At 43.4% G+C, this 144,179-nt stretch overlaps 1 protein-coding gene across 1 annotated transcript; it reads right to left on the reverse strand.

Moving 5' to 3' along the window:
• Positions 1-20,230: 20,230 nt before the first annotated feature.
• LOC135510100 (tyrosine-protein phosphatase non-receptor type 13-like) lies at positions 20,231-116,240 on the reverse strand. Its single transcript, XM_064930888.1, is given in 49 exon segments — positions 20,231-21,841; positions 22,367-22,429; positions 25,433-25,648; positions 25,998-26,175; positions 26,452-26,608; positions 28,440-28,530; positions 28,781-28,929; positions 29,158-29,294; positions 39,045-39,130; positions 39,234-39,355; positions 40,642-40,768; positions 40,889-41,167; positions 43,162-43,323; positions 43,837-43,901; positions 44,654-44,704; positions 45,032-45,069; positions 45,160-45,358; positions 45,911-46,097; positions 46,193-46,363; positions 46,961-47,121; positions 47,124-47,785; positions 47,968-48,407; positions 48,538-48,636; positions 49,497-49,711; positions 50,129-50,291; positions 50,784-50,869; positions 51,408-51,501; positions 51,949-52,050; positions 61,268-61,514; positions 71,362-71,482; positions 72,702-72,809; positions 72,969-73,046; positions 73,208-73,284; positions 73,643-73,901; positions 73,999-74,161; positions 75,695-75,880; positions 76,317-76,469; positions 81,893-82,031; positions 82,150-82,285; positions 82,636-82,810; positions 83,005-83,076; positions 83,762-83,915; positions 85,131-85,206; positions 99,013-99,099; positions 112,879-112,954; positions 113,044-113,223; positions 113,461-113,526; positions 114,204-114,367; positions 116,117-116,240. Coding segments are annotated over 49 exon segments (7,512 nt in total). The 3' UTR covers positions 20,231-21,670.
• Between the last annotated feature and the right edge of the window lie 27,939 nt (positions 116,241-144,179).

The raw sequence follows: 144,179 nt of genomic DNA on the forward strand, positions 1-144,179 counted from the left end.
GATTGAAATGAAACAGTACTGCTGGAGTAGGCTAGCTGGTAGTGGCTGCGATGTTGACACTACACTAATCAGTCGTTCCGTCGAGTGTAATAGTTTCTACAGTGCTGCTATTCGGGGGCTAGCTGGCTAGCTAGCAAGTACTGTAATAGTTACTACAGTGCTGCTAACCTAGAAAATCGCTCTAGGCTACACAATTGTCTTAGATACAAAGACGGCTATGTAGCTAGCTAGCTACGATCAAACAAAACAAACCGTTGTACTGTAATAGTTACTACAGTGCTGCTAATCGGGGGCTAGCTGGCTAGCTACGTTAGAAGAACGACAATAGCTGGCCAGCTAACCTAGAAAATCGCTCTAGACTACACAATTGTCTTAGATACAAAGACGGCTATGTAGCTGGCTAGCTACGATCAAACAAATCAAACCGTTGTACTGTAATGAAGTGAAATGAAAATGTGATACTACCCTGTTCACCAATGACTGCGTGGCCATGCACACCTCCAACTCAATCATCAAGTTTGCAGATGACACAACAGGAGTAGGCTTGATTACCAACAACGACGAGACAGCCTACAGGGAGGAGGTGAGGACTCTAGGAGTGTGGTGTCAGGAAAACAACCTCTCACTCAACATCAACAAAACAAAGGAGATGATCATGGACTTCAGGAAACAGCAGGATGGAGCACCTCCCAATCCACATCGACAAGACAGCAGTGGAGACGGTGAAAAGTTTTAAGTTCCACGGTGTACACATCGCGGACAAACTGAAATAGTCTACCCACACAGACAGTGCGGTGAAGAAGGTGAGAGCCTCTTCAACCTCAAGAGGCTGAAGAAAGTTGGCTTGTCACCTAAAACCCTCAAAATTTTACAGATGCACAATTGAGAGCATCCTGCCAGACTGTATCACCTCCTGGTACGGCAACTGCACCGCCCACAACTGTAAAGGCTCTCCAGAGGGTGGTTTGGTCTGCACAATGCATCACCGGGGGTAAACTACCTGCCCTCCAGGACACCTACAGCACCTGATGTCACAGGAAGGTCAAAAAGATCATCAAGGACAATAACCACCCGAGCCACTGCATGTTCACCCCACTATCATTCAGAAGGCGAGGTCAGTACAGGTGCATCAAAGCTGGGACCGAGAGACTGAAAAACAGCTTCTATCTCAAGGCCATCAGACTGTTAAACAGCCAGCACTAACACTGAGAGGCTGCTGCCTACATACAGACTTGAAATCATTGGCCACTTCAATAAATGGATCACTTGTCACTTTAAGCCATATCTTTTTCTTTGCAACTCTCTCGAGAAGAGTTGCAATAAAAATAAAATCTTAAGATGGGCAAAAGAACACAGACATTCTGCCTAGAAGGCCAGCATCCCAGAACAGGTGAAATCTGTCACGCAAACATATACATATGGTGGAGTCTGTCTAAACCTCCTAATTCTGTTTTTTTATTTTTTATTTTACCTTTATTTAACTAGACAAGTCAGTGAAGAACAAATTTTTGTTTTCAATGACAGCCTAGGAACAGTGGGTTAACTGCCTGTTCAGGTGCAGAACAACAGATTTGTACCTTGTCAGCTCGGGGATTTGAACTTGCAACCTAGGCTACCCTGTTCAACCCATTGATGACCATTGAAGAGCAGGGAAGAGGTGAGGCTGGAGGTGAGGTCTTTGCCAGAACCCCATTGATGGACATAGCAGCATAGATCAGCTCCTGGCCCCTCATAAAAGATATTGGTTGGTCACACACAAAGATTACTTGCCAACATGTGTCTGACTGTTCCATTAATTGGAATGCTCACAGCAAGTGCATGTCTGCATGATGCTGATGAGAGCCCCCTTACTAGGTCTTCTACACTGAACAAAAATATAAATGCAACTTGTGAAGTGTTGGGCCCACGTTTAAAAAATGGCCACTCTAAAATGTGCAGTTTTGTCACACAAAACAACACCACAGATGTCTGAAGTTTTGAGGGAGCATGCAATTGGCATGCTGACTGCAGGAATGTCCACCAGAGCTGTTGTCAGAGAATTCCATGTTAATTTCTCTACCATAAGCCACCTCCAACGTTATTTAAGAGAATTTAGCAGTACGTCCAAACGGCCTCACAACTACAGATCACGTGTAACCACGCCAGCCCAGGACCTCCAGATCCGACTTCTTGTTAAGGGAATTTTTTATCAATGATGACTAATTATGTATACATTTCAATCAGGACTGACTAGTCCAAATGCTATTATGTACTGTACATGTATGAATTTTCTCTCTTGCTCCCATGTCCAATTGTATATAATGTAGACAGGAGGTTAGAACAATGCCTTGGTACAAATGAATGAACTATCTCCAGATGGCAGGGACGGACTATCTACGCTGACTGACCTTGGCTTTAGGCGAGGAGGGAAGGCTTGAGAACTCTACCAGTGTCAAGAAGAGAGAGAACATTTAGAAAACGCTGACATCATTTTCAGTTTGGGATCACCTGTGGGATCATCTGAGACCGGCCACCTGGACAGCTGATGAAACTACAGACTATTTCTGTCTGTAATAAAGCCCTTTTGTGGGGGAAACTCATTTTGTTTGGCTGGGCCTGGCTTCCAAGTGGGTGGGCCTATGCCCTCCCATGACTGTGCCCCTGCCCAGTCATGTGAAATCCATATATTAGGATCTAATTAATTTATTTCAGTTGACTGATTTCCATATATGAACGGTAACTGAGTAAAATTGTTGAAATTGTTGCATTTATATTTTTGTCCAGTATATATGCTGCATGTTCGGCTGCAAACTGGACATCTCTTAAACAACTGCAGCAGGCAATCTTATGTGGTGGTGTTGACTGGGAGGGCATGTGACACGGTGATATAATAGACAGCCAGGTGGTAAATTGCATTTTGTTCTAAAAATGACTCTAGTTCTATCTGCTCGGCTGGGGAATTAGCCTGTTAGTTTATCAAATTTCACATGTCACACATTGCCTGTCGTTGTTGATGAGGCCTCGGTGTCATCAGGACAGTAACGAGAGGCCTCATGATGGGGTGTCCATTTCATAGGAGTCGAGGGAGACTGGCAACAATGGAGGAGGTGTCACAAGGGTACTTGTGTTGCATTCAATTTTTATTCTGAGGTCTTACCTGAGTACATTAAATTATTTTGGGAGGTCGTTAAACCATTGCAATCACATTGCTGGACATGTTATGATACCCACCTTTGCTCCTTCTGGTATGTCGTCCATTCATAACCAGGGGATAAGTCTGGCAGCCAACTGTGCACTTTGTCTTACAGAAAAACAGGGTCAACGATTGTCATCATCCCTGAATTATGAACATTGCTTTAGAAATAACGCAATCTTGTTTGGAAGCTAATTATATGCTTTACAATTTAGACTGACGAGGCTTCAGATTGGATTAGATAGAGGCCGGTGACGCCGTTACTCTATGCAACCAACTGTGACATGTTTTGCTATGGCTCTGGATTGGTTTGACTTTATTGCTGCTAGTTAGTACACTGTTGTAGTCAGACATGAGTTATCTAGCACCACCATAGCTGCATCCAATGTTTATTTGTGCCCTCGACATGGGTTGCACCTCAGAGGCTAATGTGCCTATTTAGTCTAAATTACACCCATTTATAGTGGACAGAAATACAATGACATTGCTAAAGTATGCAAATAATTCATAGCAAACAACTTTGCCATTATATGACGTCGACAAATCTACTTGAAATGTACTGGGAGTGTTGCCATTACTGTTATTAGCAAGTTTGTCAAAAATAGCGAGCAATGCTAATGTTAGCTAGCTAAAATACGGTGGTCCCCTCAATCTTAGTTAGCTGGATAAAGTTATAACGCATCTAAAGTCAATCTGGCAACATCACAATCATGACAAAATGTTTTCCTATAAATTATTTTATTTCTTTTTAAATGTTATCGTGTTTCCAAGCCAAATCCAAGTTGTATTGAGGTAGGTTAGTGTTAGCCAGTGAGCTATCTAGCTAATGTCAGCTATACTAGCGATGATAGTTGATCATGATTATCAAAATATACAAAACCAGATACAGTACATAACCAGCAGTTTATGGTCTAGCTACCGGTATATTCACCACCACTGGGGACCAACGAACTCCAACCACCTATTCCGCATGGTCCTTTGGCAGGACATGCAAACCATAGTTGTTGGCTGTGCACCCTGCTGGATGCATTGCATGGTCAATCCATTTAGGGCTTTTCAGTCTCAAATGGCCATGAAACTACAGAGCACTCAATGAAGGGAAGCAAAGTGGGAGGGGGGCGATTTGCAGGTGGAGCTTGGCAAAAGGGGTCATGATTTGATGACATATTTATAATTCAATCCCAACCTTAATTTCCTTGTTGTGACGCACTGAGGTTCCAAACTCTGTTTTAGACGAGATTGACTACATGATTAAAATGAACCCATTTACACGTTGTGGTAAATTTGTCACTCTAATAAATGTTTGACTCATATTGATGCCACATGGTTTTTAGGTGCAGTCGCTCTTTAATTAATGGTTAATAAGACAACTCTTCAATGGATAATTATCAGGAAAGAGAGGTAATATTATTATAGGGCGAAGTGAAGACAATTTCTTAACTAGTCTTTAGGAATGTTGCACAGTGAGTTTTATTAAGTATGTTTTGTCTCTCCCGGAATGTGTGTATGTGTGCATATGCAGGTCTATTGGCCTATGACACGTGTATGCATGCATGTGGTTATTTAATTGCTTTCCCGGAGCACTCTCCCCATCTCTCCTTTACGCAAATGCAGTGTCCATCAGAGCGGATGTCTCAACTGGAAGTAGACACAGATTGATGGCGCTAGACGTCAGTGAGGACTGTCGTCCTCCTCATCCATGGCACTACCGGTTAAGGGCAAATCTCTGAGCCAGTGACCCGAACCAGAGGTCTCATCAGCGGCTGTCTCCGCACTCGGCACCCCGCTGCCTGTTACAGTCACATTTTAATCACAAACCCTAATTAGAATTTACACTAATGAATACAAACGACTCCCAGGACTCCACAAGCTGAGAGTCATCAATTATCATCGCCCCTAAATAACATGGATTCGAAGCTCCGAAGCTGTTTTTCAATTACTTGCCCCTGCCGGAGCCGCTCAAGGATGGTCTGCCATAGATGAAGATAAACGACGTTCCTAACCATGGAGTGTGTGTGTGTAATATCGTTTTCTCATTTGGGGAGCATCTTCGATGTGGCGAGCCGCAGTTATTTATTTCAAACAACAGCTTGACGAAGAGGGTTGGCTAATTGGCAGCAGGTGTTAATCACGATATTCTGATGCGGCTGTTGAGGGGTGGGGGAGTTCGGAAGTGCGTGTGTGTGTGTGTGTGTGATAGAGAGAAGACTGTCCTTGACACTCACGTGACATGTTGTAGTTGTGAGAACAGAAAGTCCTTGAAGTCTCTGTAAGAGAGTAAAGAAAGTGGATAAAAGCGGTCTGAAAAGGCTGCTAAGTCTCAGAAGATCATGAACCACATGATTTTGGATAAATGTCTTTCGGATACGATTTATGAAACAGCTTTTCATTTGTGACCTATAGGAGTTTAAAGGGACATGACACCGCAAAATCTAAGTTTGACAGATGTTTTCATATCTTAAAAATGTGTCTTCTGTTGATATGCGTTCACATAACAGGCCATTGAATGGAAAAGAGAAGCACCATGTAACATCCAGATTTGCAGTGCTGATGTTTTCCATTCATTTGGGTCGAGACGTGTAGCTGGATCTACACCACCGATGGCATGGAATGTTGACTCATCTTGATACAAGACTACTTTGAGGTCTGAAAACAGCTGACAAAACTTTATTTTTGAAGTGTAATGTCCCTTTACTGAGGGACATTTTACTCAGTAAAGTTGTTTCCATTCCCAGAGTTGTGGTGGTGAAACCCTCAGTACTGTTGGTGACCGATGCCCATTCACATGTAGTCTGCTTCTCTCCCTGCAGGGAGAGATAATCCCAGAAATGGAGTGGAAACAGTGCGTGTGTGTGTGCTTGAGTGTATGTCAGTGTTTCCAGAGCTCTGAAGATGGGCCCTGTCCAGGCTCTGTCCCCAAAAACATTTTGATTTACTCTCTCCAGACCAAACCTCTACAATGCTTCCCACATGTCTGGGAGTGAAGAAAGAGCTGTGTGTGTGAATCTGTAATTATAACGGCCTTGTGTATGTAATAGGAGGATCATAGGATGTGATGTGACTGAGAAGGACTGGAAGTGGAGGTGTGTGTCTTAATGATTGATGTGTGTTGTGTTTTGTGGTTTGGGAGAGGCATGTTATGTTGGAGGGGGGTGCATCTCTCCCTCTCTCTCTTGATCGGATGTTGGCAATCAGATCGAATTCATTCTTAGAATTTTGTATTTCAAAATGTAGAATGAGATTCTCATCATTCGGATTGGGATTCAGATTTGGTACTCCAATCCAACTTTTATCAGGATTATATGTTCTTGAATGACTGATTTAATTATGGGATTGGGATTGTGTTGGTGCTGAAAATCGGAATAATCTGGATTCAGGGTGGATTCAGAGAGTTGAAAAGCACCACAACCAATATATTTCAACGTAACTAAAATGGGAAGGTTTAAAACCTGTTTAATCGTCCAACTGCTCTTAAACGCTAGTAAAACCAAATGCATGCTTTTCAACCGATCGCTGCCTGCACACGCATGCCCGACGAGCATCACCACCCTGGATGGTTCCAACCTTGAATATGTGGACATCTATAAGTACCTAGGTGTCTGGCTAGACTGTAAACTCTCCTTCCAGACTCATATCAAACATCTCCAATCGAAAATCAAATCAAGAGTCGGCTTTCTATTCCGCAACAAAGCCTCCTTCACTCACGCCGCCAAACTTACCCAAGTAAAACTGACTATCCTACCGATCCTCGACTTCGGCGATGTCATCTACAAAATTGCTTCCAACATTCTACTCAGCAAACTGGATGCAGTTTACCACAGTGCCATCCGTTTTGTCACTAAAGCACCTTATACCACCCACCACTGCGACTTGTATGCTCTAGTCGGCTGGCCCTCGCTACATATTCGTTGCCAGACCCACTGGCTCCAGGTCATCTACAAGTCCATGCTAGGTAAAGCTCCGCCTTATCTCAGTTCACTGGTCACGATGGCAACACCCATCCGTAGCACGCGCTCCAGCAGGTGCATCTCACTGATCATCCCTAAAGCCAACACCTCATTTGGCCGCCTTTCGTTCCAGTACTCTGCTGCCTGTGACTGGAACAAATTGCAAAATCCCTGAAGTTGGAGACTTTTATCTCCCTCACCAACTTCAAACATCTGCTATCTGAGCAGCTAACCGATCGCTGCAGCTGTACATAGTCTATTGGTAAATAGCCCACCCATTTTCACCTACCTCATCCCCATACTGTTTTTATTTATTTACTTTTCTGCTCTTTTGCACACCAATATCTCTACCTGTACATGACCATCTGATCATTTATCACTTCAGTGTTAATCTGCAAAATTGTAATTATTCGCCTACTTCCTCATGCCTTTTGCACACAATGTATATAGACTCCCCTTTTTTTCTACTGTGTTATTGACTTGTTAATTGTTTACTCCATGTGTAACTCTGTGTTGTCTGTTCACACTGCTATGCTTTATCTTGGCCAGGTCGCAGTTGCAAATGAGAACTTGTTCTCAACTAGCCTACCTGGTTAAATAAAGGTGAAATAAAAATAAATAAAATAAACATCTGAAAACCAAAGTTTCATTACTTTAAATTAACTGCAGCAAAGGTATGTGGTCAGTTGTTATAAGAAATGTGTGTACTCATTTAAAAGTGGAATGCAGGATATATTATTTTGAATGATAGTTACCTTTATTCATGTATGTACGTAGTTGACCCATCTCTTTTCACTATGACAGTGTAGACGCTGTAACATAAACTGTCCAGTAGATGGCAAGGCGTAGGCCTAGTCAAAGCACTGGAAATCTGTATTGTGTGATATCGGGATCAGAACGATTCTATCCAATTATTTTCAGAAAGACCGGCCTCAGAATCAGCCAGATTCATCTGATCCTGGATTGCAGAAAAGATTTGAAAAACTGGGCCCAGAGCTGGCATCAGTGGGCTAATCTCAATTCATTGAGCTCAAGACAAGAGAAAGAGCGAGTTTCCTGTAGAAGACAGACAAAGTCATATCAATTTAAATCAAATGTTATTCATCACATACACGTGATTAGCAGATGTAATTGCGGATGTAGCGAAATGCTTGTGCTTCTAGCTCTGACAGTGCAGTAATATCTAACATATGGACGAGCGATGTCAGAGCGGAACGAACTAAGATACAGTAGAATAGTATATAATACAGTATATACATGAGATGAGTAATGCCAGACATGTAAACATTATTAAAGGGACTAGTGTTCCATTCCTTAAAGTGGCCAGTGATTTCTTGTCTATGCCTATAAGCAACAACCTCTAATGCGCTACTGATGGCTGTTTAACATTCTGATGGCATTGAGATAGAAGCTGTTTTTCAGTCTCTCAGTCCCAGATTTTATGCACCTGTGATGACCTCGCTTCTGGATGATAGTGGGGTGAACAGGTAGTGGATCAGGTGGTTGATGGCCTTCAGGTGCTGTAGGTGTCCTGGAGGGCGGGTAGTTTGCTCCCGGTAATGCGTTGGGTAGACCGCATGACCCGCTGGAGAACCTTGCGGTTGCGGGCGGTGCAGTGGCCGTACCAGGCGGTGATATAGTCTGGTAGGATGTTCTCAATTGTGCATCTGTAAAAGTTTGTGAGGGTTTTAGGTGACAAGTCCAATTTCTTCAGCCTCCTGAGTTTGAAGAGGCTCTGTTGAGCCTTCTTCACCACACTGTCTGTGTGGGTGGTCCATTTCAGTTGGGCAGTGATGTGCATGCCAAGGAACTTAAAGCTTTCCACCTTCTTCACTGCAGTCCTGTCAATGTAGATAGGGAGGTGCTCCATCCTGCTGTTTCCTGAAGTCCATGATCATCTCCTTTGTTTGTTGATGTTGAGTGAGAGGGTGTTTTCCAGGCACCACACTCCCAGAGCCCTCACCTCATCCCTGTAGGCTGTCTCATCATCATTGGTAATCAAGCCTACTACTGTTGTGTCGCCTGCAAACTTGAGTGTGCTCGGCCACACAGTCATGAGTGGGGGCTGAACACGCACCCTTGTGGGGCCCCAGTGTTGAAGATCAGCAGACTAGAGGTGATGTTTCCTACCTTCACCACCTTGGGGCAGCCCATCAGGAAGTCCAGGACCCAGTTGCACAGGGCGGTTTTCAGACCTAGGGCCTCAAGCTTAATGATGAGCTTGGAGGGTACTATTGTGTTGAATGCTGAGCTATAGTCAATAAACAGCATTCTTACATCGGTATTCCTCTTGTCCAGATGGGATAGGGCAGTGGGCAGAGTGATGGCGATTGCATCGTCTGTGGATCTATTGGGGCGATAAGCAAATTGAAGTGGGTCTAGGGTGGCAGGTAAGGTAGAGGTGATATGATCCTTGACTAGTCTCACCAAGCACTTCATGATGACAGAGGTGATGACAGGATAGTCATTAAGTTCAGTTACTTTTGCCTTCTTGGGTAGAGGAACAATGATGTCATCGAGAAGCATGTGAGGACAGCAGACTGGGATAGGGAGAGATTGAATATGCCCATAAACACACCAGCCAGCTGGTCTGCGCATGCTCCGAGGACGCGGCGAGGGATGCCGTCTGGGCCTTGCGAGGGTTAACAGGTTAAATTGTTTTACTCATGTCGGCCATGGAGAAGGAGAGCCCACAGTCCTTGGTAGCGGGCTATGTCAGTGGCACTGTGTTATCCTCAAAGTGCAAAGAATGTGTTTAGCCTGTCTTGAAGCAAAACGTCGGTCTCTGAGACGTGGCTGGTTTTTCTGTTGAAGTCTGTGATTGTCTGTAGTCCCTGCCACATATGTCTTGTGTCTGAGCCGTTGAATTGCGACTCCACTTTATCTCTATACTGACGTTTAGCTTGTTTGATTGCCTTGCGGAGTGAATAACTACACTGTTTAAATTCTGCCATATTACCAATCTCCTTGCCATGGTTAAATGCGGTGGTTCTTGCTTTCATTGCCGCGTGATTGCTACAATCTATCCACGGTTTCTGGTTAGGGTAGGTTTTCATAGTCACAGTGGGTACTACATCGGCTATACACTCCCTTATAAACTCAGTCACCGTATCCGTGTATTCGTCTAGATTATTTTCGCAAGATACCCGGAACATATCCCAGTCCATGTGATCATAACAATCCTGAAGCGTGGATTCGGATTGGTCAGACCAGCGTTGAATAGTACGAAGCACCGGCACGTCCTGTTTGAGATTTTGCCTATAGGACGGGAGGAGCAAGATGGAGTCGTGGTCAGATTTGCTGAAAGGAGGGCAGGGGAGGGCCTTGTAAGCATTCCAGAAGTTTGAATAGCGATGGTCGAGAATCTTAGTAGCACAAGTAGTACAGTCGATATGTTGATAGAACTTCGCCAGCCTAGTCCCCAGATTTGCTTTGTTGAAATCCCCAGCTACAATAAATACAGCCTCGGGATGTGTGGTTTCCAGTTTGCATAAAGTCCAGTGAAGTTCTTTGAGGGCCGCCGAGGGTTCGGCTTGAGGTGGGATGTAAACGGCTGTGGAAATGACGGAGGATAATTATTTTGGGATATAATGTTTGGCATTAAATTGTGAGGTATTCTAGGTCGATTGAACAAATTGACTTGAGTTCCTGTATGTTCCTAGAATTACACCATGAGTTGTTATTCATGAAACACACCCCTCCGCCCCTTCTGCTTCCCGGAGAGATATTTATTCCTGTCTGCGCGATGTACTCAGAATCCTGCTGGCTTTGCCGACTCTGACAGAGTATCCCAATAGAGCCATGTTTCTGTGAAATAAACTATGTTACAGGCCCCGATGTCTAACTGGAAAGAAGTCCTTGCTCTAAACTCATCAACTTTGTTATCCAAAGACTGAACGTTAGCGAGTAATATACTCTGAAGCGGTGGGTGGTCTCCTAAATCGAACCAGCAGGCCACCTTGAGTGCCTCTCCTCCGCCGGCGATGTTTTGGATCGGCCTCTGGAATAAGTTCAATTGCTCTGGGGAGAGTGGACTATCTGCTCCAGGGAATTCATATTATTGGTCGTAATGCTGGTAGTTCTGGTGAGTTACCACCGCTCTAATATCCAACAGTTCTTCCCGGCTGTATCTAATGACACAAAACATTTCCTGAGCTAATAATGTAAAAAGTAGTACATAAAGAAACTAAATACTGCAACGTTTCCTAAGAGCTAGTTGCGACGCTGCCATCTCCGTCGGCGCCATCTTGGGAGGTAGTATGGTTATCCCATCTATTTAACTGAGAAGGGACGTCTGAGATCCGTAATAGGACTAGCAGTCTAATTGAACTGAGACTGACAAAGAGTTTACAGTAAAGTTAACCCATCCATTGAGATACTCAGTGCTCTTTAATTAGGACACATCGAAGACCTGGAGGTCAGATGTTGGATTCAGTCTGCTTTTCAATCACACACATACACACATGTGCAATCACACACACACAGATGCACACGCACACATGCGCGCTCGCACACACACACACACACACACACACACACACACACACACACACACACACACACACACACACACACACACACACACACACACACACACACACACACTACTAATGTCTAGACCATCCTTATACCACCCCTGTCATTACACGGATAGATGGTCTCTGTGCATTAGGGTTACTGGAAGAAGACTGACTGATGAGGTGAATAGCCAGATTCATGGAAATATAATTCTTATTCTATGGAGGAATAGGGATTGATGATCATGAATAACCCTATGGGCGGGAAGATATTAGATGAATCAGTGTCTGTGAAGAGACCGTGGTAAGGAGAGGTGCATTGTGGAGAATGAGATGAAATTGAATAGTGAACGAGCGCAATTGATCTTTTCATCGGCTCAATATTAAGAGTGCAGACCTTTCTCTACATTTTCTCATCATTGACTAGTATTCTATTTCAGGGTCAATGCACCACATGTTAACCCAATGAGTGTTTCTACCTCATCAGTGTCCGTCATCATCAGTATCCCTGTCCGCTTCAGATATCAGCCATCTAATTATAATCAAGTAGATACAGAAGAGCCTATCAGTGGGGACGGGAAAGCTAAGTCCTGCCTAGACCCAGCATGGTTTGTGTAGAAGCATTTCAGGAGCATGTAGCAATGCTAGTGGAAATGTATTGCGAGTGGTGTATTTAACCCAGCTAGTGGTGTATTCAGATCCAGTATCTTTAGTGTAGATGTAAAGCATATACTACCTGTATGCCTGTCCCGGGATTATATCCCTAGGAAAACAGCAGTTTTGGTGTGTCATTTCTACTTCAAGTCTCAGGGGAGATGATGTCACAGCATGATGGCCTAGCCAACCCTACACTAGCTACTTCACATCTGCTTCTTAGACCTTTCCTTCCATAGACCCAGGGCTGCATCTCAATAGTCTACAGTGGCGTCCTCTACCGGTTTCATCTCCTTTATCTGCACTGATCTGGAAACATAATATAGGTGGAAGCAATTAAGTGAAGGCCCACTGATGTAATGCTTTCACCTGTCCATTTCTTAGAACGTTGTCTTTTTGAAGAACTTATTCATTTACATCAATCTCACAGGTAGATCTCAAAGACAGCAATTGTCCTTTGCTGGTATAGTAACTCCTGCTTTCACAATACAACAACCACTCAATGAGAAAATACTCTTGCGAAAAACACCAACTGTCAGCCTCAAAACACTCACCAACTGAAAGAAAGAGGAGCATGCACAGAGAGCAGGAGAGAATGGCGCTGTGGTGTATTGCAGCCGTTTCACAGATCAATCAGCTATTGTGTTTTTTTCTCGCTAATGTTAACTTTCTTTGTACATAATGCCATTGTTTCCTATGACTGAAAAGAGCTTCTGGACATCAGAACAGCGATTACTAACCTCGATTTGGATGAAAGAATTCTACTTCATCGAGTTGGCTGCGCAGGTTCCAAACCAGGCTCTAATCCCCGACGCTCGGAAGAGGAAAAGACACCATTATAGAGGCCGACGTGGGGCACCCTGACGAAACTACGGCAGCGAGTAAATAAACTGCCATGACCTTCTGTTCTATTGGCAAATGTATAATCACTGCTGAACAAACTAGACAAGCTCCGTTCGAGATAATTTTACCAACGGGACCTGAAGAACTGTAATATCCTACACTTCATGGAGTCGTGGCTGAACGACTCTAGCTGTTTTTTTCTATGCATCGGAAGGACAGAACGGCAGTGTGTCATAAATTCAAGTGCAGGGGTGTGTGTCTCTTTATTAACAACAGCTGGTGCTCAATCCCTAATATCAAGGAAGTCTCGAGGTTCTGCTCGCCTGAGTTAGAATACCTCATGATAAGCTGTAGACCGTGCCATTTACCAACTAAGTTTACCACCACACATCGATGCTGGCACTAAGAACACGCTCAACGAGCTGTATAGGGCCATAAGCCAATAAAAAAAAATGCTCAGCCAGAGGCAGCACTCATAGGTGATTTTAATGCAGGATATCTGCAACTAGAGGGATAAAAACGTCTTTACTCCAGACACAGAAAAATACAAAGCTCTCCCTCATCCCTCCATTTGGCAAATCTGACCAAAACTCTATCCTCCTGATTACAAGCAAAAACTCACAGGAAGCACCAGTGATGTGCTCAATACTGAGATGCTAGGTGGATGCTAAGCTACTTGATTGTTTCGCTAGCACCGACAGGAACATGTTCCGGGATTCATCCAATGGCATTGAGAAGTTTACCACATCAGTCACCGGCTTTTTTAATAAGTGCATCGACGATGTTGTCCCCACAATGACCGTACGTACATATCCTAACCAGAATCCATGGATTACAGGCAACGTCCGCACTGAGCTAAAGGCTAGAGCTGCCATTGTCAAGGATTGGGACACTACCCCTGATGCTTATAAGAAATCCCACTACTCGTTCCGATGAACCATCAAACAGGCAAAGCATCAATACAGCACCAAGATCAAATCCTACTAAACCGGTCTGATGCTCATCTGATGTGGCAGGGCTTGCAACCTATCACAGATTACAAAGGGAAACCCAGCCACTAGCTGCCTAGGGACACGAGCCTAACAGATGAGCTAAAGGCCTTCTATGCTCTATTCGAGGCAAGCAACACTGAACCATGCGTAAGAGGACGACTGTGTGATCACGCTCTCAGTAGCGATGTGAGTAAGACCCTTAAGCAGGTTAACGTTCACAAGGCCAGATGGTAGCCAGATGCAAATGTCTTCACTGACATTTTCAACCTCTCCCTGACCCAGGCTGTAATACCTACATGTTTCAAACAGACCACCATGGTCCCTGTGCCCAAGAACGCCAATGTAACCTGTCTAAATTACTACTGCCCCGTAGCACTCACATCTGTAGCCATGAAATGCTTAAAAGGCTGGTCATGGCTCACATCAACACCACCATCACCCACTCCAATTTGCATACCGCCCCAACAGATCCACAGATGACGGAATCTCTATTGCACTCCACACAAGCCTTTCCCACTTGGACAAAAGGATCACCTACTTGAAAATGCTGTTCATTGACTACAGCTCAGAGTTTAACGCCATAGTGCCCTTGAAGCTCCTCACTAAGCAAAGGACCAACCCTCTAACTGGATCCTGAACTTCTTGACGGGCTGCCCCCAGGTGGTGAGGGTAGGCATATCACTAAGGAGCTATCATGGTCCAAACACCACAACACAGTCGTGAAGAGGGCACGACAACTCCTCTCGCCCCTCAGGAGGCTGAAAAGATTTGGCATGGTCCCTCAGATCCTCAAAAAGTTCTACAGCTGCACTATCGAGAGCATCTTGACTGGCTGCATCACAGCTTGGTATGGCAACTGCTTGGCATCTGACCACAAGGTGCTACAGAGGGGAGTGCGTACGCCCCAATACATCACAGGGAAGAACTCCCAGCCATCCAGGACCTCTATACCAAGCCCCCAAAATTGTCAAAGACTCCATCCACCCAAACAACCAACTGTTCTCTCTGCTACTGCACGACAAACAGTACCAATGCAACAAGTCTGGAAGCAACAAGACTATGAACAGCTTCTACCCTTACACAGCCATAAGACTTCTAAACAAATGGCTACCCGGACTACCTGCATTGACCCTTTTTTCACTAACTCTCTTGCACTGATTGTATGCACACACACTGGACTCTACCCACATATTCACACATACTTACACTGACACACACACATAGTGACGCCACACACGCTACTGCTACTGCTTATCATCTATCCTGTTACCTAGTCACTTTACCCCTACCTATATGTACAGTACATAGCTATCTCAATTACCTCGTACCCCCGCACATCGACTTCGTAATGGTACTCCCTGTACATAGCCACGTTATTTTCTACTGCCCTATATATAGCCATGGTATTTTTACTCTTTATTTATATTCGTAATTCACTGTGTATTTATTCTTCGGGTCACTATTTCTATTCATTTTTGTTTTATCTTTAACTCTGCATTGTTTGAAATGGACCTGTACGTAAGCATTTCACTGTCAGTCTACACCTGCGAAGCATGTGACAAATAAAATGGTGTTTTATTTACTTCTGGCAGTAACTCAAAACCCCCACATGACCACAGAACATGACAGCTGCTACTCTCCCTTAAGTCAGTCCTAAGACAATTAGAAGTCGACCGACAAGCGGGACTTCTCATCATTTTCCCTTGACTTCTTTGTTCCTTTGAGTCTGTCTGTAAAATAAGTGGTTTTATTCAGTGTTGTCATGAATGGTTGTTCTGTGAGTGTCACTTTGTCACTCCAGAGACGACAAGGGGGTCTACACACACAAGGGATGTGAATAACACACACAAACACACATATGTGCACACACACACACACACACACACACACAGCCACCAACTACTGCTAAGTTGTGGTGGTGACAGTGAGGTATATACTGACTCGTACTGTATGCTCCTGTCACACCCTGACCATAGTTTGCTTTGTATGTTTCTATGTTTTGGTTGGTCAGGGTGTGATCTGAGTGGGCATTCTATGTTGGATGTCTTGTTTGTCTATTTCCATGTCTGGCCAGATATGGTTCTCAATCAGAGGCAGGTGTTAGTCATTGTCTCTGATTGGGAACCATATTTAAGTAGCCTGGGTTTCACTGTGTGTTTGTGGGTGATTGTTCCTGTCTCTGTGTTTTCACCAGATAGGACTGTTTAGGTTTTCACACACTTATTGTTTTGTTAGTTATTTCATGTTGAGTTCCTTTATTAAAGAACATGAATGACCACCATGCTGCATTTTGGTCCGCTTCTCCTTCACCAGAGGAAAACCCTTACAGAATCACCCACCACAACAGGACCAAGCGGCGTGGTAACGGGCAACAGCAAAAGCAGCAGCAGGAGAAGGAACAGAGGCAGCAACAGCAGGAAGAGCAACAGCGAGGTCAGGATCTGGACTACACAACTTGGGAGGAGATAGACAGGTGGGCGGTTGACCCAGGGAGAGTGCCGGAGCCCGCCTGGGATTCGCAGGAGCAGTGTGCAGAAGGTGACGAGAGAATGAGGTTGGCGAAGCAAGCACGGCTGCGCGGAAGGAAGCCCGGGAGTCAGCCCCAAATATTTCTCACAGGGAGTATGGCGACGCCAGGTAGGAGAACTACGCCAACTTCCTGTGGTTACCGGGGGGCTAGAGAGACCGGGCAGGCACCGTGTTATGCCGTGGTGCGCACAGTGTCCCCAGTGCGGGTGCATAGCCCGGTGCGGTATATTCCAGCTCCGCGTATCGGCCAGGCTAGATTGAGCGTCGAGCCAAATGCCATGAAGCCGGCTCTATGCATCTGGTCCCCAGTGCGTCTCCTTGGGCCGGCTTACATGGCACCAGCCTTGCGCACGGTGTCCCCGGTTCGCCTGCATAGCCCAGTGTGGGCTATTCCACCTTGCCGCACTGGCAGAGCGACCGGGAGTATTCAACCAGGTAAGGTTGGGCAGGCTCGGTGCTCAAGAGCTCCAGTGCGCCTGCACGGTCCGGTCTACCCAGTACCACCTCCACGCACCAGCCCTCCGGTGGCAGCTCCCCACACCAGGCTTCCTGTGCGTGTCCTCGGCCCAGTACCACCAGTGCCAGCACCACGCATCAGGCCTACAGTGCGCCTCGCCTCTCCAGCGCTGCCAGAGCCTTCATCCTCCCCTGCGCTGCCGGAGTCTCCCGCCTGTTTAGAGCTGCCAGAGCCTTTCTCCTCTACAGCGCTGCTGGAGTCTCCTGCCTCTTCAGCGCAGCCAGAGCTGCCAGTCTGCATGGAGCAGCCAGAGCTGCCAGTCTGCATGGAGCAGCCAGAGCTGCCAGTCTGCATGGAGCAGCCAGAGCTGCCAGTCTGCAAGGAGCTGCCAGTCTGCAAGGAGCTGCCAGAGCTGCCAGTCTGCAAGGAGCTGCCAGAGCTGCCAGTCTGCAAGAAGCCGCCAGAGCTGCCAGTCTGCAAGAAGCCGCCAGAGCTGCCAGTCTGCAAGAAGCCGCCAGAGCCGCCAGTCTGCATGGAGCAACCAGAGCCGCCGGTCAGCATGGAGCAGCCAGAGCCGCCAGTCAGCATGGAGCAGCCAGAGCCATCAGTCTGCCAGGATCCGCCAGTCAGCCAGACTCTTCCAGATCCGCTAGTCAGCCAGGATCTGCCAGAACCGCCAGTCAGCCAGACTCTTCCAGATCTGCCAGTCAGCCAGGATCTGCCAGAACCGCCAGCCAGCCAGGATCTGCCAGAACCGCCAGCCAGCCAGGATCTGCCAGAGCCTTCCTCCTCTCCTGTGCTGCCGGAGTCTCCCGCCTGTCCGGCGCTGCTGCCGGAGTCTCCCGCCTATCCGGCGCTGCCGGAGTCTGAAGAGCCCCTCTGTCCCGAGCTGCCCCTCTGTCCCGAGATGCCCCTCTGTCCCAAGATGCCCCTCTGTCCCGAGATGCCTCTCTGTCCCGAGATGCCCATCTGTCCCGAGCTGCCCCTCTGGCCCGAGCTGCCCCTCAGTCCAGTGTCATTAAGTAGGGTCGCCGTGGCCAGGAGGCCACGGAAGCGGACAAGGTGGGGGACTAAGACTACGGTGAAGTGGGGGCCACGTCCAGCACCAGAGCCGCCACCGCGGACAGATGCCCACCCAGACCCTCCCGATAGGTTCAGGTTTGCGGCGGAGTCCGCACCGGAGTCACACCCTGACCATAGTTTGCTTTGTATGTTTCTCTGTTTTGGCTGGTCAGGGTGTGATCTGAGTGGGCATTCTATGTTGGATGTCTTGTTTGTCTATTTCTATGTCTGGCCTGATATGGTTCTCAATCAGAGGCAGGTGTTAGTCATTGTCTCTGATTGGGAACCATATTTAGGTAGCCTGGGTTTCACCGTGTGTTTGTGGGTGATTGTTCCTGTCTCTGTGTTTTCACCAGATAGGACTATATATATGGTTCTCAATCAGAGGCAGGTGTTAGTCATTGTCTCTGATTGGGAACCATATTTAGGTAGCCTGGGTTTCACCGTGTGTTTGTGGGTGATTGTTCCTGTCTCTGTGTTTTCACCAGATAGGACTGTTTAGGTTTTCGCACACTTATTGTTTTGTTAGTTATTTCATGTCGAGTTCCTTTATTAAAGAACATGAAATAACCACCACGCTGCATTTTGGTCCGCTTCTCCTTCAACAGAGGAAACCCTTACAGCTCCAAGACGACTGAGCCTCTACCATCACTAACCTTCGGCCCCCATTCAACAACAGGCTGGTGCCGACAACACACCACCGGTGAGACAAAAATACACCCCCCCCTCGACCCTAGGTCTAATTGAAAATCCAGCTGCTTGCCTTCGAACCTCCAGCACCTTCTTTGTGTGTGTGTGTCAATTACAGCTCTCTGGTCACTCAAACTCCAGGATATGTGGAAGATGTGTTCTATCCTCCCTGAGTGTTTATGTCTGTCTGTTCTTCATATCATTCATTTAACTGTCCTTGAGGAGTCCACATTAGTCATGAGAAAATTCAAATTCCCAGTGTCCCGCAGGTGATGAGTCCGAGACCAACCTTCCCATAGAACAGTTAGACGCTCTTTAAAGCCCAACAAGATGTGTGTGGGATGAGTAATGCAGCAGCTCGTGTGTGTCATTAAAAATATATATATATTTATATATATACTTATATTAACAGAAAACATGGTGGTGTGTGTGTGTTGCTATGTGAACTCAACTGAGAGAATGAGGATTTACTGGAAGTCAGTGAGTTCATTTCTACACATTCCCGCGTGGTCTATATATTACTGTTCTCTCACTGAACACACCACAACTAATTACTTTACCACCTCCCCATGTCCTCCACACTCCATCACCTCTGTACGTCCTCTCCTCCACTCCTTCACCACCGTCTGTCCTCTCCTCTCCTCCCCTCCTTCTCTTTCACCTCTGTCTGTCCTCTCCTCCCCTCCTTCTCTCTTCTTCTTACAGCTAAAGCAGTGTTTATCCGCTACCGTGTGTCATGTGGTTAGAAAGGAGAGGGCAGTATTCACAGTGGTGCTTTAGCATGGTGGCTGGTGACGGATAAGGAGGATGTGAGACTTGATCGGGGGGGGGATCATCTAAATTGCATTTCCTAAATTTCTTGCATCCTCTCTCCTTGTCTCCTTCTCAAAACCCGTTGGAGGTCAGAGGTCGCAAGGAATCAAGGCAATGCAATTGAGATCCTCCCAGAGAGGTTCTAGCTCTCACTCAGACACTGCCCAGGGATTACAATATTTCATGATTTATATTTCATTAATTCAGCCAAAACTCCTGCGATCACATTTTATAAAAAAGGAAATAACTATTTATACAAAACTATAAAAGGCTATTAGGATGTATATAACTCTATAAACCTAAAAGTGACTGGACCCTGAACAACCCATGTCAGGCCTATTACACAATAAAGCACAACTATAACAACATCTGAGGTAGAGAGTGAAGGAGGGAGAGATAGGGAATGAGGAAGGGACTTAGTGAAGGAGTGAAGTATGGAGTCCTGACAGTGGGAGAGGGAGACATTGATGCAGGGCTTTCCCCAGTCCCAGGTTTTAAGAAGTGTGTGTGTATGGAAACAACATTGATTCAATTAGTGTGTACCCAGTGGGTTTTCCATGCAGTCACAAAAGCCCGCGTGAGACACATTTATTTATCATGTAGTAAACCCGGAGAGAGAATTTACTCTGTACAAGAGAAGGGCTCCATGTAGTCACAGTTAAGCTTCTCTCTCGTTCTTTCTTTTCCATGTTCTGTCAGTTAGCCCTGACTGTCGACATCTCTCCTTTCTCTCCCTCTTTTCCATGCTCTGTCAGTTTGTAAATAGTCCTTGTCATATACGATACCTATGACCTATCAAATGAAGAAAATCTTGTTTCTAATCCTGATCCTGTCTCTTGCCACGATGTGAAACAAATATGTATTTGAGAACAGCTTTATATGACAGTCAGAGGTAATACATAGTGACCAGACCAAGGTTACACTGTACTGGTAGTGTATGTTACAGTGAGGTATACTATCATGCTACTGAAACTGCAGCTACAATAGTGATGTTCAATAGTGATGTTACTGTACAATGATGAGAAATGCTTTCAGAAATCCAATACGTTTTTTGTGCATTTGACTGCCCATTACATTTCAATACGTCGAAGCACTTGTTCAGTGGTTGTAGACAGACTGCAAAATGAAGATGTTTTCACCACTAATTCACTTACAGTGAATCCAAGCTGTGGGACAACACAACATGAACAGATAACGGTGAAAGTATCGGACAGAGATTCCTTACAGAATCACACAGGGCACGTGTTCTCAGGATCCTGTTCAATCAAACCTTTCAGGTTTCCGAAGGTGAGTCTTTCCAAGGCACTTGATTCTATTCACTTCTGGTTTCAGTCATTGACAAAACTCATACAAGATTTACATGCACTTATTTCACAATATTTAAAACACAATATTTCCTGAACTCTATATATTAGCTACATATTTAAAGATATTCTAATATACATTTTGGTATAATACACCTCAAGCTGTGCATTGCTATGAGCAGTGACATCGTTGATTAGTGACGTGCTGTGGTGCAATTAAATGTTTTAGGTTATAATTGATAACATGCAGAATATACACATTAACTTCAAAATAAAATGTGGAATGATTAAATAGAACAATTTAAATAGTAACACCCTTTAAACGTCACACGACCAAAACACTCCTAACTTAACACAGAAGACAAAGTCACTAAACCCCTAAAGGCTGTCAAATAATTTATCTAACTCAAACCAATACTGCAATCACAGTATCTCTCATTTCAATTAAGTTTTTAATCAGTCACTGCCATCTCAAAACCCCCCACAAAAGAACCAACAGTGAAAATGTCTACCTCCATCAATAAATTCAGAACCCAAATATCAAAAAACATGCAGAAACATACTATAGCCTGGTCGTCCCATCTGTCATGTTTTGGCATGACAGAAAACGAACAGAGGAATTGGCTAAAACGCATACATATACAGTGTTCATAACAAAATCAGCTAACGGGCGGGGGAAAAGAAAACTGGTCAAACAAACTGATTATCTTCATGGGGGCTCTCAGGTTGCCATCGGTTACTGTGTGTGCGAGGGCTCGTATTAAGTTCGCGGGGGCTCTCTGGTTGCCAATGCTGACCATGCAGCTGCAGGATGCAATGTAGAACCTCCAACCATACCTTGTAGCAGAACAGATACTGTTCCTATAACCAGAGACAAGACAGAGATGTTGCTACACACACACCCAAACGCTCATGCACTGTCGCACGCACACAAACACACACACACACACACACACACACACACAGTGCAGTAAAGAGCTCTAACTCTCTGGGTGGCAGCGAACATACATTCTTTCAATCATCCAGACTCATGCCACTCAAACCACAAAGTGCTTTATTTTACAAATGATATATGATTCATGCATAGACGATTGACAGTCAAACATAGATTTTTATAATTGTTACTCTTTCAGGGCTCGGTGGCTGAGTGACAAGACTTTAGCTATGAAGGCTTTGGGAATTCCGCCCCAGGATAGTAGAACCAAAGAACAACCACTCAAACTAGGTTTGTGGAATATTTCCATTTCATATTTGATTATGTAGGAAACAAATAGTGGATAGGATTATGGAAGCTGTAGACTAATAATCAATGGTAGCCTGTTCAATCAAAAGTTTGACCTGTGACTCCTGACACTAACCTCATACAGGTAGGCCTACTGTACTGACCTTAGTCTGAATCATGCCATATCGCTGCAGTCTCATCTCCCTCACAATGTTACTAACGTTGATCTGTGGAGAGAGAAGAACAAGGAGTTAGGTTCTGATAATTACAGTGGGGCAAAAAAGTATTTAGTCAGCCACCAATTGTGCAAGTTCTCCCACTTAAAAAGATGAGAGAGAGGCCTGTAATTTTCATCATAGGTACACTTCACCTATGACAGACAAAATGAGAAAAATCCAGAAAATCACATTGTACGATTTTTAATGAATTTATTTGCAAATTATGGTGGAAAATAAGTATTTGGTCAATAACAAAAGTTTATCTCAATACTTTGTTATATACCCTTTGTTTGCAATGACAGAGGTCAAACGTTTTCTGTAAGTCTTCACAAGGTTTTCACACACTGTTGCTGGTATTTTGGCCCATTCCTCCATGCAGATCTCCTCTAGAGCAGTGATGTTTTGGGGCTGTTGCTGGGCAATGGACCTTCAACTCCCTCCAAAGATTTTCTATGGGGTTGAGATCTGGAGACTGGCTAGGCCACTCCAGGACCTTGAAATGCTTCTTACGAAGCCACTCCTTCGTTGCCCGGGCGGTGTGTTTGGGATCATTGTCATGCTGAAAGACCCAGCCACGTTTCATCTTCAATGCCCTTGCTGATGGAAGGAGGTTTTCACTCAAAATCTCATGATACATGGCCCTATTCATTATTTCCTTTACACGGATCAGTCGTCCTGGTCCTTTTGCAGAAAAACAGCCCCAAAGCATGATGTTTCCACCCCCATGCTTCACATTAGGTATGGTGTTCTTTGGATGCAACTCAGCATTCTTTGTCCTCCAAACACGACGAGTTAAGTTTTTACCAAAAGTTTTTACCAAAAAGTTATATTCTGGTTTCATCTGACGGGCCTGGACATGTACTGGCTTAAGCAGGGGGACACGTCTGGCATTGCAGGATTTGAGTCCCTGGCGGCGTAGTGTGTTACTGTTGGTAGGCTTTGTTACTTTGGTCCCAGCTCTCTGCAGGTCATTCACTAGGTCCCCCTGTGTGGTTCTGGGATTTTTGCTCACCGTTCTTGTGATCATTTTGACCCAACGGGGTGAGATCTTGCGTGGAGTCTCAGATCGAGGGAGATTATAAGTGGTCTTGTATGTCTTCCATTTCCTAATAATTGCTCCCACAGTTGATTTCTTCAAACCAAGCTGCTTACCTATTGCAGATTAGGTAAGCAGATTAGGTAGGTCTTCCCAGCCTGGTGCAGGTCTACAATTTTGTTTCTGGTGTCCTTTGACAGCTCTTTGGTCTTGGCCATAGTGGAGTTTGGAGTGTGACTGTTTGAGGTTGTGGATAGGTGTCTTTTATACTGATAACAAGTTCAAACAGGTGCCATTAATACATGTAACGAGTGGAGGACAGAGGAGCCTCTTAAAGAAGAAGTTACAGGTCTGTGAGAGCCAGACATCTTTCTTGTTTGTAGGTGACCAAATACTTATTTTCCACCATAATTTGCAAATAAATTCATTAAAAATCCTACAATGTGATTTTCTGGATTTTTTTTCTAATTTTGTCTGTCATAGTTGAAGTGTACCTATGATGAAAATTACAGGCCTCTCTCATCTTTTTAAGTGGGAGAACTTGCACAATTGGTGGCTGACTAAATATATACTGTATAAGGACTTTTAAGAACACCAAGTGAAGTGCATAGTTTGTATCCTTATTTGAGTTAAGGAGTGTGTGTAAGCGTGTGCATGCATGTGTTTGTGTCTGGGTGTGCACCAATTATGTATATAAACACTAGATAACTGACCAGAGGCCCTGTTTCGAAAGCCATTGTAAAAAAAGTTTATTAACCTCTGCGGGATCGGTGTCCCCCCTGCAGGACTGTTGGGCTAACGTGCGCTAATGTGATTAGCATGACATTGCAAGTAACAAGAACATTTCCTAGGACATAGAAACGTCTTATATGGGCGGAAAGCTTAAATTCCTGTTTATCTAACTGCACTGTCCAATTTACAGTAGCTATTACAGTGACAAAATACCATGCTTTTGTCTGAGGAGAGTGAACAACAACAAAAAATGTTTATCACGGCAACTGTTTTGATACATTCACCTCTGAAGGTAAATATTATTCTTACATTCAGTAGTCTTGCTCTGATTTGTTATCCTGAGGATCCCAGAAATAAAACATAGCATAGTTTTGTTTGATAAAATCTGTTTTGATATTAAAATGTAGGAACTGGGTTCTACAGTTTGAACCCGTGCTGTGCCCCCCATCTAGATGCGTGAAGGTTAGTGTCTTTTCTGCAAGTGAAGCCAATTATCCATAATTTATAACATTCCTGGAAGTGTGTAAACTTACAAAAATGATATGGTAATAAAAAAATGTATGTTCTCCATAGTTATGTATCAATTGACCAATTCGGCACATTTGGGCAGACTTGATAAAACATTTTGAACAGTAATGCAATGGTTCATTGAATTAGTCTAAAACTGTGCAGATATACTGCTGCCATCTAGTGACTAAAAGCTAAATTGTACCTAGATTCCTAAGCGATATGATGGCCTTTCTAATGCGTTTCGAAGAGGATTTTTCTTTTGAAAACGCATGTTTGTTTCTTTGTATTATATTTTACCAGACCTAATGTGTTATATTCTCCAACATTAATTTCACATTTCCACAAACTTCAAAGTGTTTCCTTTCAAATGGTATCAAGAATATGCATAGCCTTGCTCCAGGTCCTGAGCTACAGGCAGTTAGATTTGGGTACGCTCTTTTAGGAAAAAACATTTTTTTTAAAGGGTCCGATCCTGTGACTACATTTATGTTTGCTAATATATTATATTACAGACATCTTAATGCATACTTTTAACGTCTCCACTACAACAAAGAAATACATTAAATTAAAACATTAAATTGAAATACTGCAGAATTCTATTAATTCCTATGGAGGACTGGCTCCTTCTGAGGAGTACCAATATGATGGCTTCAAAGCCTCTCATTGGCCAATACATAGTATCAGCAATCTAGTGTTTATACATCATTGGTGCACACCTGTGTGTTCAAACTCACCGGGAGATCGTTCTCTATGAGACTCAGGATGACATCGGTGCAGATCAGTACTCCTGTTCGTCCTATCCCAGCACTACAGTGTACAGTGACAGGTCCTTTATGGTGGACTGCTCGGAGGTAGCGGATAAATCTGACCAGCTGCTCTGAACTCCGTGGCACACCGTGGTCAGGCCAACGGATAAACTTCAGGTGACGGACAAAGTGGGTCTCACCAGACTGGAACAGGAGGAGGGAGCAGATGTCAATCAACTGATCAACCAATCAAATTGTAAATTGTAAAATTTTACAAATGTGTTTTTGTCATGAAGTAGACCAGTGCCTAAACCCTCTAAGATACAGCAGAGTTGACAGTGGCTGATGAAAAGTGTAATTGATATGAGAGATAGCGTATCCTTCAAAATGACTTTCGCTGGATTTAGTAGACACAAAAAATAGACACATTATACTCATGCTAATTCATGCTTTACATTTTTTACCCCTTCTTTTTAGTATACTCTCCATCACATCTGTGAGTGGATTGTATTTGAGCTGTCCCCTCCTTCTATCGTCCCTCCTTCCCCCTCACCTCTTTCTCCAACATGCGGATGATCTTGATGTGGAAGTATTCCTTGATCTGCTGGTTCTCCAGGCTGAGCTGGAAGCGCCCTGTGTCTAGGGGACAGCTCACCCTCTCTGGCCAGTAACAGTGACACTTCACCCTGCCTCTCTCCACCTCCTGGGTCATCATGGCTATCACATCAGACCTGGGGAGTGGGGAAGGAGGGTTGTTAACCATGTTGTACTATTCATGCCATAGGACTTTAGTTACAGGTCAGCACTGACACACCAGGGTCGTGTTCATTAGGCACCAAACAGAAGAAAACGGACTGAAACAGGGAGGGACTACATGGGACAATAAGAACTTCTAATTTCCCCCTGCTAAACGTCTTCTGTCGAAACGATGCCCGGCGAAAAAGATTGTGTATACACTAATGTCATGCACTGTATGTGAACTTCACAACACAGTAATCAGCCCAGACCTGTTCTCCCAGACCATCTGCCAGAAGTCGGGCACGGTGGAGGGCAGAGGACCCTGGCAGGAGATATAGATGAACTCCTCACTGCCAACCTCCATACGGATATAACTGGCGTTAATATAGTCCTGGTTATCACCCACTGGAACACGTGTCTTATCGTCTAGAGAGCAGGAGTAGAGAGAATCAAATGCAATCTTATTGGTCACATACACATGGTTAGCAGATGCGATTGTGAGTGTAGTGAAATGCTTGTGCTTCTGCTTCCCGACAGTGCAGCAATATCTAACATGTAATCGAACAATTCCACACCAACTACCCAATACACGACAAATCTAAGAATTGGAATGAGAATATGTACATGTAAATATATGGATGAGCAATGACAGAGAAGGCATAAGCAAGATGCAATAGATGGTTTAAAATACAGTATATACATGTGAGATGAGCAATGCAAGATATGTAAACATTATTAAAGTGGCATTATTAAAGTGATTAGTGATTACTTTAATAATGACAGAGAGGGTGTGAGGACAGACGCTGGAAAACGAGAAGCAAGTACAAGGTGAGACGCCTCCTGAGTGTTCGACCACGGGGCAGGGGTTTCCAGTACCTGATTGACATATGGGTTATGCCCAGGACAATAGGTGCTGGGTCCCCGCTAAAGACATCCTAGACCCGGCCCTCATCGCCGACTTTCCCAGCCGACACCCCTATCTGCACTCACCTGCGCTGTCTAGACTGCCAAATGAATTACTGTTGTTGAATTATGCAAGAGAACATGACAACAACCATGTCAAGAGAAGGATGCCCACAGATTTAAAATCTAAACACTTGACTGTAGATTACACTTATCTGTACATACTTTACACTGTTTGTGAGAGCAGACATAATATCACTATAACCCGAGTGTGGATGCTTTCCTTTCAGCACTTCTAATTTGTAAACATTTCAACTGTATTAAATCATTTTTTTCTTCTTCAATTGCACAAAAAAAATCCACACCCACTAAAACAAAAGTTAATTTTCCTCTCTTTCTTGTAAGTGTCGAGACACTGAGTTAAATCCACAACGGAGTGTTGTTGAGAGGTCATTACGAACGTTTCCACGGTCATTACGTTAACAAGAAAGCAATTGGCACAAGCTAGAGTGGGTAAGAGTCACCAGAGTAAATTACTACGGAAATTGGACTGTGTGAGAGTGTGAGAGGAAAGAAATATACTAAATACGGGAACTCGTAAAATAAAGGATAAGACGAGAGTGACCACTGCCCAGCTAGCAAAACTGGTTGAAATGACGTTATTATATCGTTATGTTCAGAGGTGTATACTACAAAGCAGCATAAATTAGTTAACCAGCTAACTTGACAAAATATTCTGAAATACATTTACATTTTTTAGAAAGATGGCCTTGAGCTTGAAATGGACATGGTCTAATTGACTCAAAAACCCTGAACTCCTAAGTTTAGCTTTCTCATTGAAACAGAAAATAAATAGTTATATCTGGTTGTTTATCAAATTTAAAAGGAACATTCCACCCCAAAACAATATTTAGGTATTTGTTTCATTAGTCCATTGTTGATATAGTCCCAAAATGATATAGTACCAAACTATCTTTTGGTATTTGTTTCATTAGTCCATTGTTGATATAGTCCCAAAATGTTTTGCATGACAGCAATAAAGTTTTCAAGATATACCACTTAAAAATACAGAAATACTGGCTAACTCATTGAATCTGCTTTGTAGTATACCCTTTAGGTTGTTTATGAACTATTATAAGACCAGATAACAAAGAAAAATATGACGTCTCGATACCGTCATGAAAAAGCCGTCATTATCTGGTTGCAACAGGGACCGTTAGGTTGCAATCTTACAACCGGAAAATTACGTAATTAAAACGTCTTGTGTCAATTTTTCCCGCAGCTGTCCTCTCCAGCCCAGATTACACAGAGGCATGAAAGGGACTGTAGTTCAACCGGTTTGACAGGGACTTACAGGGCAGGATGTCACGATAGCGGTTCTTCTCCCGGTTCTCCGGAGCTTTCCCCACTAGACAGTTATCAGACGGCTTTAGATGCTCCAAGGCCTGAAACAAACAACACCAACTGAAAATGTTTCCTGCTGCCATTAAAAAGGCAGACCAAGTTACAGGACATGGTTAACATACTTCAAAAGTGTATGTGTGTGTTTGCATGCGTGTGTGTGTGTGTGTGTGTGTTTGCATGTGTGTGCGTGTGTGTGTGTGTGTTTGCATGTGTGTGTGTGTGTTTGCATGTGTGTGTGTGTGTGTGTGTGTGCACATGTGTATGAATGAGGAACACATAGTGTCTACCCACCATGAACTCTCGGACCAGTTCTTGCTGGTCTAGTTGATGTTGTAGAATCTGTATGAGGGCTTTCACTCTGGACCCAGCGTATTGACTGGTCTTAGCTGGACTGATCATGGCTAGTCTGGCCAACTCTTCTTCTGATACTATAGGTGGACCTGGAAAGAGGAGGGGGAATAAGTTCTTCATGATTATAAATATGGGACCTACGCACTGTAGTTAGGTTTTCAAAAACCAACAGTTTAACAGTGTTAAATAATAATAATAGCCCGTGGTGCAGAGCTCTGGAGCAGTTTAGGGGTAAGTGCCTTGCCCAAATGCATAACGGAAACACATTTTCCTGTCAGAGTAGGATTTGAACTGGCCAACCTCCCCTGACCCTGTACCTGGGAAGGGTGACATGGTCTCCTGACCTTTAGCTTCAAATGTCTCATCATCCTCATCCTCGCTGCTCCAGCCGTCTGATTGGCTGTTCTTGCTGCCCATCATGGTTTCGTCCAATGGCATCACAGGGATTTGGTTCCTGGGGGGGATCAGGGGGTAGGGATGAGACCATTTCTACTCTTCTGTAGGGAGGCAGACCAGACCATTTATAGTGTTTCGTAGGGGGTTGAAATCATGCTGAGCCTATTTACCGTGCACCTTTTGCACCTAAGATACAATAGCAGCTTTTCTATACTGTATCTGATATCAAATTATTTATCAATAATTATATTATGATATATCATTACTGATATACTAACTATCAAGTCAACCTCTATTCAACCAGGAGATCCCATTGTGATATGGTTATACAGTATCATCATAGGCAGCACAAGTTTGTGTTTCATCCGTGACTCTTTGCTGCCTCCTTGTGGTCAAAGTTAGTCTACACTCCAGAAACGTTGAGTAACAGTCTGTGGTATGACACTAGAGATGTACACAGTGTACTCCGAGGACAACTGAGACACGACTTCAATATGAACACAGAGTGCTTACAGTGCAGTTAACGTATCATGGAAACATCTTCTATTTTGAGTCTATGGATGTACTGCTCATTCTGGACTCAGTGTTCAACACCATAGTGACCTCCAATCTCAACACTAAACTCCCTTTGCAACTGGATCCTGGACTTCCTGACAGGCCGCCCCAGGGGGTGTGGATAGGCAACAGCACATCCGCCACACTGATCATCAACACGGGGGCCCCTCAGTGGTGCGTGTTAGGCCCTTTCTGTACTCGATTGTTCACCCACGACTGACACCATCATTAAGTTTGCTGACGACAACGGTGGTTGGCCTGACCACCGACGACTTTGAGACAGTCTATAGGGAGGACCTGGCAGTGTGGTGCCAGGACAACAACCTCTCAATCAACGTCAGCAAGACAAAGGAGCTGATTGTGGAGTGCAGCAAACGAAGGGCTGAGCATGTCCCCATCCACATTGACGGCACCATAGTGGAACAGGTCGAGAGCTTCAAATTCCTCAGTGTCCACATAACTAAGAAATGATCATGGTCCACACACACTAACACGGCCGTGAAGAAGGCACAACAATACCTCTTCCCCATCAAGAGGCTGAAAAGATTTGACATGGGCCCTAAGATGCTCAAAACGTTTTACAGCTGCGACATTGAAAGCATCTTGACTGGCTGATTCGCCGTTTGGTATGGCAACTGCTTGGCATCCGACCGCAAAGCGATACAGAGGGTAGTATGCATGGCCCAGTACATCCCTGGGTCTGAGCTCGCTGACATCCAGGACCTCTATACCAGGAGGTGTCAGAGGAATGCCCTAAAAATTGTCAAAGCCACCCATGTCATGGACTATTCTCTGTGCCACTGCACAGCAAGCCGTACCGATGCACTTGGAACGTTTTACATTACATTTTAGTCATTTAACAGACGTATCTATCCAGAGAGATTTACAAGAACAATTAGGATTAAGTGCTTTGCTCAAGGTCACAGACAGATTTTTCACCTAGTAGGCTCAGTGATTCAAACCAGCAACCTTTTGGTTACTGGCCCAACTGCAACTCTTAAATGCTAGGCTACCTGCCGCTCAACAGGACCCCAAACATCTTCTACCCTAAGCCATAAGACTGCTACGTATACTGAACAAAAAAATATAAACACAACATGCAACAATTTCTAAGATTTCACTAAGTTGCAGTTCACATAAGGAAATCCGTCAATTGAAATATACAATATTCATTAGGCCCTAACCTACGGATTTCACATGACTGAGAATACTGTTGGTCACAGATACTGTACATTTAGAAACAAACGAATGGATGTGCAGTCAGTATCTGGTGTGACCCCCATTTTCCTTGTGCAGCGCGACACATTTCCCTCACTTAGAGTTCATCAGGCTGTTGATTGTGGCATGTGAAATGTTACCGACATGGCTCCGATGGCTGTGCGAAGCTGCTGGATATTGCTGGGGAACCAGAACACACTGTGGTACACGTTGAATCTGTGGCATTGTGCTGTGTGACAAACTGCTGATTTTAGAGTGGCCTTTTATTGTCCCCAGCACAAGTTGCACCTGTGTAATGACCATGCTATTTAATCAGCTTCTTGACATACTACACCTGTCAAATGGTTGGATTACCTTGCTCACTAACAGGGATGTAAACACATTTGTACACAAAATGTGTGAGAAATAAGTAAGAAAATAAGAAATGTTATGTAGCACCCAAACACACATGATGTAATGTGATTTGTCAAATTTGAGATGTTTGCTGCTTCGAACCCAGTCATGCATGCAGTAAACAAGCCAAAAGCCGGGTGTAAAATTAATGACCGCCACATACATGCATATCATCGGAAACTCGCCAAATAAATTAGCTATTGATAGCTATGGTAAGAAGCCATAGCTGAGAAGAAGTCAAATGGATTGGGCTTAACAAGTGAGGTGTAGCAGAGCAAAGCCAGTGACCTAGTTGCTGGAGGGTGATGGTGGAATTATACAGTTATACAATTATACATTCACCTTAGCCAAATACATTTAAACTCAGTTATCACAATTCCTGACATTTAATCCTAGTAAAAATCTCAGTTACGATCACCACAGAATGTGAAATGTCAGAATAATAGTAGAGAGAATGATTTATTCAGATGTTATTTCTTTCATAACATTCCCAGTGGATCAGAAGTTCACATACACTCAATTAGTATTTGGTAGCATTGTCTTTAAATTGTTTTACTTGAGTCAAACGTTCCAGGTAACCTTCCACAAGCTTCCCACAATAAGTTAGGAGAATGTTGGCACATTCCTCCTGACAGAGCTGCTGTAACTGAGTCAGGTTTGTAGGCCTCCTTGATCACACACGCTTTTTCAGTTCTGCCCATAGAGTGTCTATAGAATTGAGGTCAGGGCTTTGTGATGGCCACTTCAATACCTTGACTTTGTCCTTAAGCCATTTTGCCACAACTTTGGAAGTATGCTTGGGGTCAATGTCCATTTGGAAGACCCATTTGCGACCAAGCTTTAACTTCCTGACTGATGTCTTGAGATGTTGCTTCAATATATTCAATATATTCACATACTCCTGCCTCATGATGCCATCTAGTCTGTGAAGTCCACCAGTCCCTCCTTCAGCAAAGCACCCCCACAACGTGATGCTGCCACCCCCATGCTTCACAGTTGGGATGGTGTTCTTCGGCTTGCAGGCCTCCCCCTTTTTCCTCCAAACATAACAAGGGTCATTATGGCCAAACAGTTACACTTCTGTTCATCAGACCAGAGGACATTTCTCCAAAAAGTACAATCTTTGTCCCCATGTGCAGTTGCAAACCGTAGTCTGGCTTTTTTATGGCGGTATTGGAGCAGTGGCTTCTTCCTTGCTGAGCTGCCTTTCAGGTTATGTCGATATAGGACTCGTTTTACTGTGGATATAGATACTTTTGTACCTGTTTCCTCCAGCATCTTCCCAAAGGTCCTTTGCTGTTGTTCTGGGATTGATTTGCACTTTTTGCTTCTAAAGCCATTACGTAATTTTCTGGAATTTTCAACCTGTTTAAAGGCACAGTCAACTTAGTGTATGTAAACTTCTGGAATTGTGATGCAGTGAATTATAAGTAAAATAATCTGTCTGTAAACAATTGTTGGAAAAATGACTTGTGTCATGCACAAAGTAGATGTCTTGCCAAAACTATAGTTTGTTAACAAGAAATTTGTGGAGTGGTTGAAAAACGAGTTTTTATGACTCCAACCTAAGTGTATGTAAACTTCTGACTTCAACTGTACAGTGCATTTGGAAACTATTCAGACTCCTTGACTTTTTCAACATTACAGCCTTATTTTGCAATTCATTAATAACCTCTTGAAGCTAGGGGGAACTATTTTTATGTTTTGAAAAATAACGTTCCCAAAGTAAATGACCTATTTCTCATGACCAGATGCTAGAATATGCATATAATTGACAGATTAGGATAGAAAACACTCTAAAGTTTCCAAAACTGTAAAAATATTGTCTGTGAGTATAACAGAACTGATATTGCAGACGAAAGCCTGAGGATAATCCAATCAGGAAGTGCCTCTTATTTTGAAACCTCCGTGTTCCTATGCGTGCCTGTCCCCCATTTAAAGGGATATCAACCAGATTCCTTTTTCTGTGTCTTCCCTAAGGTGTCAAGTCTTTAGACATAGTTTCAGGCTTTTATTTTGAAAAATGAGCATGAAGGATCACATTGCGTATGTGGAGAGGTGGGGGCTCTGAGAGTGAGATGGTGCACAATTGAGTGAAGCAGCCATTGTTTCTCCCGCTGTTATGGAAAAAGCTACACACTCGGTTGATATATTATCAAATATATATTTTAAAAACTAACTGAGGAATGATTATAAAAAACATTTGACATGTTTCTGTGGACATTATGAAGACTATTTGGAATTTCCGTCTACGTTGTCGTGACTGCTCTTTCCTGTGGATTTCTGAACATAACGCGACAAACAAACGTCGGTATTTTGGGTATAAAAATAATCTTTATGGAACAAAAGGAACATTTGCTGTGTAACTGGGAGTCTCGTGAGTGAAAACATACGAAGATCATCAAAGGTAAATGGTTAATTTGATTGTTTTTCTGATTTTTGTGACCAAGCTTCCTGATGCTAAGTGTACATAATGCTATGCTAGGCTATCGATAAACTTACAAACGCTTGGATTGCTTTCGCTGTAAGCATAATTTCAAAATCTGAGACGACAGGGTGATTAACAAAAGGCAAAGCTGTGTTTCAAAATATTGCACTTGTGATTTCATGAATATGAATATTTTCTAGTAATATTAATTGACTGTTGCACTATGCTATTCAGCGGTTGCAGACTAAAATTATCCCGCTACAGGGATTGGTAGCGTCAAGAAGTTAAATGAAAAATGATCCTTATCAATCTACACAATACCTCATAATGACAAAGTGAAAACAGTTTTTTTTTCGCAAATGTATTACAAAAAAACCCAACTGAAATTCCATTTGCTATGAGACCATTTGCTATGAGAATCCTTGAGATGTTTCTACAACTTGATTGGATTCCACCTGTGGTAAATTCAATTTATTGTACATGATTTGGAAAGGCACACACCTGTCTGTATAATGTCCCACAGTTGACTCCGCATGTCAAGAGAAAAAACCAAGCCACGAGGTTGAAGGAATTGTCCGTAGAGTTCAGAAACAAGATTGTGTTGAGGCACAGATCTGGGGAAGGGACTAAAACATGTATGCAGCATTGAAGGTCCTCAAGAACACAGTGGCCTCCATCAGTCATCTCCATCGGACCCTTTTTTTCAATTAAAGTCGCCTGAAATGACATACCCAAATCTAACTGCCTCTAGCTCAGGACTTGAAGCAAGGACATGCATATTCTTGATACCATCTGAAAGGAAACACTTTGCAGTTTGTGGAAATGTGAAATTAATGTAGAATAATATAAAACATTAGATCTGGTAAAAGACAATAAAGAAAAAAACATGCACCGATCCGTAGAGGTTAAGTGAAAGAGGTTTGGAACCACCAAGACTCTTCCCAGAGATGACTGCCCAGCCAAACTGAGCATTTGGTTCAGAAGAGCCTTGGTCAGGGAGGTGACCAAGAACCCAATAATCACTGACAGAGCTCCAGAAATCCCCTGTGGAGAAGGTAGAAGATTCCAGAAGAACAACCATCTCTGCAGCACTCCACCAATCAGACCTTTATGGTAGTGGCCAGACAGAAGCCACTCCACAGTAAAAGGCACATGCCAGTCCACTTTGAGTTTGCCAAAAGGCACTTAAAAGACTCTCAGGCCACGAGTAACAAGATTCTCTGGTCTGATGAAACTAAGATTGAACTCTTTGGCCTGAATGCCAAGTGTCACATCTGGAGAAAACCTGGCACAATCCCTATGGTGAAGCATGGTCGTAGGGGTATGGGGTAAGTTGAACATAGGGACAGGGTAAGTTGAGTTTCCTTGGGGTACGTGGGCGATGTTGTCCAGTGACAGATCGTGAAGGTGCAATGAAATGGGGGTGTGGTATAATAGACACCTGTTCGCCGAACATCTCCTTCCAAAAACATTGCATTAATATGGTGTTGGTCCCCTCTTTGCTACTCTAACAGCCTCCACTCATCAGGTAAAATGTTCCACTCAATGTAGAACCATTGCTGCAGGGACTTGCTTCCATTCAGCCAGAAGAGCATTAGTTAAGTCGGGCACTGATATTGGGCGATTAGGCCTGGCTTGCAGTCGGCGTTCCAAGTCATCGCAAAGGTGTTCGATGGGTTTGAGGTCAGGGCTCTGTGCAGGCCAGTCAAGTTCTTCCACACCGATCTCAACAAACCATTTCTGTATGGACCTCGCTTTGTGGAGCGGGACATTGTCATGCTGAAACAGGAAAGGTCCTTCCCCAAAAATGTTGCCACAAAGTTGGAAGCGCAAAATTGTCTAGAATGTCATTGTATGCTGGAGTGTTAAGATTTCCCTTCACTAGACGGCCTAGCCTAAACCATGAAAAACAGAAAATTATTCCTCCTCCACCAAACTTTACAATTGTCACTATGTATTTGGTAAGGTACCCTTCTCCTGGCATCTGCCAAACCCAGATTCGTTCGTCGGACTGCCAGATGGTAAAGTGTGATTCATCACTCCAGAGGACTTGTTTCCACTGCTCCAGAGTCCAAAGGCGGCGAGCTTAACACCACTCCAGCCGATGCATGGCATTGTGCTTGGTGATCTTAGGCTTGTGTGCGGCTGCGTGGCCATGGAAACCCATTTCATGAACCTCCAGACGTACAGTTTTTATGCTGACGTTGCTTCCAGAGGCAGTTTGGAAATCGATAGTGAGTGTTGCAACCGAGAACAGACGATTTATAAGCGCTACGTGCTTCAGCAGTTAGTGGTCCCGTTCTGGGAACTTGTGTGGCCTACCTCTTCGCGGCTGAGCTGTTGTTTCCACTTCACAATAACAACACTTACAGAATACCGGGTCAGCTATAGCAGGACAACAATTTGATGAACTGACTATTTAGAAAGGTGTCATCCTATGAGAGTGCACTCAATTTTATACACCTGTCAGCAATGTGTGTGGCTGAAACCTTTTGAGGATCTGAGGATGCCAAATCTTTTCAGTCTCCTGAGGGGGAATAGGCTTTGTTGTGCCCTCTTCATGACTGTCTTAAGAGTTTTTGCACCGTGATAGTTTGTTGGTGATGAAGACACCAAGGAATTTGAAGTTCTAAACCTGCTCCACTGTAGCCCCGTCGATGAGAATGGGGGTGTGCTCGGTCCTCCTTTCTCCTGTAGTCCATATCATCTACTTTATCTTAATCACGTTGAGAGAGAGGTTGTTGTCCTGGCACCAAACAACCAGATCTCTGACCTCCTACCTATAGGTTGTCTCATCATTGTCGGTGATCAGGTTGTTGTGTCATCGGCAAACTTGATGATGGTGTTGGAGTCGTGCCTGGCTATGCAGTCATGAGTGAACAGGGAGTACAGGACAGGACTGAGCACGCACCCGAAGGGACCCTGTTTTGAGGATCAGCGTGGCGGATGTGTTGTTACCTACCCTTACCACCTGGGAGCGACCCACTAGGAAGTCCAGGATCCAGATGCAGAGGGAGATATTTAGTCCCAGTGTCCTTAGCTTAGTGATGAGCTTTGAGGGCACTATGGTGTTAAACGCTGAGCTGTAGTCAATAAATAGCATTCTCACATAGGTGTTCCTTTTGTCCAAGTGAGAAAGGGCAGTATGGAGTGCAATAGAGATTACATCATCTGTGGATATGTTGGGGCGGTATGCAAATTGGAGTGGGTCTAGAGTTTTTTTTTATTTTACCTTTATTTAACCAGGCAAGTCAGTTAAGAAAAAAATCTTATTTTCAATGATGGCCTAGTAACAGTGGGTTAACTGCCTGTTCAGGGGCAGAACGACAGATTTGTAGCTTGTCAGCTCGGGGGTTTGAACTTGCAACCTTCTGGTCACTAGTCCAACGCTCTAACCACTAGGCTACCCTGCCGCCCCAAGTTTCTGGGATAATGGTGTTGATGTGAGCCATGACCAGCCTTTCATAGATGTGAGAGGTACAGGTAGACATTTAGACAGGTTACCTTAGTGTTCTTGGAGAGAGGGTCTATGGTGGTCTGCTTGAAACATGTTGGTATTACAGACTCAGTCAGGGAGAGGTTGAAAATGTCAGTGAAGACACTTGCCAGTTGATCAGCGCATGCTCGGAGTACACGTCTTGGTAATCCGTCTGGCCCTACGGCCTTGTGAATGTTGACCTGTTTAAAACCTCTTGAAACTCCCCATCCCGGATCCGGGATTGTGACTAAGCCTCAGGCTCATTAGCATAACGCAACGTTAACGATTTCTGAAAATCGCAAATAAAATTAAAATAATGCGTTTGCTCTCAAGCTTAGCCTTTTCTTAACAACACTGTCATCTCAGATTTTCAAAATATGCTTTTGAACCATAGAAATTGACTAATTTGTGTAAGAGTATGCAAAGCTAGCATAGCATTTTGTGTAGCATGTAGCACGCAACATTTTCACAAAATCCAGATAACCAAATAAATAAAATCATTTACCTTTGAAGAGCTTCTGATGTTTTCAATGAGGAGACTCCCAGCCACATACCAAATGCGCAGTGTTTCCTGAAAGCGTCTGTGTGTAGGAGAAATCGTTCCGTTTTCTACATTGCGCCTGGCTACCAGAAACGAACCGAAAATGCAGTCACCTACAACGTGAAACTTTTTCCGGATTAACTACTCGAAACATGGCAAACGTTGTTTGGAATCAATCCTCAAGGTGTTTTTTCACATATCTCTTCATTGACATGCAGTTCATGGAAGCTTGCTTCTCTCTCTGTGCCCCATGGAAAAATACTGGCAGGTGACTTTTGCACCAATTTCGGCGCAGGACACCGGGCGGACACGTGGTAAATGTGGTCTCTTATGGTCAATCTTCCAACGATCTGCCTACAAATACGTCACAATGCTGCAGACACCTTGGGGAAACGACAGAAAGGGCAGACTCATTCCTCTTGCGTTCACAGCCATATAAGGAGATCATGAAAGACAGAGCCTCAAAAATCCTTGTCATTTCCTGGATGCCAAGTCATCTTGGTTTTGCCTGAAGCTCACGTTAAAGGGCACGCACAGAGAAGATATTTGTATTTCTGGACACGTCAGAGTGTTTTCTTTCGAACAGTAGCAATTATATGCATAGTCGAGCATCTTTTTGTGACAAAATATCTTGTTTAAAACGGGAACGTTTTTCTTCCAAAAATGAAATAGCGCCACCATAAGTGTAAGAGGTTAAAAGTCTTACTCACATTAGAGAGTGATCTCACAGTCGTCTGAAACCGCCGTCTGGTAGTAGCCGAGCAAACTTGCTAACTGCCTGCTACTCAGCACTCTATTGTCCTTCTAATCACTCGGACATCAATGCAAATGTAATGAAACATTTTATCAAACACTCCATGAGAGACCATGAGCTCATGTTGCGCAACATTTCTATAGGCTATGCAATTCTGTGAGAAAACAGTGAAAACAGTAACCTGTTTTTGCTTTGTCATTATGGGGTATTGAGTGTAGATTGATGATGGGAAAAAAATATTTAATCTGGTTAAGAATAAGGCTGTAACATAAAAAAATGTGGAAAAAGTCAAGGGTCCTGAATAATTTCTGAAGGCACTGTATATATTTTTTATTTTGGTTCCACTTACCCCGCTCTCCCCTACTGGCAACAATGTGTGATTGTTAATGAGAGACAAATGGAGAGGAGTAAAAGAGGAGAGGATGATAAGATCAGTCTTACCTGTCCGAGGCTTCATGGAGCAAGTTAGTCATACTTTTGCTGGACAGGCAGCAAGCTTGATGAGAGGGTTTACTGTTACAGCTCTCCTACACACGCACCAGAGAGAGAAAGAGAGAGAGAAGTGACAGGTGAGTATGGGGGCTCCTATTTTCACGATAGACTGCACTGCTACAGTGTTGTGTGTGTTACCTGTCCAGCAATGTCCTCTTCTGTTAGGGCCCGCAGGCGGAGTGAGGGGTGATAGGAGGCATCGGGGGGTGAAAGTGGGGTAATATCCTCCTCTACATCAGGTACTGGATCTGAAGTCCCCTCTGTAATCAAATACACAGGAAAAAATTATATACAGTATGACTCAATTATTTAGAAGGCCCAGTGCAATCACAAATGTTATTTTCCTGGGTTTTATACATATATTTCCACAGTATGAGGTTGGAATAATACTGTGAAATTGTGCAAATGTAATGCCCTACTTTTTTTTTTTACATGGAAATTATTTTTGTGAAGCCAGCTCACAAATACAAAAAATAATACACTATAATACATTCAATATGGAAACATAATTATTCTGTCTCTGCAGTCTACTGCCCGACCATGTATTGGGCCCTACATTTGTCCTATGTCCCACTGTTCAACATTCTACATCTGTCCTACTATGTTCCACTGTTCAGCAGCCTGATGGCCTTCAGAATAAAATTTACCCTGCTCCTATTCTTTATATATATATATATATATATATATATATAAAAAATATATTAATATATTAACCCACCCACCACCACCCCTCTTCGGAGGACAAATATCTTTTAGTTTTTTAATGCCCTTTCAGTGTAAGAGCCGTTTGAAAAGGCCGCCTGAAATTTAAGCCTGTTTGGTGGGATAGAGTTTTGGCCTGCCTGGTGAAATCACCAGACGTTAAATGTGTTAATATATTCGAGGCTACTGCCTCTACATACATAGACTTGAAATCAATAATTTGGAACACTAGTCACTTTAATAATGTTTACATATTTTGCACTACTCATACTGTATTCTGCTATTCTGCTATGCCGCTCTGACATTGCTCGACCAAATATTTGTAAATTCTTAATTCCATTCCTTTACTTTGTGTATTGTTGTGAAATCGTTAGATATTACTTGTTAGATATTAATGCACTGTTGGAGCTAGAAACACAAGCATTTCGCTACACAAGCAATAATATCTGCTAAACATGTGTATGTGACCAATAAAATTTGATTTGATAAGAAAGAGTTACAAACCTATCTGCCAATAACAACTAGTTTCCAGTTTTCCCCTCCCCACTCAGATCACTCCCTGAAAGTCCGAGCAATTTTAGCTTGAGAAATTACTCTTGTTAAGAAGCTATTTTTGTTAGTTTTCAATTAAAATGGTCAAACTTAGTAAGGTACTTAATTGTTACCCAGAAATGATTTGACATTGAGATAAGAACGGCTGCATTGGGCCTTTAAGTACATTTTGTTTAGGATTTAGGCCTGCAGATTGAAATATTTACTTCGCTAAACATAGCTAAAAATAACACTTTTTAAGTATGAAACCCCAAAACAAATATTACTTTTGGATTAACTATCCCTATCTCACCAGGGGGAAGGTCCTCCTGCTGGACATCAGGTGAGGAACATGCAGAAGGGTTGGAGAATGGCTCGGCATTGTCCGACATACGGGCTTCGATGAAGACTGACACATTTGATCCAGTGCAGGATGCCATGTTGGATCCATTGCTGGTAGCCATGTTGACTTCAGGGCAGGAGGCCATATTTGATCCAGGACAAGGTGCCATATTTGATCCAGGATAAGAGGCCATATTTGATCCAGGATAAGAGGCCATATTTGATCCAGGACAAGGTGCCATATTTGATCCAGGACAAGGTGCCATATTTGATCCAGGATAAGAGGCAATATTTGATCCAGGACAGGAAGCCATATTGGATCCAGGACAGACGTCCATGTTGTCTCCAGGGAAGGCCATAGAGGATACATCAGTGCAGGGTGCTGTGTTGGCCCTTGGTATGTCTCTACAGATTGTGAGTTGGATGTTTCCCTCAGCCTGACGGAGGATATCCACCACCTTACAGTGGCTCAGACCTGATACTATTATACCATTCACCTAGAACACATTTGAATACAACAATGACACATATTTAGTACAAATATACAGTTGAAGTTGGAAGTTTAAATACACTTAGGTCATTAAAACTTTTTTTTCAACCACTCCAAAAATGTCTTGTTAAAACAAACTATAGTTCTGGCAAGTCGGTTAGGACATCTACTTTGTGCATTTGACAAGTCTTTTTTCCAATAATTGTTTACAGAGAGATGATTTCACTTATAATTCACTGTATCACAATTCCAGTGGGTCAGAATTTTGCATACACTAACTTGACTGTGCCTTTAAACAGCTTGGAAAAATCCAGAAAATTATGTAATGGCTTTAGAAGCTTCTGATAGGCTAATTGACATCATTTGAGTCAATTAGAGGTGTACCTGTGGATGTATTTCAAGGCCTACCTTCAAACTTTGTGCCTCTTTGCTTAACATCATGGGAAAATCAAAAGAAATCAGCGAAGAACTCAGAAAAAAATTGTAGACCTCCACAAGTCTGGTTCACCCTTGGGAGCAATTTCCAAACGCCTGAAGGTACCATTTTCATCTGTACAAACAATAGCACGCAAGTATAAACACCATGGGACTACACAGCCGTCATAGGGGAAGGAGACGCGTTCTGTCTCCTAGAGATGAACGTACTTTGGTGCTAAAAAGTGCAAATCATTCCCAGAACAACAGCAAAGGACCTTGTGAAGATGCTGGAGGAAACGGGTACAAAAGTATCCATATCCACAGTAAAACGAGTCATATATCAACATAACCTGAAAGGCCGTTTAGCAAGGAAGAAGCCACTGCGCAAAACTGCCATAAAAAAAAACAGACTATGGTTTGCAACTGCACATGGGGACAAAGTTCGTACTTTTTGGAGAAATATCCTCTGGTCTGATGAACAAAATAGAACTGATTGGCCATAATGACCATCGTTATGTTTGGAGGAAAAAGGGGGAGGCTTGCAAGCCGAAGAACACCATCCCAACGGTGAAGCACAGGGGTGGGAGCACCATGTTGTGGGGGTGGATAACGACCCCAAGCATACTTCCAAAGTTGTGGCAAAATGGTTTAAGGACAACAAAGTCAAGGTATTGGAGTGGCCATCACAAAGCCCTGACCTCAATCCTATAGAACATTTGTGGGCAGAACTGAAAAAGCGTGTGCGAGCAAGGAGGCCTACAAACCTGACTCAGTTACACCAGCTATGTCATGAGGAATGGGCAAAAATTCACCCCAACTTATTGTGGGATTTAAAAAGGCAAAACTACCAAATACTAATTGAGTGTATGTAAACTTCTGACCACTGGGAGTGTGATGAAAGAAATGAAAGCTGAAATAAATCATTCTCTCTACTATTATTCTGACATTTCACATTCTTAAAATAAAGTGGTGATATTAACTGTCCTAAAACAGGGAATTTGACTAGGATTAAATGTCAGGAATTGTGAAAAACTGAGTTTAAATGTTTTTGGCTAAGGTGTATGTAAACATCCGACTTCAACTGTATTAATAGTCATGTTTGGACACATCATCAGTCATGGATGGATCAGTCATTGATAAGTCACGTGTGCGTAAGAGCTCTGCTACCCGACCAGAGCCCGAATAACTAGGGTACAGGCAGGGCTCGTCTATCACTAATATTTTGAAGCTGAACCCTTTGTGTGTGCTCTGCTGCACAGTACAGTCATATCTGACTAAGATCATAACGAAGTGCTCCAACCTCGTCAAATATAAACCAGGAGAGATTATTTCACAGAAAATGCTTAGAGTGACAAAAAATAGCTAACAGCTGAATGCTCACTTATGTCTCTTCATTGAGCAGAGCAGCCCAAGTGGAGCCGTTGCTATGGATACTCACAGACTCAAAGCAGCCATGAGTAGAGCGCTGGATTGACTGTACTAACTGAGGAAGTTATTTCTGATTTAGAGTTTCAGAATGTCGCAGGCATGGGTAGGCCTTGGGCTTAAAATGCATGCCTGTGCAGGGCTTTAGCGTGTGTGTACCTCGAGCAGTATGTCTCCCACTCTGAGCTGTCCATCCTGCTGCGCCATGCCTCCAGCGCATATCTCCTTCACTCTGAGCGTACTTCCGTTGCATCCTCCAATCAGAGCAAAGCCCAGACCCCCTCTCTCTGGTTTACATACATATATTTGCAAGATACAGCTCTGAGAGAGGGAGAGGTGGAAGTTACAAATCCAGTCATCGGGGTGAATGCCAACTTCCACTTAAGTCAAATTACTGTGAGAATTCTAGTTAGGAAGCCCTTATCTCGCGATACTTGCAATTACAATTTATCCACTAAGTAGACACTTTTATCCAGACTGCTATAAGAGCATTCCCAATTCTGTTCCACAGGCTGAGGTAAGCAGTGTTTGAGCAGTAAAATATTAATGCATGAATCAGGTGAGAAAGCCCACACAGGCCCCAAGCCGAGAGAACAGATGACTCTAGTTTCAACCTGTGTCATGAGAGAGAGAGAGAGAGAGAGAGAGAGAGAGAGAGAGAGAAAGAGAGAGAAATATATAGAGAAAGAAAAGTTGGAGAAAGATGAGAGAGAAATGGATAGAGAAAGTAAAGTTGGAGAAAGAGAGAGATCGAGAAAGAGAGACAGCAAAAGAGAGAGAGTGATAGGTAGATAGAGAGACAGAGAGACAGAGAGAGTGAGAGCTAACACTTACGTCTTGATCGGTGGTGACAGAGAGAAGTGGTCTGAATTTCCCAGTGGTTTCGGGCACGGCTTTAGCTACAGGACAAACAGAGAGACAGAACAAAATATTTCCATTTCAACGGACAAAAAAGGTTTGCTATATTATGTAACCAAAAGGCCAGTGTGGCAGGTAAGGTAAATGATAGCTCCTGCTCAATGTTCCTGAATCCTGCTCAATGTAACTTAATCTACTGAGAGATAAAAAAAAAAAACTTGCAAGTATTAGAAACATACATCATCAATAATTCATAAGCAAAGGTACCACAACCAATACAGACGTATGATCAAACAAGATCAATCAAACACAATCATTCCTGTTTGACCTTGGATAATGTTCTATCCCTCCAGTCACACGAAAAAAGCCTTTGCAAAAGCTGTCCACGTCAAACAAAAGTAAAACATTCCCCCTGGTGATGATATATTCAGAACAGGACAGGAACTCACGTTGACCTCTCTCCTCTGTGGCCATTTTGGTGGGTAGGTGTCCTCTCGAACACTGGCCTTTCAGACTGCCCCTCTCTTGTCCCTCTACCTCACCCCTCACTGTCAACAAACAACTAGTGTGTGTGTGTGTGTGTGTGTGTGTGTGTGTGTGTGTGTGTGGTCTAATACCTCAGTGGAGGTTTAGATGCTCTGTAATAATTAATCCTGCAGTGGCAGCACAGGCCCTGTCCGTCAACAAACACACACACACTGTCTGTCAGCACCGGGCTACGGCTACAAACACAGACAAAGAGATGAGAGAGGAGAGAGACCAATAACAAATATTAGCGAGAGAGAGGTCCCACTGAAATGCTCCCTTTGCTCCTCCTTCTTCCACTCTCTCAGGTCACTGAGACCTGGACACAGACAGACAGGACACAGAATCACACACCGTAATGTTGAAAGACCAAACCATGAAGCTTCTGTCTCAGGTAATATGGTTATCTAACCTGGTAATGATTGATCTGAGAATAGCATCTACTTCGTCAATGAGGCATCAACCTGCCTGGTTACAAACTTCTCATTACATCAACTTAACCCATTGCAACACTTAGCCAACATTCCAGTGTTTCACTTCGTGTCTGTTTCTATGTGAACCAGCAGTCACATACACAGAGAGTCCTGAACTGAACATAGTGGTCACCGGGAGGTTAAAGCACCTCCGTACATGATCTTATACGCACCATTACTCTTGGCTTTGGGAGTCACAGGTTGGTCATCTCTACAAGAAAGAAAGCAAACAGACGGATCATTTAACAAAAAAAATGCATGCATTCCTACAAAACACACACACTCAGGCAACCCCACACACCTGGTGGCCTTAAGTTTCACTTTGCGCGGAGCAGTCTCGCAGGCCTTGACAGCGTCCTCCAGAGTCATTCCCATGGTGCATCGGCCACAGATGTACAGGATCCTGTCGTTTGGTTGGACGCTGCCTTCCTCACAGGCAGGTGAACCAGGAACCACCTCCAGACAGTAGATCCCCTGCCATTTGCTGCCTATACCACCCAGTCAGCTTTATACCTGAGAGATGTGTTCATTAGGGACAAAAACAGAAGAAAAAAGAGTGACCAGAGGATATACAACCTAAAACAACGGAATGTTTTCCATTGCAAAGTGTTTGCTATGGCGTGCCCTGATGAGCACCATCCAGATATTAGAGATATAATACAGACAGAAAGGTTGAAATTGTAACAGAGCACCTTTTCCCTGCACCTGTGCATCTGTTACGCACAGCAGGTGTGTCTTCTTAAGTCCGTGCCTCCTTAATGAGTTTGTACGGCACCGACGAAGGCATAGAAGCCGAAACGTACGCTCCGTTCTTTGTTTAGCACTTCGCAACGAGGACCTTTGAATATCCGTTTGAGCATGGATTCAATTTAAGTATATTTTTGCATCTCGACCTCCTTGATTTTCCCTTTTCATGGTTTGAGTACCTACGTAGTTCTACACAGATGTTTTTCTCCCGGCCACCATACATTGCAGCCTGAGCGCAGACCCTCACACTGGCTTCCTATAATATAGTTCTCCCATCTGATAAATACTAATAGTCACGCTCCCATTCAGTGTTTTACCAAGCTGTCCAGTCGGTGTCTTGTGCAGTATGATGTCTTGCAGGTTGTCTGGAAAAGGTGGAGCGATCAGGTTGGTCACCGCCCTCCCCAGGATCAAACTCAGTCTCCTAGGAGATGACCTCAGGATCGACATGGCAACCTCATCCGTCACATTCGTCATATCCTGGCCATTGACCTGGGAGTGGAGAATATGGAAGAGACAGGTAAAGATAATGTGTGCCTATGTGTATGTGTTTGTCCATGTGTGTGTGCCCATGTGTGTGTGCATACCGTGACTAGTCTGTCCCCTGGTCTGAGCCGTCCGTCCGTCTTAGCAGGGTTGTCCAGTATGTCCTGAATGTAGTAGCAGGCATCCAGTTTGCTGCGTGTGATGGTGAACCCAAAGCTACCACTCCACGACTTGGTCAGAACCACACACATCTCAAATTCCTTCATCATGCCCTGGATGTAAAACACAAAGACAGTGTCCAGGCCTTTGTTCCATTTTCTATCTCTGCTGTTTTCTTTAGGGTTTGGGCTTGGGTTTTTGTGAACGCAGTTGTGAAAAGTGCTATTTCATTTTGTTTTGTAGTTGTTTTTATAATTTTTTAAAATTAAAATTCAACTTCATTTAACTAGGAAAACAAATATTATTTACAATGACGGCCTACACCGGCGACAATTGTGATTCCCTATGGGACTCCCAACCACGGCCAGATGTGATACAACCTGGATTAGAACTAGGGGCTGTAGTGACTCTACAGTCCCTGGTTCAAGATTCAGACCATTGCGCCACTCGGGATCCCTATGAATAACGTTCAATCAAATGTCACTAGAACAAAAAATTCATCTGCACACTGGTATATCCTCCCAAAGTGTTGTTTAATCGGACAACATTTCAACCCAAAACTTGGGCTGCGTCAGGAAAATAATACTGACAGATGTATTTTTTGTTCTACATTATCCTCTTTAATCCAGCATCTAGGAAAGTGATTATATGGATGTGATATAAAAAAATAAAAAAATAAAAAAAGTTATGTCATTGACATTAAGTCTCACTTTTCTGGGATCCTCCTCATTCTCATCCTCATCTTCGTCCTCCTCCCCTTCTGTCTCCTGTCTCCAGGTAGGGTGTGTGTGTGGGAGAGGTGCAGCCTGAATGGGGGGAGAGAGTGAGGACAAGGGAGGCTGGGGAGAGGGGTGGCGTGCGGGGGGTTGCGAGGGGGCAATGTGTCAGGGGGCTGGGGATTGTATTGGATGACTGAACGAGTGATGTTGGAGGCATTGGTAGTCTTGAATGTGATGCTGTGTTTACGATCGGAGGTGATGTTGTGCTTACGATCGAGGGTGATGCTGTGTTTACGATCGGAGGTGATGCTGTGTTTACGATCGGAGGTGATGCTGTGTTTGCGATCAGAGATCCTGGAGTTGGGGTTGGAGGTATAGGAGGAGAGGCTGGGAAGAGGTGTAGCATGCTGGGGCTTGAGAGGATGCACCGAGTGGCTGATGTTGAGGTCAGACATCCTAGAGGAAAGGCTGGATGTAGGCCTAGAGGAGGGCTGAGCTGGTGTCTGCTGGACAGAGGTGGTTTGCAATGACAAATTGGGGTTTGTTGAGCTTGTGGTTTGCGAGGACAAGCTGTGGGGGATGGAAGTACTTTTGGGGGTGGTGGATCGAACCCTAGTAGGGGGGGTGGATCTGGTCCTGGAGGTATGAGAGGTAGCGTGTGGAGCCACACTGGGGGTACATGAGGTGTTTGAGGTAAGGCTAGTGGGCCTGTCCGAAGTCGAACTGATGGTCAAGTGCTCTTTATCATCCAGAATGGTTATTCCATCACCCATAAGGCAGTATGTTAAACTGCCGTCTGCCTCTTCTCTGATGCCACTGGAAGTACATACAGGGTTCATTAACAGTGTTTGTCTTTGTATTTATTTGCATTTAATTGATCCTTTAATTACACAGGTAAATCGCATTGAAAATAAACATTTATTTTACAAGAGCGACCTGTTTCTAAAAGGCAGCAATCAATAAATTGTTCTGTACTTAAAATGTTACATCAACGTTACCTGGTGTACACGGGACTAGTACTGGTCTTGGCCCCGACAGATGCCGAGCTCATTTCTTCGGAACCTTCCTCGTCCACAGCCGACAACTCTTCACTGTCTCCTGCGTCACTTCTGCTGGCGAGGGAGATGGGGGAAGGGGGTGAGGGAGAGGGTGAGGAAGGCTGGTTCTCGGCTGCGTCCATCTCACTGTCTTGACTATCCTGATTCTGTTGAGTCTTCGGACCTCCAGAGGGCTCAGGGGATTTGTCTGTTTGTCTGGCCTGCCTGGAGGCTTGGTCCTGGGCTTGTGATGTCTGCATTGGCTCCTTCTGGGCCTGGTTTTCCTGGTTGTACTGACGGTTCTGGTATGCCTGTAGCTTGAGCAGCTGGCTATAATCTTCCCCTAGCCTGATGTCTAGAGACTTGGACCTCACCCCACGGGTTGGAGACAAGAAAGGAACCTATTTGAAGAGAGAGATACCACTCAGTGGTCAATTCTCAGTGCGTGTAGGTGTGTGTGTGTGCATGTGTCTATTTATCTGTGAGCCTGTTTTTCTGTGTGTGTGTGTGTGTGTGTGTGTGTGTACTCACCAGTGTGTCAGCATCCAGTTGAGACAGTACTCCAAGAGCAGGTCGGCAGAGAGTCAGGTGGACCTCAGACGGAGGCCCACGGAGCAGGAACAACACCCTCTGTGGATGAGCGGTCAAGGGTCAGTACAAGGAATTCTTTGGCATGTGTGTGGTTCAGTCTGCTGGGGAGGGCAGGGGCATATTGGTTCAGGGGTTCTCTGTATCTGCTGCATTTATTTGTCACTGCACTTTGTGCACTAAGGTAAAAATGTATGGTTATTTTGGCAGGCCACAGACACATGCAGTACCCCTTTGCCACCAAGCATTCCCATGACAACAGCTAATTTGCATGTTAACGACACTGCCATCTCAGTCCGACTGCTGTGTAATCCATAGTTCAGAGCCATAGGTGAGACGTGCAGAGTTAATTTCTGATAGATCAGGTTAGGGGATTAACTGTGATGTGGCACAGAGAGCAAAGGAGGTAGAGAGAGAGAATGCTGAATAAAGCACGGAGCTAACATACAGAGAGACGCACTGCATTCTAACACTAAACTAAACCTCTTTTCAGAAACTACAACCAAATATTGCATGCACTAGCTAGATACCTAGGTGTCACGAACGGAACTACCCAAACTCTCTGCCTCCTCTTAAGCACCACCTCCACGAAATCATCACTCGTCAAAATAATCTGTGATGCCGGTGCGCCAAATCATAATTAGTTAAAAGAACATACAAAAAGACAAAGAACGCCATTGGTGACGCTCTTGCGCCTCATCGGTAGACCCCCCCCCGCTCAGATTCAGCAAGGCACGCCAACATATGAAAATATTTAACACCGACCCCTGACATTCACAACCTAATCTCAATACAACGCTAACTCTAACCACCTCATTCACACTCACCAACAGGACACAATTCTTCATATCTGGCTTGAAGGACAAAGATAAAGAGATTTGTGCAAGAAAGACATTGTGTACCTGGTAGCTGAGGCCTTTAACCCATTGTCCATTAACAGCCAATATGACGTCTCCTTCTCTGATCTGTCCTGACTCCTTGGCTGGTTGACCCTGGAAAAGGGTTTTGATCCGCACCACACTGCTGCCCTGGTCACAACCACTGTTCAACTCACTGATGTAGAAGCTGAAGCCCAAACCACACAGGCTCTTCTTCAACAGCACCTCCAGAGTGTTGTCTGAGAAGAGCGCAAAGGGTCATCATTATTTTCAGAGTGTTTGAGAGAGGGGGAGGGCGATTCAGCTTCACATCATTATTTACATGCACCAACAAGCATTTTCTGCTGTTAAACTCATTCCATTTCATTGTAGCCCTCCACCAGACTGGAATGTGTGTAAAACAGTAAAACCAAGACCGAGGTCTGTACATATGTACGGACGCACGCATACGCACGTGCAGACACACACTGAGCTATAAGGCATCAGTGTGTCAGCTCTCAGGGGACTGGGGGTGTGTCGGGGCTGTCTGTGACAGCCAACACAATGTAGCTGTCAGATAAGTCACAGCCACCTCGGGGGAGTCTGTGTGTGTCTGCCTGGTTGTGTGCCTTTGTGTTTGTGTTGTGTGTGTGTGTGTGTGTGCCCTCTCCACTCACCATCAGTGACAAAGCTGTAGTCCTTGGTCTTGCCACTCAAGGTCATCTCCATGGAGCTGTCTCTCCTGAGACTTCCTGATTGGCTCTGTGAAGCTGAGCGGGGGCGATTCGCTCCCGCCCCCAACACCACCTGGGGCTCCCTCTCTAAAAGCAGACTCACCACCTAACACACACACACACACACACACACACACACACACACACACACACACACACACACACACACACACACACACACACACAGAAAAAAACAAAACAGCTAAAATCACAGAATTCTGTCCGACAATAGGGAGAAAGGGTTAAGACAGTGCTGTTTAGAGACTCAGTCATGTGAAAAAATAGCTAGATTTATTATGCTATTTGTTTTTGTCCTGGAATCTGGGAGTTACGTAACCCAATGATTGGACAGGGGGTGACTGGGCTAAGCTAAGCTGTCTGTCAACACAATGTTAGAGATGTGGCCCAGGTGTCAGTGTAGAGCATGCGAACGTCAGCAAGCCTAAAGGCTGAGGCTAAAGCTCATTAGCAAGGGCTAAAATAACAACAGCTGTAAACATATGGTTTGCCCTGCCACTGTCAAGAGAGAAGGAGAGAGAAGGAAAGAGAGGCGAGACTAAAGAGCGAGAGAAAGATGGAGTGTGTGCGTGCATCGTACCTCTCCAGTCTTCTTCAGGCACTCCACGGCCTGTTTGTGTGTTACACCTCGTAGGTTGGACCCATCAACTTCCAGCAGTCGGTCACCTGTCATACATACGCGCATGATTGATTAGTGATGTCTGGTTACCTGTTTGAATGTGTGAAGCTAGTCTGGTATTGGTTGATTAGTGATGTCTGGTTACCTATTTGAATGTGTGAAGCTAGTCTGGTATTGGTTGATTAGTGATGTCTGGTTACCTATTTGAATGTGTGAATCTAGTCTGGTATTGGTTGATTAGTGATGTCTGGTTACCTATTTGAATGTGTGAAGCTAGTCTGGTATTGGTTGATTAGTGATGTCTGGTTACCTATTTGAATGTGTGAAGCTAGTCTGGTATTGGATGAGTAGTGATGTTTGGTTACCTATTTGAATGTGTGAAGCTAGTCTGGTATTGGTTGAGTAGTGATGTTTGGTTACCTATTTGAATGTGTGAAGCTAGTCAGGTATTGGTTGAGGAGTGATGTTTGGTTACCGATCTGAATGTGTGAAGCTAGTCAGGTATTGGTTGATTAGTGATGTCTGGTTACCTATTTGAATGTGTGAAGCTAGTCAGGTCTTGGTTGAGGAGTGATGTTTGGTTACCTATCTGAATGCGCCCGTCCTGCTCAGCAGCGGCCCCTGGCACCAGACTCTTGATGTATATCCCCTCGTAACGAACACAGGTGTTCATTCCACCCTGTAGGGCACAACACATACTGTATCCCATACTGTACTGTATATATTATATCATAGCTTCTACCCCTGGCCCTAGCCTCAGGCTACTGCCTCTAAAACTAACACGGGTGTTGACTCCCCTATAGAGAACATATAACATACTGCATTAAGTATAGGGGACTGCGAGTAGGGGCTAGGCAAAGGCACCTAGGGATTGTTTTGATCATGACCCCTAAACCTAAACCCTAGCCTGACCCCTAACCTCCACCCTATAGAAGAATGTGTTCTGTAGATTGGTGTGACTGAGACAGTAGTAGTATTATAGGTGGAAATGAGGAATATAATTACTAGAAGCGACAAAGCAATTTGACTGGAACACTCATGGGTACACGTTCTAGTTATTGTTTCTATGGCATGGCCAAGGTGTGGAGTTGGGAAGCACTACTGTAACATATATAGATTTACTCACAGCTACACTTATACCCAGGCTGCCGTTGGCCTTCTTCAGCTCCACCACAAGCTGTTCCCTGGCTCTCAGACTGCAGAGAGAGGGAGACCTGGAACACACCTCCTGGAGGGGGAGGGAGGGAGAGAAATAGGAAGACAGGAGGGGATAATGGGGAGACAGTGAGAGGGACAGAGAGAGAGATAGGGGAGGTGATAAGGGGTAGGGGGGTGTGTGAGAGAAAGAGAGAGAATATGAACGAATGCCAAGAATGCTATCACATTGTGAATTCTACAGCTCGTTTACAATAACGTTGTACAAATAAACGTATTCCAAATTTCCTGAACTCCAGCCTTAATCCAGTTATCCATTAGCCACGAACATGACCGGCTAACCTGTTATCCCATTAAGTCTCTTGAACAAGCATTTTCCAAGAATTTCCCCTCAGGGACAAAAATAAATAATCACATCCTATACCACACAACCATTCTGTTAAGGTTGTCAATAGCGTTAAAACACACAAAATTCATATGAACAACACAACCCTTCACTTGACCTCTTCACCCAAGGGTTTCCAGCATACACAGCTTTCGACAGCTGCTATGCTATAGCTATATCATGGACTTAATGAGCCATTCGCAGTTTCACTATACCGGCCGTGTGTACTAAGGGAGTTTCTCATACAACCGTGCTTCTACACTTTCATGCTCAGAGTTTGTTCTCCACGAGTGTTCTATTGAGAACGTTCTTGTGGGACGAGAGTGTGGAGAAAGCATCAAATATTACATTTGATATTGCACTCGCACTCCGTTGCTACCGTATTCCCTGATGTCCTTGCTGTGTCTGAATCCTTGCTTAGGAAGGCCACCAAAAATTCTGAGATTTCCATACCCAACTATAACATTTTCCGTCAAGAGAGAACTGCCAAAGGGGGAGGAGTTGCAGTCTACTGCAGAGATAGCCTGCAAAGTAATGTCATACTTTCCAGGTCCATACCCAAACAGTTCGAACTTCTAATTTTAAAAATGAATCTCTCCAGAAATAAGTCTTACAGAAAACGTTTGACCTCTGTCATTGCCAACAAAGGGTATATAACAAAGTATTGAGATAAACTTTTGTTATTGATCAAATACTATTTTCCACCATAATTTGCAAATAAATTCATACAAAATCCTACAATGTGATTTTCTGGATTTTTTTCCTTCATTTTGTCTATCATAGTTGAAGTGTACCTATGATGAAAATTACAGGCTTCTCATCTTTTTAAGTGGGAGAACTTGCACAATTGGTGGCTGACTAAATACTTTTTTGCACCACTGTATATCATCCTGCCCTGCATATCTAAGGTCTTCAAAAGCCAAGTCAACAAACAGATCACTGACCATCTCGAATCCCACCGTACCTTCTCCGCTGTGCAACCTGGTTTCCGAGCCGGTCACGGATGCACCTCAGCCACGCTCAAGGTACTAAACAATATCATAACCGCCATCGAGAAAAGACAGTACTGTGCAGCCGTCTTCATCGACCTGGCCAAGGCTTTCGACTCTGTCAATCACCATATTCTTATCGGTTTTTCTAATGACTGCCTTGCCTGGTTCACCAACTACTTTGCAGACAGAGTTCAGTGTGTCAAGGAATGGCAGCAGGCAGGTGTGAGTGCATCTGCACGCACAGTGAGGTGAAGACTTTTGGAGGATGACCTGGTGTCAAGAAGGGCCTGCAAATAAGCCACTTCTCCCCAGAAAAAAACATTAGGGACAGACTGATATTCTGCAAAAGTTACAGGGATTGGACTGCTGAGGACTGGGGTAAAGTTATTTTGTCTGATGAATCCCCTTTCCAATTGTTTGGGGCATCCGGAAAAAAAGCTTGTCCGGAGAAGACAAGGTGAGCGCTACCATCAGTCCTGTGTCATGCCAACAGTAAAGCATCCTGAGACCATTCATGTGTGGGGTTGCTTCTCAGCCAAGGGAGTGGGCTCACTCACAATTTTGCCTAAGAACACAGCCATGAATAAAGAATGGTACCAACACATCATCCGAGAGCAACTTCTCCCAACAATCCAGGAACAGTTTAGTGACGAACAATGCCTTTTCCAGCATGATGGAGCACCTTGCCATAAGGCAAAAGTGATAACTAAGTGTCTCGGGGAACAAAACATAGATATTTTGGCTCCATGGCCAGGAAACTCCCCAGACCTTAATCCCATTGAGAACTTGTGGTCAATCCTGAAGAGGCGGGTGGACAAACAAAAACCAACAAATTCTGACAAACTTCAAGCAATGATTATGCAAGAATGGGCTGCCATCAGTCAGGATGTGGCCCAGAAGTTAATTGACAGCATGCCAGGGAGGATTGCAGAGGTCTTTGTCATGGGAATTTTACAATTCCTATATGTGTTCTTAACCAATTCAATTAAAATCACTCTGTCTGTTTCTAAGAATTTGTAAGATCCTTATTTGCATAAAATAGACAGAGACCAGTCTTTCAAAAAATTTGTCAATAGCATTTATTCTAGGAGCGGCTTGCCCATAGAACCATGTACAACAGCTTATATATCACATATGACGTCATCGGTTTTAAAATGTATCTCCTCCTCTCGACCAGGACAAAGCAGGTTCAAAAGTTAATTCCAACCTACTAGCGCATACTCATGACACACACTATATATGGATTAACTCCTGAAGTCTCACCATAATTTATCACTACTTAGCAGACAGTTCCAGATACGGAAAACCTGGAGATGCTCTCGCTGTCTTATTTGATCGCCACAGAGTTATAGTTGAGTCGGTTCAAACATAGGTTAATGACTCTCTTTGCTTACTTAAGACACACACACACTCCTTCCTACACAATGGTTATCATTTCCAATTACCCTTTATCCATGCTACATAACCTCTTTCCTTGGAACTAACATTATGAATCAGATATTGTAAAACAGGGTAGAGTTTAATTAATTATAGTTCTATTTAAATGTAGATATTTAGTCATTATTCATAAAATACCTAACAGTCTTGAAAAAGAAGGGTCAACACTGCAAATATTGACTCTATGCATCAAACTTCATGTAATTGTCAATAAAAGCCTTGACACTTATAAAATGTTTGTAATTATACTTCAGTATTCCATAGTAACATCTGACAAAAATATCAAAAGACACTGAAGCAGCAAACTTTGTTGAAATTAATATTTGTGTCATTCTCAAAACTTTTGGCCAAAAAAACAACATTTTTTTGAAAATAGAGTAAAATCCATGTGCAACACAGCAAAATAAGCTGACCGGAAGAACTTTAAAAGAACTTTCCTGGAATCCATCGTCAGCACATCGCAATCGCCATCAACACAAAGTGTGTCAAGATGTCCGAGTCATTTCCACTCCTCAAACATTCAGCTCTATCTCCTTTCCTGCCAGCCCACTCACTGCCCACCATTTCATTGGGGGATCTGTATAGTAGACTGGCCTCCATCAACTGTCATAAATCCCCTGGCCTAGACATGATTCCTCCAAGAATATTGAAGGAGTTTGCATGCGAGATCAGCATTCCTCTCTGTGACATCATCAACAGGTCCATAAGTTATCATCCCTGGACAATGGAAAGAGACTACTGTTGTCCCCATACCCAAATCTACCCCACAAAACATTGAACTGAGGCCGATCTCATTAACATCTGAACTGTGAACAGTTTTCTGCACACTGGATCCTGAGGGACATCACACCGAAACTAGATCCTACGCAGTTTGGCAGCCGACAGAACTGTTCCATGGCACACTGCCTGGTCAGTATGATGAACTTTGTAACACTTTACTTTAGATGTCCTTATGAATGCATATCAATCAATCAAATGTATCTATAAAGCCCTTTTTACATCAGCCGATGTCACAAAGTGCTGTACAGAAACCCAGCCAAAACCCCAAACAGCAAGCAATGCAGATGTAGAAGCACAGTGGCTAGGAAAAACTCCATAGAAAGGCCAGAACCTAGGAAGAAACCTAGAGGAACCAGGCATAAAGCCTTTATAACAGCTGCATAACACATTATATCATTTGTCATAAGCAGTTTTGAATTGTTATGAGTAACAGCATAAGATGATATAAAACTAGTCATAATGGGTGTTCTAGATGACTGTTCATCCTGTTGTCATATGATTGAATGTCAAATGTTAATAACTACTGCTATTACACAGTCTGCATGACAAATATGATGTTACATGCTACGTAAGAGTCTACATACCAGGTGCTATAACAGGTGTTGTGTAATTTACCAACCTCTGCGTCACAATATTACAGTTAAATGAAATGATTGGCATCATAACCATGTCAAATGCCATTAAAGTGTGCACAGACTCTTTAACATCAAACACTGACGCCCTCTGGTGGCATTTTCTAAACAACGCATAACATTGTATACTACCCTCATTAAGTACATTTCAGTGTCAAAACTATAAGTCCTACAAACACATGCTTAATACTGTTAGAAGGTTAAGAACTGAGAACACAGAGGCCAGTGTACTTCAGAGCTGAAACCAAGCTATGAGGTTGAAGGACTGTATCGAGGCGCAGATCTGGGAAAGGGTATGAGAACATTTCTGCAGCATTGAAGATCCCCAAGAACACAGTGGCCACCATTCTTAAATGGAAGAAGTTTAGAACCACCAAGACTCTTCCTAGAGCTTGCAGCCCGGCCAAACTACACAATCATGGGAGAATGGCCTCGGGAGGTAACCAAGAACCTGATGGTCACTCTGACAGAGCTCCAGAGTTCCTCTGTGGAGATGGGACATTCTAGAAGGACAGCCATCTCTGCATGGTAGAGTGACCATAAGGAAGCCACTCCTCAGAAAGAGGCCCATGACAGACCGCTTGGAGTTTGCCAAAAGGTGCCTAAGGGACTCAGACAAGATTTTCTGGGCTGATGAAACCAAGATTGAACTATTTGACCTGAATGCCAAGTGTCACGTCTGCAGGACATCTGGCACCATCCCTACGCTGAAGCAATGTGGTGGCAACATCATGCTGTGGGGATGTTTTCCAGCGGCAGGGACTGGGAGACTAGTCATGATCTAGGGGAAAGATGAACAGAGAAAGGTACCGAGCGAGCCTTGATGAAAAGCGCTCGGGAGCAGGTTAGGACCTCAGACTGGGGCGAAGGTTCACTTTTCAACAGGACAACGACCCTAAGCACACAGCCAAGACAACACTGGAGTGGCTTTGGGACAAGTTTCCGAATGTCCTAGACTGGACCAGCAAGAGCCCGGACTTTAACCCGATCTAACATCTCTGGAGATCTGAAAATAGCTTTGTAGCAACGCACCCCATCAAACCTGACAGAGCTTGAGAGGATCTGCAGAGAAGAATGGGAGAAACTCCCCAAATACATGTGTGCCAAGTTTGTAGCGTCATACCCAAGAAGACTCGAGTCTGTAATTGCTGCCAAAGATGCTTCAACAAAGAACTGAGTAAAGGGTCTGAATACTTATCAGTTTTAATTTTTAATACATTTGCAAACGTTTCTAAAAACCTGTTTTTGCTTTGACATTATGGAGTATTGTGTGTAGATTGATGAGAGGGAAAAACTATTTATTCCATTTTAGATTAATTTATTCAGATTCATTAGCTAGAAAATCTATGGCAAGACTTGAAAGTGGCTGGCTAGCAATGATCAACAACCAACTTGACAGAGCTTGAAGAATTTGAAAAATAACAAAGCTCTTAAAGACTTACCCAGAAAGACTCACAGCTGTCATCGCTGCCAAAGGTGATTCTGACACGTATTGACTCAGGGGTGTGAATACTTATGTAAATAAGATACACTACATGACCAAAAGTATGTGGACACCTGCTTGTTTGAACATCTCCTTCCAAAATCATGGGCATTAATATGGAGTTGGTCCCTCTTCTCTGCTATTCTTCTGGGGAGGCTTTCCACTAGAAGTTGGAAATTGCTGCGAGAGCAGCCACAAGAGCATTAGTGAGGTCGAGAAATGATTAGGCCTGGCTCCCAGTTGGCATTCCAATTCATCCCAAAGGTGTTCGATATAGTTGCGTTCAGGGCTCTGTGCAGGCCAATCAAGTTCTTCCACACCGATCTTGACAAACAATTTCTGTATGGACCTCGCTTTGTGCACTTGGGCATTGTCTAACAGAAACCATAAAGGGCCTTCCCTAAACTGTTGCCACCAAGTTGGAAGCCTAGAACCATTTAGAATGTAATTGTATGCAATAGCGTTAAGATTTCACTTCACCGGAACTAAATCCCAGACAATTATTCCTCCTACACCAAGCTTTACAGTTGGCACTACGCATTTGGGCAGGTAGCTTTCTTCTGGCATCTGCTAAACACAGATTTGTCCATTGGACAACCAGATGGTGAAGCATGATTCATCGCTCCAGAGAACGCATTTCCACTACTCCAGAGTCCAATTACGCCAAGCTTTACACCACTCCAGCTGATGCTTGGCATTGTGATCTTAGGCTTGTTTGCGGCTACTCGACCATGGAAACCCATTTCATTACGTTCTTGTGCTGATGTTGCTTCTAGAGGCAATTTGGAATTTGGTATTGACTAGAGGTCGACCGATTAATCGGAATGGCCGATTAATTAGGACCGATTTCAAGTTTTCATAACAATCGGAAATCTGTATTTTTGGACACCGATTTGGCCGATTTTTTTAAACCTTTATTTAAATCTTTACACAGGTGAAAACAATGAACAAAAATGAAAGACAGAGCTACGTTCCAGAACACAAAGAAACAGGGCTACAAGGGAGACTCCTGACGACCCAACGGCACAGGAGGATGGAGCAGGCGGGGGAGCAGAGGAGGATGCCTACCTCGGGGGCGAGTTCCGGCAGGCTGGTTTGGCAAGATCATGGACTGACCCGACGTTCTGCTTCGAGTCTGATGTCCAATGGGTCTTTTCAGGGGTTGACCCCGAGGTCGGGGAGCGGGACAATCATGGTGAAATGCCTGAATCATATTTGGGTCGAGGATGTCTTGGTCAAGGACCCAGGACCGGTCGTCAGGCCCATAGCCTTCCCAGTCCACTAGGGAGTGGACTGGATGTGACCTCAGGCATTTGGAATCAAGGATGGCCCGTATGGCATAGGTAAGTTCCCCTTCGACGCCCAACGGTGGGGGAGCACTGCGGGTAGAGACTGGAGGATGAAGAGGGCTGTAGGGGACCAGTTTTAACAGAGAATGTCATGACTTCTGCAGAGGTCAGTTCCTCTCCTTGTTTGGGCGGTGTTCGGCGATCGACGTCACCGATCTTCTAGTCATCGCCGTTCCATTTCTCATTTGTTTTGTCTTGTTTTCCCACACACCTGGTGTTCATTCCCTCATTATGTGTTGTGTATTTAACACTCTGTTCCCCCCATGTCTTTTTTTGGTATTGTTTGTTTGTAAGTGCTTGTGTACATGTTGACTGGTGCGCATCGGGTTTTGTACCCAAGTTGTTATTTTCTTGATGCCGTTGGTTTTGGAATTAAACTGCTCCGGCTATTACCTAGTTCTGCTCTCCTGCGTCTGACTTCCCTGCCACCAGTTACGCACCCTTTACAGAATACCACACCCAAATATGGAGTCAGCAGGAGCAGGTGCCCCTGGTATGGCGAAGTTAGTGGGGTTGTGCTCAATGTATTTGCTGCATTGCATCAGAAATCCCTGACATTTCCCAGGCGAACCGTCATAATTTCCAGGCAAGGGTATCAACGAAGGAGGGCTATGGGTTACGATATCTGGCGTCGGAGGAGTAGGGATAGGCTGGCGGAGAAGATGGAAAATTTCCTCCATAAGCTCTTCTTGCTGGGTTAGGCGCCACTGTAGCTCTGCTGAATCCCATTCCGTTTTTAGGTAAGGTATTCCGTAATGAATACTCAGGGAGAAAAAGGTGTAGGTTCACACACAGAGCGCAGCAGATGTTTATTAAGCCTTCGCAGATGGTAGGAATCGTGGTCGCTGGCAATAGTCAAACACAGGTAGGCAAAAACAAACAATGCCTCACAACCATTCAAACAGGCAGAACTGAACTAAATAGGGAGTTGATGAGACCAGGTGAGAAACGAACACAGGTCAAATCAATGAACAAAAATGAAAGACAGGGCTACAAAGAACACAAAGAAAAAGAACACAAGGTTGACTAAGAAAAGAAAAGCAGAACCTTACATTTAGACTAGTTGAGTATCTGGCACATCAGCATTTGTGGGTTTGTTTACAGGCTCAAAATGGCCAGAAACAAATAACTTTCTTCTGAAACTCAGTCTATTCTTGTTCTGAGAAATGAAGGCTATTCCATACGAGAAGTTGCCAAGAAACTGAAGAGCTCGTACAAAGCTGTGTACTACTCCCGACACAAAATAGTGCAAACTGGTCTAACCAGAATAGAAAGAGGAGTGGGATGCCCCGGTGCACAACTGAGCAAGAGGACAAGTACATTAGAGTGTCTGGTTTGAGAAACAGACGACTCACAAGTCCTCAACTGGCAGCTTCATTAAATTGTACCCGGAAAACACCAGTCTCAATGTCAACAGTGAAGAGGCGACTCTGACGTTCAAGGCAGAGTTGCAAAGATAAAGCCATATCTCAGACTGGCAAAATTACACAGACACTGGACAGAGATATGGCTTTTTCTTTGCAACTCTGCCTAGAAAGCCAGCATCCCAGAGTCGCCTGTATGCCTATGTAGATATTCTAATGTACACCTATATAGATATTCCATTAAAAATCAGCTGTTTCCAGCTCAATAGTCATTTACAACATTAACAGTGTCTGCACTGTATTTCTGATCAAATTGTTGTTATTTTAATGGACAAAAAAATGTGCTTTTCTTTCAAAAACAAGGACATTTCCAAGTGACCATAAACTTTTGAACGGTAGTGTACCTTTGTATATATAGCATATATCTGTATTTCATTTTCAATAAATTTGCTAAAAACATGTTTTCACTTTGTCATTATAGGGTATTGTATGTAGATGGGTAAACATTATTTTTATTCATTTAGAATCAGGCTATAACACAACAAAATGTGGAATAAATCAAACTTTCTGAAGGCACTGTAAATAGACCAATAACAAAAAAGATCCAAATCTCTCTCTCCAATACCAGCTAGTTTTCTGATTACATATCCCTCCTATTAGGTCCCTCCCCACTCAGAACACTCCCAGACAGTCCTAGCTAAATTACTGCCTGAGAAACATTGTTTTGCTAAAAAACATTTAAAAAATGACAATTTTTATGAAAAACTATTACTTAATTGTTACCAATAAATTATTTTATACTGAGATAAAAATGGCTGAATTGGGCCTTTAACACCATAACAAAAACGGATTAATATACCAGCATTACCTGAGCATCCAGGATCCGGACCACAGGGATGTGGAGTCTCTTGCCATGTTTAGGTGTGGCCAGGTTGGACAGAGCCAGTGCTTCCTCCAGCTCCTCCACGGCTGGTTGGAATTCTGTTCCACTCAGGGTGGTCTGGCACCCAATGCCCCTCTCCAACATCAGACTCATGGTACTGGGGGCCAGAGAAGTCTTACTGTCTCTCAGAGAATCTGCATGGTAGAGAAGGGACAAAGAGGTGCTTTTTACACTAATGAGCAGTAACGAGCCATGCCAAACCAAGCCGTACTGAGCTAGCCTAGTTGCTGGAAACGTATGAAAAAGATGATGTTGTCATGACTCTCTCGGTGAGGATCACAGGACAACAGATAGCGCAAACCACCCTCTCTCCCACAGGAGAGGGGGAGTTGGGCTGGTTGTATGACTTAATGACAGGTCGTAAAACTTTCAATTCAATTCAAGGGCTTTATTGGCATGGGAAACGTGTTAACATTGCCAAAGCAAGTAAGGTAGATAATATATAAAGTGAATATATAAAGTGAAATAAACAATAAAAATTAACAGTAAACATCACACATACAGAAGTTTCAAAACAATAAAGACATAACAATTGTCATATTATATATATATACAGTGTTTTAACAATGTACAAATGGTAAAGGACACAAGATAAAATAAATAAGCAAACTTTCTCTCTTTTGCACTGCAGTATAGAGAAGTTAAAAATCCCTTTGTTAAAAACAGAGACAATGCCACCAAAACGCCAACATGGAAAGTCTGAGCCATTACTACAGTAATCAAACAAGAAAGTTGACTTGTTTTGAAGAAATGTAAAAGTCTCCTTTTGATTACAATAATTCCACAACATTCTCTCAAATAGAGAATTTGTGAACATAAAATTTCAATCAGGAGAAACAACAGGGATTATCCCGTCTCAGTACATTTTAATGACCTGAAACATGACCTTTCTACCTTTAGATTTTGTGGCATAGAGAAAGTTAAGATATCAGACAGGGGAGGTGATATAAAAAATACTCTAAGCAAAAGATAATGTTTTGGGATTTTCACCCTCCAGACATTATTTCCTAAAGGTCTTAATGATGAAATGCCTATGTGTGTTATGTTGTACAGTGCCTTGCGAAAGTATTCGGCCCCCTTGAACTTTGCGACCTTTTACCACATTTCAGGCTTCAAACATAAAGATATAAAACTGTATTTTTTTGTGAAGAATCAACAACAAGTGGGACACAATCATGAAGTGGAACGACATTTATTGGATATTTCAAACTTTTTTAACAAATCAAAAACTGAAAAATTGGGCGTGCAAAATTATTCAGCCCCTTTACTTTCAGTGCAGCAAACTCTCTCCAGAAGTTCAGTGAGGATCTCTGAATGATCCAATGTTGACCTAAATGACTAATGATGATAAATACAATCCACCTGTGTGTAATCAAGTCTCCGTATAAATGCACCTGCACTGTGATAGTCTCAGAGGTCCGTTAAAAGCGCAGAGAGCATCATGAAGAACAAGGAACACACCAGGCAGGCCCGAGATACTGTTGTGAAGAAGTTTAAAGCCGGATTTGGATACAAAAAGATTTCCCAAGCTTTAAACATCCCAAGGAGCACTGTGCAAGCGATAATATTGAAATGGAAGGAGTATCAGACCACTGCAAATCTACCAAGACCTGGCCGTCCCTCTAAACTTTCAGCTCATACAAGGAGAAGACTGATCAGAGATGCAGCCAAGAGGCCCATGATCACTCTGGATGAACTGCAGAGATCTACAGCTGAGGTGGGAGACTCTGTCCATAGGACAACAATCAGTCGTATATTGCAAAAATCTGGCCTTTATGGAAGAGTGGCAAGAAGAAAGCCATTTCTTAAAGATATCCATAAAAAGTGTTGTTTAAAGTTTGCCACGAGCCACCTGGGAGACACACCAAACATGTGGAAGAAGGTGCTCTGGTCAGATAAAACCAAAATTTAACTTTTTGGCAACAATGCAAAACGTTATGTTTGGCGTAAAAGCAACACAGCTCATCACACTGAACACACCATCCCCACTGTCAAACATGGTGGTGGCAGCATCATGATTTGGGCCTGCCTTTCTTCAGCAGGGACAGGGAAGATGGTTAAAATTGATGGGAAGATGGATGGAGCCAAATACAGGACCATTCTGGAAGAAAACCTGATGGAGTCTGCAAAAGGCCTGAGACTGGGACGGAGATTTGTCTTCCAACAAGACAATGATCCAAAATATAAAGCAAAATCTACAATGGAATGGTTCAAAAATAAACATATCCAGGTGTTAGAATGGCCAAGTCAAAGGCCAGACCTGAATCCAATCGAGAATCTGTGGAAAGAACTGAAAACTGCTGTTCACAAATGCTCTCCATCCAACCTCACTGAGCTCGAGCTGTTTTGCAAGGAGGAATGGGAAAAAATGTCAGTCTCTCTATGTGCAAAACTGATAGAGACATACCCCAAGCGACTTACAGCTGTAATCGCAGCAAAAGGTGGCGCTACAAAGTATTAACTTAAGGGGGCTGAATAATTTTGCACGTCCAATTTTTCAGTTTTTGATTTGTTAAAAAAGTTTGAAATATCCAATAAATGTCGTTCCACTTCATGATTGTGTCCCACTTGTTGTTGATTCTTCACAAAAAAATACAGTTTTATATCTTTATGATTGAAGCCTGAAATGTGGCAAAAGGTCGCAAAGTTCAAGGGGGCCGAATACTTTCGCAAGGCACTGTAAATGTGAATATGAATTATGCCCCCATTTCAGATTACTCTGACTTTTTTCTTGACTGTACCCAAAGATTTTTGAAAATTGGTAGGTCGATGTCCTCATTGTGGTTTTACAGACGTGTTTAATACGTTTTATGTACACAGTTTATTTGAATGTTTATGAAACGCACATAGTTTTATTTGGTAGCACTTATTTGTTTTCCCTTGAAACCAACTCCATTTGTATGCGTGGTGATAATATAAAAACTCACAAAAGCTCTGACAAAGGCTGTGGAATACATTGTTGTTTTTGATTGGAGATGCTTTCAATGTGAGTCTGGAAGGAGAGTTTAAGTCTAGCCAGACACCTAGGTATTTGTATTTATCCACGTATTCTAAGTCAGAGCCGTCCAGAGTAGTGATGCTGGATGGACGGGCAGGTGCGGGCAATGATCGGTTGAATTGCATGCATTTAGTTTTATTTGCATTTAAGAGCAGTTGGAGGCCACGGAAGGAGAGTTGTATTGCATTGAAGCTTGTCTGGAGGTTAGTTAACACAGTGTCCAAAGAAGGGCCAGAAGTATACAGAATGGTGTCGTCTGCGTAGAGGTGGATCAGAGAATCACCATCAGCAAGAGCGACATCATTGATGTATACAGAGAAGAGAGTCGGCCTGAGAATTGAACCCTGTGGCACACCCATAGAGACTGCCAGAGGTCCGGACAACAGGCCCTCCGGTTTGACACACTGAGCTCTATCAGAGAAGTAGTTGGTGAACCAGGTGAGGAAATCATTTGAGAAACGAAGGTTGTTGAGTCTGTAAATAAGAATGTGGTGATTGACAGAGTCGAAAGCCTTGGCCAGGTCGATGAATACAGCTGCACAGTAATGTCTCTTATCGATGGCGGTTATGATATTGTTAAGGACCTTGAGCGTGGCTGAAGTGCACCCATGACCAGCTCGGAAACCAGATTGCATAGCGATGAAGGTACGATGTGATTGAAAATGGTCAGTAATCTTAGACCTTAGAGATGCAGGGTAGGATAGATATAGGTCTGTAGCAGTTTGGGTCTAGAGTGTCTCCCTCTTTGAAGAGGGGGATGACTGCGGAAGCTTTCCAATCTTTGGGAATCTCAGACGATACGAAAGAGAGGTTGAACAGGCTAGTAACCGGGGTTGCAAAAATTTTGGCAGATCATTTTAGAAAGAGAGGGTTTAGATTGTCTAGCCCGGCTGATCTGTAGGGGTCCAGATTTTGCAGCTCTTTCAGAACATCAGCTATCTGGATATGGGTGAAGGAGAAATGGTGGGGGCTTGGGCGGGTTGCTGTGGAGGGTGCCGGGCAGTTGGCCGGGGTAGGGGTAGCCAGGTGGAAAGCATGGTCAGCCGTAGAGAAATGCTTATTGAAATTCTCAATTATAGTGGATTTGTCATATGTAACAGTGTTTCCTAGCCTCAGAGCAGTGGGTAGCTGGGAGGAGGTGCTCTTATTCTCCATGGACTTTACAGTGTCCCAGAACTTTGAGTTTGTACTGCAGGATGCAAATTTCTGTTTAAAAAAGCTGGCCTTAGCTTTCCTAACTGCCTGTGTATATTGGTTCCTAAGTTCCCTGAAAAGTTGCATATCACGGGGGCTATTCGATGCTAATGCAGAACGCCACAGGATGTTTTTGTGCTGGTCAAGGGCAGACAGGTCTGGAGTGAACCAAGGGCTATATCTATTCCTGGTTCTACATGTTTTGAATGGGGCATGCTTATTTAAGATGGTGAGGAAGGCACTTTTAAAGAATAACCAGACATCCTCTACTGTCGGGATGAGGTCAATGTCATTCCAGGACAACCCGGCCAGGTCGATTCGAAAGGCCTGCTCGCAGAAGTGTTTTAGGGAGCGTTTGACAATGATGAGGGGTGGTCGTTTGCTCGCAGACCCATTACGGATGCAGGCAATGAGGCAGTGATCGCTGAGATCTTGGTTGAAAACAGCAGAGGTGTATTTAGAGGGTGAGTTAGTTAGGATGATATCTATGAGGGTGCCTGTGTTTACGGATTTGGGTTATATCTGGTAGGTTCATTAATAAGTTGTGTGAGATTGAGGGCATCAAGCTTAGATTGTAGGATGGCCGGGGTGTTAAGCATGTCCCAGTTTAGGTCACGAGCTCAGAAGATAGATGGGGGGGCAAATCAAATCACATATGGTGCCGAGGGCACAGCTGGGGGCAGAGGGTGGTCTATAGCAAGCGGCAACGGTGAGAGACTTGTTTCTGTAAAGGTTAATTTTTAGAAGTAGAAGCTCAAATTGTTTGGGTACAGACCTGGATAGTAATACAGAACTCTGCAGGTTATCTTTGCAGTAAATTGCAACACCGCACATTTACATTTACATTTAAGTCATTTAGCAGACGCTCTTATCCAGAGCGACTTACAAATTGGTGAATTCACCTTCTGACATCCAGTGGAACAGCCACTTTACAATAGTGCATCTAAATCATTAAGGGGGGGTGGTGAGAAGGATTACTTATCCTATCCTAGGTATTCCTTGAAGAGGTGGGGTTTCAGGTGTCTCCGGAAGGTGGTGATTGACTCCGCTGTCCTGGCGTCGTGAGGGAGTTTGTTCCACCATTGGGGGGCCAGAGCAGCGAACAGTTTTGACTGGGCTGAGCGGGAACTGTACTTCCTCAATGGTAGGGAGGCGAGCAGGCCAGAGGTGGATGAACGCAGTGCCCTTGCTTGGGTGTAGGGCCTGATCAGAGCCTGGAGGTACTGCGGTGCCGTTCCCCTCACAGCTCCGTAGGCAAGCACCACCTTTGGCAGTTCTATCTTGTCAGAAAATGTTATTGTTAGGAATGGAAATTTCAAGGTTTTTGGTGGTCTTCCTAAGCCAGGATTCAGACATGGCTAGGACATCCGGATTGGTGGAGTGTGCTAGGGCAATGAATAAAACAAACTTAGGGAGGAGGCTTCTAATGTTAACATGCATGAAACCAAGGCTTTTACGGTTGCAGAAGTAAAAAAAAAGAGAGTGCCTGGGTGATGGGATTGGAGGTAGACACTGCAGGGCCCGGATTAACCTCTACATCACCAGAGGAACAGAGGATGAGTAGGATAAGGGTACGGCTAAAGGCTAACAGAACGGGACGCCGAGTACGTTCAGAAAACAGAGAGTAAAAGGAGCAGATTTCTGGGCACGGTAGAATATATTCAAGGCATAATGTACAGACAAAGGAATAGTAGGATGTGAATACAGTGGGGGTAAACCTGTGCATATAGTGATCATGAAAGAGATATTGTCTCTAGAAATAGCATTTAAACCAGGTGATGTCACTGTGTGTGTGGGAGGTGTAACTAAATTGTTAGCTGAGGCGTGTTGAGCAGTGCTAGAGGCTCTACAGTGAAATAAAACAATAGTTACAAAACAGAACAGCAATCGACATGGCATGGTGACGTTAGGGAAAGGCATGCGTAGCCGGGTGATCATACAAGTCCAGTGCGTGGCTTGAGCTAGCGGCACGGGGCTAGCAGGCTAACAGAATGGCCTTAGAGGATGACGCGACGGAGGAAAGTCTGTTGTGGCCTCGTGCAGTTACATCAGCGGACGGATCAGCAGGGCTCCGTGTGGTAAACCAGGCCAATTGGCAAAATATGTATAGTGGCTGAAGAAATATATCCGAAGGGCCTCTTAAGCCAGCAGTCCAATGAGCTTTAGATAGCTAGCAGGCCGCAGATTAGCGGCTGTGCGTTCAGGGATCGTTAGCTGTGATAATGGCAGGTGGATTTTTTTTTTATCAAAAAAAAAATAGGTTCAGAGCTTGCGGTAGGAATCCGGAGATATGGAGAAGAATAAGTCTGACTAGCTCTGGTTTGAGTCGCTCTGTACAGACTGGCGAGAGTTGTCTGGGATAAAGGTAGCTGATGACCGCTAGCAAAGGATAGCTGACTGCCAGCTAGTGGCTTCGGAATGTATTTGATGGGCCTCGTAAGTCAACAGTCCATTGTGCTCTAGACAGCGAGCATTCAGGGCACGTTAGCTGCGAAGGTCAAAAGGTGAGAAGGTTCAGAGCTTGCGATAGGAATCCGGGGATATGGAGAGAATAATAGGTCCGGTATGCTCTGTTTGAATCGCGTTGTACAAACTGGCGAGAGCTTTCCGAGCTAGAGGTTAGCTGATGACCGTTAGCTGGCTAGTTAGCTGGCTGGTTTATGTTGGAGAGATTCCAGTAATAAAGGCAAAGAAAAATACTTTAGAGAAAAAGCAGGTCCACACCATATTGGGTGAGGCGGGTTGCAGGAGAGTATATTGAAGTAAGGGTTTAGAAAAATATAAAACGATATGTGAAGAAAAATATATAAAAATATCTATTCATGGGACACAACAAGACGAAGGGCAAATACGTCTGACTGCTACGCCATCTTGGAATGAATCTGAAGCTTATTATTAAAGAGCAGTGTTACTACCAAGAGCAGTGTGCGGGTTTCTTCTTCTTTCTCATTTTATTCAACTGTTACCATGCAGCTGCAAAAAAAAGATAGCTTAGATGTGCAAGTGCCATTTGAATTTGACATTCTTCAACGTAGCCACCGTTTGCATTGATGACAGCTTTTGCACACTCTTGGCATTCTCTCAATAAGCTCACATCATCATCACACCTCCTCCTCCATGCATCACGGTCGTAACCACAGATGCGGAGATCATCCGTTTACATACTATGCATCTCACAAAGACACTGCGGTTAGAACCAATTTTTTAAAATTTGGACAAAGACCATTTGGAATCAGACAAAAGGACAGATTTCCACCAGTCTAATGTCTATTGCTCATGTTTCTTGGCCCAAGCAAGTCTCTTCTTCTTATTGGTGTCCTTTAGTAGTGGTTTCTTTGCATCAATTCAACCATGAAGGCCTGATTCACACAGTCTTCTCTGAACAGTTGATGTTGAGATGTGACTGTTAATTTAAATTCTGTGAAGGATTCATTTGCGCTGCCATTTCTGAAGCTGGTAACTCTAATGAACAAATCCTCTGCAGCAGGGGTAACTCTGGGTCTGCCTTTCCTGTGGCGGTCCTGATGGGAGTCAGTTTCATCATAGCGCTTGATGGTTTTTGTGACTGCACTTGAAGAAACATTCAAAGTTCTTGTAATGTTCTGTATTGACTGACCTTCATGTCTTAGAGTAATGATGGACTGTCATTTATCTTTGATTTTTTTAGCAGTTCTTGCCATAATATGGACTTGGTCTTTTACCAAATAGAGCTATCTTCTGTATACCACCCCTACCTTGTCACAACACAACTCATTGTCTCAAATGCATTAAGAAGGAAATACATTCCACACATGAACTTTTAACAAGGCACACCTGTTAATTAAAATGGATTCCAGGTGACTACCTCATGAAGCTGGTTGAGAGAATGCCAAGCGTGTGCAATGCTGTCATCAAGGCAATGGATCTACTCTGAAGAATCTCAAATATAAAATATATTTTGTTTTGTTTAACACTTTTTTGGTTCCTACATGATTCCATATGTGTTATTTCATAGTTTTGATGTCTTCACTATTATTCTACAATGTAGAAAATAGTTTTACATAATTTATAAAAATGAGTAGGTGTGTCCAAACTTTCAACTGGTACTATATACAGTTACTGTATAAAGAAATAAAGAAAGAGCGAGAGAGCGAGAGAGAGAAAGAAACAAACCAGGGGCCTCATTTATAAATCATGCCTAGGGACAAATCTGTGCGTTAACCATGCGTGGGATAATTTCAATGTTAGATTGAGAGTGTGCGTAAATGTACGCACAGCCTTGACCATGTATATGCACAGTGACAATTGGTGGAATAAGGGAACTGCTTGTCAAACACAGAACGGGGAAAATATACAATATGTTGAAAATGTCAAATTGTGGGAGTAATAATTAAATCATTTCGATTTCATTGTATTTCCATCATGAATTCATGCAACATATCTTGACAGCCATATCATTTCACCATCATTTCACCACAGGAGTACATTTGTTATGATAAAAATCCATATAAAGTAAAACTAAATGCATGCTCTTCAACCGATCGCTGCCCGCACCCGCCCGCCCGACTAGCATCACGACTCTGGATGGTTCTGACTTAGAATATGTGAACAACTATAAATACCTAGGTGTCTGGCTAGACTGTAAACTCTCCTTCAGACTCATATTAAGCAGCTCCCATCGAAAATTAAATCTAGAATCGGCTTCTTATTTTGCAATAAAGCCTCCTTCACTCATGCTGCCAAACATACACTCGTAAAACTGACTATCCTGCCAATCCTTGACTTTGGCGATGTCATTTACAAAACACTCTCGTCAGCAAATTGGATGCAGTCTATCACAGTGCCATCCGTTTTGTCACCAAAGCCCCATATATTACCCACCACTGCGACCTGTATGCACTATGTTTTTATGCAGATTTTAGAATATTGCAATGAAAATTTGTCGCCAATTCGATGGAAACCTAGCTTCAGGCACATTCAGAGGGGTTGAATGCATTCCGTTGTACAACTGACTAGGTATCCCCCTTACCGTTTCCCAGAAATACACACATAGACAAATGGAAGATGGTGAAAAAAGCTAATCAACCAAATAAAAATATATATAATTATGCTGAGTACCACAAAAGACGAGTGAGAATAGCAGCAGTCTTCCAGATAAGGTCTAGAAATAAAAATAAATGACGAAGAGAGCTGTGAAGAGGACACGACAAAACCTAATTCCCCCACAGGAGACTTGTATGGATTTGGCATGGGTCCTCAGATCCTCAAAAGGTTCTACAGCTGCACCATTGAGTGCTGGTTGCATCACTGCCTGGTATGGCAACTGCTCGGCCTCCGACTGCAAGGCACTACAGAGAGTAGTGCGTACGGCCCAGTACATCACTGGGGCCAAGCTTCCTGCCCTCCAGGACCAAGCCATAAGACTCCTGAACATCTTTTCAAACGGCTACCCAGACTACTTGCATTGCTGCCCCCCCCCCCCTTTTAACACCGCTGCTACTCTCTGTTGTTAGAATCTCACTTTAATAACTCTACCTACATGTACATATTACCTCAACTAACCGGTGCTCCAGCACATTGACTCTGTACCGGTACCCCCTGTGTATAGTCTCGCTATTGTACTGCTGTTCTTTAATTACTTGTTACTTTAATACTTTTTCTTACTCATATTTTTTTAAACTGCATTGTTGATCAGGGTCTCGTAGGTAAGCATTTCACTGTAAGGTCTGCACCTGTTGTATTTGGCGCATGTGACGAATCAAATTTGATTTGAACATTTGATTTGACAATGACAGAGTATGAAGAGTATATTTGTGTGGGGTTGTATAAGGGTTGTAATAGGTTCTACGTACATTTGGGCTGTGAGACGATGAGCTCCACCTCATCAGGGCTGTTCTGGAGGATGACTGCTGCGTCAGTGAACATCACGCCCTCCAGACTGATCTTATTTAGAGAAATCAGACGACCACCTGCATAATCAACCAATCAAAGCACAATATCAGTCTGACCATCAACCAAAGATAAAAGAAAAGACTAGTATGATATGTACAGTGCCTTCAGAAACTATTCACACCCCAAAGATTCTTTCCATATTTTGTTGTGTTACAGTCTGTATCTGGAGTGTGGCAAAGCAATTCACCTTTTGTCCTGAAAATCCAATACAACTCATTACTGAGTACCACTCATATTTTCAAGCATAGTGATGGCTGCATCATGTTATGGGTATGTTTGTAATTGTTAAGGACGGGGGAGTTTCAGGAAAAAAATAAATGGAATGGAGTTAAGCACAGGCAAAATCTCAGAGGAAAACCTTGCCCAGTCTGCTTTCCACCAGACACTGTGAGTTGTTTACCAAGAAGACAGTGAATGTTCCTGAGTGGCCGAATTACAGTATAGACTTAAATCTGCTTTAAAATCTATGGCAAGACCGGAAAATGGTTGTCTAGCAATGATCAACAACCAATTTGACAGCGCTTGAAGTATTGGGCAAATGTTGCACAATCCAGGTGTGGAAAGCTCTTAAGAGAATTACCCAGAAAGACTCACAGCTGTAATCACAACCAAAGGTGATTCTAACATGTATTGGGCTCAGGGGGTTGAATACTTATCTAATCAAGATATATTAGTGTTTTATTTTTCATGACTTTTCAACAAATGTTCACATTTTTCTTCCACTTTAACATTACAGAATATTTAGTGTAGATCGTTGACAGAAACATTACAATAAAATACTTCCTGAAGGCAGTGTAGGTGTGTGTGTTTGAACTATTGTAACGTTCGTCATCCTCGTCTGAGGAGGAGTAGCGTGGTACGTGTCCATGTTCATATTTATTAAACAGAGAACACTAAACAAAATAACAACGGCGAATGAAATGAAACAGTTCTGTGAGGTGACATACACTAAACAGAAAACAACTACCCACAAATCAAGTGGGAAAAACAGGCTACCTAAATATGGTTCTCAGAGTCAAGGATTGACAGCTGTCTCTGATTGAGAACCAGACCAGGCCAAACACATAGAAAACCAAAACTAGAACAACACATAGAATGCCCACCCCAACTCACGCCCTGACCAACTTAAACAAGAAACATAACAAAGGAACTAAGGTTAGGACGTGACAACTATGTTCACTTGATACGTAATCTTGTCTGACACCCGAAGACTTGTTTTTGCTCCCTGTTCAGTACCTGGTCTGATTCTGCCGTCTCTGTCTGCTGGTCCGTCAGGTACGATGGAGGCTATGAAGATTCCCAGGTCCAGTTTCCCTGTGTTGTTCTCCCCCACTATCACAAACCCTGAGAAAAGAGATATAGATACAAAGTAGAGAGAGAGAGAGAGAGAGAGACAAGAGAGAGACAGAGGACCAGAATCATTGTATTTCTATGGCAAAAAAAAAAACGAATCTACAAATGCACCCTTCAATTACTAATCACCCCTAAAACCCTGTTACTCACCAAAGCCCAGTTTAGGGTCTTTCCTTAGGACCAGACTTATGATCTCTCTTTCTGGAGAACCCCTGGTTGGAGTGTCTACTGTAAAATAACCCACAGGTCAGGGGTTAAGCATAATCCCAAGTGCATTCATAAAAAAAGCCAAGATTAGAGTTAAGAGTTCAGTTAATGCAGAGAGTTAAGCATATGCAGTGTTATAGTAAATTCTTCATATAAGAGTATATAGCGTACTCAGTCCTCACCTTGTATAGAGGAGGTTGTGGAGTCATTTTTCTGTAGCATGGGATTGGACATGATTCTGGGGATGGGTTCTGGAGTACTGGAACACAACAGTCGTGGGTTTGCAAAGTTCATCATTACACTAACAATCTGTACTGTTGGAAATCATTTTAGAGTACTAGAACACAACGACACATAGTTTGTCACCACAAATATTGTCATCATTGTCAGGGGATAAAGTCAACGTAAATAAGCAGAGGGTCTCTCCCTTTGTGGATGAATAAACAAATTGCAGTGGAGGTGAGGTGAGGTGAGGCAGAGGTACGTTACCCCCATGGAATGTAGGACCCTTTGAGCTCAAGTGAAAATCATGTTATTGATGATGAGGTTCATTGTTATGTAGTGTTATTTAGTGCATGCAGTGTTATGTAGGGTTACATAGTGTTATGTACTGTTACCTCCAGGCCTGCTGTTCCTTCATCTCTGACAGTGGGCATGGCTCGGGTAGATCTCTGCTCATTTCCCTCAACTCTCTCTGTTGCCTTAGACGCGCCTCCACCTTCGCCGTGATGTCATCACACGACTTACTTAATGACTCGCGGTGGCCGAGGTTGGATGGTAACTCTATGCTGTTCAGGACAACCTCAGAACATGAAAGACGCCTCATACGGGAGTCACTAGTCCGACAAATAGACTGGTACTTGTCACTGTTCTCATCTGGAAAGACAACAAATAATCATAATGAATAAGCAATGTGTGTGTGTGTGTGTGTTTGCATGTGTGCCTGCCTGTGTGTGCTCTAAGAGCCCCGTACCTTGAGCGATGCTGTGGCTGAGTTGCCTGGAACTCATCTCGCTGTGGAACTTGTGCTGTCCGGAGCAGAGGCTAAGAAGGTACTGCGCAATCTTAGAACTCTCTGTTACGAAGCTGTGCTTCTTACCACTGGGACCACCACACTCTATGGTCAACTTACGATGCTGGGGGAGGAGAGACAACTGTCAGGGGGTTGTCTTTTAAATCAAGAGCATTGGAGCTGTTAATGGCAAACCCTTCTGAAAGCACATTCCACCCTTACAAAAAAAAGGTGCTACGTAGAACCATGTAGGGGTTTTGGGTTTGTCCCCATGGGGGAACCCTTTTTAATGCTAGGTAGAACCTTTTGCAGAGGGTTCTGCATAGAACCCTCTATGTTCGTTTCTTCTTAGAACCCCTGTAATTGGTTCTTCCTTGAACCCTCTATGAAGGGTTCTACAGAGAACCCTTTAATCTAGAAAGGGGTCTTCCTAGAACCGTCTATAAAAGGTTCAACCAGGCTTTAAAATGTAACTCTTTATGACAATAGACATTCACTTATTGTATAAAACGTTAAGAACACCTTCCTAATATTGAAAATCCTAGTTTACAGGCCACACCATACCTTCTAGTCACGTTATGCAAGCTTGCAAAACGATGTGTAATTCTTATTGGCATCCAGCCAGAGTGAGGATATCCAACAATTGAACCTTTTAATCACCTGCAACCTGCATTCAGAATGACTGCCAGCGTGGGGAAGATTGATAAATGAGACTACCTAAACCATCTTGACTGGAACAACCATCTCCGTAATGAGGGCAATAAGTCAACTACTAACAGATTCAATTAGTTTAGAATAAATATGCTATTTATCTTTGCATCAGATCAAGCAATCAACCAATGTACAGGCAAAAACACAGATATTGAAACAAACTGTAGAGCATGCTTTAGAGCATGCTGGGAAATATAATAATGATGGGTGTGGCTGAGTGTTTTACTCTACACAAAGTAAAGAATTACACAAATCACACTCACTTCTGGTTTTCACAGCAACACTGGGGTTCTTTTACACCACCGAGTGTTAATTTACCTCTGTTACACTGAAATGTTACACTGACAAATCAACACTAGGTAATACTGTAATTTGCTGTGCACAAATGTTCTCATATTTGGTACAGTTTAAAACATTGTCACATCTTTTTAAACTCTAGAAGGCTAAAGTTGATCCGTTTACTGCAGTGGGCTAAATCAGGGTCATACAGTGTATTCTTGGTAGCCTTAAACAAATCTACGTTGAAACAAAAGTATTCACCTTAAACACATGGTTATGGTCTTAGAGAATTTGAAATAAACACCTATACCATATTAGATATAGAGTGGAAATGTATTACATTTTGAGTTTGCATTCCAATATTACATTTTATATACATCACAGAAAAAGAACACTTTAATTTTATTTTAAATCATGTTTATTAATTATGAAATTATGAAAAAACGGTTATTCGGATGATAAAGGTTCTAAGTAGAACCCTTTTGACTTTTCAAAGAACCCTCGTCTTCTAAAAATGGTACTTCAGATGAAAAATATTATTGGTAGAACCCAATCCCTCTGCAACAAACCCTTATTTCTTGTGGAAAATCTACTATCTGGTCTACAGTGGAACTAGTAATGTACTATAGTACTTGTAGTACAACCCTAGTATTCCAGTAGTACTCACGTTGGCGGAGATGGTATCGGTCTCCCTCCAGAGGAATCGCCGCGTGACAGTGCGGAGGTGGTTCTTCAGCTCATAGACGATGATTCCTGTGGCACAGACTCCCAGCACCAGCTCCCCCACCACCGGCTTCTTCTCCCGGCCTACCCGATGGAACACCATCCCATACTCTGGAAGCTGCTGGGCGATCTGACGGGGAGATAGAACAAGTACGCTGCAAGGTTGTTCGTAGTAAAGGAGAAGAATGTGCTCAACTCAAAATATTATTGTGTAGACAAGTAAACAGAGTGCTTGTAACCAATATAGATCAAATTTAAAAAAGCCCAGCACTCACTTGATTATGATTTGCAATAATATAAGCTTGATTTTATTGCCTTTAATTTACAAAGCTTATATTATTGCAAGTAATAATCAAGTGTGAGAGCGGGCCATTTGTTCATGTTGCAGGGCTAAACAAGGTTTGAAAGAGGTTAAAATGAAGATGTTCGACACCTATAAGTCAAATAAAAGTTCTATAAAAAAGTGGTTATTCAGTAAATTCAGTAAATTTACAGAGTGTGTGTGCAAATGCATGCAAACAGTACTGTATACTATATTTATGTGTGTTGTCTCTCCTCTTGCCTACTTTTAGGTACTCGGTTTCTGCCTCCTCTGGCAGCATCTGGGCATTGTTGGCATGTAACCGTGGCAACTCCTCCTTTAGATTGGGCAGAGCCATCTTCTCCAGCATCCTCTTAGACACAAACTGCTCTAGCTGGTAGTAGTTCCTGCCATACAACTAAACAGAGATAACAGGCCTGTCAATGACATATACTGCCACTAGTGTAGTAGTGTTCCATAGGTACCAAATGGAAGAAAAGTCACTGAAACAAGGAAGGGACTACCTTGACTTGTCCAATAAGAAAATCTCAGTTTTGTCATGCGGAGACCAAGGTCTTTTTCACAGATGAGCCCTGTATTATCATCAATATACACATCACTATTCACATCAATACACGAAAAGCAAAACACAATCATAAAAACAAACACATTCTCCAGTAAAAATGTCCTCAATTCAATTTTAGAGAGCCTAGGAGATGATTCCACAAGGTGCACAGACCCAGTTCTGCGAGGCTGGAAAAGGGGGCATAGACCCCTCAGTTGAAACTTGTGCCACCTCAGTTTTTTTGCCCCTATATAAAATTAACAAAAAATTTCAAATGATTCAGTGACAGGTTGGCGTGAAATCTGTATCGCCGCTGCGCTTTATCAGCACCACGGACAGAGCACGCCTCAGAGTGTGTGTGTGTTTATCTGTATCAAATCAAAATCGGTCACATCCAGGTGATTAGCAGATGTTATTTCGGGTGTAGCGAAATGCTTGCGCTTCCAGCTCCTACAGTGCAGTAATACCTGACAAATTACACAACATATACCCAATACACAGAAATCTAAGTAGGAATGAATTAAGACTATATACATATGATCGGAATGGACAAAGATACAGTAGAATAGTATAGAATACAGTATATACCATATGAGATGAGTAATGCCAGATACATAAACATTAAGTGACAAAGATACCGTAGAATATTATAGAATACAGTATATACCATATGAGATGAGTAATGCAAGACATGTAAACATTATTAAATGACTAAGATACCGTAGAATAGTATAGCATACAGTATATATACATAACTAAAGTGACTCGTGTTCTATTCCTTAAAGTGCCCAGTGATTTCTAGTCTATACCTGTAGGCAGCGGCCTTTAATGTGCTAGTGATGGCTGTTTAACAGTCTCCTGGTCCCAGCTTTGCTGCACCTGTACTGACCTCGCCTTCTGGATGATAGCGGGGTGAACATGCAGTGGCTCGGGTGGTTGATGTCCTTGATTATCTTTTTGGCTTCCTGTGACATTGGGTGCTGTGTCCTGGAGGGCGGGTAGTTTGCCCCCCAGTAATGCCTTGGGCAGACTGCACCACCCTCTGGAGAGCCTTGCACTTGCGGGTGGTGCAGTTGCCGTACCAGGCGGTGATATAGCCCGACAGGATGCTTTCAATTGTGCATCTGTAAAGGTTTGTGAGAGTTTTAGGTGACAAGGCAAATTTCTTCAGCCTCCTGAGGTTGAAGAGGCTCTGTTGCGCCTTCTCCACCACACTGTCTGTGTGGTGGTCCATTTCAGTTTGTCAGTGATGTGTACGCCAAGGAACTTGAAGCTTCTCCACTGCGGTCCCGTCGATGTAGATAGGGGGTGTACCCTCTGCTGTTTCCTGAAGTCCACAATCATCTCCTTTGTTTTGTTGACGTTGAGTGAGAGGTTGTTTTCCAGGCACCACACTCCCAGAGCCCTCACCTCCTCCCTGTAGGCTGTCTCGTCATCGTTGGTAATCAAGCTTACTACAGTTGTGTCATCTACAAACTTGATGATTTGAGTTGTATCTCACTGTAGTAGGCTGTAGACTGTTTGGGTAGGCGTAGGCGTTCACCTTTTGTTTACCGTGTTTGTTTACTAGCCTAAATATAGATTGTGTCATGCCTTTATTGATCTGATATTTTGCGTATAGTTGAGTTGAGTTTATTTTTATTTTTACAGGGACAGTGCACATTAATCAACGTTTCAGTAAAAGTGCCGGTTTTAGCCAGCCGGCTAATTTTCAACCGCAGTCCCTGGGCAGGTTATTAAAAACAATTACAATATAGACAATAGCAACATAGAACAAGCAAGACATAGCAACATAGGACAAGCAAGACGTAGCTATGTATAGGCATATTAGTGGACCTACCGCTATTTTGTTCTGTTCGCCTTCATTCGTTCGCATTCATCTGTATTCTAAGCTAAACTGCTATTCCTTATTTTTGTTAGGCTACTACTTTCAGCACATAGTTTGTATCATTTTGGTAAGACCGCTGTGTGTACGGCTGCATTCACATAGGCGGTTTGTAATAGGTGAATTATCTTATTGATAGTATCTTGTAGCCTATGTTCATTGCCAAATAGGCCTTGCTTTAGGATGTAGGGCGCGCTCCATTGTGTTGATATAGCGAAGTGGAGATGGGCTACAGATTTCACACCAACCGTCACTTTAAAAGCACTCAAAGGTCTCGGAGTCTCTGCATTTTAACTTTATGTTTATTCAACAGAGTTGAATGGCGGGAACCCGGTTACCAAGATTTACCGCCCAAAACAACTCCCTTTTCCAGGGATAAATCACTGCAAGAAACCAATAAATTATAATAAATCATTTATATGAACAGCATGGAGTGAAATGGAACTGTTAAATTATATGCGGTGTCTAAATCTGTCTTCTCTACGGTCTCTGCATGATGAATCAACACTCAGGGTGAGGACAGACAGCCCATCTCAGTATGGAGCGCAGTTCACAATACATGTAGACCAATCATCTCTTGCAGTTTTTCTCCCTCTCCATCAACTCCATTCAAATTGCATCCAATATATATATATATATATATATATATATATATATCCTATATGTTTGGGTAGGCGTAGGCGTTCATATATAGATAGATGTTCTAGCCTGCCTCTTTCAGCCAATACATTCAATGCAGTATTAGCCTTATATTTAGCTAATTAATGATGGGTTATGCATAATAAGCTTCTAACGTATGTCTCTTGCGCACTACACAAGCACCTGTGCTCCGCTGGCCTATCCTTAAAAAACACTCCTCAGGTAGACTAGAATAGCTCGTTGGACATCATTATTTTAGCATGTCACATACCAATAGACTATTCGAAGAGGAAAGCAAGCTCTTTTTGCCGAATGTTAAATACAGGAGCCAATAGAACTCACAGGTAAAAGAGTGTGCGAAGGCGGTAGGCTATATCAATTATTTATTCAGACCAATAACCAATAACCATTCAATCTTTGTGAAGAGAAGTGAAAGCCTTCTGTATCTAATTCCAGTCATAAACTAGTCAAGGATGCCATGAGAATGATGAAGATAAGGACAACGAAACGTATTTCATTTAACTGTTGAAAACGAGGATGGAATGAAGGAACAATAGAAAGAAAGAGGTAGGCTAACAACATTAGGGGAAATATTATGAAAGGTATATATGCGTCAGCCTACTAATTAGCCTATACAAGTAGGCCCTACTATATTTCAAAATGAATTAGGCCCTACTATATTTCAAATTTGCAAGCATATAGCCTACTTGTAACTTTGTAGGACACATGTGCTGCACCAGTCTCATGTTCTCTTCTGCTTTATCATGCTTTGACCAGCGTGCGCAATTCCATATAATACAGTATAATACAATACAGTAATACAGTTCACACTCAAAAAGATTAGCCTATTGGAGCTAGTTTCATTTTTTTTTTACCAATGGGAACATATCGCTAGCTACATCTATGAGCTTTTATGTTTTTCTGTCCTGCGTAATGTGCAGTAGTCTATACGATATAGATAATGGAACAATCGATTGGGCTTTTTTGGGTTTGGGCTCATTAAATGTCACTAATGTAGGGCTCATAAAACATATTTAATAAATAGCTCATCAGGCTCAGGTAGCATCAGGTTTCAATTTTCATGCTGATTAAAGCTCTATTCAAAGCCGGATATATTTATATGCTTTATAATGCTTTTGAATGACACTTCTGGTTTTGTCAGGAAATATCGGGTTACCCGGGAGAAAAGTGCTGTATTCTCGGGATGAAACATTTGTAAAATACCGGAAAATATTTAACCCTAGCATAGCTTGATATAAGCAGAATTCAATATAATTCCAATGGAAGAACCCCCCAAAAATGTTGCCCCTTCACCGATTTCAACTGCCCCCTTACTCACTGGGTCTAAAGGTGCAAAAAATAAAAAAGCAGATTTACCTAACTCAGTGGAGATCGAAGGGATCTCCAGAGTTAGCCATCCCCGAGACGGTCTGGTATCTTGTACATCCGTATGAAGTAAGGTACGGCAGAAGTTTATGGAGCAGGGCTTTATAAACAAAAAGAGTGAAATGCATCGATCTACAAGAGGGGCCAACCTACTTTCTGATACAAAATGCAGTGATGTGTACTGAACCTATTGTCAGTAATAAAGCTTAATGCACTATGATAAACTACATCCAATGGCTTCCATACAGTGGCAGTGGCTTTCATAAGGACAATATTGCAAAAATCTATAATGGCTATGAATGTCGACCGATTGATTTGTTTTCTATCATTTAATGAAAGGCATGGCCTATTCCTATAAAATAAGCCCAATTTACTATTTATAAGCGGGGAAACGATCAATGAGGGAACCATCGAATTTACATATGCATATACCATCAGATACATTTTTACTTGATTTTACCTGCATTATGTACCAAATTCAGTTCAACAAAGGCTTTCTGTAAAGCAATGTAGGCAGATTGAAGCTCTGAAAGAACTTGCTCAACCGCGAGGGCAATAGCATACACAACAGTGTCATCCGCATGTTAACATTTTCTGTAGATAAACCAATATAGTTCATATAGACATGTCACGATCGTCGTATTGAGGAGACCAAGGCGCAGCGTGATATGAATACATCTTATATATTTTAATAAAGACGGACACTAATCAAACTACAAAAACAACAAACCGAACGTGAAGCTATAATAATACTAGTGCAGACACAGGCAACTAGACAGACATAGACAATAACCCACGAAATACCCAAAGAAGATGGCAACACCACAATGAGACGAACAAGACCTGCCCTTCTTAGACTGGTGGGAAGACAGGGTGAGACACAGGAGTGAGAGAAAAAGAGGGAGAGAGACCTGCGTCTAATTGAGAACCAATCCAGGCATCCATGGACATATATAAACACCTAGATGATAAAAAAAACCATAAACCTACAAAACCGCTAGACAGTACAAAAACACATGCATCACCCATGTCACACCAATTACATGACACCTGAAGAAATATACCAATTGCAGTCAATCTTTGAATAAATAAAGAGTGGTCAACAGTATCGAAAGCCTTCAATAAGTCAATAGAGGAGAGCTTAGTGCTTCATCCTATCAATACCCTTTAACACGTAATTTAACACCAAGGTTGCAGGTCTGTCAGTGAGATGTACTACTTACTCATAAACCTACTGCTCTGGCTGGAAGAGTGATTGAGCCATACAATCTCTCAGAGTTTAATGGAGAACGTAATCCATTATGTACTTCATAAAATAAAATATTTAAAAAATAAAATATCTGAGACAGTGCTTCACTCAGTTTACCTCAGACATGTAGTCCCCAAACTCAGCCTGTAGAGCGAGAGCCGCCAGGAACATGCCTGTCTCCTCGTTGCAGTACAACCTGTCCTCTAGGATGTCCTTCCGCAGCTGCAAGTAGTACTGGTGAAGCGTCACCCTGTGTCTTGGAACACCACAACAATGTACATTTCTTTAACGAAAAAACTGATAACTGCATTTCACTAACAGCTCATGACACCAAATCTCCAGATACTTTAAATAAAAAAGTATTGCAGACTCACAATATGAAGGAGATATCATCAACAAAAAACTTGATCCTTAGAAAAACAAGAAAAGAGGTCGACACTACTTTCTTCCAACTCTCAGGAGCAACTTTAGAGATTTTCGTCTCGTGGTCCAAGAAGAAATATTCATCATCTAAATGAAAGGAAAGATATGACATTATAAAATCAACTTTACAGATGTAGCATCTTAATTTGAGCCAGCTTGCTACAGCAGGAAAATAATACTGCCGCAACAGGAAATGTGAATTATTATGTGGATTATAATGAATTTACATTTTTTTTGTAGGGGTCGATACATTTTTAGTTAGGGAAAATCAAGTCTGACATTTTAAAGTAGAAATGACAAATTTTAGATGCCTTTTTAAACCTTAAATACACTACACGTTTGCATGCCCTGCAAACTTCTCAGCAACAAAAGAGTGATCAAATTAAGATCCTACATCTGTAGGTTTATGAGACACAAAGCTGTCGTCAGTTTCTTACCGTCGGTGTAGGCCAGTCCGAAGTAGAAGTGCTCCACCAGGTTAGCGTGAGCCACCACCATGTCGAACACGTCCCTCCCTCTGGACTTCATATCACATCTGACCAGTACAGACTGACCACTGGGCAACACCACAATGACCTCCCTCTGAGACGAACAAGACCTGCCCTTCTTAGACTGGTGGGAAGAGAGGGATGAGATGCAGAAGTGAGAGAAAAGAGAGAGAGAGTGCGAGAGAAAGAGAAAGGGAGAGAGAGACACAAACAGGCACACAAACAGAAAGAAGGTTAAAAAAAAGATAATCAATTTGTAGTCAACAAAAATATGCACTCAAGGACAAAAATCATGAATATTGTGGTAAATGTTCTTACCACTATGGATCCGGGTAGCTCCAGAACTACCTGGGGTTCGTCAGCCATTCTGATAAACTCGGGACCAAGAGCCTGACAAGACACAACACGATGTAAACACAGCAATGCGGATACACAATCACACCATGATAGTATTGTTTCTGTGTGTAGCAATGTTAACACCACAACACACACATACACACACACGTCCGTACACTCTCCAGTCTGTATGTAGGATGCACCAACCCTGGTTGTGACCGTCACTGTGCTCCAGCAGCACTGCAGTCTGAAGTCAAGACTGATAAACCAGAACTGGATTGGAGGTGACAGCTACCTCAATCTCACTGGGGCCATGACGTCACAGGCTAAGCTGACTGAACCTAGTTTATTGTATCTTCGTTTCATCCCCACACACACTTTGCTGCATGTACACATCCTAGTTATTAAAGAAAAACTATTTTCCTGTAAAAAACTTTGAATGTACTTTGAGTAACATACAAATCAATCAAGTTATCTAAGAAACTGGGATTCTAGCTTAAACTGTATAGGAGCCATATGCCTCATAGAACAAACTATGAGAATAATAAGAAGTACACAGTCTATAGAATCTATGATTTAGAGTCATGCATGCTCTTGTGTATTATTACCCCCCAGAGCCCAGGAGATAACTCCATGGGTCTCAGCCAACATCACAGGGTGTCATAGATAGATCATAGACAAACGGACAGACGGATGGATGTAGGTATGGCTGTAGGTACGGATGGACAGACAGACTTACCTTGGCTTTCCTCTGGGTGAGGCTGGCTGAGGAGTCGCTGAAAGTGATGGAGGGGCTGGGGGATTGGGGTGCACCCTTTGAGGGGACACCAATGTAGGGGCTCTGGCACAGCCAGCTACTACTACTTTCTCTGTGTCTGAGACCCTGTGGCAGTCTTGAAGGACAGGGGAGAAAGAATCAGAGAGAGAAGATGGAGAGATTCAAAGAAAGAGAGATAGTCAGAGGGAAGGAGAGAAAGAGAGAAGAGAGAGAAATAAACAAGGACAATGTGCAGAAGGGGACAGGGGAGATGAGTGACACACTCAGACAGTGTCATTGTTGCTCAGAGTCAAAGACAACAAGTAGTGAGAGATATATATAGAAAGTTCAGAAAGAGCGTGTGAAGGAAATTTTACTTTGTGAAGAAATAGTCTTGAAATGTTAATCTGGTCTTGGTTTATGCCTAAATCTGGTGAGGATATGAGGGGTGGGGGGAGAGCAGGGGGGAGTCATGACCTTCTCCTGAGGACTATCTGGTGGAACACCCAGAATATGTTTGTTAAGTTAAGATAGGAGACGGTGCCAGACACATGCCAGAACGAACCCTATGAACTATCCCTATTTAACGTGTCTGTAACCAGTATATAAGGGGGACTAACGGGACTGCCCCATTGGAGCTCCTGATCAACATGTGTACTTGGTGCATTGAGTTGGTTGGAACCTCTCCAGCGCGCTGATAATAAACAATGATTCATTTAAGATGGATTTCGTGTCCCTGTGTAAAAACTTAACTTGGTGCTGCGAGCAGGGGCTCTCTTCTTGCCCCATATGCATCTTTTATGATTCTCTTGTCATTACTTGCTTTGATTCTGGCTGTGGAGCTTTCCAGTGGGGATCTGTGAGGAAAAGCGGTGGCGCATTTTATGAAGCGCGAGGGAAAGACAAGATTCATATTTTCAAGACTGTTTCTTCACAAAGTAAAATTTCCTTCACAACAGGCTTTAATCTTGTGACTTATTCCAAAACAATCAGAACACTTTTTTTTGTTACATTTTTCAATACTTTTACAGCATTAGTTGCTCATTATCAAGTTCGTTGTAGACAACATAAAATCTTTCATTTTTGTCCATTTTCATGTATAATCTTAGCAAAAAGGGTTTGTCAAACATGTCTCCAATGGAGTCAGCAGAACAACCCTTTTAGGTTCCTTTTAGGCACTTATTTTCCAAAGACTGTAGGATACAGTATGATGAGGGTGTGCATATTTCCCAGAGTCTATCTGGTTGTTTAAAGTCTGAGGATACACACAGGTCAGACCCACAGGTAGGTGTGTTTGTGTGTGTTCATCTGCTTCGTTAGTCATGTACGCAACATTTCCAGGTATATATACCGGTCTATGTTCGGTGGGTATGCAGGGGTGGGCGAGCTCCTGGCTTTCTGTCTCCAGGGTTTGTGAAGTAAACTTTCTGTAACACAAATACCAAATGACACTGATAGAACAGATACTTTAGGAATAAATAGGCCTAGTACAAACATTTGTTCAGTTCAAAGATACTTAAATATTTTAAACATGCCACACATTATACTGTTATACCTATTGCAAGCAACATTTTACACATATTACACTAAGAAGAGGAACCTTTCCCTCTGGATGCATGTCAGCAGCTTCCACATTCCACAGCAACATTTATCTCATTAACTGTAAAGAGCAAATGAACCATTAGGAGTGCTTAAGATCATCTAGAACATCCTTCAACAAATGAAACACGGAAATCTCGTTTTTTTGTACAGTATTAACAAATATCATGAAAAACACAGAGCTGTCGAGCTACTCCTCTGCAAATCCAGAATTAAGTCACACAAATAACAGCTTTTTTCCCATGAGTCACTAAACATGAAAAACCAAAACTGTAGCGCTTTAGTTTACAGTGCTGAAATAACGGTAACATCCAGAAAGTAATAGTAAACAGTAAATTACACTGCAACAACCAGGTAAGAATGTAGTAATAACCTGTCAAAGATAAACTACAATCACCAAAAGTACTCCTGCTCATCGAACATCCCATTCCAAAATTATAGCCATTATTATGGAGTTGGTTTCCCCTTTGCTGCTAGAACAGCCTCCACTATTCTGGGAAGGCTTTACACTAGACGTTGGAACACACTAGATGTTGGCGTGCTCAGGACCTCAGACTGGGGCGAAGGTTCACCTTCCAACAGGACAATGACCCTGAGCACACAGCCAAGACAATAGAGGAGTGGCTTCGGGACAAGTCTTGAGTTGCCCAGCCAGAGCTTGGAATTGAACCCGATCAAACATCTCTGGAGACCTGAAAATATCTGTGCAGCAACGCTCCCCATCCAACCTGACAAAGCTTGAGAGGATCTGCAGAGAAGAATGGGAGAAACTCCCCAAATACAGGTGTGCCAAGCTTGTAGCGTCATACCCAAGACGTCTCAAGGCTGTAATCGCTTCCAAAGGTGCTTCCGCAAAGTACTGAGTAAAGGGTCTGAATACTAATGTCAATAAAGGTAATCTTTTCTTTTTGTGCAAACATTTCTACAAACCTGTTTTCACTTTGTCATTATGGGGTATCGTGTGTAAGTTGATGAGGATTCTTTTTTTAAATCCATTTTAGAAATAAGGTTCTAACGTAACAAAACGTGGAACAAGTCAAGAGGTCTGAATACTTTCCAAATGCACTTTGTGTGTGAAATTGGTTTGAATTTAGAATGGACCACTATCATGCACCAGTCTCAAAACAGGGGCAGGGGAAAAATATACATGTCATCTATGCACTTAAGTAGCAAATGAATCACGCCTTTCCCATGGTTCATTTTCCTACCAGCCAGGTAGGCTTTACTCCTGTTGTAAAGAGAAGCAATGTGCTTAATATTAGGAAAGTTGAGAAATAAATACATTAGGCCTAGCCTATTGAGAGCTGAGGGATCCTTCCCTTTTTTAATACAGGCCATCAAAACTATGTTTTCTCACGCAATTGTATAGCCAATAGAAATGTTGTGCAGCATGAGTTCTGGGGTTCTGGGGCTTCTACAAAAGTTCCAAGTACATTCTTCCATTTTTTTAATAAAAATAAAATCTAGCAATACAAACCATACATAGACAAAAGACAACGCATGCTCAGACCCACATGTTTCCACCCATTCAATTTCTAATGGTTGTAAGACTATGCCAGTGATCTACAACTGGTTGACAAGGCATTCCTAGTTGATCAACAAGCATTTCTGTAAAACAAATCCAACGATAAAGCTTTGCAGCTAAGTTTTATTTATTTTTTGCTGTTGGCGGTAGGTGCGTTTGATTCAGAAGCCCTAGCGCTGGGAAGGCAAAGTGTTCCCATTTGAACCAGTTCATGCTCCGCCTACTCGGCAGGCCCAAAGAGCAAATCAAGTGCACTTATAGGCCTACTGTTGGCCAATCAGAATTCTCGGATCACCGTGTCTGCACAGTTTCCTCACACCATAGACTAAAAACAAGCCTTGAACGCACAGCAAAGTTCTTAATGTGAGATTAAAACCATGACTAAACAGATTCAGCGAATACAGGAAAGAGCTGCTGTTTGTATGAGTGAGTTCATGTTTAAGTTGTTATTCAGCACTGTCAACACTTTGTTCAACACTTTTATAATGCATAAAATGTGCGTTCTCCCTACATCCACTCACACTACAACCAGAACTGCAGCTGCTACTAATGAGTATAGTAAAATGTTTCGTCAAACTTTCGGTATTATTAGTGGTTTGTGTCTTTTTTAATATCGAGGAATATTTCACTTTCTCTGGTCATAGGGGTAACATGAATTGTTGCACGAGGTAGAAATAGTGCAGCCTAAGTTTCGCCATCAGCTGGAAGACTGTGTCCCTTTTTCTCAGAGGAGGGAGAGAGAGAGGAGGGTCTATGAGTTGCATGAGAGGCAATCTCACCGCTGCTCCCTCCCTCCCCTTAGACTGACCATCAGTTGCAGGCCATCAGTCCAGTAAAGGTGCCTCACGAGTAATACTACAAACTATATATAACCAGTGTGATCATATACCTAAAATGTTGAAATATACTTTCAGAATGTTCTGGGAAGAACAACATTGGCAGGGTAATTTAAGCACAGCCATTCTGAAGTGATAATTTATTGTGCCTATAGCCTACTGCACAAACCTCATTGCTACAGAACTGGATTTAATTGGTTAATGTTGCAAACAACTTGTCTTTTTTAAGTCACGTATAAAAATAATCTGAGCATTTTGACTCAGAAAGTAATCTTGACTCAGGAACGGTTGGTGACCACTTCTCTATGCCACATGACATCCAGTTGCACGGTTATTTTTCTCTGTAGCCCTTTTTTAAATATATTTAAATAATAATGCATTTGATTCATCCACAGTCTTAATGCAGGGTCAATTGATTTCTAGTTTTTAAGCAAATGTTTTTTCAAAATGATTGATGAGAAAAAGTACAGACTAACCCATTGGGTATCTCACCGCACCCTCATTTGATAAGTCTTGAAAGATGCAAGTAGACGGATTAAAAGTACATTTATACAGTAACACTTCTGACAGCAAACTTTCTAATTCCACCCATAACTTTTGAACTTAATAGCAATCACAGAGAGCATGAATCATTGAGCCCTGTTAGCTTGACACTTAAGACATTACTATGCCTTGTGCTATAGAATTTGTGCATTTTGACTCCTGTATAATATTCATTACTTATGTTCCAATAATCCCTCCATCTTGTGCCAATATCAGTTCTTTTGATGTCTTGGATAGAATAGTGTATATGTTTTGTAAGAGATTGGCAGTTGGATAGGCTTTCTGCAAGGTTTTGTATATCTTAAGTTCATATGGGGTATCCTTTTCGGACACAAATAAAATTCCCTCAACATTGCTCTGATGTCCAAAAGATATGATGTATTTTTTAACCCAGTATATTGTTAGAGATCAAAAAAAATGTACTCCATTTTAAAGAGCTTTTCTTACTTTGAGAAAAAAGGAGCAGTCTTTTGTCGTTGGAAAAAGTCTCTAGGTGTCCTGTAAAATATTTGTAGAGATGACATTTTTCAGCCTCTTTGGAGGCTCCTTGAATTTGCCTTTTTTATTGCTATGTCTGTCTAACTTGCTGAATGTGTGATTTAGGGCACCTGCTAAAATATTAGTTCCAGTCTGTGTTTGATCTTATATAGCTTGAATTATATCTAAAAACACTAGAGGATGGGGGGATATACAATGAAATCAATGTGTATTTTTCACCATGTTAAGGTACAATAAAAATTTAGAAAACGTCCTTCTTGGTCCGTGTGCTGGGACATAAGGGAAAAGGGGGTATTGTTTATCAGACTGCCTACACCTCTACAGTTACTACAGTAGGTGGCAGCATAGGCCTCTCCAACCGAGCTCCTCAAATATTACATTTCTGCTTTTCTGAAGTAACTCGTGCAGAAAAACCACATCTGCTGACAATCTCTTTAAATGTTCAATAACCTTAATCTATGTAATGACCTGGATTTTGTTGGCCGTTGTTGTATAGAATCAAAGATCAAAGAATCAAAGTTATGTCTGTCATTGAAAAAACAGATAAAACAGTTTAGCAGATGTCAGGGCGGTGGACATCTGATGTATATGGAAGAGTCAAAGTATGAATACATAGTTATTGTACACATTACATACAGTTGAAGTCGGAAGTTTACATACACCTCAGCCAAATACATTTAAACTCAGTTTTTCACAATTCCTGAAATTTAAAAAAAATCCCTGTCTTACGTCAGTTAGGATCACCACTTTATTTTAAGAATGTGAAATGTCAGAATAATAGTAGAGATAATTATTTATTTCAGCTTTTATTCCTTTCATCACATTTGCAAAAGGTCAGATGTTTACATACACTCAATTAGAATTTGGTAGTATTGCCCTTTAAATTGTTTAACTTGGGTCAAACGTTCCAGGTAGCCTTCCACAAGCTTCCCACAATAAGTTGGGTGAATATTGGCCCATTCCTCCTGACATAGCTGGTGTAACTGAGTTAGGTTTGTAGGCCTCCTTGCTCGCACACGCTTTTTCAATTCTGCCCACAAATGTTCTATAGGATTGAGGTCAGAGCTTTGTCAAGGCCACTCCAATACCTTGACTTTTTTGCCACAACTTTGGAGGTATGCTTGGGGTCATTGTCCATTTGGAAGACCCATTTGCGACCAAGCTTTAACTTCCTGACTGATGTCTTGAGATGTTTCTTCAATATATCCACATAATTTTCCTTCTCATGATGCTGTCTATTTTGTTATGTACACCAGTCCCTCCTGCAGCAAAGCACCCCACGAACATGATGCTGCCACCCCATGATTCACGGTTGGGATGTGTTCTTCGGCTTGCAAGCATCCCCCTTTTCCCTCCAAACATAACAATGGTCATTAAGGCTAAACAGTTCTATTTTTGTTTCATCAGACCAGAGGACATTTCTCCAAAAAATACGATCTTTGTCCCCATGTGCAGTTGCAAACCGTAGTCTGGCTTTTTATGGCGGTTTTTAAGCAGTGGCTTCTTCCTTGCTAAGTGGCCTTTCAGGTTATGTCAATATAGGATTCGTTTTACTGTGAATATAGATACTTTTGTACCTGTTTCCTCCAGCATCTTCACAAGGTCCTTTGCTGTTGTTCTGGGATTGATTTGCACTTTTTGCACCAAAGTACGTTCATCTCTAGGAGACAGAACGCGTCTCCTTCCTGAGCCGTATGACGGCTGCGTGGTCCCATGGTGTTTATACTTGCGTACTATTGTTTGCACAGATAAATGTGGTACCTTCAGGCATTTGGAAATTGCTCCCAAGGATGAACCAGACTTGTGGAGGTCTACAATTATCTTTCCAAGGTCTTGGCTGATTTTCTTTGATTTTCCCATGATGTCAAGTAAAGACACTTTTAGTTTGAAGGTAGGCCTTGAAATACATCCACATGTACACCTCCAATTGATTCAAATGATGCCTATCAGCCTATCAGAAGCTTCTAAAGCCATGATATCATTTTCTGGAATTTTCCAAGTTGTTTAAAGGCACAGTCTACTTAGTGTATGCACACTTCTGACTCATTGGAATTGTGATACAGTGAATTATAAGTGAAATAATCTGTCTGTAAACAATTGTTGGAAAAATTGCTTGTGTCATGCACAAAGTCCTAAAACTATAGTTCTTTAACAATACATTTGTGGAGTGGTTGAAAAATGAGTTTTAATGACTCCAACCTAAGTGTATGTAAACCACCTGTACACAACTGTACAATCAAATAAATATATCTTATTCCAAAACATTAAAAGTAAACATTATGCATTAGAGCTATAATATAGCTAACGTTAGCTAGCTAATGAGTAGCTGATCTCTACTGGAAGTTTTCATTTCGCTCATTTGGGTTTGTTGCTGTTAGCTAGCACATGACAAGCCATAGTCGGACATGACATGAATTACCAACATATTTTATTTTATCACTACATAAATGTGACCCGATTCAGGAAACTAGGTGTATGTCGCAAGTTACGACTTCACAGTAGATCCTTTTGAACGTAAAAATATATATTTTTTATCAAAATGTGTTTTTTGGCAGAAATGCCTTCTCGAACATCTGAACTTTCATGTGCCTTAATATCAAACTTCTTTGTCATCTGTAAATACAAATAAAATTGATAATCACGAGCCTAGTTGGTTTAGCCACAGCAAAAAAAGTCAGCAACCTTCCCGCTAGCCATGATTGGCTGAGATAATGAGTGGGCTGGACATGCCGAGAGATGAGTTTGGATTGGTCGGTGTTGCATCTTGTGTCTTTAAAATGAGCTGCTCCCGTACTGCAGTATTTTTGGTTTAATTCAAATAGTACCAGTCGAAAGTTTGGACACACCTACACAATTCAAGGCTTTTCTTTATTTTACTATTTTCTACATTGTAGAATAATAGTGAAGACATCAAAACTAAGAAATAACACATGAAATCATGTAGTAACCAACAAAGTGTTAAACAAATCAAAACATATTTTATATTTGAGATTCTTCAAAGTAGCCACCCTTTGCCTTGATGACAGCTTTGCACACTTGGCATTCTCTCAACCAGCTTCATGAGGTAGTCACCTGGAATGCATTTCAATAAACAGATGTGCCTTGTTAAAAGTTTATGTGGAATTTCTTTCCTTCTTTATGCATTTTTTAAATATTTTTTACATTTTTATTTCACCTTTATTTAACCAGGTAGGCAAGTTGAGTTCTCATTTACAATTGCGACCTGGCCACGATAAAGAAAAGCAGTTCGACACATACAACGACACAGAGTTACACATGGAGTAAAACAAACATACAGTCAATAATACAGTATAAACAAGTCTATATACGATGTGAGCAAATGAGGTGAGATAAGGGAGGTAAAGGCAAAAAAAGGCCATGGTGGCAAAGTAAATACAATATAGCAAGTAAAACACTGGAATGGTAGATTTGCAATGGAAGAATGTGCAAAGTAGAAATAAAAATAATGGTGTGCAAAGGAGCAAAATAAATCAATTAAATTAAATACAGTAGGGAAAGAGGTAGTTGTTTGGGCTAAAATATAGGTGGGCTATGTACAGGTGCAGTAATCTGTGAGCTGCTCTGACAGTTGGTGCTTAAAGCTAGTGAGGGAGATAAGTGTTTCCAGTTTCAGAGAGTTTTGTAGTTCGTTCCAGTCATTGGCAGCAGAGAACTGGAAGGAGAGGCGGCCAAAGAAATAATTGGTTTGGGGGTGACTAGAGAGATATACCTGCTGGAGCATGTGCTACAGGTGGGAGATGCTATGGTGACCAGCGAGCTGAGATAAGGGGGGACTTTACCTAGCAGGTTTCTTGTAGATGACATGGAGACAGTGGGTTTGGCGATGAGTATGAAGCAAGGGCCAGCCAATGAGAGCGTACATGTCACAATGGTGGGTAGTATATGGGGCTTTGGTGACAAAACAGATTGTGATAGACTGCATCCAATTTGTTGAGTAGGGTATTGGAGGCTATTTTGTAAATGACATCGCCAAAGTCGAGGATTGGTAGGATGGTCAGTTTTACAAGGGTATGTTTGGCAGCATGAGTGAAGGATGCTTTGTTGCGAAATAGGAAGCCAATTCTAGATTTAACTTTGGATTGGAGATGTTTGATATGGGTCTGGAAGGAGAGTTTACAGTCTAGCCAGACACCTAAGTATTTGTAGTTGTCCACGTATTCTAAGTCAGACCCGTCCAGAGTAGTGATGTTGGACAGGCGGGCAGGTGCGGGAAGCGATCGGTTGAAGAGCATGCATTTAGTTTTACTTGTATTTAAGAGCAATTGGAGGCCACGGAAGGAGAGTTGTATGGCATTGAAGCTTGCCTGGAGGGTTGTTAACACAGTGTCCAAAGAAGGGCCAGAAGTATACAGAATGGTGTCGTCTGCGTAGAGGTGGATCAGAAACTCACCAGCAGCAAGAGCGACCTCATTGATGTATACAGAGAAGAGAGTCGGTCCAAGAATTGAACCATGTGGCACCCCCATAGAGACTGCTAGAGGTCCGGACAGCAGACCCTCCAATTTGACACACTGAACTCTATCAGAGAAGTAGTTGGTGAACCAGGCGAGGCAATCATTTGAGAAACCAAGGCTGTTGAGTCTGCCGATGAGGATGTGGTGATTGACAGAGTCGAAAGCCTTGGCCAGATCAATGAACACGGCTGCACAGTAATGTTTCTTATCGATAGCGGTTAAGATATCGTTTAGGACCTTGAGCGTGGCTGAGGTGCACCCATGACCAGCTCTGAAACCAGATTGCATAGCAGAGAAGGTATGGTGAGATTCGAAATGGTTGGTATTCTGTTTGTTGACTTGGCTTTCGAAGACCTTAGAAAGGCATGGTAGAATAGATATAGGTCTGTAGCAGTTTGGGTCAAGAGTGTCCCCCCCCCCTTTGAAGAGGGAGATGACCGCAGCTGCTTTCCAATCTTTGGGAATCTCAGACGACACGAAAGAGAGGTTGAACAGGCTACTAATAGGGGTGGCAACAATTTCGGCAGATAATTTTAGAAAGAAAGGGTCCAGATTGTCTAGCCCGGCTGATTTGTAGGGGTCCAGATTTTGCAGCTCTTTCAGAACATCAGCTGAATGGATTTGGGAGAAGGAGAAATGGGGAAGGCTTGGGCGAGTTGCTGTGGGGGGTGCAGTGTTGTTGACCGGGATAGGAGTAGCCAGGTGGAAAGCATGGCCAGCCGTAGAAAAATGCTTGTTGAAATTCTCAATTATGGTGGATTTATCAGTGGTGACAGTGTTTCCTATCTTCAGTGCATTGGGCAGCTGGGAGGAGGTGTTCTTATTCTCCATGGACTTTACAGTGTCCCAGAACTGTTTTGAGTTAGTGTTGCAGGAAGCAAATTTCTGCTTGAAAAAGCTAGCCTTGGCTTTTCTAACTGCCTGTGTATAATGGTTTCTAGCTTCCCTGCAGCTGCATATCACGGGGGCTGTTCGATGCTAATGCAGAACGCCATAGGATGTTTTTGTGTTGGTTAAGGGCAGTCAGGTCTGGGGAGAACCAAGGGCTATATCTGTTCCTGGTTCTAAATTTCTTGAATGGGGCATGTTTATTTAAGATGGTTAGGAAGGCATTTTAAAAAGATATCCAGGCATCCTCTACTGACGGGATGAGATCAATATCCTTCCAGGATACCCCGGCCAGGTCGATTAGAAAGGCCTGCTCGCTGAAGTGTTTCAGAGAGCGTTTTACAGTGATGAGTGGAGGTCGTTTGACCGCTGACCCATTACAGATGCAGGCAATGAGGCAGTGATCGCTGAGATCTTGGTTGACGACAGCAGAGGTGTATTTAGAGGGCAAGTTGGTTAGGATGATATCTATGAGGGTGCCCGTGTTTAAGGCTTTGGGGAGGTACCTGGTAGGTTCATTGATAATTTGTGTGAGATTGAGGGCATCAAGTTTAGATTGTAGGATGGCTGGGGTGTTAAGCATGTTCCAGTTTAGGTCGCCTAGCAGCACAAGCTCTGAAGATAGATGGGGGGCAATCAGTTCACATATGATGTCCAGAGCACAGCTGGGGGCAGAGGGTGATCTATAGCAGGCGACAACGGTGAGAGACTTGTTTTTAGAGAGGTGGATTTTTAAAAATAGAAGTTCAAATTGTTTGGGTACAGACCTGGATAGTAGGACAGAACTCTGCAGGCTATCTTTGCAGTAGATTGCAACACCGCCCCCTTTGGCAGTTCTATCTTGTCTGAAAAGGTTGTAGTTTGGAATTAAAATTTCAGAATTTTTGGTAGTCTTCCTAAGCCAGGATTCAGACACAGCTAGAACATCCGGGTTGGCAGAGTGTGCTAAAGCAGTGAATAGAACAAACTTAGGGAGGAGGCTTCTAATGTTAACATGCATGAAACCAAGGCTATTACGGTTACAGAAGTCGTCAAAAGAGAGCACCTGGGGAATAGGAGTGGAGCTAGGCACTGCAGGGCCTGGATTTACCTCTACATCGCCAGAGGAACAGAGGAGGAGTAGAATAAGGGTGTGGCTAAAAGCAATAAGAATTGGTTGTCTAGAACATCTGGAACAGAGAGTAAAAGGAGGTTTCTGGGGGTGATAAAATAGCATCAAGTTATAATGTACAGACAAAGGTATGGTAGGATGTGAATACAGTGGAGGTAAACCTAGGTATTGAGTGATGAAGAGAGAGATAGTCTCTAGAAACATCATTGAAACCAGGAGATGTCATTGCATGTGTGGGTGGTGGAACTAATAGGTTGGATAAGGTATAGTGAGCAGGACTAGAGGCTCTACAGTGAAATAAGCCAATAAACACTAACCAGAACAGCAATGGACAAGGCATATTGACATTAAGGAGAGGCATGCTTAGTCGAGTGATCAAAAGGGTCCGGTGAGTGGAGAGGTTGTTTGGGGGTCACGGCGATTTAGACAGCTAGCCAGGCCATCGGTAGCAAGCTAGCATAGGATGGACGTCTGTTATTAGCCACCTCTTGCGTTCCCTCAGTAGATTAGTGGGGTTCCGTGTGGTAGAGGGGATTAATCCAAATCACACAACAACAACAAAAATAAAAACAATAGATATAGTTAGTGGCCCAAGAAGAAAAAAATAAATAAATAAATATTATGAAGGCCTGGTGGGGCTCCGCGTAGGCAGTAAAACGGGTCCGGATAGGTGACTGCAGCCCAGGAGTGATTTGATGGAATTCTTCAGCTGGCTAGCTCCGGAATAATTGATGTTTGCTCCGGAATCGACGAAAGTCACACGGATAGCAGCTAGCTAGCTGTGAGATCCAGGTATGAATATCCAGAGTTAGCGGTAGAAATCCAGGGACATGGAGAGAAAAATTGGTCCGGTATGTTCCGTTCTGAGCCGCGCTGCGCCGTACAAAACTGCCGATAGATTTTCGAGCTAAAGCCAATCAGTTGTGTTGTGATAAGGTAGAGGTGGTATACAGAACATAACCCTATTTGGTAAAAGACCAAGTCCAGATTATGGCAAGAACAGCTCAAATAATCAAAGATAAACGACAGTCCATCATTACTTTAAAACATGAAGGTCAGTCAATACGGAAACATTTCAAGCACTTTACAAAGTGTCTTCAGCTGCAGTCGCAAACACCATCAAGCGCTATGATGAAACTGACTCTCATGAGGACCGCCACAGGAAAGGAAGACCCAGAGTTACCTCTGCTGCAGTGGATTAGTTCATTAGAGTTACCAGCCTCAGAAAATGTAGCCCAAATAAATGCTTCAGAGTTCAAGTAACAGACACATCTCAACATCAACTGTTCAGAGGGGACTGTGTGAATCAGGTCTTCATGGTCAAATTGCTGCAAAGAAACCACTACTAAAGTACATCAATAAGAAGAAGACTTGCTTGGGCCAAGAAACACAGGCAATGGACATTATACTGGTGGAAATCTGTCCTTGGTCTGATTAGTTCCAATCACCATGTCTTAGTTTTGATGTCCTCACTATTATTGTACAATGTATTTTTTTTTAAATAAAGAAAAACCCTTGAATGAGTAGGTATGTCCAAACCTTTAACTGGTACTGTATAGAATGCGTGAACATGTAGGCTGAGCAAACATTTTAACAAAGAACACACAAAAAACATAAATCAAGAACTAGTTTGTACTTTGAGACACGTTTCCTTTTTAGGGCTTTTAAGCACCAACTCCTCTCCTAATGTACCAACATTTTGTGGATTATGTCATTGTAAATACATGAAAGACTGCCACTTATATAGTGCGGTCAGTTTATAATACCTTGTGAATTAAATTAAAGTATAGTGGCTAATGGGGCTCTACTTAGGGAGAGTGGGTCCACCGAAAAACCAAAGTGAAATGAGTGGAGGCACCACACATACTTCACGGAAGTGTCTGAAACCCAACCAGCTCCCTGCCCCCCCCCGATCCCTGGCATAAAGCCCATCGCCACTCTCACCAATAACCACCATTGTATTTTAGCTATAACGACACACAAGGAATAATAATGGCTTGACAACCTGTCCTAATTTGGCCAGAACTTATTAATTTTACAGCAGGTTTGCAAAATAAATAAAATGACATAGGAAAGATAAATCCTTCCATCTTTCCCAAGCCAAGCTTGTCCTCCCCCCCTTTACACACCCCCACCCAAGCCAAGCCTGTCCCAACCTCCCCGCTTTTTCCACCCTCCCCTCTTCTCAGAAACATTTACACACATTCATACATCCACTTACCTGTCCATTCTCATTAATTCACATACAACATATACCTTATGCATCCACACACCCATTCTCTCCTGCCTTCCGATATATATTCACCCTCCCTCACACATCCATTCATATACACGAGCACACACACACATGGGCGCACACACACACACCCATCCATAGAACAGCTTTTGACATGCACTGAGCATACCAAACATTAGGAACGCCTATTGACATGCCCTCAGAACAACCAGATTCTACAAGGTGTCAAAAGCGTTCCACAAGGATGCTGGCCCATGTTGACTCCAACGCTTCCTACGGTTGTTTCAAGTTAGCTGGATGTCCTTTGGGTGGTGGACCATTCTTGATACACATGGGGAACTTTTGAGTGTGAGAATTCCAGCGGAGTTGCAGTCCTTCTTGACAAACCGGTGCGCATGGCACCTACTACCATATCCCGTTCAAAGGCACTTAAATATTTTATCTTGCCCATTCACCCTCTGAATGGCACACATACACAATCTATGTCTCAATTGCCTCCAGACTTATTTAACCTGTCTCCGCCCCCTCATCTACACTGATTGATGTGGATTTAACAGGTGAAATCAATAAGGGATCATAGCTTTCCCCTGATCAGTCTATGTCATGCTATATTTCCCCCTTTTAATTTTCTTATCAGTGTCCATGTAGCCTGTTGGCATCGGCTACTTTCATCATTACGCCACAGAGATTAACAGTTACTTGGGGAAAGTAGATTATAGATTGTGTTTGAGGAGGGGACAATAATACTGTCACAATGTACGATAAGCACGTCTTAAGTATCACTGTATGTAGCCTGCGTGGATCGCTTCTTCCCACTCCGTCTTCTCAGTGCAGGGGGCTCCACTCTGTCCGTGGAGGTCTCCATTACGCTTAATGTTTGTAGGCCTTCGAGTGGAAAAGTTTCCACAAGGAAAAGGGCAAAGTTGCCCTTTGTCTTTTCCTTTTCTTTTAAAGGAGGCCATGTTCTGTTAGATTTGTGCGGCTGAGGTGTTTTACCAACTGTTTGCTTCACTTCTGTACTAACCTAATCGCTCACTCTCCCAGTTGCTTCGGGATATATTGATTGGTCACGTTTAGAGGCTTGATTTTAAACTTTTGTCTAGTTTCTACATATAAACCACAGTTTTGTAGGTACAAAACGGAGCTACTCACACACCCTATGCATCCTATCCGTACACGAATGCGCCTCGTAATCGTTTCAAGTACATTAATAAGTTTGGACCGTGCTGGTAAGAAGAGGAGAAATTGCCTCTACTTCTGCTTATTAGCCTCTTATTGATAGTTTTCAGTAACACATTTTCTGCATAAGGAAAATACATCACACTTTATCAGTATTTAGCAGCTACATACTAACTTTATGGGCTATTCATACATTCTTACCTGGATGTTGCCATCTTATTTCCCTGTTTACTGTTACTTGCCGGACCATATCCTGTTATTTCAGCACTGTAAACTAAAGTGCTACCAAAAAACTATTTTCTTCCAACCAAACATGATTCAAAATTTAACACATGCATTTTACCTGACTTGGTGGAGTCGTTAGAGTACCGTCTGCTCTCCGCTCCAGCCGCGCTGCCCTCACTGTCGTCAGGATACCGATCACGCTTACCTGGTACAACACCAGGTGAAATACCAAGCAAAATACCAGGTGAAACCAGGTAGAACACCAGATGAAGACAGTTCATTAATACATAGCAAAAGGTTTTGCAAAAGAAGACAAAAACAAGGGTTTCCGTTGGTGCCATGTGAATCAGAGGATGTGAGTGGAGTAGTGGAGCTGGAGAGGAGCAGAATTTGGCTGGAGCGTGGAGCGGATTGAAAAAACTATTGGCACGTCTGCTTTCTCTCTCGCTCCAGTCCCGCTCTGCCAAGTGCTCAGAGGATGCTCTGCCCAGGATTGTTTAGTTTCCTTCGTCACTGTTCTTTTAATTCGCCATACAAGTGCATTCGGAAAGCGTTCAGGCCCCTAGACTTTTTCCACATGTTATGTTACAGCCTTATTCTAAAATGTATTAAATTAAATTGTTTTGTAAATTTTTTTTGTAAATTGATAAATTAAATATAAAAAACATACCTTAATTACATAATTATTCAGACCATTTGCTATGCAACTCGAAATTGAGCTTCGGTTCATCCTGTTTCCATTGATCATCCTTGAGCTGTTTTTACAATTTGACTAGAGTCCGCCAGTGGTAAATTCAATTGATTGGACATGATTTGAAAAGGCACACACCTGTCTATATAAAGGTCCCACAGTTGACAGTTCATGTCAGCGCAAAAACCAAGCCATGTGGTTGAAGGAATTGTCCGTTAGAGCCGAAACAGGATTGTGTCAAGGCACAGATCTGGGGAAGGGTACCAAAAAATGTCTGCAGCATTGATGGTCCCATAAACACAGGGGCCTCCATCATTCTTAAATGGAAAAAGTTTGGATCCACCAAACTTTTCCCTAGAGCTGGCCACCCAGCCAAACGGAGCAATCGGGGGAGAAGGGCCTTGGTCAGGGAGGTGACTAAGAACCTGATGGTCACTCGGACAGAGCTCCAGGGTTCTTCTGTGGTGATGGGAGGACCTTCCAGAAGGACAAACATCTGCAGAACTTCACCAATCAGGCCTTTATGGTAGTGGTCAAACCGAAACCACTCCTCAGTAAAAGGCACATGAAAGCCCGCTTGGAGTTTACCAAAAGGCACCTAAAGGACTCTCAGACCAAGAAACAAGATTCTCTGGTCTGATGCAACCAAGATTGAACTCTTTGGCCTGAATGCCAAGCGTCACACCTGGTGGAAACCTGGCACCATCTCTACAGTGAAGCATGGTGGTGGCAGCATCATGCTGTGGGGATGTTTTTCATTGGCAGGGACTGGGAGGAGATGAATGGAGCAAAGTACAGAGGGATCCTTGATGGAAACCTGCTCCAGAGCGCTCAGGACCTCAGACGGGGGAGGAGTCTTTGTCTTTGAGTGGCGTACCCAGAGCCCGGACTTGAACCCAGCAATGCAGCAATGCTCCCCATCCAACCTGACAGAGCTTGAGAAGATCTGTAGAGAATAAATGGGAGAAACTCCTCAAATACAGGTGTGCCAAGCTTGTAGCGTCATACCCAAGAAGACTAGATGTGGTAAGTACTGAGTAAAGGGTCTGAATACTTATGTAAATGTGATCTAAGTTTTATATTTGCAAAATATTCAAAAATCCTGTTTTTGCGTCGTCATTATGGGGTATTGTGTGTAGATTGAGGGGGGAAAAACGATTTAATACATTTTAGAATAAAACTAACATACGTTTTTGGGGGAAAAGTCAAGGGGTCTGAATACTTTCAGAATGCACTGTATTCTGTTAAATTTATTTAGCCTAACTATCACTGATGCACAGAGATGCCAACATGAGTTGACCAAGATATTGGTCACACAGCCTGTGTAATTGACAGCAAGACAAGGAATGAGCCCATGCAGCAACACCTTTTGATTGTTATAGGTTAATGTAAAACTTTGAAAGAGTTCATGTTTGAAAAAGTGGAAAAGTTGTCTATCAACTGTAAAACATGAGCGCTACAGAGCCACAGTTACAACTGAAGTATCTGATCATCAATAGATTAGAGAAAAGCTGGTTGTTTTTCAACACAGTGGTCACATACAGTAGGGAGAACAAGGATTTGATACCCTGCCAATTTTGCAGGTTTTCCTACTTACAAACCATGTAGAGGTCTGTCATTTTTATCATAGGTACACTTCAACTGTGAGAGACGGAATCTAAAACAAACATCCAGAAAATCATGATTTTTAAGTAATTCATTTGCAAATTATGGTGGAAAATAAGTATTTGGTCAATAATAAAAGTTTATCTCAATACTTTGTTATATACCCTTTTGTCACGAGTCCGACCGAGGGTGGTTCCCTTTCCCGGGAAATTAGCTGCCACTGATTGTCTTTCCTTCCCCTCCTTGTATGTTTAGTGGTAACACCTGTTTATGTTTAATTAGTTTGTCTTTATTAGACAGCCGGCCCGCCTGGTTGTTGTGTGGGATTATTTCAGTGTAACCTTCGGCTCTGTTGTAGAGGTACGTGTTAGTGCCTGGTCGTGATTTTTTCCGTTGTACATTTTGATTCCCTGTGTTTGGGAACGTAACTATTGTGAGCACCCTGTGGTGCGTTGGTGCAATTAAAGACGCACAGCATTGAACTCTCTGTCTCCTGCATTTGACTCCACACCCACGACACCTGGAGCATTACAGAATCCCGCACCACCAAATTGAATGGAGTCAGCAGGAGCAGCAGCCAACCCTCTCCCATCGATGGAGGAACGGGTTCTCCACCACACCACCGTCCTCCATCGGATCGGATCCGCGATGGATCAAGTGATGGAGAGAATGGACCGATGGGAGAGGAGTGGTCTCTTCTCTCTACCTTCGGCACCCACGGTTCCGGACTCCCCATCTCCCGACTCCAGCACCCTCTGTCTGACGCTACCGAGGGCTTATGATGGAGCGATGGCGGGTTGCCAGGGGTTTCTGCTTCAGCTGGAGCTATACCTGGCCAACATCAGACCCACTCCCTCAGGAGCAGAGAGGGTGAGTGTCCTCATCTCCTGCCTCACGGGTTGTGCTCTGGAGTGGGCGAACGCAGTCTGGAATGGCCCAGACTCAGCGCGGGAGCACTACCCAGAGTTTTCCCGCCGCTTCCGTGCCGTGTTTGATCACCCTCTAGACGGCCGAGTGGTGGGAGAACGACTATTTCATCTCAGGCAGGAGAGGAGGAACGCCCAGGATTACGTGCTGGAGTTCCGGACCTTGGCAGCAGGATCCGGGTGGAACGACAGGGCCCTTATCGACCACTACCGGTGTAGTCTCCGAGAGGACGTCCGCCGGGAGTTAGCGTGTCGGGACACCACTCTGTCACTGGATCAGCTGATTGACATGTCCATTCGACTGGAGAATCTGCTGGCTGCCCGCGGGCGTTCAGAGAGGAGTCCTGTGCGTTCCACCACCCAGCCCCTCCGCTCCCATTCCGATGGAGTTGGGAGGGGCTGCGCTGTGGGGTACCGGAGGAGGAGGCCTTCCCTGCACCAACTGTGGTCGGAGAGGACACACGTCTGATCGGTGCTGGGGGGGTCCGTCTGGGAGTAGAGATGGCAGGCGGAACGCTTCTCGGTCACCCCAGGTGAGTCAGCATCAAACTCACCCAGAACCCCCTGTTGGCCACATGTTTGTCTTAATTTTTTTCCTTCACTTTTTTCCCTCTTCCCAGCATAGGGCGCTAGTTGATTCAGGAGCAGCTGGGAACTTTATGGATCACGGACTCACCCTTCAGTTAGGGGTTCCGCTGGTGCCGATAGATTCTCCTTTCCCCGTGCACTCCCTAGATAGCCGGCCATTAGGGTCAGGGATGGTCAGGGAGACCACGGTCCCACTGGACATGGTGACGCAGGGGAATCATAGGGAGCGTGTCAGTTTCTTTATTATTGATTCGCCTGCGTTTCCAGTGGTGCTGGGGACTCCCTGGCTGGCCCGGCACAATCCTAAAATTTCGTGGAGACAGGGGGTTCTCCAGGGGTGGTCAGAAGAGTGTTCTGGAAGGTGTTTGGGAGTTTCCATCGGTGCCACGTCGGTGGAAAGTCCCGACCAGGGTTCAACGGTGTGCATTCCCCCCGAGTATGCCGATTTGGCAATCGCTTTCAGTAAAGTGAAAGCGACTAAATTACCACCTTATCGACAGGGAAGGGATTGTACGATAGATCTCCAGTTAGACGCTGCGCTTCCCAAGAGTCACGTGTACCCGCTGTCCCAGGAGGAGACGTTGGCAATGGAGACATATGTCACGGAGTCGCTGGGACAGGGGTACATTCGGCCCTCAATTTCACCCATCTCCTCGAGTTTCTTTTTTGTGAGGAAAAAGGAGGGAGGTTTGCATCCGTGTATCGATTATAGAGGTCTAAACGCCATCACAGTGGGGTATAGTTACCCTCTACCTCTCATCGCTACGGCAGTGGAATCGTTCCACGGAGCGCAGTTCTTCACAAAACTGGATCTCAGGAGCGAGTATAGTCTGGTGCGTATTCGGAAGGGAGACGAGTGGAAAACCGCATTTAGTACCACATCAGGCCACTATGAGTACCTCATCATGCCGTATGGGTTAAAAAATGCTCCAGACGTTTTTCAATTTGTAGACGAGATTCTCAGGGACCTGTGCGGGAAGGGAGTGGTTGTTTATATCGATGACATTCTGATCTACTCGGCCACTCACACCGCGCATGTGTCTCTGGTGCGCAAGGTGCTTGGTAGACTGCTGGAGCATGACCTATACGTCAAGGCTGAGAAATGCGTGTTCTCTAAACGAGCCATCTCCTTTCTGGGATATCTCATTTCCACCTCGGGGGTAGTGATGGAGGGCGACCGCATTAGGGCCGTGCGGAATTGGCCGACTCCGACCACGGTAAAGGAGGTGCAGCGGTTTTTGGGTTTTGCCAACTACTACCGGAGGTTTATCCGGGGTTTTGGCCAGATAGCGGCTCCCATCACCTCACTGCTGAAGGAGGGCCCAGTGCGGTTGCAGTGGTCAGCAGAGGCGGACGGAGCATTCAACAAGTTGAAGGCGCTGTTCACTGATGCGCCCGTGTTGGCGCATCCGGACCCCTCTCTAGCATTCATAGTGGAGGTGGACGTGTCCGAGGCTGGGGTGGGTGCCGTGCTATCACAGCGCTCGGGTACGCCACCAAAACTCCGCCCCTGCGCTTTCTTCTCAAGGAAGCTCAGCCCAGCGGAGCGTAACTATGATGTGGGGGACCGGGAGTTTCTAGCGGTGGTTAGAGCTCTGAAGGTGGGGAGACACTGGCTTGAGGGGGCTAAGCACCCCTTTCTCATCCGACCACCAGAATCTGGAGTATATTCGGGCAGCTAGGAGACTTAACCCACGTCAGGCAAGGTGGGCCCTATTCTTCACCCGGTGCCAGTTTACTTTGTCTTATAGACCGGGCTCCCAGAACGTAAAGGCTGTCCCGCCTTTACGACACGGAGGATGGGTCCACCGAACCTACTCCCATCCTTTCCGCCTCAAAGCTGGTAGCACCAGTGGTATGGGAGGTGGACTCGGACATCGAGCGGGCGTTACGGGCTGAACCCGCGCCTCCTCAATGTCCTGCGGGGCGAAGGTACGTGCCGCTTGGTGTTCGGGACAAACTGATTCGGTGGGCTCACGTCCTACCCTCCTCGGGTCACCAGTGGGGAGCCTTCAGGGGAGGTATTGGTGGCCTACGTTGGCTAAGGACGTTAAGGGTTATGTCTCCTCCTGTTCAGTGTGCGCTCAGAGTAAGGCTCCTAGGCACCTTCCTAGAGGGAAGTTACAACCCCTCCCCGTTCCACAGCGGCCATGGTCACATCTGTCCATAGATTTCCTGACCGATCTTCCGCCATCTCAGGGGAACACCACGGTTCTAGTGATTGTGGATCAGTTCTCTAAGACCTGCCGTCTCCTCCCGTTGCCCGGTATCCCTACAGCCCTACAGACTGTCTTTCGGCACTACGGGGTGCCGGAGGACATCGTTTCTGATCGGGGCCCCCAATTCACGTCTAGGGTATGGAGAGCGTTCATGGAATGCTTGGGGGTCTCTGTCAGCCTGACCTACGGTTATCACCCCGAGAGTAATGGGCAGGTGGAAGAGTGAACCAGGAGGTGGGTAGGTTTCTGCAGTCGTATTGCCAGGATCGGCCAGGGGAGTGGGCACGATACATTCCCTGGGCTGAAATGGCTCAGAACTCACTACTCCACTCCTCTACTAACGTGTCCCCTTTTCAGTGTGTGTTGGGGTACCAGCCGGTCCTGGCACCATGGCATCCGAGCCAGACCGAGGCTCCTGCGGTGGAGGAATGGGTACAGCACTCCAAGGAGACCTGAAGGGCCGTCCAGGAATCTCTACGACAAGCGAGTGGACGGCAGAAGAGGAGTGCTGACCGCCACCGCAGTGAGGCCCCCGTGTTTGTACCTGGGGTCAGGGTCTGGCTCTCGACCCGAAACCAACCTCTCCGCTTGCCCTGCCGGAAGCTGGGTCCGCAGTGTGTAGGGCCCTTTAAAGTCCTGAGGAGAATAAACGAGGTGTGTTATCGATTACAACTCCCTTCCTATTATCGTATTAATCCCTCGTTTCATGTGTCTCTCCTCAGGCCAGTGGTAGCTGGTCCCCTGCAGGACAGTGTGGTGCCGGAGGTCCCCCCCCCCTTCTGGACATCGAGGGGTCCCCGGCGTACACGATCCGGGCCATTCTGGACTCAAGACGCCGGGTGAGGGGCCTGCAGTACCTCGTGGACTGGGAGGGGTACGGTCCGGAGGAGAGGTGCTGGGTACCGGTGGGGGACATCTTGGATCCATCCATGTTGAGGGATTTCCATCGCCTCCATCCGGATCGCCCTGCACTTCGTCCTCCGGGGCGACCTCGAGGCCGGTGTCGGCGCGCTGCGGGAGCCGCACATCAGGGGGGGGGGGTACTGTCACGAGTCCGACCGAGGGTGGTTCCCTTTCCCGGGCGGGTGGCGCTCGGCGTTCGTCGTCACCGGCCTATTAGCTGCCACTGATTGTCTTTCCTTCCCCCTCTTGTATGTTTAGTGGTAGCACCCACGACACCCGGAGTATTACACCTTTGTTGGCAATGACAGAGGTCAAACGTTTTCTGTAAGTCTTCACAAGGTTTTCACACACTGTTGCTGGTATTTTGGCCCATTCCTCCATGCAGATCTCCTCTAGAGCAGTGATGTTTTGGGGCTGTTGCTGGGCAACACGGACTTTCAACTCCATCCAAAGATTTTCTATGGGGTTGAGATCTGGAGACTCGCTAGGCCACTCCAGGACCTTGAAATGCTTCTTACGGAGCCACTCCTTCGTTGCCCGGGCGGTGTGTTTGGGATCATTGTCATGCTGAAAGTCCCAGCCACGTTTCATATTCAATGCCCTTTCTGATGGAAGGAGGTTTTCACTCAAAATCTCACGATACATGGCCCCATTCATTCTTTCCTTTACACGGATCAGTCGTCCTGGTCCCTTTGCAGAAAAACAGCCCTAAAGCATGATTTTTCCACCCCCATGCTTCACAGTAGGTATGGTGTTCTTTGGATGCAACTCAGCATTCTTCATCCTCCAAACACGACGAGTTGAGTTTTACCAGAGTTTGGAGTGTGATTGTTTGAGGTTGTGGATAGGTGTCTTTTATACTGATAATAAGTTCAAACAGGTGCCATTAATACAGGTAACGAGTGGAGGACAGTGGAGCCTCTTAAAACCTCTTGGAACTCCCCATCCCGGATCCGGGATCGTGACTAAAGCCTCAGGCTCATTAGCATAACGCAACGTTAACGATTTCTGAAAATCGCAAATAAAATGAAAATAATGCGTCTGCTCTCAAGCTTAGCCTTTTCTTAACAACACTGTCATCTCAGATTTTCAAAATATGCTTTTGAACCATAGAAATTGACTAATTTGTGTAAGAGTATGCAAAGCTAGCATAGCATTTTGAGTAGCATTTAGCATGCAACATTTTCACAAAAACCAGATAACCAAATAAATAAAATCATTTACCTTTGAAGAGCTTCTGATGTTTTCAATGAGGAGACTCTCAGTTACATACCAAATGCGCAGTTTTTCCTGAAAGCGTCTGTGTGTAGGAGAAATCGTTCCGTTTTGTACATCACATTTGGCTACCGAAACGAACCGAAAATTCAGTCACCTACAACGTAAAACTTTTTCCGGATTAACTACATAATATCGCCCGAAACATGGCAAACGTTGTTTGGAATCAGTCCTCAAGGTGTTTTTTCACATATCTCTTCATTGATATGCAGTTCGTGGAAGCTTGCTTTCCTCTCTGTATCCCATGGAAAAATACTGGCAGCTGTCTTTTGCGCACCAATTTCGGCGCAGGACACCGGGCGGACACCTGGTAAATGTGGTCTCTTATGGTCAATCTTCCAATGATCTGCCTACAAATACTTCACAATGCTGCAGACACCTTGGGGAAACGACAGAAAGGGCAGGCTCATTCCTCTCGCATTCACAGCCATATAAGGAGACAATGGAAAACAGAGCCTCAAAAATCCTGCTCATTTCCTGGATGCCGTCTCATCTTGGTTTTGCCTGAAGCTCACGTTCTAGGGCACGCACAGAAAATATCTTGGTAGTTCTGGACACGTCAGAGTGTTTTCTTTCGAAAGCTATCAATTATATGCATAGTCGAGCATCTTTTTGTGACAAAATATCTTGTTTAAAACGGGAACGTTTTTCATTCAAAAATGAAATAGCGCCCCCAGAGCATCAACAGGTTAAAGAAGAAGTTACAGGTCTGTGAGAGACAGAAATCTTGCTTGTTTGTCGATGACCAAATACTTATTTTCCACCATCATTTGCAACTAAATTCATTAAAAATCCCTACAATGTGATTTTTCTGGATTTTTTCCCTAATTTTGTCTGTCATAGTTGAAGTGTACCTATGATGAAAATTACAGGCCTCTCTTATCTTTTTAAGTGGGGGGGGGGGGTCAACTGAGCCCATACAGTGATTTAGGGTTGCTGTTTATTTGGAGTATCAGGTTGCTTTTGGAGGTCTACACACTAGGAAATGCATGGTAATTTAGGTAAAAAAATGTATTGAGATACAGATCTGTCATTAATATGCCACTCGCGACAGGTGAGCAGGGACAAACAAGGGCCATAATGAGAACATTTAATACCGGTAATATATGGTCCCGTTTGTAAATGTACACTCTAACCATGACAATGTGTGCTTAGTTGAGGGGCTTGAATTCGAGTGATAGACTCAACGTAAAGCACTAAGGACTGTCATTTCAAAATTTTGGTTGGATAATTCATCAAATGTTTTAATTATGATTCGGAAAGGGGACAAAGAGAGAGAGAGAGAGAGCTGCTCCAATGCTGTGAGGAGAGCACAACATGAGGGGAGGGTACACTGCTCAAATTTATTGGGTCTAGGGAGTGGTTCTCCCTAGAAACCTGAGATTTTAGTGTCCTCAGAGAGGGAGGTTATTAGAGAACCCACATGGGTCATCCATGAAGGGGTTTTTGTTTTACCATGTCATCAGAATCCTAATGTTAAAGCGCATTAATACATAAGGATTGCTGGATGATACAGTACAATTAATTACATTCAAAACCCATAGTCTGTGTCTTGCGTTTAACACCTGGGGATGAAGGAGACTGGCATGGAGACCAGCATCCCATTGGCATCCCCAATCTCAATCGCATCAAGGATGGTGTAAAATTAATAAACATGTATTTTCTCTCTTCCCTGTTCAAGTTGACATTTTCTAAGCGTCGTGGAACATAAGTGTGATGTTTGTTCCAGAGGAGGGATTGGTGGAAATTGACTAATTGATTTGAGAATGTTTTAGTATGTTTATAACTATAGAAGTGGATTAGTGGTAGTGACTAACGTGTTCGATGGAATGGAATGTGACTGGGGCTGAGATCTGTGTGGCTAATAAATTAAGAAAATGGTAATAGAGTCTCTGGGGAATGATACCACTCATGTATGTTTATTGTTACAGGGGATTGCTTGTAGGAGAGGGAATGCAGCAAATGGTTCACAATATAGGGACTACCATGACGTTAAATTGAACGTTACACATGCCCAGATCATGGCGAGTGGCAGAGATAGTGTACACTTTTCAGTGAAAGAATAGCCACAGATCCCTGTATAAAGGAGGCCATGTCACAGGAAGGGAAGTCTGTTGTAATAATAGCATAACATCTACTGCAGAGAGTGATTAACCAACACGTGACTCAGAGTGTTGTTATGCTGGATACACTTTCAACGCCACTAATCTCTCCCCCATTTATAACAGACAAAAAACACTTGACATATCTCCCAGAAGATTGGGAATAATTGGGAATAATCGTCCGTGAGATTTTACTCGGTTAATTTAAAACATAACAGGGGCAATACCAGTATCGCAAAAAAAACTCCAGGTAAATTATTATCTGCTATAGCTTGGACAATTAATAAATGCAACTAGATATATGATAAATAGATGACAACATAATGATAGGGCTGTTCTCCTAAAGAAGTTAAATACGCTTTGTTTTTGTTTCCTAGCCACGATACTTACAAGTATCATAATACTGGTATTGTCCTGGCCTTACTAGCTAGTGAATTTGGGCATTGATAAACAGCGTGTAGATTTACTAACTCAAACTAGACCACAGCACGTCGTTTGCAATGGGAGCAAATCAATCAAACAAGCAAGGAGGGCAGAACCAAGCACGAGCTAGGGAGAAGCTATTGGCACATTCTAGCATATATTTGCATAGTTCCGTTAGGTAACACCTATTCTGCAATAACAAAATTTGCCCTTGCACAATGTTTTTTTTTTTTTTACTTTGGCAAAGGGTAAAGTTTACAAAATTTGGTCCACTCTGTAACTGATTCTAGTTTTGGGAACAGAAAGCTTATCTTTTGAATGCAGTAGGTAATCATTCAGTTGTTAATAGTTTCCTTGTTTTTTAAAACCACATTTATTGTGGTTCATTGATGTCCATGATGACAATGACACGTTTCAAGTAATAGGCCAATGTGGAGTGGATTTACAGTGGTTTAAATGGATATGTAAAATCAGATTTTTGTTAAGACAAGTATCATGGGACAACATATTTTAGCGGATTAGCGTATGTGCTAATATGCATCTACTGGTATAGTGTGGCCATCTTCAATTGCATCAATGTTGCTTTCTCAAACTCATTAGGGATTATTGTGATGAGTCAAAATAACAAATTTGGAGTGAATCTGACTTGTAGGCTATGAGAAGATTTGTTCTGATTATTTTAAGCAATAGCGTTACATAGTCAAAGTGAATTGTTAATCATTTCCATGTTTTTAAAGATATCGATGCCAAACTTAATGTCATTGTTGACCCTAAAAAGTTGCACATTGATAGGCTTTTGTGAAGTGGATTTACAAAGGATTTAAATGGACATGTAAAATCCTATTTCCTGATCAATAATAATATCTCTTATCCAATCCCTTACTTTGAGAAGTTAAAACATGTACCATGGGCCTATATACCGAAGTGTGATTTGGACTTGTGGTTCACAATATGTTTTTGAAAGGTTTTCAAAAAATGTACCTTATGGGTCCTTTTTTTTAAAATGAATTGAAAAACATTTAATAAAATTCATATCTCTAGGTCAAACAGGTGACGGATATGAGGTTAAGTGAGACTGATTATAACCGAACCCCCTTTAGGCCATTGGTGCCATTCTTTTTGGCCAAGTTACTCATGCATCTAGTTTGTGCCAAATTAGAAAAGAAAGTCACCAATACTTGACTTATTTTACCATGTTAAGGAAAGAAAAAATAATAAATCAGAAAATAACAATGGGTGTTCACAGATTTGCTGTGAACCCCAAATAACTGTCAAGGTACAATGTAGCGAACACACCTACATCGAACCACACCCCCAAGATGCAAATCAAATGTTTCTTAATGAGCAGCAGAAAAGCCCAGGCAGAATCGGTAAGTTCAGCCCCTCTATCAATTTCATTGTAAAGGGAAATCTACTGGAAGCATTAGGATCCTTTTGGCGCTGCACACTAAGCAGCCTAAAGGGCTGGAAGATGTCAGATCTCAGGTTTAAATCTACTTGATTTGACTTTCTTTAAAAAAATATATGTTTTGACAATAGTCTAATAAAATATCATGATGTAAGAAGATTGAAATGAAAATTGTTCAAAGGTTTGGCAAGTTCCTATAATAATGTTACATTCAGGGCTCTAATGTGAGACCATTTTGGTCGCGTATGCTACTAGATATTTTGCTGTGCAACCTGACATTTTATTTTGGGAGCAACCAGTGCGACCAGGGAAAAAAAATCACCCAGATAATAAAGATAATAATTGATGTAATGATAGGCTTCCCTGTGCGGTTGCTTCTGAGTGCCTTAGAGAAAAAAGTTAGCGCAGATTAGTTCAATCCAAAGTCGATGTGTAAAGAATACATCAGCGATTTGAATTTCTTTCAACTTTGTGAGGACGTAACTGCATGGGAATGCCTGTGTCTACCACTTTGTGTAGCCAGTTGGCGTACATTTTTAGGCACTGTTCATAAACCATGTCATGGGTCATTCCAAAACCCCTCACAGGTATTTGTATTTACACATTGTTCAGTCATGTTACATCATTAGCTAGCTAGCTAACAACCTGGTTACTTTACCAATATATCTAAATATGTTTTATTTTTGGGGGGAGGCAGAACGAAAGGAAAAGGGACACCTTATTTAGAAAATCAGTGATCATAGTGATGAATGAATGACTGATCTCTTGCATGATAGGCTTCATGGCCATCACTCACAAACGGTGATGCTCTTAAAGAAACAGTGTAGCACTTTCAATCTAATGCATCTCAAAGTTAGGTTTCTACATTGTGTAAAAGCACTATTATTCCACAAATGACTAATTTCAATGACAGATTTTTGCATCAACATTTTAGCTTTTTATAATAAACAGATGTTTTACAGAATACAAAATATTAGTTTCTAGAGCACCACATGTGCTTAAAAAATGATATCTCAGTCAATGTAAAAATATACATACTGTATCTTGTGCTTCAAGAATTTGTGTTGAGCTCCTTACTTTCGGTCGGGCACACCATAGATTTTTTTAAACATTTTATTTAGAGCCCTGGTTACACTACGATTAATATTAGCAGAACATTAAAGCAATGTTTTCTTGATTTTTTAGAACATCCTGTCATAACATTACAAAATCTTGCGGGAATGTTCCATGCATGTTGTTTTGGATGATGTCTCCAGAAACATTAGCAGAACGTTCCTGTAATGTTTTCTCAGAATCAATTGAATTGAATCCAGATATATTTGCTGAAGTATGTTCTGGGAATGTTTTTACATCATCATGTCATAACGTAACACTATAACCTTATGAGACCATTGCCGTAATATTCCCTGCTTGTTGCTATAGGTGTTTCCAATAACATGTCCATCAACATTAGCAGAACATTCGTGTAACGTTTCCTCAGAACCACTTCTATTGATCCCACATTATGTTGTGGCAGAACATTACCGGAACGTTGTGTTATTACATTCCATGGCATCCTAATAAGATTCTTAGGGGAACGTTCTGTGGCAGTTAAAAAAAAAAGGTTGTCAACAACATTTTAGTGAATGTTACGAGAACATTCCAAGGATATTTAATTTCAAACATTTTCTTCAAAAAAATGTTGGGTGATCAAAGCATTCTTTGAATGTTTGTGGGATGTTATTTATACTAATGATTCTTTTCTTCATACTAACTACAACTTAAGGGGAATGTTGCCTACTGTCCTGGGGAATGTTCCTGGTTTGCTGTGAGGGATATAGAGGCCGTTTAGAGGCAGTCCTTACCATGAAGCCTCTCTCTGACCATCTGACTCCTCCCACTCAGCGGGGCAAAGGGCTCTGGCACAGAGCCATGGTCCACCTGAGAGAAAAGCATTCCACTGGTAAAATTGCAGCATTACACAGACAGACAGACACAACCACACACTGCCACCCCCAACACACACTCACAGCTTTGTGAAAGACATCCTCCACCAGTTGTCCTATGACTCTGTTGGGCGGAGGCAGGAGAGAGGCTTTGTGCTGAGACTCACAGGATTCCAAGATACTGTTGAGATTGACCCTGCGGTGGGCCAGGTCCTCGCACATGCTCAGTAGCAGGCTGTTAAGGTGGTCACTCAACTGGACCGGCTGGGAGAGACAAGAATAAAGATGAAAGACCAGGTATCAATATCTCTCCAGGTATCAATATCAACGGAGGGAAAAAGAGAAGTGTGATGGGGTTGCCCGGAATCACTGAAGGACTGAACATGCTTGAGGGAAAGTCTTGAGAGAACGAGTTGTTCTTCAACAAGTTTTTTTTGTTCAACAACTTTCTAAATTGTGATGTCATTTAATGTTGAAGGCCATGGTAATGTATGGACCCACCTGATTCTGAGGTAGATGATAATCGACAGACCAGTAGAGAGTCATACCAAGTGAATACACCAGCATCTGGTAGAAGACAGAGAGATTAGAGTGTGACACTCAATATGAGTCAGACATTAAATCCTTCTGGGAAAAAAACCTGCATGCCAAAACAATTCACATTAACACCACAGATGGTGTATCTTTGTGTATTGTGTGTTGGTTTACACAGACAAAGCATTGTCGACACAAGGGCAGCACCTACGAAAATGTATTTCCTCTCTAGCACCACTGGATGGCGATATATGTGCGTTATCTTTGCTTCAAGTTACTTGAGGCTCATTGCTGTGTTAGTGCTGCCATCTACTGCATCAGGACCCCCCCCCCACACACACACACACACAGCATGTTAGTGCTGCCCCCTTGTGTATTAGCTTCAGTGCAGGGACTTAGCTTACTGCAGCAGTGTTAATGCTTTTAGTTAGTGGTGCTGGCCCAAGGCCATGTGAGAGATGGATTACATCATAAATCCTCTCTCTGTCTGTAGTGAACCAAGATAATCCACACTTACACCGCTCAACAGCAGAACTGCTACTAATGTCAACATCAGAAACCACATTGTGATAGAGGCAAATCTAATGTCAGGTTTACATTTACATCTGATATATATAGATAGGATTTGGTGAGGGTAAGCTGACCTTAGGACTTTGCCTACGAAACGTCTAATTGGAGCTGGGGCTTGGGCACAATGTGTGTATGCTAACCTTCTCTATAGCAGGTTTGGTTGAGGAGGCACGGCCTTGCAGCATCTCTGGCGCGGTGAAGGTGCATGCCTCATCTGATAGGGTGCAGTTCTTAAACGCCAGTGTTCCAGTGGCCGAGAGCAGCAGGGAGGTGGGGCTTATGATGCTACACATACTGTTATGTCCTGAAAAGTGAATAGAAATACATACTGTGGAAATGACATGTAATACTTGATAAATGTCTCTAAATAAGTAATGTCTCCACAAATCCATATCCCCTTAGTATATTATTAATATTAAGAAGTAGTATGTATAGTATACTGCTCAAAAAATAAAGGGAACACTAAAATAACACATCCTAGATCTAAATGAATGAAATATTCTTATTAAATACTTTTTTCTTAACATAGTTGAATGTGCTGACAACAAAATCACACAAAAATTATCAATGGAAATCAAATTGATCAACCCATGGAGGTCTGGATTTGGAGTCACACTCAAAATTAAAGTAGAAAACCACACTACAGGCTGATCCATTTTAAGGATGTAATGTCCTTAAAACAAGTCAAAATGAGGCTCAGTAGTGTGTGTGGCCTCCACATGCCTGTATGACCTCCCTACAACGCCTGGGCATGCTCCTGATGAGGTGGCGGATGGTCTCCTGAGGGATCTCTTCCCAGACCTGGACTAAAGCATCCGCCAACTCCTGGACAGTCTGTGTGCAACGTGGCGTTGGTGGACGGAGCGAGACATGATGTCCCAGATGTGCTCAATTGGATTCAGGTCTGAGGAACGGGCGGGCCAGTCCATAGCATCAATGCCTTCCTCTTGCAGGAACTGCTGACACACTCCAGCCACATGAGGTCTAGCATTAGGAGGAACCCAGGGCCAACTGCAGTCAGGCTACCTCTGGCGAGCACATGGAGGTGCCACCCCACACCATGACTGACCCACCGCCAATCCGGTCATGCTGGAGGATGTTGCAGGCAGCAGAACGTTCTCCACGGCGTCTCCAGACTCTGTCACGTCTGTCACATGTGCTCAGTGTGAACCTGCTTTCATCTGTGAAGAGCACAGGGCGCCAGTGGCAAATTTGCCACTCTTGGTGTTCAATGGCAAATGCCAAACGTCCTGCACGGTGTTGGGCTATAAGCACAACCCCCACCTGTGGACGTCGGACCCTCATACCACACTCATGGAGTCTGTTTCTGACCGTTTGAGCAGACACATGCACATTTGTGGCCTGCTGGAGGTCATTTTGCAGGGCTCTGGCAGTGCTCCTCCTGCTCCTCCTTGCACAAAGGCAGAGGTAGCGGACCTGCTGCTGGGTTGTTGCCCTCCTACGGCCTCCTCCACGTCTCCTGATGTACTGGCCTGTCTCCTGGTAGCGCCTCCATGCTCTGGACACTACGCTGATAGACACAACAAACCTTCTTGCCACAGCTCGCATTGATGTGCCATCCTGGATGAGCTGCACTACCTGAGCCACTTGTGTGGGTTGTAGACTCCGTCTCATGCTACCACTAGAGTGAAAGCACCGCCAGCATTCAAAAGTGACCAAAACATCAGCCAGGAAGCATAGGAACTGAGAAGTGGTCTGTGGTCACCACCTGCAGAACCACTCCTTTATTGGGGGTGTCTTGCTAATTGCCTATAATTTCCACCAGTTGTCTATTCCATTTGCACAACAGCATGTGAAATTTATTGTCAATCCGTGTTGCTTCCTAAGTGGACAGTCTGATTTCACAGAAGTGTGATTGATTTGGAGTTACATTGTGTTTTTTAAGTGTTCCCTTTATTTTTTTGAGCAGTGTATATTGAGTTACTACATTAGCATTAGTCATTTTAAAGAACAGTACTGCAGTGTGTGCCCAGGAGTAGTATTTAGTATTACTCAGTGGCAGTGAGTAAGTACATCAGTAGTATTACTGTACCTTTGTATGAGACGTCGACCAGGGACTCTGCAGTGCCCAGGAGGAGGGACCACACCTCGTCCTCCAGAAGAGGGCCTCCTCGACACTCCAACACTTCCGCTAGCGTCACAAACGTGCTGCTCATCCTGCACACACACACACACACACATACACACTGGGAGACAGACACATCAATCAAACAAACAATAAATCAGTCTGTCACACTACACACACACACAACTGAGCAGGTGATCAACTAGGGATCAGTCTAGAAAATTAATGTCATTAAGACTGATTTTATTTGCACTGCTCAACATATTTATTCATCTCTGGCCTCATGTCTGTTTACTGCATATCCTCCATAAACCATTAACATTTTAGCCATTACATATATATATATACAGTGTATGTGTGTATCCTGAGTTTCCACAGTTCCTCCAGTAAGTTTTAACAATTAGGGTTCCCTCTATCTGTTTTGATTTTGTCCCTGGAGTCTGATGGTGCGAAAGTAAACAAACAGCCAATAGCAGTGATTCAGCACCACTGAAGCAGACCTCTGCAGTTTAGCAGCACAGAACAGTGAAGAATAACAGTTTGATGTGCAGCCACCCCACTGAGATAATAAATAAATCCAGGGATGGAGATAAAACAAGGAAGTCCGAACCAGGATATTCAATATATATATATATATATATATATATTTTACCATTGTAAATAACAGGGAAGAATTTGCAACTAAACAAAAATAAACCTCTCCAATTGTTAATTTGAAATCTCAGCCACACTCTCTCCTCTGATCCTTTTACTGTACGGTCTGTCCCTGAGCCAATGCTCAGAAACAGAGCCCGCTCATCCTAGTGCCAGCTCATCCAAACAGCATTTCCAGTACTAGTGTTTAGTGAAGAGTGATTGGATTTCATCAGTTAGATGTTGTTAGCTGTTGAGATCTGTGACAGATCATCCTCTCAGTGGCCCACAATCAGTTTGTCTGGACATAATGAGCTTTCCTTGAGCCACACAGATCAGGTGGACTGGACTCTAAAAGACTATTGAAAACAAAACAAAGTATGTTTTAAGGGAGAATATGCATTGGTCAGAGGCCGAAAAAGAAAGGACATTTTCAAGCGCCACAAATTCCACCCATGCACTTCCAAGGTTTTCAAGCACACAGCTTTGACTTACTGTAGTTGCTATGTTGGTATTGTACTTCAAACTATGTGTAGGCAGGTTGCTTAGGATTCAAACCTTCTCAAACAACCTAATTCATAGTCTTAGAGGTGCTTCCACAATAATGTGATTTGTACTGCATTCAAGGCCAAGTATTGGATTCTTCACACACCACAAGACATTTTCCCATTATGCTACCCTTTCATGCTTTTTAAAATTAAATCAATGCAAGCTTTGCTTTTACACTTACAACACCATCAGGCTTGATTGGGCTGTTTTGTCTTGTTGTATTGTGGTGCTGTTATGAACTTGAGTGAAGACCCAAAAGCGGTTTTAACAGAAAAGAGTTCTTTAATGAAAAAAACAGGAATGGCATAAATCCTCTTCCAACGTTGTCAGCGGAACAAAAGAACGTTAGTATAGTGCAGGATGCACCTGCCAGGCAGACTCCGACAGGACAGGACAAGGTGGAAGCAAACGAGACGACAGCTTGCTTCTGGCATCAAAAAACACAAACAAGAATCAGACACTGAAAGTAGCAGGAACAGAGAGAGAAATAGAGACCTAATCAGAGGGGGAAGAGAGAACAGGTGGGGAAGAGTGAAAGAGCTAGTTAGGGCAGATGTAGAACAGCTGAAGAATGAGAGACAGAGAAGGTAACCTAAAAAGACCAGCAGAGAGAGACAGAGTGAAGAGAAAGGACAGGAACAGACATAACAAGACATGACAGTACCCCCCCACTCACCGAGCGCCTCCTGGCGCACTCGAGGAGGAAACCTGGCGGCAACGGAGGAAATCATCGATCAGCGAACGGTCCAGCACGTCCCGAGAGGGAACCCAACTCCTCTCCTCAGGACCGTACCCCTCCCAATCCACTAGGTACTGATGACCACGGCCCCGAGGGCGCATGTCCAAAATCTTACGAACCCTGTAGATGGGTGCGCCCTCGACAAGGATGGGGGGAGGGACGAGCGGGGCGCGAAGAACGGGCTTAACACAGGAGACATGGAAGACCGGGTGAACGCGACGAAGATAGCGCGGGAGAAGAAGTCGCACTGCGACAGGATTAATGACCTGAGAAATACGGAACGGACCAATGAACCACGGGGCCAACTTGCGAGAAGCTGTCTTAAGGGGAAGGTTCTGAGTGGAGAGCCATACTCTCTGACCGCAACAATATCTAGGACTCTTGGTCCTACGCTTATTAGCGGCCCTCACAGTCTGCGCCCTATTACGGCAAAGTGCCGACCTGACCCCCTTCCAGGTGCGCTCGCAACGCTGGACAAAAGCCTGAGCGGAGGGGACGCTGGACTCGGCGAGCTGAGATGAGAACAGCGGAGGCTGGTACCCGAGGCTACTCTGAAAAGGAGATAGACCGGTAGCAGACGAGGGAAGCGAGTTGTGGGCGACTCTGCCCAGGGAGCTGTTCTGACCAAGACGCAGGGTTACGAAAAGAAAGACTGCGTAAAATGCGACCAACAGTCTGATTGGCCCGTTCGGCTTGACCGTTAGACTGGGGATGAAAGCCGGACGAGAGACTGACGGAAGCCCCAATCAAACGGCAAAACTCCCTCCAAAATTGAGATGTGAACTGCGGGCCTCTGTCGGAAACGACGTCAGACGGAAGGCCATGAATTCGGAAAACATTCTCGATAATGATCTGAGCCGTCTCCTTAGCAGAAGGGAGCTTAGCGAGAGGAATGAAATGAGCCGCCTTAGAGAATCTATCGACAACCGTAAGAATAACTGTCTTCCCCGCTGATGAAGGCAGTCCGGTGATAAAATCTAAAGCGATGTGAGACCACGGTCGAGAGGGAATGGGAAGCGGTCTGAGACGGCCGGCAGGAGGAGAGTTCCCAGATTTAGTCTGCGCGCAGACCGAACAAGCGGCGACAAATCGACGCGCGTCACGTTCCCGAGTGGGCCACCAGAAACGCTGGCGAATGGAAGCGAGCGTACCCCGAACGCCGGGGTGGCCGGCTAACTTGGCAGAGTGGGCCCACTGAAGAACGGCCGGACGAGTAGGAACGGGAACGAACAGAAGGTTCCTAGGACAAGCTCGCGGCGACGGAGTGTGAGCGAGTGCTTGCTTTACCTGCCTCTCAATTCCCAGACAGTCAACCCGACAACACGCCCGTCAGGAGAATCCCCTCGGGGTCGGTGGAGACCTCAGAAGAACTGAAGAGACGAGATAAAGCATCAGGCTTGGTGTTTTTGAGCCCGGACGATAAGAAATAACAAACTCGAAACGAGCGAAAAACAGAGCCCAACGAGCCTGACGCGCATTAAGTCGTTTGGCTGAACGGATGTACTCAAGGTTCCTATGGTCAGTCCAAACGACAAAAGGAACGGTCGCCCCCTCCAACCACTGTCGCCATTCGCCTAGGGCTAAGCGGATGGCGAGCAGTTCGCGATTACCAACATCATAGTTACGTTCTGACGGCGATAAGCGATGAGAGAAAAACGCGCAAGGATGGACCTTGCCGTCAGAGAGAGAGCGCTGAGAGAGAATGGCTCCCACGCCCACCTCTGACGCGTCAACCTCAACAACAAACTGTCTAGAGATGTCAGGTGTAACAAGAATAGGAGCGGATGTAAAACGATTCTTAAGAAGATCAAAAGCTCCCTGGGCGGAAACGGACCACTTAAAGCACGTCTTAACAGAAGTAAGGGCTGTGAGGGGAGCTGCCACCTGACCGAAATTACGGATGAAACGACGATAGAAATTAGCGAAGCCCAGAAAGCGCTGCAGCTCGACGCGTGACTTAGGAACGGGCCAATCAATGACAGCCTGGACCTTAGCGGGATCCATCTTAATGCCCTCAGCGGAAATAACGGAACCGAGAAAAGGGACAGAGGCGGCATGAAAAATGCACTTCTCAGCCTTCACATAAAGACAGTTCTCCAAAAGGCGCTGGAGGACGCGCCGCACGTGCTGAACATGAATCGAGAGAGACGGAGAAAAAATCAGGATATCGTCCATGTAAACGAAAACAAAAATGTTCAGCATGTCTCTCAGGACGTCGTTAACTAGTGCCTGAAAGACAGCTGGAGCGTTAACGAGGCCGAAAGGAAGAACCCGGTATTCAAAGTGCCCTAACGGAGTGTTAAACGCCGTCTTCCACTCGTCCCCCTCCCTGATGCGCACGAGATGGTAGGCGTTACGAAGGTCCAATTTGGTGAAAAACCTGGCTCCCTGCAGGATCTCGAAGGCTGAAGACATAAGAGGAAGCGGATAACGATTCTTAACTGTTATGTCATTCAGCCCTCGATAATCCACGCATGGGCGCAGGGACCCGTCCTTCTTCTGAACAAAAAAAAACCCCGCTCCGGCGGGAGAGGAGGAGGAGACTATGGTACCGGCGCGAGCGAAACCGACAAATAATCCTCGAGAGCCTTACGTTCGGGAGCCGACAGAGAGTATAATCTACCCCGGGGGAGTAGTTCCCGGAGAGATCAATACTACAGTCATACGACCGGTGTGGAGGAGAGAAGTGGCCTTGGAACGACTGAACACCGTGCGCAGATCGTGATACTCCTCCGGCACCCCTGTCAAATCGCCAGGCTCCTCCTGTGAAGAAGAGACAGAGGAAACAGGAGGGATAGCAGACATTAAACAGGTTACATGACAAGAAACATTCCAGGATAGGATAGTATTACTAGACCAATTAATAGAAGGGTTATGGCGCACTAGCCAGGGATGACCCAAAACAACAGGTGTAAAAGGTGAACGAAAAATTTAAAAATAAATGGTTTCGCTATGATTACCAGAGACAGTGAGGGTTAAAGGCAGCGTCTCACGCTGAATCTTGGGGAGAGAACTACCATCTAAAGCGAACAAGGCCGTGGGCTCCCCTAACTGTCTGAGAGGAATGTCATGTTCCCGAGCCCAGGTCTCGTCCATAAAACAGCCCTCCGCCCCAGAGTCTATCAAGGCACTGCAGGAAGCAGATGAACCGGGCCAGCGGAGATGGACCGGAAAGGTAGTGCGTGATCCAGAAGGAGAGGCCTGAGTAGTTGCGCTCACCAGTAGCCCTCCTCTTACTGATGAGCTCTGGCTTTTACTGGACATGAGGTGACAAAATGACCAGCGGAGCCGCAGTAGAGACAAAGGCGATTGGTGATTCTCCGTTCCCTCTCCTTGGCCGAGATGCGGATACCCCCCAGCTGCATAGGCTCAGCATCCGAGCCGGCGGAGGTGGGTGGCAGTGATGCGGCAGGTGGCAGTGATGTGGAGAGGGGAGCACGGAGAACGCGAGCTCCTTTCCACGAGCTCGGCGACGAAGATCAAACCGTCGCTCTATGCGAATAGCGAGAGCTATTAAGGAGTCCAGACTGGAAGGAACCTCCCGGGAGAGGATCTCATCCTTAACCTCGACGAGGAGACCCTCCAGAAAACGAGCGAGCAAAGCCGGCTCGTTCCAGTCACTAGAGGCAGCGAGAGTGCGAAACTCAATAGAATAATCCGTTATGGATCGATTCCCCTGACATAGGGAAGACAGGGCCCTGGAAGCCTCCTCGCCAAAAACAGAACGGTCAAAAACCCGTATCATCTCCTCCTTAAAGTCTTGATACTGGTTAATACACTCAGCCCTCGCCTCCCAGACTGCCGTGCCCCACTCACGCGCCCGTCCGGTAAGGAGAGAAATGACGTAGGCGATGCGGGCTGCGCTCCTGGAGTAAGTGTTGGGCTGGAGAGAGAACACCACATCACACTGAGTGAGGAATGAGCGGCACTCAGTGGGCTCCCCAGAGTAACACGGCGGGTTGTTGATCCTGGGCTCCGGAAACTCGGAAACCCTGGAAGTGGGCGGTGGATCGAGGTGGAGTTGGTGAACCTGTCTTGTGAGGTCGGAGACTTGGACGGCCAGGGTCTCAACGGCATGTCGAGCAGCAGACAATTCCTCCTCTCGTGTCTGCCTAGCATCGCTCCCTGGATCTCGACGGCGGAGTGAAAAGGGTCCGGAGCCGCTGGGTCCATTCTTGGTCTGATTCTTCTGTTATGAACTTGAGTGAAGACCCAAAAGCGGTTTTAACAGAAAAGAGTTCTTTAATGAAAAAAACAGGAATGGCATAAATCCTCTTCCAACGTTGTCAGCGGAACAAAAGAACGTTAGTATAGTGCAGGATGCACCTGCCAGGCAGACTCCGACAGGACAGGACAAGGTGGAAGCAAACGAGACGACAGCTTGCTTCTGGCATCAAAAAACACAAACAAGAATCAGACACTGAAAGTAGCAGGAACAGAGAGAGAAATAGAGACCTAATCAGAGGGGGAAGAGAGAACAGGTGGGGAAGAGTGAAAGAGCTAGTTAGGGCAGATGTAGAACAGCTGAAGAATGAGAGACAGAGAAGGTAACCTAAAAAGACCAGCAGAGAGAGACAGAGTGAAGAGAAAGGACAGGAACAGACATAACAAGACATGACAGGTGCATGTCTGCATTTCCTTAAACCTTCATTTTAGCCCCCAAAAAAACATAACCAAATAAATTTGTTAAGTAGGTGTCCAACAGAACAGGTGGTGGTGTATTGGACCCAGAAGCTCAGTTAGCTAGAGCCTGTCTGCATTTCTGATTTCTGTAACTGTTAGCTTACCTGTGTAATATTGAATTAAGCTCAGAACCACTTGTGTTTCAAGCATGGTCCTGTTTTATCAATTGCTGTGCTGGTCAATGGACAGGTCATTACCTTTGTCAAAATAATATGTGGCTTAAAGTTTTGTTTGCACTTGTATTTCTTTTTGCAACAATGATGGTGACGAAACTAATACACATTTACAATATTCCTATATCTAAAAATATATACAAACAAATTATTGATTGATTGATATACTGTATACAGTACCAGTCAAAAGTTTAGACACACCTACTCATTGCAGGGTTTTTCTTTATTCGTACTATTTTCTACATTTTAGAATAATAGTGAAGACATCAAAACTATGAAATAACACATATGGAATCATGTAGTAACAAAAAAAGTTTTAAACAAATCAAAATATATTTTATATTTGAGATTCTTCAAAGTAGCAACCTTTGGCCTTGATGACAGCTTTGCACCCTATTGGCATTCTCTCAACCAGCTTCACCTGGAAAAGCACTTGTTGACTGAAAAGCACTTGTTGGCTGCTTTCCTTTACTCTGCGGTCCAACTCAGCCTAAACCATCTCAATTGCGTTGAGGTCTGGTGATTGTGGAGGCCAAGTCATCTGATGCAGCACTCCATCACTCTCCTTCTTGGTATGCCAATCACACAAATTATTGGCATGCAGGTTCAGTTTCACTGGTAAAACGTTAAGAAATATCATTCACAATTGACAGTGATGATGGTCTATTTTGAAATTAGGTATGCCTAACTTGGTGTTTGTGGGTATCATTGTGGAGTGTTCCCTGCAGCGTACCATCGAAATGTGATTTGAACAATAGCAACAGAACGTATGAAGAAACAAACATGTCTAAAACAGCATTGTTGTCTGAAAAACATCTAAACAATGTTTTGTACTGATAGTAAATAAAGGTATTTACAACTTTATTTCTTAATTCGACCTTTAATTGTAAAAAATTATCCAAACATCACACAGAACACATCCACAAAAAAACTAATTCAATAAACCATTTTAAATAATATTTAATTTGTGGGTGGTTTTCAAGTCCATGGGATGAAGAAATGGGTGAAGGTATCGTTGAGGGATATGCAGGAAATATTACTATGATGGGGGATTTATCACTAAATGGGGGGCAAACAAGTTTGTAAGCTAAATAAAAATGAAACCTCTGGAAAGGGGGGTCTGAGCTGGCAACCCTGAAGTACCATAGTTACAATCTGATGCTGCGTTCAAGACAACTGGGAACTCTAGGAAAAAAATTAGCTCCGACTGGGAAAAATCGTTTTGAACGGTCATCCAACTCGGAATTCAAACTCAGGAACCTGGGCCTCGTTCTAGAGCTTCAACTTTCCGACCTCATTATTTGACTGAGTTCCAAGTTGTCCACAAAGAAGTAGAAGTTGTCCCTTCATCTCGTTTTATTATAACATCTTTGGTCTGACAGACGCTTATGTAACAACCAGAATGCCTTGTATGATGTCAACAAAAATGGCGCCACACATAGCTGGCAAATAGCATTAGCTCATCATAATCAGTACAAACTTTTTTACACACATCTGTGTCTATTACCACCTCTGCAAGACTTTTTATGCATGATTTGTTACCAAACATGTTAATAAAACAGTAAATACATTATGCTCCATACATATGGTATGGAGAAACGTCAACATGATACACAGAAAATAAGACACTTACTTTGATAGGAACGCAAACAGGCAATGCGGACGCCAGATAGAAAATGTGCCAGAGGAAAAAAGTTAGTGCAAGGCCTATTATGACTAGAGATGCGCAAATGTCTGCATACTTGATCAAATCAAATCACTTGTAATTAGTCACATGCGGCGAATACAACAGGTGTAGGTAGAACTTACAGTGAAATGCTTACTTATAAGCCCCTAACCAAAAATTCAGTTAAAAAAAATATGGACGAGAATAAGAAATAAAAGTAACAAGTAATTAAAGAGCATGTCACGAATTCCACCGAAGGTGGTTCCTCTCCCTGTTCGAGCGGTGCTCGGCGGTCGGCATCGCCGGCCTACTAGCCATCACTGATCCTTTTGTCCTTTTCCATTTTTTTTGTCTTTACTTTTTTCACACCTGGTTTCATTTGCTTTAATTTCTGTGTGTATAATTACCCCAGTTGCCTGCTTAGGTTTGTGCGGGATTATTCGTGTCATGTTGCTTGTTGAGGTTGTGCTTTATTTATTTTCACGTATTATACCGAGTGTGTGTATAAGTTTAGGAGCGTTGTTTTCCTCCTTCCATGAGTAACTGGTTTCTCTTTTGTCGGGGGCGTTTATTTTGGTATTGTACCTGACCTATATGTTTGTGGACTTGCCTATTAAAAAAACACTACTCGGACATCTCTGCTCTCCTGCGCTGTACTCCTTCACCTACCTCTAAACACAATATCATAACAGAGCAGCAGTAAATTAACAATAGCGAGACTATATACAGGGGGGTACCGGTACAGAATCAATGTGGGGGGAACCTGTTAGAGATCGTGCTTTTTTCAAAATTCTGTTAAAAATCGCGCAACATTTCAACATCCTGCTACTCATGCCAGGAATATAGTATATGCATATGATTAGTATGTGTGCATAGAAAACACTCTGAAGTTTCTAGAACTGGTTCAATGGTGTCTGTGACTATAAAAGAACGAGTTCCGTTGTCAAAATCGCAAGAAAACCTCATCACAAAATCAACAAAGAAAAAATCCATCCGCCAGTGTTTGTATTGTCTAAGGCTTGTCATAAATGATGGAACTGTGTTTGCAATTCCTACAGATTCCACACGATGTCGCCAGTGTTTTGATTACCAGGGCCCCTTTTCCTTGGTTAGGTTGGTCAATAGCACATCCGGTCTTCAGGTGCGCAACTGAAACAATGTCCGTGAGGAACTGGACTTCGTTTGTAAACGTCTAGTTATTGAATACAGATCGCTCCGTGATCAATTTGATCATTTATTAAAGTTTACTAATACCTAAACTTGGATTACAGAAGTAGGTTGAAGTGTTTTGTCAAAGTTTATAGGTAACTTTATGAATTTTACAAAAATTACGTTGCGTTGGGAAAGGTGCCTTTTTACATGGATTTCACGGTGTTCATAAATGGACATTTTGGGTATATCGAAAAAAAGACCCAATTGTGATGTTTATGGGACATATAGGAGTGCCAACAAAGAATCTCGTCAAAGGTAATGAATGTTTTATATTTTATTTCTGCGTTTTGGGTAGCGCCGGCTACGCTAATTACTTTGTTTACGTCCCCTTTGTGTGTTTCTGGGGGCTGCATGCTATCGGATAATAGCTTCTCATGCTTTCGCCAAAAAGCATTTTACAAATCTGACATGTTGGCTATATTCACAACGAGTGTGGCTTGAATTGAGTACCCTGCATGTGAATTTTAACGAAAGTTTGAGTTTTAGGAATTTCCGCTGATTTGGTTCCTGAACAGGAACAAACTCCTGAAGTTGGTGTACCATGTGGGGGGCACCGGTTCGTTGAGGTAATATGTACATGTAGGTAGAGTTATTAAAGTGACTATGCATAGATGATAACAGAGGTATCCAGTATCGCTTGCTGTGTGGTAGCAGAGAGAACGGTCTATGGCTTAGGTGGCTGGAGTCCTTGACAATTTTCAGGGCCTTCCTCTGACACCACCTGTTATAGAGGTCTTAGATGGCAGGGAGCTTGGCCTGGGGCCATTCACACTACCTTCTGTAGTGCCTCGCAGTTGGAGGCCGAGCAGGTGCCATTCCAGGTAATGATGCAACCAATCTGGATGCTCTCGATGGTGCAGCTGTAGAAACTTTTGAGGATCTGACTACCCATGCCAAATCTTTTCAGTCTCCTGAGGGGGAGTAAGTTTTGTTGTGCCCTCTTCACGACTGTCTTGGTGTACTTGGACCATGTCAGTTTGTTGGTGATGTGGCCACCAAGGAACTGGAAGTTCTCAACCTGCTCCAATACAGCCCCTTCCATGAGAATGGTGGTGTGCTCAGTCCTCCTTTTCCTGTAGTCCACAATCATCTCCTTTGTCTTGATCATGTTGAGGGAGAGGTTGTTGTCCTGGCACCACACGGCCAGGTCTCTGACCTCCTCCCTATATGCTGTCTCGTCGTACCACTGTTGTTTCATCTCAAACTTAATGATGGTGTTGGAGTTGTGCCTGGCCATGCAGTCATGAGTGAACAGGGAGTACAGGGAGTACAGGAGGGGGCTGAGCACCCCTGAGGTGCCCTTGTGTTGAGGATCAGCGTGGCGGATGTGTTGTTACCTACCCTTACCACCTGGGGGTGGCCCGTCAGGAAGTCCAGGATCCAGTTGCAGAGGGAGATGTTTAATTCCAGGGTCCTTAGCTTATTAATGAGCTTTGAGGGCACTATGGTGTTGAACGCTGAGCTGTAGTCAATGAATATCATTCTCACATAGCTGTTCCTTTTGTTCAGGTGGGAGAGGAGTGTGGAGTGCAATAGAGATTGCATCATCTGTGGATCTGTTGGGGCGGTATGAAAATTGAAGTGGGTCTAGGGTTTCTGGGATAATGGTGTTGATGTGAACCATGACCAGCCTTTCAAAGCACTTCATGGCTACAGATGTGAGTGCTACAGGTCGGTAGTCATTTAGGCAGGTTACCTTAGTGTTCCTGGGCACAAGCACTATGGTGGTCTGCTTAAAACATACAGGCTCAGATAGGGAGAGGTTGAAAATTTCAGTTAAGACACTTGCCAGTTGGTCAGCGCATGCTAGCAGTACACATCCTGGTAATCCGTCTGGCCCTGCGGCCTTGTGAATGTTGACCCGTTTAGAGGTCTTACATTGGTTGCGTAGAGCGTTATCACTCAGTCTTCCGGAACAGCTGGTGCTGTCTAGCATCATTTGCCTCAAAGTGAGCATAGAAGTAGTTTAGCTCGTCTGGTAGGTTTGTGTCACTGGGCAGCTCTCGGCTGTTCTTCACTTTGTAGTCTGTAATGGTTTGCAATCCCTGGCACATCCGACGAGCGTCAGAGCCGGTGTAACATGATTCGATCTTAGTCCTGTATTGAAGCTCTGCCTGTTTGATGGTTCGTTGGAGGGCAAAGTGGGATTTCTTGTAAGCTTCCGGGTTAGAGTCCCGCTCCTTGAAATTGGGAGCTCTACCCTTTATCTCAGTGCGGATGTTGCCTGTATGTAATCCATGGCTTCCGGTTGGTGTATGTACGTACGGTCACTGTGGGGACAACATCATCAATGCACTTATTGATGAAGCCAGTGACTGATGTGGTGTTCTCCTCAATGCCATCGGAAGAATCCCTGAACATGTTCCCGTCTGTGCTAACAAAACTTTCCTGTAGCTTAGCATCTGCTGCTTCATCTGACCACTTTCTTATCGACCAATTCATTGGTGCTTCCTGCTTTAGTTTTTGCTTGTAAGCAGGAAACAGGAGGATAGAATTATGGTCCGATTTTCCAAATGGAGGGAGAGCTTTGTATGCGTCTCTGTCTGTGGAGTAAAGGTCGTCTAGAGTTTTTTCCCTTTGGTTGCACATTTAACAATCTGATAGGAATGAGGTAAAACGGATTTGAGTTTCCTTGCATTAAAGTCCCCGGCCACTAGGAGTGCCATCTCTGGATGAGCGTTTTCCTGTTTGCTTATGCCCGTATACAGCTCATTGAATGCGGACTTTGTGCCAGTCAATTTAAATTAATTCATTAGGCCCTAATCAATGGATTTCACATGGATGGGACTGGGAGGGCATAGGCTCACCCAGCCAATCATAATGAGTTTTTCCCTACAAAAGGTCTTTATTACAGACAGTTTCATCAGCTTTCCAGATGGCTGGTCTAAGATGATCCCGCAGGTGAAAAGGCTTGATGTGGAGGTCCTGGGCTGGTGTGGTTTCATAGTGGTTGGCAGTTGTAAAGCCAGTTGGACATACTGCCAATTTTTGACTTCAACTGTATAGCTTTATACATTTCGATGGACTGATTGACTGAGAAGGATGGACGAAAGGGAGAGAGAAAATATGAATAGAGAATATGATAACAGAGGGTGACACCTCTGAACCATCTTCCTACCCATATGTTTACACCGAACAAAAAAAAAGAAAACATGTAAAGTGTGGTCCCATGTTTCATGAGCTGAAATAAAAGATCCCAGAAATGTTCCATATGCACAAAAAGCATATGTCGCAAGTCACGACTTCTTGGCAGAAATGCCTTCTGGAACATGTGAACTATCATGTGCCTTAATAACAAACTTGTGTGCCATCTGTAAATACGAATAAAATTGTTAAATTACGAGCCTTGTTGGTTAAGCCACAGAAAAAGTCAGCAACCTTCTAACTAGCCATGATTGGCTGAGATAATGAGTGGGCTGGACATGCCGAGAAAGGAGTTCGGATTGGTCTGACATATACAGTAGAAGGCTACTGTCTATTTGAGCTGGTCAGTCTGTGTTGGTAATCCTATCGAACGCGGCTCTTTAAAAAATGTATTGTGTAGTGGAGCTGCATAAGTGTTGCTCTCCACTTTGAGGGTTGAGTATTGAAATCTGTGGAATTAAAGTATGATAGCTAAAGAGATTGAGAATACGGCTACAGTTGAAGTTGGAAGTTTAAATACACCTTAGCCAAATACATTTAAGAAAAGGCTAAGCTTGAGAGCAGGCGCATTATTTTCATTTTATTTGCGATTTTCAGAAATCGTTAACGTTGCGTTATACTAATGAGCCTGAGGCTTTATTCACGATCCCGGATCCGGGATGGGGAGTATCAAGAGGTTTTAAACTCAGTTTTTCACAATTCCTGACATTTGATCCGAGTACAAATTCCCTGTCTAACGTCAGCTCGGATCACCACTTTATTTTCAGAATGTGAAATGTCCGAATAATAGTAGAGAGAATGATTTAATTCAGCTTTTATTTCTTTAATCACATTCCCAGTAATCAGTTTACATACACTCAATTAGTATTTGGTAGCATTGCATTTAAATTGTTTAACTTGGGTCAGACGTTTCGGGTAGCCTTCCACAAGCTTCCCACAATAATTTCTGTGAATTTTGGCCCATTCCTGCTGATGTAACTGAGTCAGGTTTGTAGGACTCCTTGACCGCACACGCTTTTTCAGTTCTGCCCACAATTTTTCTATAGGATTGAGGTCAGGGCTTTGTGATGGCCACTCCAATACCTCAACTTTGGAAGTATGCTTGGGGTCATTGTCCATTTGGAAGACCAAGCTTTAACTTCCTGACTGATGTCTTGAGATGTTGCTTCAATATATCCACATAATTTTCCAACTTCGTGATGCCATCTATTTTGTTTAGTGCACCAGTCCCTCCTGCAGCAAAGCACCCACACAACATGATGCTGCCACCCCTGAGCTTCACAGTTGTGATGGTCTTCTTCGGCTTGCAAGTCTCCCCCTTTTTCCTCCAAACATAACAACAGTCATTATGGCCAATCATTTCTATTTTTGTTTCATCAAACCAGAGGACATTTCTCCAAAAAGTACGATCTTTGTCCCCATGTGCAGTTGCAAACCTTTGTCTGGATTGTTTATGGCGGTTTTGGAGCGGTGGCTTCTTCCTTGCTGAGCGTCCTTTCAGGTTATGTCAATATATAGGACTCGTTTTACTGTGGATATAGATACCTTTGTACCTGTTTCCTCCAGCATCTTCACAAGGTCCTTTGCTGTTGTTCTGGTATTGATTTGCACTTTTCGCACCAAAGTACGTTAATCTCAGAACAGAACAGAACGTGTCTCCTTCCTGAGCAGTATGACGGCTGCGTGGTCCCATGGTGTTTACACTTGCATACTATTGTTTGAACCGATGAACATGGTACCTTCAGGCGTTTGTAAATTGCTCCCAAGTATGAACCAGACTTGTGGAGGTCTACAATTCTTTTGCTGATTTCTTTTGATTTTCCCATGATGTCAAGCAAAGAGGCACTGAGTTTGAAGGTAGGCCTTGAAATACATTCACAGGTACACCTCCAATTGACTCAAATGTTGTCAGAAGCTTCTACAGCCATGACATCATTTTATGGAATTTTCCAAGCTGTTATAAAAAGGCACAGTCAACTTAGTGTATGTAAACCTCTGACCCACTGGAATTGTGATACAGTAAATTATAAGGGGAATAATCTGTCTGATAACAATTGTTGGAAAAAATTACTTGTGTCATGCACAAAGTAGTTTTCCTAACTGACTTGCCAAAACTATAGTTTGTTAAAAAGAAGTTTGTGTAGTGGTTGAAAAATGAGTTTTAATGACTCCAACCTAAGTGTATGTAAGGGAATGCAAAAATTAATGGGAACTTATTGGCACCATACGAAACATATAGACAATGTATAATACCACTCAAATGTACGTCGTTTCATTCAAAACTTATTGCAAATAACATATGGCAAATGCCAAGTGTCACACAGCAAAAATCCAATAGATGGCAAGCGCACATCAAGTCAAGACCCAAGGGTAAAATTTTGAAGATTTGAAAAAAAAAATCACAAACTTTTTACCTCCTTAAAAGAGTGCTCTCTGGACTGTTTTTTGAAATTCTTTCGATTTTCTTTGTCAATTATACACGTATAAGAACATACCTTAGTCATATTGTATTGACATATTTTTTTAATTGTCCATATGGCATATGTTTTTCCATTTGCAATATGATTTCATAGGAAGTCAGAAGTCAGTGAACCATTGCCAAATGCCATAAGAAATGTCCAAATGCAATATGAAAATATTGAAAGTGCCAAATCAGGATGTTTTGGCCATTTACCATGTACGATCATAGGAAGTCGGTTTCCAAACCCAAAAGTCAAAATGGCATTTATACTGCCCAAATGATATGTAGCACTATGTTAAGCCATGAATCAATCTAGATGGTCTATTTGTCATGTATGACGAGGGAGAAGTTGTTTTTTAATGATTTTTTTGAAAAACGTCCAAAATTACCAGGGGCGCCCCCTATTGGAATGTCACGGGTGGGGGGTGCTCCCTACCCTACCCAGCCGTAAACCCCTTGCACCCCCCTAAAGGCATAAAAAAAACATTTTTAAAATGTGCTCCTGGTAACCCATTCCAATCACCAGGCTGTCCATTTGTGATGTGTTTCAATGGACATTTACCATCATGTATTTGACATGCTCCGAAATACTGCAGAAATGCTAAACTGACTGGCCCGATGACCTCGGGATGGCCGAGCAGTGATAGTGGTTCCTCTCCATCGCTCGATGTTGACATGAGAGATGTGGGATTCTGTTGTTTTTTTTTTACAATTTTTTGAAAAATGTCCAAAATGACCAGGGGCACCCCTATTGGATAGGCACGGGTGGGGGGGTGCACCGTCCATCAGTCAATTAGATAACATTCTGACACCAAACTGATAGAAACTGACACCACACCCACTTTTTCCAACTCGTTTAGAAGCCAACTATCACATATTTCAGAGCAGGTCCAAAATTCACACTGTCTTTGGTTTAAACCATAGCATAAAACACGTAGTTACGTTCTAGCTGTAGATTCAATTCTGACATTATGTGTAGGCCTAGCTGAGGCGACCCCGAATCCCGAGTTTCGGCTCGATAGGTCATTTGGTGCCCGATCAATGACCTTAATTGGTGCTGAAAATCATCTTTTTCTGGACGTTGCTATGGGGTCCTTGAATGAGCTATCGGACACAAACGTTGGAGTCCGTCTCTATGGTCTGAGGCAGTTTCAATGCACCTAATCTTGCGACTTTGGGACTTATCTAAATGTTGTCATTTTTGTGATGGTCAAAATGAATGTAAGTTATTGAAAATGTACAGGGTTGTTTCTCGGTCTGAGAACCTTCTAGAGCCACATAACTCACCACACACTATCGACTTGAGCTCTAGAACAGGTTTCCAAAGTTTCAGAGCTCTAGGTCTGACGGTTCTTTGATAGTTCGAACGAAGGTAACTATTCCAGGCTCTGTGTGGCTGTAAGCCCCACACTCTGTCACTCCATCCTTGCTGTGTGTGTGAGTTTTTCTTGGAAATCTGATGGGAGAAATTACTGTTTTACAGTTCATGAGTGTTGCCTATTCACACATATGAAGTTTTGGAAAGATCTGACTCCTTTAACCAGTTTCAACTGTTCTGCCTTATTATTATTCGACCATGCTGGTCATTTATGAACATTTGAACATCTTGGCCATGTTCTGTTATAATCTCCATCCGGCACAGCCAGAAGAGGACTGGCCACCCCACATATGCTCTCTCTAATTCTCTTTCTTTTTCTCTCTCGGAGGACCTGAGCCCTAGGACCATGCCCCAGGATTACCTGACATGACGACTCCTTGCTGTCCCCAGTCCACCTGGCCATGCTGCTGCTCCAGTTTCAACTGTTCTGCCTTATTATTATTCAACCATGCTGGTCATTTATGAACATTTGAACATCTTGGCCATGTTCTGTTATAATCTCCACCCGGCACAGCCAGAAGAGGACTGGCCACCCCACATAGCCTGGTTCCTCTCTAGGTTTCTTCCTAGGTTTTGGCCTTTCTAGGGAGTTTTTCCTAACCACTGTGCTTCTACACCTGCATTGCTTGCTGTTTGGGGTTTTAGGCTGGGTTTCTGTACAGCACTTTGAGATATCAGCTGATGTACGAAGGGCTATATAAATACATTTGATTTGATTTGAAACAGCCCCTATGACCCCAACTTAACCTGTTGCGTCACGCAATCCCGGATCCGGGATTCTATTTATAGCCTCAAGCTCATTAGCATAACGCAACGTTAACTATTCATGAAAATCGCAAATGAAATGAAATAAATATATTTGCTCTCAAGCTTAGACTTTTGTTAACAACACTGTCATCTCAGATTTTCAAAATATGCTTTTCAACCATAGCTAAACAAGCATTTGTGTAAGAGTATTGATAGCTAACATAGCTATAAGCCTAGAATTCAGCCAGCAACATTTTCACAAAAACAAGAAAATCATTCAAATAAAATCATTTACCTTTGAAGAACTTCAGATGTTTTCAATGAGGAGACTCTCAGTTAGATAGCAAATGTTCAGTTTTTCAAAAAAATATTATTTGTGTAGGACAAATCGCTCCGTTTTGTTCACGTTTGGCTATGAAAAAAACCTGTATACAGTTATAGCCTCAAGCTCATTAGCATAATGTAACATTAACGATTTCTGGAAATCGCAAATAAAATGAAAATAATGCGCCAGCTCTCAAGCTTAGCCTTTTCTGAATAACACTGTCATCTCAGATTTTCAAAATATGCTTTTGAACCATAGCAAAACAAGCATTTGTGTAAGAGTATTGATAGCTAGCGTAGCATTTAGCGTAGCATTTAGCGGGCAACATTTGCACAAAAACCAGAAAAGGATTCAAATAAAATCATTTACCTTTGAAGAACTTCGGATGTTTTCAATGAGGAGACTCTCAGTTACATAGCAAATGTTCAGTTTTTCCTGAAAGATTCTTTGTGTAGGAGAAATCGCTCTGTTTTGTACATCACGTTTGGGTACCAAAAAAAACAATCGAAAATTCAGTCATCAAAATGGCGAACTGTTTTCCAAATTAACTCCATTATTTCGACTGAAACACGGCAAACGCTGTTTAGAATCAATCCTCAATGTGTTTTTCATATATCTCTTCATTGATATATCGTTCGTGGTAGTCTACTTTCCCCAGTGCATCGCTTAGAAAAAGACGTGCAGTTGAAGATGACGCACCAATTTCGACGGAGGACACCGGGCGGACACCTGGCAAATGTAGTCTCTTATGGTCAATCTTCCCATGATATGCCTACAAATACGTCACAATGCTGCAGACACCTTGGGGAAACGATAGATCAGGCAGGCTCATTCCTTGCGCATGCACAGCCATATAAGGAGACAATGAAAAACAGAGCCTCAAAAATCCAGTTTTGGAAACATCAGAGTGTCCTCTTTCCAAAGATGTCAATTATATGCATAGTCGAGCATCTTTTTGTGACAAAATATTGCGCTTAAAACGGGCACGTTTTTTTATCCAATAATGAAATAGCGCCCCCATAGATGTAACAGGTTAAGAAGCTGAATAAACAGCATAGTCATTACACTAAAATGTGTGACAACACAATGCCACAGATATCTTACGTTTTAAGGCAGTGTGAAATTGGCATGCCGACTGCAAGAATGTCAACCAGAGCAGTTGGCAGCAAATTCAATGTTAATTTCTCTACCATAAGCAGCCTCCAATGTTGTTTTAGAGAATTTGTCAGTACGTCCAACCGGCCTCAGAACAAGTGTAACCACGCCAGCCCAGGATCTCCACATCCAGCTTCTTGACCTGCAGATTGTCTGAGACCAGCCAACCAGACAGCTGATGAAACTGTGGGTTTGCAAAACCAAAGATTTTCTGCACAAACCGTCAGAAACGTATCAGGGAAACTCATCTGCGTGCTTATCATCCTCACCAGGGTCTTGACCTGACTGCAGTTCAGCATTGTAACCAACTTCAGTGGGTAAATGCTCACCTTTGATGGCCACTGGCATGCTGGAGAAGTGTGCTCTTCATGGATGAATCCCGGTTTCAGATGGCAGACAGCATGCATGGCATTGTGTGGGTGAGCGGTTTTGCTGATTTCAACGTTGTGAAAAGAGGCCGCATGGTGGCGGTGGGGTTATGGTATGGACAGGCATACGCTACAAACAACGAACACAATTGCATTTTATCAATGGCAATTTGAATGCACAGAGATACCGCAATGAGATCCTAAGGCCCATTGTCGTGCCATTCATCCGCCGCCATCACCTCATGTTTAAGCATGATAATGCACAGCTCCATGTTGCGGGGATCTGTACACAATTCATGGAAGCTGAAAATGACCTGCATATTCACAGACATGTCAATCATTGAGCATGTTTGGGATGCTCTGGATCAACGTGAACAACAACGTGTTCCAATTCCCAACAATATCCAGCAACTTCGCACAGCCATGGAAGAGTTGGACAACTTTCCACAGGACACATTAAACAGACTGATCAACTCTATGCGAAGGAGATGTGTTGCGCTGCATCAGGCAAATGGTGGTCACACCAGTTACTCACTGGTTTTCTGATCCATGCCCCTAAATAGTTTTTTTTAAGGTATCTGTGACCAACAGATGCATATCTGTATGCACAGTCATGTGTAAGGAATACAGTGAAAGACTGGCAGGAAAAGTAGAAGGAGAGGATGTGATAGAATAGTAGTATATCCACCAGTGCACGGTTTGAATCTGACACACACAGTGCCTTAGGAAAGTATTTTTTAAAGTTAGTCTTATTCTAAAATTGATTACATTATTTTTTCCCTTATCAGTTTACACACAATAGCACATAATGAGAAAGCAAAAAGACCCTTTACTCAGTACTTTGTTGAAACACCTTTGGCAGCGATTACAGCATTGAGGCTTCTTGGGTATGTCATGAGACTCCTGTGAGGATCTGAAGGATCGGATTACAGTGGGTCAGCTCGACAGCACCCTCTCTCCCGCAGAGGGGGAGTGGGATGAAGTAAATGATTGGATCGTAAATACCTTGCAGAAACTCTGTCTTTGGGCTCTGTAGTATTGAATATGGAATATCATCAAAAGGTTGGACATTAACATCAAAAGGTTGGAGATTGAAACAATATTTCTAACGTAAATAATGTGGGAAATGATTGGTGGGGCTCTAAACAATAATCATGTCAAATAATTTGCATGTCTCTCCTTCTCCCGTTCTTTCATTCCCCACCCCCTTTCGTTATGTAACCAGCTGTTATATAGGGTTAGTCCACTAGCGATTTTTCATTGCATTATGTTAATATGCAATACTATACTGTGTGTGCGTTAATGTATTGCTGTGTGATTATTTCATTAGATAGTAAGTAAATTATTAAGCAAATTTGTGTAAGCTAATTCATCATGGAGACTAGGATATTATGACGTTCAGAATGAGACTGAAATAGGAGCAAATGATTGGTGCTTAATTAATTGTTATATGATTAATTCGATGAATAGCCATCATTGCATAAATGGAAGTCAGGTCACAACAGGTATGACACTACAAACTTGGTACACCTGTATTTGGAAAGTTTCTCTCTACAGATCATCTCAAGCTCTGTTAGGGTCATTGTCCTGTTGGAAGGCAAACCTTCAACCCAGTCTGAGGTCCTGGAGCAGGTTTTTATCAAGGATCTCTCTGTACTTTGTTCCGTTCATCTTTGCCTTGATCCTGACTAGTCTCCCAGTCTCTGCCGCTGAAAAACATCCCCACAGCATGACGTTGCCACCACCATGATTCACCGTAGGGATGGTGCCAGGTTTCCTCCACGTGTGGCGCTTGGCTTTCAGACCAAAGAGTTCAATCTTTGTTTCTTCAGACCAATCTTGTTTCTTATGGTTTGAGAGTCTTTAGGTGCCTTTTGGCAAACTCCAAACTCCCCCGATTGCTCAGTTTGGCCGGGAAGCCAGCTCCAGGAAGAGCCTTCTTAGTTCCAAACATCTTCACTTTAAGAATGATGTAGGCCACCGTGTTTTTGGGGACCTTCAATGCTGCAGACATTTGTTGGTACCCTTCCCCAGATCTGTGCTTCGACGCAATCCTGTCTCGGAGCTCTAGGGACAATTCCTTCGCCCTCATGGCTTGGTTTTTGCTCTGACATGGCCTGTCAACTGTGGGACCTTAAATAGACAGGTGTGTGCCTTTCCAAAGCAGGTCCAATCAATTGAATTCAACACAGGTGGATTCCAAGTTGTAAAAACATCTCAAGGATTGTCACGCCTGACCTAAGTATTCTTTGTTTTCTTTATATATTTTGGTTAGGTCAGGGTGTGACATGGGTGATGTATGTGTTTTTGTACTGTCTAGGGGTTTTGTAGGTTTATGGGGTTGTTTACCATCTAGGTGTTTATGTATGTCTACGATTGCCTAGATTGGTTCTCAATTAGAGGCAGCAGTTCTCAATTTGTTTGTTTAGTGTACTTTTTGTTTTTTCGTCTTTAATTAAAAATATGTATTCACATCACGCTGCGCTTTGGTCTCCTCACTACGACGATCGTGACAAGGATGATAAAAGGAAAGAGGATGCACCTGAGCTCAATTTCGAGTCTCATAGCAAAGGGTCTTAATGCTTATTTAAATAAAGGCATTTTCTGTTAAAATGTTTTGTAAATGTGAAAAATGTCTAAACAGTTTTTGCATCGTCATTATGGGTTATTGTGTATAGATTGCAGAGGATTTTTAAAAAGTAATATATTTTAGATTAAGGCTGTAACATAAAAAAATGTGGAAAAAGTCAAGAGGTCTGAAATTTTTCCGAAGGCACTATACATGCCAACAATCTCACATATCATGACAAACAATGACATAAAGTAATGACTGCTGTATAAACCTCTAGGAGCGGGAGAGATGACCCATGCTCTTCTCACTGTAGCAGAGTGACACTGACTGTACCTCATCTGCATAACAAAGACATGCTTTGAATTATATTTTCAATTAGTGTGTCAGAAATTAGGAGGAATATCAATTCGCAGTCAGACGCAGAAATGTACTTTCATGCATACTTTCAACACTTTACGGTGAGTATCTGGATAACCTACAAAGGCACATACTGGAAGTAAATATTAGTGATGGGAAGTTTGGCCCTTTTTACCTACTCAGATCCTTTTGACTCGTTCAGCCAATAGAACATATCTTTTGATTTATTTTGTTCGTTCGGGTTAGTAATGTCCAGGACCACCTTAGAACAATGAACTGAAAACTCAAAAGAGTCATGATTCTACAAGACATATTGTAAAAGTCTGCTTTAAACAATGTACATTTGTTGATTACTAGGAATACAAATAAGGTCAAGGTCTAGTTGTAGCCGCAACCGGACTAGATTGTGAACGACATTTGGCAGAATGCATTGCTTGACTGTCGTGAGGGTGGTACGCACAATCTAGTTTGCGAATTGCAGTTTGAGTTTGTTGAGCAGAGGCTGTGTATGTGCTGGTTCTATAAAGCTGTCCAAGACATTCAATAATCAATTAATTTAATTCGTTCTTGCACCATGCGATCAATGATCAGTTCTAAGAATGTATTTTTCTCCATTATATTGCCTGCAGAATTATCTATTTTCCTGCGCTAATGACTATGACAGATTTTTGTTGGTCGGAGCACGTCTCTGGACCCGCTGAGCCGGAGGAGCGTGTATCAATACTGCAGAAGGACTCATTGTGGCAAGCAGGTCAGAACAACAAAGTAATGAAATGAACGAGTCACTCAGAAAAACAAATCACGACTCTCAAGTCAGTAAGAAGAGTTGTTCAAAAAGAAATGAACATCGTTCCTGAAATGAACATCACTAGTCAGTATGTAGTTGTAGAGTAGCCTCCATAAGCCCACAAATGTAAGCCTACCTGTTTGTATTTTATTTGGCAAGTAGCCTACATGGACATGGCAACATATAGCTTATAATGTTTTGGAGTACTTTAATGTAAAAATGAGATACAGTGGGCTTACAACCGGAGATACAGAACAGACCCTAACTATCCAATTATCTAATTGTATTAGCAGGGGATAGACGAGCCCAGTGTTCCCCAAACTCTGTCCTCGGAACCCCAAGGGATGCACGTTTAGGTTTTTGCCCTAGCACTACACAGCTGATTCAGATAACCAACTCAGCATCAAGTTTGGATTATTTGAATCGGCTGTGTAGTGCTAGGGGGAAGAAAACAAAATGTGCACACCTTGGGGTCTCCAGGACTGAGTTTGGGAAATGCTGGACTAGCCCTTGATGATGACTCTCAGTTCCATTACATTACACATGAGTCATTGGACGAAGGCGTCTTCTGCACAGGGTTTTTTATTAAGAGCCCCGACGCTTTGTCTGAACATCAACACGCAACGCTTGTGGTGTGGTTTTGGAAGAATAAGGACCTTCCCACTGGGCACAGTGGGCACAACGTCTATTCCAAGTTGGGTCAACATTTTATTGAAATGACGTGGATTCAACCAGTGTACGCCCAGTGGGTTATCTTTCATATCAGCGATAAATAATTTTCAAAAAACAAAAGGTTCAATTGACACACCTTTGTAGGGTTTGGGTTCCCACACAGACTTATTGCCATGTTACAGCGCTAGTTTACATAAAACAGATGGAAGACAGAGTGGTCTGCCTGTGCTATATGCGTCTACGAACACCTGTGATTCCATTTTGTATCACAAGGTATAATGGATTCATATTATAGTCCAGTTGGGGGCGTTAATGCAACATATTGGATGTCAACTGCCGTTAAACTCCAAAGAAGAAGAACACCTGCGTGTAAATGGAAGACAGAAGCAACAAAAGTGTCACCCGAAAAGTACTGTTGGCTGCAACAGTGTTAAACCCAGTTAAAACATTGTACATTAAGTGTGTATTTTGCTTTTATTTTTATGTGATATGGAAGTTGAGGGATTTATATTTCTAGAACAATACCACAATTGAGAATCGATTCACTTTTAGATGGAGTATTTGCCTATTTTTGGCTACCAGAGCCAGTTTGCCTTTGAAACAGAACATGTAAGGTCCTTGGACTATAAGGAGCTTCCTTTAGTCCATTATTGGGACAGTCAAAGGTCAAATTACACTTCAGGAATTAAAAGGAAAGACAAACATTATGTTTATGCTGGAAGCGTATTACCTGGTTGTGTTCGATATGTGAAGAACTCGAACCTTTAGTAATGTCCTCACCCTCTTCGACAATGCTCCAATATAATCCTTGTGATCATTGGATGTTATATTGGTGTCCTTTCTGTAAATAGGAGCTACAGACACCAAACTGTACTCCCTGCCAGTGCCTCAATCCAGCCTTGGAATGTTACGGTGTTTCGAAGCATTTGTTTTCTTTCTGTAAATTACCACTATTATTAGCCCGCCCTGACGCTAAGAACTCAATTGGATTACACACAGCACAGTTTTACAGGCAACAGTATGGAAGGCCAAAAGGTTCAAATCGTCGTAACCGGAACACGTCTTAACAATTGTAATTATAATTTTTCACTTGCTTTTTTCAAGTGTCCAACGTAAAAAAAAAATGTACACGTGTTTTTTTACACCTGTTCAGTGTGCATTTACAGGTGATTAGAATGCTTGTTATGGTCATTTTTAAATGCATTAATTACACCTGTTCAGTGTGCATTCACAGGTGATTAGAACGCTTGTTATGATCATTTTTACACACGCTCATTACACCTGTTCAGTGTGCATTTACAGGTGATTAGAACGCTTGTTATGATCATTTTTACACGCATTCATTGCACCTGTTCAGTGTGCATTAACAGGTGATGTTAATGCTCTAACTCAGAGACTCTGTCCTGAATCTCGATCCAGAGGGGATATGGGGGAGGGGCCAGAGAAGGCTGAGGCTGACCCAGCGAGGGGGGACCGACCCCCGGAGAGGGGTGCCAACCTCTACCCACGGCCACCAGGGGGCACCAGTACATCCAGCCAGATCCCTGCACCAGGGAGGTGAGGTGAGAGGGCTGAGGGCTGTGCCTTTAAACAGCTTGGAAAACTACATAAAATGATGTCATGGATTCTGATTGGCATCATTTGAGTCAATTGGAGGTGTGCATGTGGATGTATGTCAAGGCCTACCTTCAAACTCAGTGCCTCTTTGCTTGACATGGAAAAATCAAAAGAAATCAGCCAAGACCTCAGAAAAAAAATTGTTGACCTCCACAAATCTGGTTCATCCTTGGGAGCAATTTACAAATGCTTGAAGGTACCATGTTCATCTGTACAAACAATAGCAAGCAAGTATAAACAACATGGGACCACACAGCCATCATACCGCTCAGGAAGGACATGCATTCTGTCTCTTAGAGATGAATGTACTGAAAGTGCAAATCAATCCCAGAACAACAACAAAGGACCTTGTGAAGATGCTGGAGGAAACAGGTACAAAAGTATCTATATCCACAGTAAAACAAGTCCTATAAAGACATAACCTGAAAGGCCGCTAAGCAAGGAAGAAGCCACTGCTCCAAAACCGCCATAAAAAAGCCAGACTACTGTTTGCAACTGCACATGGGGACAAAGATCAAACCCTTTGGAGAAATATCCTCTGGTCTGATGAAACAAAAATATTACGTTTTAGCCATAATGACAGTCGTTGTGTTTGGAGAAAAAAGGGGGAGGCTTGCAAGCTGACGAACACCATCCCAACCGTGAAGCACGAGGGTGGCAGCATCATGTTGTGGGGGTGCTTTGCTGCAGGAGGGACTGGTGCACCTCACAAAATAGATGACATCATGATGGAGGAAAATGATGTGGAAGCTTGTGGAAGGCTACCCAAAACGTTTGATCCAACTTATACAATTTAAAGAAAATGCTACCAAATACTAAGTGAGTCTATATAAACTTCTCACCCACTGGGAATGTGATGAAAGAAATTAAAGCTGAAATAAATCACTCTAATATAATTCTGACATTTCATTTCATTCTTAAAATAAAGTGGTGATCCTAACTGACCTAAGTCAGGGATTTTTTATTAGGATTAAATGTCAGGAATTGTGAAAACTGAGTTTAAATGTATTTTGCTAAGGTGTTTGTAAACTTACGACTTCAACTGTTCTGGAGCTCAATGCCACAAATACAGTTGATCTTTTTTAATTTATATACATCAAAACTTTTGCCTCTGAAGTAACAAGCTATAAGTCCATGTGAAAACAAATCCCTTCAATTTTGTATTCATTATTTCATCGTAACAATATGTTCCTCCAGCCTTCGTCTTGAATAGTGATTTCCTACTCATTCAAATGACACTATATATCCAGTAGATGGTGGTACGTACTAAAGTACCTACTTTTCCAAAAATCTCGTCTGTTTGATTATTTGATGAATGGATTAATAGTCACTACCCTTTCCAAGACACAAAGCCTGGAGGAAAAGATTGTTTCTACAAAGGAATTAATAAACTGATGAGGAAGCTGCAGTGGAAAAAGAACCTAGGTGTCACGCCTTGGTCTTAGTATTTTTGTGTTTTCGTTAATTAGTTGGTCAGGCCAGGGTGTGACATGGGTTTATGTTGTTGTATTTTCGTATTGGGGTTTTGTAGTTATTGGGATTGCGGCTGAGTAGGGGTGTTGCATAGGCTTGGATGCCTGAGGCGGTTCTCAATCAGAGTCAGGTGATTCTCGTTGTCTCTGATTGGGAACCGTATTTAGGTAGCCTGGGTTTCACTTTGTATTTCGTGGGTGATTGTTCCTGTCTCTGTGTAGTTTCACCAGATAGGCTGTACTTAGGTTTCACGTTCCGTTTTGTTGTTTTGTATTTGTCTCAGTATTTTCATGTAATCGTCATTTGTTTCATTAAAAAACATGAGTAACCAACACGCTGCATTTCGGCAGTCCGACTCTCTTTCGACAAACAAAGAACGCCATTACAGAATCACCCACCACACACGGACCGAGCAGCGTGTTAACAGGCAGGAGCCACAGGAGAGACAAAAGAAGCAGCTTCAGTGGGAGAGGCTGCACCACTTGGAGAATTGGACATGGGAGGAAGAACTGGACGGAAAAGGACCCTGGGCTCAGCCTGGTGAATATCGCCGCCCCAAGGAGGAACTAGAGGCGGCTAAAGCGGAGAGGCGCTGGTATGAGGAGGCAGCACGGCGACGTGGATGGAAGCCCGGGAATCACCCCCAAAAATGTCTTGGGGGGGGGGCTTACAGGGAGTATGGCTACGCCAGGTAGGAGACCTGCGCAAACTCCCTGTGCTTACCGGGGGGCTAGAGAGACCGGGCAGGCACCGTGTTATGCAGTGGTGCGCATGGTGTCCCCAGTGCGGGTGCATAGCCCGGTGCGGTATATTTCAGCTCCGTGTATCGGCCGGGCGAGATTGAGCGTCGAGCCAAATGCCATGAAGCCGGATCTATGCATCTGGTCCCCAGTGCGTCTCCTTGGGCCGGCTTACATGGCACCAGCCTTGCGCTCGGTGTCTCCGGTTCGTCTACTTAGCCCAGTGCGGGCTATTCCACCTCGCGGCACTGGCAGGGCGACCGAGAGTATTCAACCGGGTAAGGTTGGGCAGGCTCGGTGCTCAAGAGCTCCAGTGCACCTGCACGGTCCGGTCTATCCAGTACCACCTCCACACCCCAGCCCTCCGGTAGCAGCTCCCCGCACCAGGCATCCTGTGCGTGTCCTCGGCCCAATACCACCAGTGCCAGCACCACACATCAGGCCTACAGTGCGCCTCGCCTCTCCTGCGCTGTCTGAGCCTTTCTTCTCTCCTGCGCTGTCGGAGTCTCCCGCCTGTTCAGCTCTTCTAGAGCCTTCCTCCTCTACAGCGCTGCCGGAGCCTCCTGCCTGTTCGGAGCA

Source organism: Oncorhynchus masou, chromosome 23, assembly GCF_036934945.1.
Source record: "Oncorhynchus masou masou isolate Uvic2021 chromosome 23, UVic_Omas_1.1, whole genome shotgun sequence".
NCBI classification, from domain to species: Eukaryota; Metazoa; Chordata; class Actinopteri; order Salmoniformes; family Salmonidae; genus Oncorhynchus; species Oncorhynchus masou.